The sequence below is a fragment of the Parasteatoda tepidariorum genome, chromosome 9 (genome assembly GCF_982258835.1).
Source record: "Parasteatoda tepidariorum strain Cologne lab strain chromosome 9, Ptep-v5.0, whole genome shotgun sequence".
Classification (NCBI taxonomy): domain Eukaryota; kingdom Metazoa; phylum Arthropoda; class Arachnida; order Araneae; family Theridiidae; genus Parasteatoda; species Parasteatoda tepidariorum.
Window position 1 is genome coordinate 103,232,344 of NC_141763.1, and position 115,225 is coordinate 103,347,568.

A 115,225-nucleotide genomic window follows, 5' to 3' on the forward strand; every position below is an offset into this window, starting at 1 on the left:
GCTTACTAAATTAAAAAATTATTGAAGTCAAAATTCATTTGAGTACTTTTCGTAAGAAAAATTTTTAATACATATAAACTGGGAAATAATGCTTACATATATATTTTGATTTGCGAAGTAGTAAATTAGAATATCGTTTCTTTATAATGAACAGTAAAGATTCCATAATTAAGGACGTTTAAGTAAATAAACCATTTTTTAGGTTTCATCAGCTTTTTAACAATTTTAGTACATAAAAACACGTTCTACTTTTATGAATTATTTTTTATAAATAATTAAATAACTTTAATTGGGCAAATTTATTTACATTAGCAAACTGGTTTAGTAAAATATAATATTAGCACTACAAAATTATAAATTTTTAAAAAAATATTATATATTTTCGTCTAAAAGTCTTTATAAATCACTCCCCGAGTTAAGAATTTTTTTGTTTTTGTTTATGAATGAATGCATGACGACTGGTTTTTTTTATATCATTCAATTACATTACTAAAAAATAATTATATTTTTGGTTGAAAGCTAATGATCAGAAAGATTTAAAATCCTAAATAACCAACTGCAACAAATTCATTACCTTGGATACTTAAAGCAAAAATTTGAGGTTACTTTATTTTTCTACTAAATACTTACTTCTTTTAACTATCTTTATAAGGATAATGATGTTCTTTTAACTTTCTTACAGACGATATTCATACGATGAAATTCTATTTAGCTATGCATATTTATACTTTCTATGGCATTAAAATTCAGGATTTTTAAATTCTTTAACATAAAAATCGTAACTTTAACTTTAAAACTTTATTTTATTTACGTTTAAGCAACAACATTGATTTTAGAAATCCATTATTAGTTTTCAAACAGTTTTATTTAGTTTATATTTTAAATTTATACTTTGAAACACACTTATATACACGCAGTTTATATTTCAAAACATGCATCGAAATTTTTTGAAGTAACATCAGTTTTTATTTTGCTATTATTTGCATAGCTATAACACATGAAAAACGTTATTTTTTATTTTATCATTTGAAACTTTAAATATTTCATTAAATGCATAGTTAAAAATTACCTGTCTATTTTTTGTTTAAAAATCATTCCATTTATACAAAAATAAAAAATAGCAGGCTTTACCCTTTTCTTACTCCGCTCACTCCCGTAATTGCTTATCGTTCATTCATCATTGATTTTTTTTCTTTATATATACTTCCTTAAGCTGCAATATTTTTCACTTTTCGCAAAACACATAACATTTTATTTTCAAAATATACAAGTATTGCAGCTTTATGTAAGAACATTTTGCTAAGCATAATGAAATAGAGGATTTAATAAATTTGAAAAATAATTATCTGTACTTGAAAGAAAAAAAAACTTAAGGAATTTAGATTGTGTAACTCAACTGGAAAAAAAAAAAAGAGAAGTAATATTACTCGTTAACAAGACTTATTGAAGTTTAAACAGGGAACGGTTTTAGCGTTATTTATTAAGTTTATTGTTTTTAAAAATGTCAATATAATTATTAAGAGTGATATTAGGCAACAAACAAATCTCTCTCTCTCTCTCTCTGGCTGTCTTTCGCTACTTTTTATTGACAACAACTTGAGCGCATGTTTATAAAATAAATTTTTTATGACAATGGATAAATAGTCAATGGTCAATATTTAAAGCAAAAAAACTTAAAGAAAGATATAACGAATGAGTATTTAAATTTTCAATTGCTTTCAAACATATTGGAATTTCAAAACAAAATTCTTGTTAAGTTTACACATAAACCCGCCCTTTCAGCAAATTAAATTTTAACCAAGTTACCTTTCAGCCAACTACGCGAAGAAAAAGTTTTTCTTAAATTACCGCATTCTATGATAATAACATTTTTTCAAAACAAAACCATAGCTCTGTTAATAAAACCAAGTATTTAAACCATTTATTTGGTAATTTTTTTGTTAAAATGATAGCAGTTAACCGGATACTCTAGCTTTCAAAATTATAGCTCTTTTAACCTCACATTTAGTAAAAAATATAAAACTGAATAGTAAATTTTTCTGAACAAATGGTTTTTATACAGTGCTCTAAACTATCATGGTAAAATTATAAAATTTTACCACGTTTTTCGCATTTCAACTCATTTTATAAAATCTAAATTTTTTATTACTTTACCGAAAACATTACTAAACCACTTCGTTAAAAAATACTGAGCTTTTTGGTTTTTCCCTATAGCCGGAAATAAAGTAAGTTTTACAATATTTTGGTAGTTTTGATTAAATTTTCTTTTCTAGCAAACATATCAACCAATCGCAGTATTTTTTTATTAACAATTAGTGATTTTTAAGTTAACAATCGAAATCGAAATTTTCTCTACAACTCATCATAAGAACAATCACGTGAAAAGAAAAAGAAGAAAAAAGGTGCGTAAAAGGCAATAATAAAATTGCAATTAATTTTCGAACATATTTGAATACCGGTATTAATTTCAAGATCAAAATTAGCCTTTACAGAGCGCAAAATTTCTAATTAGTATTTGCATTTCTGTGTTCTACAAAGCAGCCAGTACAGTATTTTTTTACACCAGATTTTGCAGATAACAATTTCCAAACTAATTATAGAATAGTCATTTTCATTTTCATCGCACTCTCTGTTCATTTTTCTGTAATCCTTTGTAATGTTATTTTATAACTGTTGTTGAACAGCCAACCCGAATTTGATCTCATGGTTACCAGTGTTCAACTTTATATCCTTGTAATTTTGAATCTAAACCAAGAAATAAGAGAACTCCTGTACAAAAGTATCGGGAACGAATTGCCTTCGTGGAGAACTTTTTCATGGTGAGATAAACCACGAAAACCTCCCGTGATTAGCAAGACGAAGATGGGACTCTAATAATCCACGATGCGTCTATCACTTGGAATATTTTATGTCAGCCGGGTACGAAATTCGTATCAACCAGCAATTCTTAAGATTCAAATCCTCAAAACTCATTAGTTGGCTAGCGTTCCTTCCCCTGAGCCTCCACCGCTTATCCTTCGTAATTTGAAACTTCTAAATCTTATACTTTTTGTACAGCAAAGCAAAATGTAAAGTTAAAATAAACACCCAAAAATAGCGGAGGGGACTTCGCTCCTTAGGACTTTTTTATTCAGAGGGAAACGTATTATAGTAAATATTTCTTTCAGGATTCGGCTCAATAATTTAGTAGTTTTCCTGCCACTGTTTATGAATTTTTTCATATAAAAATTAAATAAAAATACAATATATTGATAATTTTTTGCAGAATATTTTTCTAATTAAAAAGATTAAATCCAGTTTAGAAGTATCTGAGTTAACTCCTCAAAGTAAATATACTAAAAAATAGACATTTAAGTGCATGATTTATAAAAGATCCAACATTTTACGCATTTGTGTCTAGTTGAATAGTACTAATTTTTGAAGTTGCGAAATAAGAAGACTTAACAATTTTATTACCATTAATTTTCTTCCTTTTTTTAATAATTTATTAACAGTGTCTAACTTGTGCTTGAAAAAAAATATTAAACATTTCTTTAATTAGTAAAACAAATTCTAACAAGAAATTTTAAAATAATCCTACTTAAAAGTTATTACTATAATGGGGAAAAAAATACTATGATGCTTCTTCAGAGTTTCATAACAGTTAAACTTCTGTTTGCGCATTTGTTTAAGAAATATAATGTGCTTACGTTGTAAAAAAATCAAGATATTCAAGAAATATCGCAGTGATGCATGAACACGAAGCTTATTACAAATTTATCAGATAAATTACTCAAATTTTTGAGGGTTCAAAGAATCTAATTTCTTGTTTTTTAATGTTCTTTTTTTACCTGCACAAAAATATATATGTGTTTATATTTGAAGCATTTAAAGAAACTTGATTAATTTGTATCATGGCGTACTATAAACGTACTATATTATCTCAATAGTTGTGAAAGACTCAAATAGTCGTTCACCATGATTTAAATAATTTACAAACTTTCGACTGCTTAGATAAAGAGATGGAAGATAAAGAAAAGAACGAAAAATGATGTTGTGTAGTCTGAAAATTTTAGCCAATTTAATAAATGAAATACGGTTAGAAGTTTCCACCTTAACTCATAAAAATTAGGACATTAAAAAATTAAAATGTATGAATTACAAAAGATCTAACTTTTATTGCATTTGTGTCCAGATGAGAGAAAAATTTGATTTTACTAATTTATGAAATAAGAAGATTTAACAATTTCGTTACCGTTAATTTTTCGTTTATAGTTTTCTTTTTATATTTTAGCTTTCTTTATTAGTGCACGAACCACGAGATATAGCTAATTAAGTAAGCTACCGATTTATTATGTCAATTGTTAAAATTAAGGAAGGTTGAAACTGATTTCTCGCTTTATAATGTTTTTTTTTCCTACAAACAAATATATCTGCTTATAATTTTAAAACACATGAATGAGAATGAATTTGATTTATTTGAATCATTTACAAACTCTTGACTGTTCAGATACAAGGGGTTTAAAAATCCAAAAAAGTGCAAAAAATTATGATGCTTAGTTGTACCCATAAATCATAAAAAGCGAAACTCTCTCCATTTTTAACAAGTTATATTACTAATCAAATAAGACTTTAATATTGAATCAAAAAATATTTTTAAAAAGTTAGAGTTTATTTATGTATTTATTTTTTATTTACTTTTACAATTTCCCATATCCGGTTGAAAGATTTTTGTTAGATGCATAAGAAATAGAATTTTGATCTGTAAAAGATTTTTACTGTGTATTGCTTTTCGCAATCTATGAAATATGAGAATTTTCCGTTTTTCTGTTATACATTTGCTTATTTATTTTTTTAGAAAAAATAAATAGTTCAATTAAAAGCTTATTGCAAACAATTGAAAACAAAATTGGTTTTATGAAAATGTTAAATAATAATAATCATCAGCAATATAAGGAAATAAAAAAAAACTTAAATTTTAGTGAAGAAAAAAAAAAAAAAATTGGAAAAGTGTAAAGTTCCTCAAGAACTCTGACCCCCAACAGGGTGGGATGCGAGAAGCGCATAACCGGACGTCGTTAACTTCTCAATTTACCATACACTAACAAAGAGAGGAAAAGCTCAAAATAAGATCCTGTATTTGTAAGTGTATTTGCACACAAATACACTTACAAACTCCTTTTTATTCCTGAAATTCTATTGCATAAAATTAATTGACCATTAAAATTCTTATGATTCTCTTTTTGATATAGACTTTACATTTAATATATACAGTAAAAAATCGCTAGTTCTTACCACGTACAAAAGTGCTTGCATTACAAACTACTAATTTTAGTGCAATAATTACCAATAATACAAATTATTATAATTTTATCGAAAACTATTTAAAACAGCACTAATTCGAGGAATTAATTATCATGATGGGTCGTGTAAAGAAGGGACAGTGAGTAAACTTTGTTTTTACGAAAATAATTCAAAATAATATTTTCATTTAATATCTGTCATAGTAGCGTAAAGATTAAAGTGTTAAAATTCTGAGTAGGAAACTAAACTCCTTTAATTTTCTATTAAGATATGTATACTGAACTGCTCTAAATTGATTTTATGGGGATATTTATTTGAGCTAAGTCAAATAAAGAATAAATAAATTAATGCGGCAAAAGAATTACGCAGCGTAAATTACTCAACGTTATGTTGAATTACAAGTTCTTCAAAATAAATATTCTACAAAAAATATGCATATCAAATAAATTTTTTTTTTTTTACAAAATAAAGAGTAAAAATTTAACTTAACTATGTCGTATTTGTTAAACTTCTTTATTCTTACTATAATTGCGAAATTTATTATATTTAACTGTAAATAAACTAAGAATAAGTTACTAGATATCAGATATTATTTATATAAAATTTTATTGAAAGATTGGTTTGAACTGTTTTCTAAAAACAGAATCAATTCAAAAAAAGATTATTAAAGTAAAAAATTAAAAAAAAGTATGTGTTATTAAGAGAAAGAAATATACTATACAATTACAATTTTATTCGTTAATAAAATGATTAATGGAAGTTACAGAATACTATTTGTTTAATAACATGAGAGAATTGTAATTGCACTATTCCAATCACTGGATACCCATTAATCATTTTTTTTTCTTGGATAGATTTTTTTTAAGGTCGTCATTAATTACAGAAGGTGTCTAAATTAATTTTTGTCCTTTTGTCAGTCAATGGGCTAAATTGATTTTTAATTCCAGCCAATATACGTTTCGCAGAAAATTCTTTTCTTTCTTCAGTATTAATATTTATATAATAATTGCTGCCAAAAAGAAGAACAATAGTTGTGTATAAGTTAATTATAAAACGAATATAAAATTGCTTTAAGGTAATTTAATGTAACACTATTAAAATTACCCTCTGGTGAAAGTAAAAAGAAAAAGGTCAGTCTGTAAAACAATGAATTCCAAGAATTTCAAAAATTATCTTCTTTATTTTTAATTATATCATTTCGAGATGCTTTTTGATTTTCGAGATGCTATCATGATTTTTTTCATGACTCTTAGAATTCTTTACTTAAGATAATAGTGTTGAAGTTAATCTAATCGATTAAATTGGTCTAATCGAAAAGTGCGAACGCATGAGAACCTAGAATAATAGCATTAACACTGACCATTCCTGAAAATTCTTTTTATATGAAGTTGGAAAAATAAACTGCATTGTTAAATTAACGTGAAACGAGCAGATATTAATAAATTTCCTTCTCTGTCAGAAAACTGAATAAATTTCCTTCTCTGTCAGAAAACTGAAAAGGTCACTGATACCGCCACTGTTTTGGTGTTTTCAACTTAACGTTACATTTTATCAAACACTGTTTGATTTAGAAACTTCAAATTACGTTAATATGTAGGAAATTGAACGGAGATTACAATGGAATTAAAAAATAATTCTAAAATTAAGTCAAGATTATTTTTACTCTTATACTTGTTAGAAAAATAACATGCGGGCCGCTCTGTGACCGCAAGAATTCAGCTGCGGAAGTTAAATTTGGTATGCTGAAAGAGCCAAATTTGTTTTTAACCGTAACATAGAGTCTTTATTTCCTTTTAGAAACTCTTATTTGTTTGAAAGTTATTACAATTTAAAAGTTTTTTTTTCATTTTTTCTTTAACTAATAATTATTTATTGATTGTTGTGGAAAAAGTTTTCATTTACGCGATTTTCATAATATCCCTCTTGACTTAATATTAAAAATAATGAAAATAAAGAAAAAAATATTATATAGAAAAAGGCTAGGTGTTGCCAAATATAAAACTTTGACATTTTATACCGACATTTGAAAATATGTGTAGAATAAAGAGAAATAAGAATTGTTTCTTATATGATCGGTTAACAAGAAAAAAATTACTTCTAATTTATAAATTCTTTTCATTGTGTCGCACACTCTGCCTTTCTAAAATGTAATTTTTTTAAGCGCAGTTATTTATCATTCAAATCCAGCTATCCTTTTTATTTTGTCAAAATTAACAAGTTAATATAATGAACTTAAATAAAAGTATAATAATTTTACATTAAGCAAATAATTTTTAATCGACTTTTCAGGAAAAAAAAAACTTTTAAGAACATTGTTAAGAACAGTTTGTGCCAAATGCCTCTAGTTCTGAGAGAATAAAAAAACGAATTTGCGCGCGGGCATAAACTGCTTTTTCCATAGAACATCTTCAATGCGTAATAACTCTCGGCGAGACCGTTTTTCCTTCTTCTTCATTTGTCAAAACTTAGGAATCCTTAAAATGCAACTGCTGGCAATCCAATCGTAATTTTTACTTAAAAAAGTGGAAGAAAACAATTTGTACTTGATCTTCAATTATTTCAAACTTGATGAATGAGATTCAACTACAGGGATTATCGAGCGTAGCGAACAGGTGACGGTGCCTCCATGTAGAAAACAAGGATACATAAAAATAAATTGTGTCGAACAACTATTATCAGTAAGCGTATGATTAATATTTAAAATTGTCTCTAAAAAAGGACTGTAGAAGCTGATCAATTGATAAAAATTTATCTGCTGCAGTCAAGGTATAAATTATCATCACTATCTGAAAAACATTTAATATATTTAAATATTAGCATGTTTACGAATTATGACCTGTTTTTGAATTTTTTTTAAATTAACGTCAAACTTTAACCGGATTTCAATAAATTAGTTCAAAAAGAACTGCATTCTTTAAAAAGGAGGTATGAAAATGATTCATTGGATTCGTTTTGTACTATGAAAATTGCCAAGTCGATTCGGCAGCATGAAATACTATTTCATTTTTCACCAGTTTATGGTTAAAAGAGCTCCACTTAGTTCTAATTACATAATCATTCAATTTCGTCTAAATAGTTATGCCTTTTCTGAAATATTGATTTGCAAATTTACCGTAAATTTAAAACTATACCTACAGTTTAATGGGACAAACAGATAAAATTTCGGTTCTCTTACCGTTATTTTAATATTTCAGCCATATTTCTGTTATTAGTTCCTAAGATTTAAAACATAGCACAATTTTAAAATTTGTTAACCCAAAACCCCTTGTGAGAAAAAAACAATGTTTTTAATTCATGTATAGGAAACATTTTGCAAATGACATTTGAAAATGATTAAATGTATGTTTATTATTTTGTATTGTTATGTTTCTTTCATTTTTCTACAACTAGGGAACATTACTGGAAAATGAGTAATTTTTCACACAATGCATTTTTATTTAAATCTTATATCGACTTCGTAGAAGAAAAAATCGGTGACTTTTTTTCAATCCTGCTGTAACTTTTGTATTTTTTCCAGCTTTAAATACTATGCTATTTTTATTAACACTTGAATTGAAGTATGTGACGAATGTAGTGTAAAGAAAGATTGAAACAGAGAAATTTAATGTTTAATTTTGTCTAATTTGCTATTTAAAGAATTTAGTTTCAAAATAAAACTCAATAACGCAATTATGGTTTTAAATAACTACACCGCTATTTAATTGGTTAAGGCAATATGCAGTAGAACATTTTTTTATTTATGTCACATTTTATGCTAGAATAAATAGTGCAGACCCTTGCCACACATGAATGATAAATTTGCTTGACTATAGTAAGCAGAAGGGAGAGGGGGGGGGGATATTGTCGCCGCAGTCTCCTCAATTGGTTATGCCTGGACAAAAGCCGTACCGACTGTGATTCTGTGTAAATTGGCGAAATTCTATCAAAGTTAAAAGAAAGGCAACCCTACAAGACCCTACACTTTATATTTTCTGCCATCTATCCGCAGGACTCAGAAACACGTCTAGAGTAAAAAATAAAAAACAGCGCCATCTATGTATTGCATTCAAAACAGTTTTTTTTCCTTAATGTATATAAACTATTTTAAAAATAAATTAATGCTGCATGAAAAAATATTTTTGTAATGCAAATAAAAAATAAATATAATTAACGTTTTGAAAGTATAATTTTAATTTTTATTTATATTCTGTATTATAAGTTTTTAAAAAAAATTATTTGCTTAATATATTAGACTAGACATTTGCTATAAACAGTCAGAAAATTTAAACACGATTTTTTTAAAATTCAAAATTCTTAAGACCATTTAAACTATTTTGAATCCAGTTTTTAAGAAGTAAGTGATTAAACTAAGATATTAAATTTGAAATGAACATTAAAATAAAAATAAAATAAAAAACAATTTATATAAATAAAACGTTTACTATTATAAATGGTATACATTCATTATTACAAAACACTTAAATTGTAATAAAAGTTAGTAAATTAATGTAATAAAAAAGCCCATCTCATTAAAAATCCTTGCTCTAAATTCAAGATATTTATAATTTCTAGGAGGATTTAAGCAATTTACAATATTTTTTTATTCATTTATTTTCTATAAAATGGATTTTTTTATTTACATGAATTTTAAACTTACCTATTCATTTTTGTTTTAGAGAAGGTTTAAAAAAGGAGTCATAGTCTGGAAAAAATTTATGTTAATTTCATTTGGGGCTTACAGTAATAATTTTCAAGCGACCAAAACATAAACAATGGGAAAAGTTTTCATATCGCTTCTTCCTAAAATGACAAAAAATAGACAATGACGGACCTTTAGCCTTTTACTGCTATCATATAAATTATACTAGATTTTTTTTTTTACCATGAATTACAAAAATGATGGATTTTTTATTGAATCCTTTAACGTTAAAAATAAATGTATCGCTTATTCAATAAAAAAATAATAATAAGTCTTCAATAAGAAAAAGTCTTCAATAAGTATTCAATTCAATAAGTCTTTCTTAAGTACATGTTTGATACAATAAATTTAACAAAATTTTATAATAAACAATCGAAAAAATAAAAACTTTTTCTCAATGAACAAAGGAATTGTTCTAGTTAAAAGTATTAATATTTATTCTTATTTTTAAGGGAATATGTATTAAATTTTTCTAGAAAGAAAGAATATATTATATTTCGAGTTAAAAATTATACTTCAGAAAATGATTTCAAAAAGAAAAAATAAATAATTATATATATTTATTTAAAAATTTTAATAAAATTTAAAATGATTATTTTTTAATAAAATTATTTTTTTAAAAAATATAATAGGTAATACCACATAAAGTATATTTAGATTATAGTAAAATAATAAAATTCAAGTTTTTAATATTCTATGTAAAAAATTAGCAGTTTTCAAAGAATAATAAAAGTTGTTTTTTTCCTCTCAAAAATACGGTTAACGTTTTATGGATTTTTTCCATTCTCTCCTGATTTTTTTCAAATTTTTGAGTTAAAAGCACATTTTTTACCAACTCTGCATCTATTCATTATTAATCTATTGTAACATTACACTTAATTAACGGTATACAATAAAGGTCCTGTAACTAATTAAGTGTAAGAGGCCAAACAACGGTATACAATAAAGGTCCAGTAACTAATTAAGTGTAAGAGGCCAAACAACGGTTTTATTTTTCGGGCCTGTATAGGTGAAGAGTTATTCCGCCTCTTCCTGAAATGCCTCAAAACAAACGATAAAGGACCCTATTGTACTTGCCTTTTGCCGTTACCCTACCTAGAATGCCAGCTTACGGCCTTACGTTTGCCGTGAGGTGTGTGCTTACTGGGTCTTCTGTGGGGTAGTTTAAGAGGTGAAGGCCTGCAGCTACTGCAGGGCAGTTAAAAACATGATATGGTGTCACACACAGTTCCACATTAAGACAGTTGCCACAGTTTTGATATTTTCTAGTCCCATCTGTAGACATTTCATGTTTTTTATTGTATGTTATTTTACTTGGAAAAATACAAAATTTGAGCAATATCGGTTGAATAGTTCCTGAGAAATGTCTCTCTAGAAAATTTAAATATACGACTTTTTTCTCTGACGCTGTATCCCCTGAGCCACCGCGGCTAAGCATGTACCAGGGACTAATATAGGGGCATGTACAGTGAAATTTATGTACATGTGTGGGTGTGTGCGTCATATATATATATATATATTATTTATTATTGTGAATTATTAATTTTTTTTTTTCGAATTACAAGATATAAAAATTTTTACATCATTTTAAAGAATATAATTTTAGGCGGCAAAATAGAACATTTAAACGAAATCAGTAGTAATTGAATAGGTTCCAGAGTAATTGAATTTTAAAAAGTTAGATATTTAAAATTAAGTGAGATATTTAAAATTAGATCATTAGAATAAAAGTTATTCTAATGATTCGTTTTTTTTTCAGCACAGTATTATTAAAATACCCAACAAAGATGGTAATTATTTTGGAATTATTTTATTCGAAGAGAATATTTTTTTCATAATTTCATCATTAATTATCTCAAAATTAGATGTTATGATTCATGCATGAATTAAGTTTAATTGAGTTCAGAACTACGTAAGTTCAGAAACTGTTTTTGGTGTGAGCTGAGAATGAATAAAATAAGCTAAAAAGTTTTTAATGAAAGGAATAGCTCTGTTAAAAACGTCGAGAACGGTGATCGGTGAAATATATTTCTTTATTTTTGAATTGATTATTCTATTTTGAATTGGAAATTCAGCATCAAGTGCAAATTCAAGTTTTATAAATGCATAATTTTTTAATAACTTATTTTAGTGTATTGTTGTTAGAATTATTTAATTTAAAAAAAATATATAATTTAAAAAATTTTACAGTAAAATAAATAATGAATTAACCAAAATAAATATTTAATTAACATTAATAAATAATAATTTGAATCTCTTGCCCAAGGGTGGCTATTATAACCTTTTTGTTGATTCACCTTAGGCACTTATTTTTCTTGTCAAAAAATTTTAGAATGAAGAGCCAAGAAAATTTGAATGTCCTTCAGATATTGATTCAGTTTGAAGTGGAGTCTTATTTATTTAATGACATTATTCAACATGATAAATAATAAATGTTATCAATAAATGCTATCAAATAATAATTGTTATTAGCAAATTGATAAAAAAAAAAGATGGATATATAATACAAATATTCTTATATTTCAGATGTTGCTTGAAAAAAAATAAGATTTGAAATTTTTTATACTATATTTTAAGAATGTCTGAATTTCAAGTATATTATGTAGTGTGTATTATGCTAAAAATAACACAAATGTATTTATCTTTTTTAAAAAACAAAATGCATTTAATTTGCAAAAAATAAGATAAATTGTTTTGACAGTCCATGTTTCTTCCTCTGTTTCTTTGCTCTTCATATGCTGTAAGAGTATATTTTGTTATAATTAACTCTTCACTAAAAAAATAAAAATAATTATAATTCCATACATTAATTATTATATTTACTGACATTTAAAAGCATTTATAAAACTGGTTTTTTGTTAAAAGTACATTTCAAATAAACCGGAAAAAGACAGAAAATAACTTCCAAAATGATCCATTTTTTTTTTATGGACAAATACAATCATATATTTTTTAAAACTAGTATTATATATATTTTTGCAGTTAACTTAAATATTGATTGTCCAAAATAGATCACTCAATTATCTTTATTTCGAAGAATAAAAACTGTTCAATTTATTTCTAAAAAACTCACTCTTTGAAATTACTAATATCTCTTAATATAATAAGTAAAAAGTAAGCAAAAAATATGATTATTTTCAAAATCTTGACCGGCGTAAAAACCACTTATCAGTGCGATAAACGAAAACCAGAACTTAACAACTTAACTTCATCCATTGCCAGATACGTATAATAGTTAAAATATGTTGCCAGATTATCAAATGCACACATTAAAATTTTTAATTAATTAGGTCTTGAGTTAGACAAAAATAAGACGTCAGAAACGTTTGCAATTTAAACTGAATATAAACAAATCGTCTATGAAATTTTTTCACTCGATCTTATTGTGCGTTATCCCCACTGTATCAATAACAAAAGTTTGTCATAAATAGTGTATATTTTAGATTTCGGATACTAAAATAATTCTTAGAATAATTTGTTCCCTTCACTATGGATGCATCGCTTGATCAAGATGGTAGGTAGTTACATAGCTATAACATTTTTCGATTACTCAATTATTGAAAACATAATCTTTCTCTAATAAATATGTTTTCTTCCGAACTTAAAACATTTTAACTCAATGATCATGATTAAAAATTTTTTTCTACCAAATCATAGTTTGATTGCTACACTTACCTGAGTGTGAATTTGTAGTAACGCTCTTGTTTATAGCACTATGAATAAACAATTAAATTTTTTCTTCTTCTTTATTCTGATTCATTTAGGGTTTCAGCTTAGTTCTAATGCTCTTCAGCAAAAATCCTGAATTCAGAACAAGGCTTATGAATACGAGTTTAACTACCATTTTAGTAGCTTTTACGTGATTTAATTGCAAAGGGATTTCACTTCGAATATCGAACGTTCAGAATTCTATTTTATCTTGCTGATCGCCTAGAATTTTTGTGTATCTCTTGTTTAATGTAAATTTCATCCTGCCTGTGCAAATAAAAACAATAAGAGAATCTTAAGAAAGAAAGGTTGTTGCATTTCAGGTCATGATTGTTTTTATTTTTTGATAAAATCTTGTTAAAAAAGCATTGTATTAAAGCAAATATATATTTATATATTATTAGCATTTCTAGTCTTTCAGCATTTAGCTTAAAATGCTTTTAAAGAAGCCTGAAGAATGATCAATGCCCTGGATCTATATAAGTGATGTTTTCCTTATAAAAATACATAATGGGGCAACATTTGATATAGATCTGCTGTTTTATGAACTGCATGTTTTGTGTTAAAAAATGACCAAAATCCCGGTGAACTTTGAATTTAATAACGTTGCAATATTTGATTCCGGTTTTAGCATGTGATAAAAGCTGCACCAATAAAAATGTGCCTAAAGTGGTTGGCGAGGAGTTCCACTTAAATAAAAAAAGAAATACAAATTTTCACCAAGCAGCACCTTGAAGTACATTTTTCAACATGACTTATTATAAGTAAACAATTTTTGATGGAATGAAAAGAAATGGATTATTAATGCAACAATACCTACTTATTGCATTATAATAAATTGCTTTAAAATTATTATCAACTTAATAATTAAATTTACAAAAAAGATATTGCGTTATGAATTTTTTGAAAATTTAAATTTTTTTCTTTCTTAGGTATACAAATTAGGAAACTTTATTTTAAATCTCTTGTAAAATCTTTAAGGATATTATAACTAACTCTTTTAAATATTAGAAGTTGGCAAAATTATATGATAATTTATAAATGTGTGGGTGATTTTTTCAATGCTTTAACTTTTGACTGATACAATAAGGAAAAATTCCTCTCATAATTAACTTAATATTGATAATTTTTACATTGAACTACACATTTAAGTGCAGAAATCATTAAGTGTACTTCATCAGGGGACACACTGCCTGCAAACAGACAGAAACCTTTCTGTTGTTAGTGGCTTTTAACCAAAACTAACAGCACTGTTAGTAATTGAGTTCGATTAAATGAATTAAGTATGCTTCATCTACAAATAAATTGTGTGCTTGATTCAACCTTTATGAGGCACAGTCATACCTTTACACACAGTAGTAATAATATAAATAAACAAATTAATAAAAAGATCGACTGCTAAGATAAATTCTAATGAAAACGAGAAAGTTGGAAGATTTATAGCGCTAAACAATATTTTAAAAGAGTAAAAAAAAAGAGAAGACGGATCTGTTAATACTCCTGGCAGCGTGCCAACGTAGAATGAGAAAATCTTCGGAAAAAATATCAACGATAAATAAATAAAAAAATTTTTAAAAAACGGAATAAAAATTATCGTTTGCCAATATAAATTCTTAAAATAACTTGTAATGAAACATAACTTGAAACTTATTGTAAGAATTGTATTGGGTCATTGTAAAAAAAAGTTTATTTTGAAATTAATATGTTTTTTTTTTGTTTTCATTTTTGGAAAAAAAATCTTTTTTATTTTGTAGTTAATTGTCCAAGTCCCTTCACTTTTGAAATCGAAAGTAAAAATTTCTTTCTTCCTTCAAAAGAATAAAGGTGGGCAGAGGGAGGTGGCGGGCTCCAGAAGATGCATGAGAACGTATCTTTTTTCAATGACCTGACAATTGTAGGGGCATGACCTACAATTGTCTACAGGACTTGTGAACAAGATTTCTTCCCTTAAAAAATTCTTTCCAAGAAAACTCTTGGCAGGCCTACTGACCGTCACCATTGCGGTATGGTTTCTTAAAATAAGCAATACTTCCATTTCTAAGAAGAAAAAAATTTTCTGAAAAGAGAAAATAGGAACCCACCCAGCTGCAGGAGGGGTTGCATTCCCTGATAGGAGGAACTTCTTGGAAGATCTCTTATTTAAACTACCAACTTCAAGAGGGAAAAGAGGAAGGGGAGCGTTTCGGAATCTCATTTACCCATAGCGATTGAGCTAGAGGGAAGACAAGTTGATTTCAAGAAAAGTATCACTAAGTGAGGGGGGGGGGCAGAACAAAAAAATTCTTTCTTGCAGGAAGGTGGTATCTTTTTGGAGGGGGAACACCAGGGCGCATTTTATTATATCAGGGCGGGATAAAAGGAATAAAGGGCAACACCGCGGAAATTTTTCATGAAAAGGGCATACGGGGTGGGGCGCCCCGTAGACCCCGCCTAGAATGAACCCTGCTAGAATTTTGAGAAAACAATTCGAATTGTTTTTAGGAATTTTTGCTTTTTTATTGCAAAAACACTTTTGTATCATTTATATTTTTATAATAGCTTAAATAAGAACACGTTTTGTAAGTAAACACACAATGATTTATTATCAAAACTCTTGTTTTGTTTGTGTTGTGGTCAGTAGTTATAAACAGGGACAAAGAACTGGAAAAACACAATTTTTTATTTGCTTTAAGATATATATTTTTTTCTTAACTACACAATTTGCTCTATAATGATTTTAATTATAGATATTGTTTGTTTGATGTTTTAAAATCTTACTAATATTTCATCTGTATTGTTTATGGTTTAGAAAGGGGTAGAAATTAGTCGTAGTAGCTTTTTTAAGTAATCCATTTAATTTTCTCTATATCTTGTGCATCTGATCAATAAAGCTTTTCCTCCTGACCGACCAGTAAAATTTCTGTTGAATTTTGATTCGGGTGGAAGTTTTTTTCTTTGTCTTCTTTTAATCATCCACATTTACTAAATTTTTTCTATGATCAAGAAAGGTCAACAAGTAATTAAAATTGAATTTGCAAATTACTATAATACTTTAAAAAAAATTTTCTTTTTTTCTGAGTGACCAAATTGTTATTTCTACTCACAATTTTTTTTAATTAACTAGAAGGCTCTAACGAACTTTAGAAGACATCAACTCTTCTCGTTCTTCACTGAAGAATAAGGAGATGAATGGTTTATGCCCATTTTTAAAAAAATTATGATTTGAGCCGCGATGGCTCAGGGAATAGAGCGTTTGCCTTCCAATGAGGTGAACCAGGCTCTAATCCCTAGCGATGACTGGTCAAAACGAATCCACATCCGGCTTGCACCGGCCACAGTGCTAACGTGAACTATCGTCAGCGGTAGACGGATCATGGGTTAGAATCCCTTTGCCGTCAAGCTAACCGTGGGAGGTTCTCTTGATCTTCTTCTCCATGTAACGCAAATGCGGGTTAGTTCCATCAAAAAGTCCTCCACAAAGGCAAATTTCTCTCATTACTTGATCCAGGAGTTCCCTTGTCTTCTGGATTGGGTTCAAAATTAACAAGGGCACGGAGTTAAACATTAGTAGTCGTAACAGGGACGTAGGTAAGGGGGGTGTTCAGGGTGTTCAAACACCCCCCATTGTACAGAGCAATGTTTCTTTTTTTTTTAATACTATAGATAATTTTTCCTTAATTTTACAAACTTTTTAAATATTTTATTTACTGAAAAAAAATGTAGAATTCCCATAACATTTCATTTTGAGGCTTTTATTAGTCTGTAACAGAAATAAAATAATCACTGCTGCCTCTTTGCTACCCATTCATCAAGAGAGCAACAAACGCTTATCTTGAGTGATTAAATTAGATAGCATCCCTTTCCTCATTGATTTACTACCCACAAAACTTCTCCCCTCAGAAAAGTAGCCAGCCCAGCTCATATTACTCTAAGGGAAAATGTTCTTCCAATGGGTTCTATCTTATCTCATCTACTTTTTAAAATATCGGCTATACACAGATCCTATTTACGGTCATAAAATGCATGCCTCAAACAAAGAATTCTCTTGGATTTCTAGGACTGCATATATATGTTAACCTTTTCAAGACATAAAAACTTCCTTGGCAATTTTTTCGGTCATTCTGTCTGGGAACTTTGTTTTAGACACTCATCCTAAAAGCTCTAAGTTTTAGATTTTTCCTTTTGTTTAATGTAGCATTTTATTTAAAATTTCGTTTTATATTTTCTTTCTGATTAATTTTTATTTGTTAATTTCGTCCGTTAATTTTTAATTTGTATTGTGTAATTCTGTTTCTGTAAATGAAATGTGATCTTTCATTGGCTATATAAAGAACTTGAATCAAAAATATTGGAGGTAAGCAAATATTTGTATTAAATCAATCTTTCCGCATATATGTAACATTTATAATGTTTTTGTATTTCCGCATATACGTAACATTTAAACTGTACAACAAATTGATTTATTTAGTAAATTTGATTATTTATGCATAATTTTATTTTTAATTCCCAATTTTTGTTCTTATTTTATGATTAGGAAATCAGACTTAAAAATTGTTGAAGTTTTAAACTGAAAATTAAAACAAATTTATTATAATAATTCAGTCAGAATTGAAATATCTATGTTACATTTAATTTTATAATAAAACACAAAAATTTCATAAATGAATAGCTGAGAGTAATTAATCATTCAAACTGTCTTAGTATAAATGTGTAAGTTGTAACTTAAAGTTTAACTATTTTTTAGAAAATTATAAAAACTTTCTATTACTAACTTTCTTTTCTTGGGATTTTATTGCAAGGGAAGTTACTTATGATATTGAAAAATTTTAAACGATAATACTTCATTGCATAATCAAAAGTAGCGATATATATAACAGCTTTATAAAATTAAAACAAATGTCATCAAACCTTTAAATTATCATAAAAATGACTGAAATTGTTAATTAAAGAAACAATTCAGTACTTTCTAAGAATGATTTAAATCAGCTCAAATAGATTTTTTTGTCAACTTAATTTCAAATATATTTATGGCAGAGTCGAGCCCCCTTTTTTTTAGCTATTATATGCCTAGACCTTGTGAAGAAATCCTTAAAAAAGATATACGCCAACTGAAATTTAGTAAATAATGAATATTTTACCCTAACACAACAGATTAACAGGAAACCTTTACACCCACTTATTAAATAATATCACTTTAAATTACAAAATATCAGAATAGTATCGAAGAGCTTCTAGCCTGTAATGAAAAAAATTATTAACCAATAATAAATTTTTCGTAATAATATATTTTTCATAATTATAAATTTTTCGTAATAATAAATTCAACGTAATTCATAAATTTTCCGTATAATTAAGATTGCGACAACATGTTCTGAACTAAATAAAAATTACGCATTTAATGTTTATTTTCAGTGATTATACATGCATATATAAATATATATAGCAAATAAAATTAACAATAATTACGCTGCACTAAACTAAGTCTGACACTGAATAAAAAAATAAATCAAGTTAAATAAAAGAGTAAACTACCTTAAAAATAATACTTTAATTCTAAGAGTTTGAAGATATTTTATGCTTTGACTTGAAGTATCCAACGCCTTAATTATGATTTATCGTCAACACAAACTAATGAAAAAAAATCTTTGTTTAGCAAAATGTTTCAAGATTATTAAAAATGTAAGGGGTAACATCTATTTCTCTTTAAAAATAAAATTTAAGTAGAAATTGCTTTAAAAAATATCATCAAGTCATTATTGTCGTACATGATACAAAAATTTAAGATCAAAATGGTAAGAATATTATATTCCATTCTATGGTGAAGCTTATACAGGAGTTGAAATATATATATATATATATATATATATATATATATATATATATATATATATATTATATGTGTGTGTGTGCGTATAAAACATTTAAACACATAATGCATTATACTGATAAAGTAACGAAAACTTGTTTTTAAAGTCCACAAACTTAAAAGAATTAATTGTTTCTCTGACATTTAAATTTAATTTAGTGTGATAAATAAGGCCCGGATTTTGATGACATTTGCATTTCTTTGCATTTTTGGACATTTTTTGTCCTTTAGAGCATTTTTTTAGATTTATAGGGCATTTTTTTTAAATTTTGCATTTTAAAGCATTTTTTAAGTTTTTTGTTAATTTTTTCCAATTTTTATTATTTTTTTGGGGCATTTTTATTTCATGAAATGCAAGATCTGTCTTATAATTTGTCTTGATTCAGAAGATGCTGCATCAATTAAGATAACGCAAAACGTGTTGGTCTCTGATAAAATCGAAGGAAACTTAACATTTATCAAGTCTAACTTTGCTATTGCGTCCTCGACAATTACAAGCTAGGAGAAACAAGAATTGGAACTTTGCGATGCAATAAATTATATTGACGTAGTAAGTCAAGTGTTGCAAAAAGCAAAGGGAAAGATAGCACAAAGTGTAGCAGCTAAATTGAACAAAGTTTTGGAGAAGAACACTGGCTTCCAAGTAATGAAGGTCCCGCAGTGGACTGATTGTTAAGACACGGTTCCCAGCAGATCACCGAAGTCAAGCATCACTGGCTGCGGTCAGTGTGTGGGTGGGTGACTCACTTGGATCAGTCTGCGTAGGGACCAAGGGTGTGCGGTATTGGTCCTCGTTAAACTGTGCTACCGTAAAGTGCTCGTCTTCGCGTGCAGGTCGTTGGGCTACCGAAGCAGGGGTGCCATCCCCTCCGCAGAGGATCAAAATTGTGATGGCATGTCTTCGGATCATCCTCAGGGATGCTTCCCAGACCGTCGCCAATAGTCCATTGTGTAGCTCTAGTGCGACGTAAATGAACAACAACAACAACCAAGCAATGAAGAAAATCTCTAGGATATTAACAGGTGAAGCAACATCTTTTCAAATTGAAGAAGATTTGTCAGTAAGTGAGACCGTCTTTTTCAAGTACGCACCAATAACATCAGTAGACGTTGAAAGAAGCTTCTCCATTTATAAAAATTCACTTTCAGGCTAGAAACGCTCTTTTACATTTCAAAATATCAAAAATCATTTAATAATCCAATGTAATTCTGACATTTAGTAATATTATGAGATGGAAGTTGTTATATTCATTAAAGTTTCTATACAAAATGAAAATGTTTTGGAGTCAATACATTTTCCTTTTTTTTTGTTGTTATTTTAGGGTATAAACATGTTTTTCAAACTTTAATGAACGTAGAACTAGTATTGCATTGCTTTAAATTTTTTATAATGACTCATGATAATTTTAAAGAGTAAAACATTGTTTTAGTTCAATATTTTTACTTTATTTAAGTCATGTCATATGGCATTTTGAGCACAATTTTCGCATTTTTAAGGGCCTTTTTGCACTTATTGAGGGCATTTTTTGCACTTTTTAAGGGCATTAGTTGATATTTTTTAGGTCATCAAAATCCGGGCTCTAGTGATAAGTAATTCTTTTAATGTTGAAATGCCTGCGGCAAATCCAAATTTGATAGTCCGCGACCTTACGAAACACGGATTTTTCATTCAATTTATTTACGAAATATTTTGAGGCTTTGTATCTAATTTTTTTTTCTTGAACTGTATATCTTTTGTATTTATTAATAATTTTTTGTTACATTATTAGAGTTTTACACCTTCTAGTTAATAACGTAGTTCAACAGGATATTATTGAAATAAACAAAAACAAAAATTTGTCGTAAGATATATTCATTTACCGACTTCTGCGAACATACCAATATCTACGAGTAATTTTCGATAAATGCTACAATTTAATGTAACTGCCATTGAAATCTGATATCATAGAATAAAATGAAAATTTTTTTAAAGTTTATTTAACACCATTATTATTAGCTTTTTGGAATGATTTTACACACTGTCATTTTCCTGCGTTCTCTAAATAATTAATATAAACTATATTATTCTATCTAAGCTGTTTAATAAAGTCTTGTGATTAATAGCACAAAGACTAACTAAAAATAAAATGGAACATGGAAGTAAAAGCTATAAAATTACAAATTGTAATTTTTCTGGCACTTGAATGCCAAGGAATAATTGCAAACTGTTAAATGCCTGTTAACTATTGTACATTGCTCTCTATAAGGTATTAATTAGAGTAACCTTAATAAACTAGTATTTTTTTAAAACAAAAATATAGTATTCCAATCCAAAAGGTTAAAAATTTTAAAAAAAATTCCTATGTGTCGTATTTTCTGAAAATTACCCATATATTCTACTTCGTAAAGAATTCATTTTTTTATATATTATTTTGGCTGCTTAAACGCATTATAATTTGCGGTGAACAGATGAATTTTTATTGATATTTTATACGTGAATTTTTGACAATAACGGTGGTTTTGCTTTAATGTTCTTTTTATTTGAATTTCGCTTATGTCCCAATCGAAGGGAAGCGATCAACGACGTTTATGTCTTGCCTTTATTTTGATCTCATTTAGATCACTGGTTGTGATTCTTAGTTTCAAATGAAGCTTACAGTGAAAATTTCTGTATTAGATTATTTTATCAAAACCAAAATGAGTTTACTTGTATGTATGTAACTGGTTTAATTAAATTACATCTAGTTAATAAATTCTTCAATCACAAAACACCCCCCATGAAAAAACTATACCTACGTGCTTGAGTCGTAAACCCAAAAAATTGTGTCGGCTGTTCAATTTCGGTTATAAAATAATAATAAAAATTGTGATTTGAGCTGTGGTGGCTCGGGATAGAGCATTTGTCTTTGAATGAGATGACCTGGGTTTGAATCCCTGCGATGGCGGGCCGATACGAATTACGCATCCGGCTTGCACCGTCCACAGTGCTGACGTGAAATATCCTCAGTGGTAGACGAATCCTAGGTCAGAGTCCCTTTACCGTCAGGCGAATCGTGGGAGGTTCTCGTGGGTTTCCTTTCCATGTAGTGCAAACGAGGGTTAGTTCCATCAAAAAGTCCTCCACAAAGGCAAATTTCTCCCAATACTTGATCTAGGAGTTCCTTTGTCTTCTGGATTGGGTTCAAAATGACAAGGCTACAGAGTTGAAAATTAGTAGTCGTAAACCCAATAATTGGGCCGACGGTTCAGCATTAGTTGTAAAATAAAATAAAAAAAATTGTGATTCGGTTGTCATGTTATGTTTTGCAAAATGACTGAAGTGTGGAAGTAAATAACTTGGAAAACCTGCACCTTCTCAAAAGGCATTACCCAGAGAAAATGCTAGGGGGAAACAGTGTTTTTTCCTGTCAGAATATGCTATATAAAGGGGTTTTCCCTCTTGATTTTCTTTAGAGTTGATAAGAAAGATCATTTTGTTTAGAAAATATATAATTATGAAAATTTTATGCAAACGCATTTTATTAATATGCTAAGGGTAACTGGATTTGATAAATAGTAATAAATGTGAAGTAAAATTACTTGATAACAATATATGATAACTGTATAATATTATAACAGTTCACATTAGGAACAGTTTTATCTCTATTTAGTCTTTATATTTTTTAAAAAATTTTGATATAAATGTTAAGATTTGTGTCTAGCAACATCTAATCTCTCTCTTTATTATTTATTTATTTTTATTACTTTTTACATGAAGTCAAGCAGGAGCTTGATAAATGCTTTATTTTCATTTTAAGAATCATCTTTAACAGATATTACAAAAAATAGGCAGCAATCTTAGAGTGAAGAAAAGAGCGACAAAAATAACCCTCAGTGCTCTCATCAGTATTATTTTACCTCATTAATTTATTTATTTTAACTTTACAATAAAATTATTGTATAAAAATATTTGATTACAAATTTTTCAGATGAGGACTTTTTTGATTCTCAATTGTCATCAGCTCAAACTGTTAGACTTAGCCATTTAAACAATAAGAGTTCCGGTGAGTAACCTGAAAATGTTTAATTTCTAAATTGAGAAGCTTTTTTTAGAAATCTTTTTATGCTTTTTGCAGTGTTGTGTCCAAAAAGTCAGAATATCACTAGTCAGTATTTAGCTCTACAACAGCTTGATGCTCATCAGAAAATGATTGCAAGAGCTAAAGGTTTGTTCTATTTTTAAACATATTGATTTTTGCTAAGACTAAGTAACAACTGTAAACTGATATTTATTTATATAGTTTTATTGAATAATTTTAGGTATTGTAGATACATTTGCACCTCAGTCATTGCAAAGTTATATAAGTGGTATTGTATATTTTGCCTGTTCTTTTGCTATTTCAATTTATATTGTTCATATAATTTGTATTTGTTGCTGATTGAAGGATATTGTTTATTCAAAATTGGGTTTTTACCTGTAAAACCTAGGATTTATCTTTAAAAAGTTTTCGAAATCATAAGTTTTATCGGTAAAACCTAGATTCCAACAAAGTGGATTGGTAACTCCTGTTTTCCTGCAGTGGCTGAAATGGAACCATATTAAAGCATACTTTGGACTTTTACCAAGCAACTTTGGTGATAGCTAAGTTTTGCCATTAAAGCTTAAAATTTACCAAATTTTTGATTTTTTCTGTTACATTACATATATTCATAACTTATACTATTGACAATTACTGGCCGAGTTGTTTTTAAAAATAATATGCTGTCTTAGATTAATATTGAAGTTTTAATCTACTATAATTAGAGACAGGGTTGGGTTTTTGCCGTCAAAAATTGGTTTTTGACATGACAGTGGTAAAAACCGTCAAAAACCTACTGTTTTTTTAAATTTATGGCATATAGCGGACAATATATTATTTTCACATAATTGCCTTTATAAATGAGTGTTGTAAATGATTGCTATTGATTTTGCAACTATATACATGCATTCTTATAGAAGGATATACATTCATATAGAAATATTGTAATATACTTATTGAAAATAGTGATACTTACTTTTATCACTATAGCTTGATATGCAAAGGATTCAAAATTTTGCACTTCTTAATTGTTAGATATAAACAAACAAACAAAAAAAGCTTGGAACTATTAATAAATTCAAGAACTAAAAAGAAGAATTTAAAATTTGGCATTTCTTAAATATTGGAAATAAGCTAAACAAAACTTTGAAAACTTGTAATTACTAACAAATTCTAAGTCAAGAGTGACTTGACATTCTTCAGTAATGTAATATGCCAAACAAAATGATGCTTGGAAATGTTGAAAATTTTGTTTAATATCCTAATATTTCACTTCAAATAGTATGTTTTGATATAATCATGTTGGGAAAATGCAAGAATCTGTCCTTAAATATCTTTTAACAACTTTTTTTCTAATTTTATTGCCCAAAAATGAATTAGTTTTAAATTATAAGCAGTTAAACTCAAATAAAAATACAGTTTTACCAAAACTATGGGTTTTTGACAGAGGGGTTTTTGACATGACGGTAACCATGGTATAAACCGTCATGTGTCAAAAACTTGCCATCCCTGATTAGAAACAATACATGTTGTTGCTTATCCTCTTCAGGCCTGACGAAGTCAGACCAGATCTATGAACCCGTTGACCTGAAAAAAATCAAACACCAAAAGAGGAGTAGAGTAAATGTCTTCCCAGAGAAGACCAAGACAGTTCAGGATGTGATCGGTGGAAGCCCGGTGTATATGGCATTTAGGGCAGAGGGGGTAGGTTTTAGTTCCCTCAGAGAATAGTAAACCTTTAAGATGGCCGGTAGCTAGGCGGCAGATGGTGGTGCAGACTCTCCTTTCAAAGGGAAGGGTCAAAGAAGCTCCAGGCTTATTTCCCTTGTACCAATGGTGGGTCGGGGAAATCAACCAGTCTCTGAGAAGCTGGGATTTCTTCAGGGAGTAAAGTTAAAGATAGGTAAGATCAGAAGAGGTAGGGTGCAGTTGGTTGCAACCCTCTTTAGCTAGGCTGTCCGCTAAATCATTACCATAGATACCGACGTGAGAAGGAACCCACTGCAGGTGAATATTATGTTGGAGGGACAAGAGTTTTAGGTTGTTTACGATGAAAATACAAGTTTTGTCGCCAATTTGGGTCCGGTTGTTGAGATATTGCAGGGAGCTGCTGCTATCAGAGAATATCCAAAGGTCTTTAAAATAAAGGTCATTTTGCATAACAAATTCCAGACCCCTGTTGATATCCATAAGTTCTCTTCTGAAAACAGAGCAGAAGTCTGGGTTTCGCTGGCAGAGGGAAAATTTTTCATCAGGAGTCTCGATGTAGACTCCGCTACCAGCATGACTATCAAATTAGCTGCCGTCAGTGAAAATTTTTGCGTCTTGTTTTGGAATAGAGTGAATAATTTCGAGAGCCAGTTGCTTTAGATGTTCGGGCAGGAATTCCTTCTTATTGACAGGAGCGGGAAGGTTGAAATGGAAGAAAACTTCTGGAAGATCTTCAGAAGGGTTCAAAGAGCTGTGAAGGGAGTGCGGCTCTACATTATCGACAAGGAGGTTTTGAAAAACTATTTATATAGAAACAATACATTTTTGTAGCATGCATTTTTAAACACTGAAAAATGTTATTACTTTTTTCATCTATATTCAATACAGGATTTTAAACTAATTCACCTTTTTAAAATTATCAACTTCTTTTTCATTTACAGCATAAAGAATATTTTTATCTTTTATACATTTTTTAAGTATTACTAAAAATTAAATGGGATCATTTTTGAAGTTGTTCAATAAGATTATTTTAATTATTTTTATAGTTGTTGGTCAGCAGAAAAAGAAATTATGGAGAAAATCACCAAGCCAATCTAAATCATCTGAACTCAAAGAAACATTTAATGCTGTGTCCCATTCTTCATCGAGGCCTCAACCTTTCTTATCCGATGAAGTATTGAGTTTTTTTTTTTAGAATCTCTTATTTATATTCATGCTAAATTCAGTGGTTACTGAATTATTACATAGTAATTACATGATATTCGAAGGAGGGGGGCACTATTTTTCCTCATATTTTTTTTATTTAACTATTTCATCTAGTAAACATTTTTAGCAAATTTTAAATTCGTGTACTAATGTAATAGATAAACTAAAAATTGGTTTTTAAGTAATTTAAATAAAGGTTATTCGTTAATTCAACTTTTTAAAATGCTCTCAATTTTTTAATGGATTTTTTAAATTATTTATTTTTGGAATGCAGTAAAACCTTTTTTAACTATTCTGTGACCACATGTTTGTCTTTACAGGAAGATAATGCAAGTTTAAATGCTTCATCTGTAAATAGAGCAATACAGACCAGCATACCATTAGTTAGTTTTGGCAATAATACAGATGATAAAATCACTTGGTACCTGGAAGCTCTGAGACAAGGTGAACTGTTATCCCACCCATTTGCTTACACGAGAGAATCGTCAAAAGAACATTCCCACCTCGCCACCTCGATGAATAAAAGACGAACTTTAAACGGTGATATTTTGGACACTCATGTGAACTGCTTTTCAAAATCAAAAAAACCCTTTTCTCCTAGAGTAGTGGCAGACACTGCTGTGAAATCAAAACTAAAAGAAATGCGATGCTATCAGCCTCCTGTAAGAAGAAAGAAAAAAAGCAGTGAAAATTCTTCAGACGTAATTTTTTTTTTGGAATATAATATGATAAATCAATAAAGTTAAAGCAATATGTAGTGATTCTGCTAGACTTTGGAAATCACAGGTTTTTTTTTTTAGGACACCAGGACTTTCATGTTTCTGGGTCCCTTTTGGCTTATAGTGTGCCTTTATTTAAAATATGACCTCTCAACCTTTTTGTCTATTGATTAATATTCACAGTGATTATATTGTTTTTTCGTTTGATTGACAAAAGAAAGAATTTCAAATCAAGAAGTTATATTTGAACCTACAAGGTTTTTAATTAGGGCTGATGAAACAAAGCAACAATGTAATTTGTTTTGCAAAATTATTCTGGTATTCTCCTCCAGTTATTACTAACAAAGGGAAAGAACAATTTTTTTCTATAATCTAAAGTTAGATTGTAAATTTGCCTACATAAATCTGCTGGGGTGCAATTTTTTTCCACGCTGGAGGTATGCACTACCAGGGGATGTGGCGCATTCTCTGTTTCATTAATTTTCACGTCCCCTCTATAGTTTTTGGCGTGTTATAGTTTGAAAGCTGAATTACTGATGTAAAAAAGCACAAATAATTTCATTTAAACAGATTTGTGATTGTGCCAGTACTGCACTGAAGCTTCTTCCATGTTGATATACTGAATTGTTTGTGTTTTCAAACTAAATATGCTTCATTGCAGTAGATTGCCTGTCTGTTTTTATGATATAATTTGTGCTTTTTTTCCGAATTGTTTTAACTATATTTACATAACATAATTCTCCATTTGTAATTTGAAAATGATAAATAGTTCTTTATTTTGCATGAAATGACACTTTTTATGATGCTTTTAATATTGCATTGTTTATATAACAATATTGCTTATAATCTTTCTTTATAAAGTACAGAAAAAATGTTTATTGTAATACTTTCAGGGATGTGATTCGCGAATCTCTGCTTTTTTCAGATTTTTCCATTTTTCCCACTAATTTCCGCAGAAATTTTTTTTTTGAACAAGTTAAAGTATTTTATGAGGAATTTAATTTTCCTCAGAGCGAAAGTATTGAAGTCCTCATTCCTCCCTCTGAAGTTTCTCTAAAAATCATTTCCTTGGGATAAAACTGGTTGAACTTCATACAGGAATGAGGTTTTTTCGCTTTTGCCTCCCGAATGTCAGCCTTTTTATCAAAAACTCTGATTTTCTAAAAGTTTAGTTTTTTTTTTTTTTTATAAATATCCCGTTTTTTTTTTTTTTTTTTTTTTTTAAATTTAAAATTCAGTTGTTGAAATAAAATAATTATATTCATTTACGATTTTCAAACAGAAAATTCAAACTACGCCCTAGCTGCTAACCCTTCCGTATTTTTACTTATTTATTAGCTATTTTTTCCGCTTTTACGCACAGAAAACAAGATTTTCCGTATTTTTATTCGCCCACCGGATAGCTCGTATTTTCGCAATTCAGACCTCGCAACCCTGTTGTCTGGCATGAAAGCAAACGAAAAAAAAGAGGTGGATTAGCGGTGAAAATATTTATTTGCTCACTCAATTAATCTTGGAAATTTTTATTTATTATGTCTAAGCAAAAACAATACAAACAAGCCTTTTAGAAATCCCAGGTCCAGACTCTGCAAATATATCGATTCTTATTCACGCAAATTTAATATCAATCATTGATTTTCGTATTTACCTGATTTAAAAGTTGCGCATTGTGATTCTTATTTACGCTGTTTAAACATCGTACATTATGATTCTTATTTACGAGATTTAAAAATCCAATATCGTGTTTAGTATTTATGCATTTTTAAAATCGCGATTTTATTATCAAACATCGATTTTCATATTTACCTGATTTAAAAGTTGAGCGTTGCGATTCTTATTCAGGCGATTTCAATATCGTACATTGCGATTCTTATTTACGAGATTTAAAAATCCAATATTGCAATTTGTCGCTTTTAAAACCCTATGTAGCAATTCGTATTCATACGAGCTTAAAATCCAATGTGATTCGTTTTTACGGTTGTAATATTAAACATAAATTTTTGTATTTATACGTGCTTTAAAAAGTAAACATTGGGATTCGTATTTGTGGGATTTAAAAATTATGCATCGTGATTCGTATTTACGTGATCTGAAAATTAAGTATCATGATTTTTATTTTCGCATTTTTTAAAATTTGATATAAAGTTTCATATTCATGTAATTTAAAAGCCTTATATTCTCTCAATTTAAAATCATGCATGTAATTCATATTCATGCAATTTTAAAATTAATCATCGGGATTTATAATCACATACAAGTTTGAAAATCACACTTTTTTTGTCAAATTTTTGTGTGTATATATATACAGTCGAACCTCGATATCTCGAACTTGAAGGGAGAAGAGAAAAAATTCGAGATATCGAAAATTCAAATTATCGAAAATCGCATGTTATCGATGGTAGAATAAAGAAAAATGCTCTTTACATACCTTATTTACTATTCCACATTTATTCTAAAAACACTTTTTACACTTTCATTTAAAAAGAGATTCAATTATTGTTTGCTTTAGAGATGTGTAAGAAAGTTTGTCTATAACACTTTCTAAGTGGACTATAGCTTTAAATGTCTCCTCTGACATATTCGGCTGCCTCTCAATAAATCTCCTTACATTGTCCACTGCAGAAAGTGGTTGTTTGTTAGTAACATTGGGCGGTAAATCTTCGATTTTCTTTTCCTCTTCTTCTGATAGTTCACAAGAAGCTTTCGTTTGAGCGATGATATCATTGTCATCCCACTGACCACACACTGTTACTGCATCATCTACGTTTACAAAGTCATGAAATTCCATGTCATCAAGCTTCATGAGTCCGGTCAATCTATTCCAATCATTTTCGGTGCAGTTTTCAGCAGAATTAACGATATTGATTGTTTGACTACTTTCGTGATCTTTAATGAATCCAGACTTCTTAAAGCCATTAATTATCGTAGAGGAAGACACATCATTCCATGCCTTGTCAGCCATTCTTAAAATTTTTAATTTTTTTTGGAATATTTTTTTAATTTTAGAAAAAAAATCTACACTATTTGTGGAAAAAAATTAGAGTTATTGGGGAATTAGAAAAAAAAAATCGTGAAATCAAGTTTTTTTTAACATTGAGTGTATAGGAAATTTGAAGGGAATTTTTTTTCCTTCGAGATATCGAAAAATTCGTGAAATCGAGGTTCGAGTTAGGGAGGTTTAACTGTATATATATATTCATTCTTGGATTTCCTCTTTTTTACTTTCTGACTACTCTCATCCCTGTACTTTGTCATGTTAAAACTTTTTTTTTGTTGTGATTTAATGGCAAAATTCTATTCAAATATTCACACAAATATAAAATATTCTTTTTTTTATCTCTGAAAGTAAAATTAATTTTATGTATTATTTTAAACTATAATTGTAGTTAAATTTCAAAGTTTTGACTCTCAATTATTTCTATAGAACTTAGATAAAAGTTAAAATTAAACAAATCTTTTTTATTTTTAAAAAAAATCACATATGTGGTGTGGATCATACATGTACTGATTCTCTATTTTGTAGATGTTGGCTTCTATTTTTTTTATTAGAAAATTTAAAAATCAACATATCTGGAAAGTTTCTTAATATATTCTAATGACTGAATTCAACAAGTTTCCTCAACATATTTATTTTGTGGATTACGTCTAAGAAAATGTTCTGGAATATTTTATTTATTGCAAATATTTAATTTTTTACTCACGAGTCTCTTGTAGAAACTGAAGTTGCCCTTTTTATTATCAATCCTAACTAACATATCCTCTTTTTTTAGTTGAATTTTTTTAAATTTTAAACTAAAATATTGTGTTTAGTAAACTTGAATTTTTTAATCTTCACCTATTTTTGAATAGCTTTAAGGACTAAATGTGATAAATCAATTTAATACTTTTTATTTTTAAATTAAGACTTTTGAAAGTTACCATGGTGAAGATTCAGAGGAAGATTCAAAAGAAGAAGAAAAAGATTTTCATAATCCTCCAGAGGATGTTGAAACCCAGATCAACATGAAGACATCCTCTGAAAGAAATTTTAATCTTAATGACAGATTGCATGATTATTTAATCCACCAGAACAGAGTTAAATTTGAGAGCAATGGCAAAAAAGAAAGTCCAAATAGGTAAAACATCTTATTTTCTTCTTTCAAGTTTGCGGATAGGTATTGTGCAAATACTTTTATCAGTGCTAACTATTATGCTTTATTTGTAACATGACAATTTCATAGCCAAAATTGCAGTCTTTGGGTTGAGTAATAAAAAGAAAGGTTTTTGAAAACTCCCATCATAATCTGTTTAAAATTTTTATTTTTTTCTTTTCTTTCTCTAACTACCAAGAATTACAAAATTTTGTTGTTTGTTACTAAATTATGATTTTAATTTCTTCTGTTTCTTAAACAATTTAAAAAACAATAATAAGGAAAGGAAACAAAAACAATTTGATAGAATGACTGGATATATGTTAATTAAATACGAAAAAAAAAAGAAACTCATCTAACAATCTATTTTAAAACTTAGAGAAAAGGTAAAAAGCAGAAACTTAATTCTGAAATGCTGTGAGATTATTAGATGCAGAATGATAAAAAGGCAATGATGGCTGTTTTTAATTTAACTAAAAACTAGAAAATTATTCAATTTAATTTTATAATGATGCATAGAATTACAATATTGTATCATTTTTAATTTAGTACCTTTTCTAAGTAACTTTTTTTTTTATGTAGTAAATTCATGCATAATACCATTATGGTTTACCAAAATGGGCTCACATTGAAAACATCAATTTTTTTCAAAGGTGGATATTTTCAAAATTTATTGTACTAATAGGTTTTACTACAAAAGCAAAATAATTGTAAATTATTGTCATTTAAACAAATACTTGAAACATTTGAAAATTAATTAACTTGTTGTTTTGTTGACTTATTCCTCTTGGTCAGCCGCAGGCTAGACCAAGTCAATGAGCTCGAAAGTCTTCAGGAAATCAAATACAAGTAAGGGACCAGAGTAGAGATCTTTCTTTTCCAGTCCAAGACAGTGTAAAATGTGATCGGGAGAAGCCTGTGCAGAGTTGCACCTCGTGCACGTTGAATAGGTCTTTCGCCCAAGCTCAAAAGAGAGACACCTGATGTGTCCACTTATGAACCTACTTATAGTGGACTGTATGGCTCTATCAGCCCCTATGGTAAGTGCCCCACCAGGAGTCTGTCCATTATACCAAGAGTGGGCCGGAGGGATGTTCCATAGTTGTTGGTTAGTGGTTCTGATCTTGAGCAAATCGCAGGGAAGGTCAAAGGTCGACTTGAAATTGTGCTATCAGAAGCTCCCTGCATGGCCAAAAGATCAGCATTTTCATTACCAAAGAGGCCTATGTAAGAGGGAATCCATTGAATGAAGATTTTACGCTGATGAGTTAACTTAACATTAACTTGTTATAAATTAAAATGCATTCAGATTGTTTCAAAAGTTAATGCGCCTTTAATTAGGGTGGAAATTTGAAGTATTTGTTTAAGAACACATTGGAAATTGTAATTCCTAAAATCTTAAGAATATTTTTTTTAAATTAATATGAAAATTTCGTTATTATATTTTTATTTATTGAATTTTCATTACAGTGTTTAACTTTTGAGATATTAATTTTGCATTTTTTAAATATTTAGGCAAATTTCAGTGGTTCAAATTATAATGAAACCAATTTACTCTATTTATGAAATATTTTCAGTTTTTATGAAAATAAAATTATTAAGCTTGAAAAAGTTATTGAATTTTCTTATGCAAGCTTCAAGGTATAATTTATAACTTAAGTTATATATTATTATAGAGCTTAAAAAATTGCTTTTATATAATTTGATAATATCTATGAACTTTGTTATTCAGTTTTTATGATTGCATTGAAATTGAATTAGGTTTTAGAAATCTTTCTGAAGAAAGAAGTTTAGGTATGTAACTTTAACATTTTGCAATCAATAAACAGTAAATATGTTATATTTACTTTTATAATTAGCTTTATGTAAAACTGCTTCCTGCCAAATTATGCACTTAAAATAATGAATACAAAACTGTTATTAGGAAATTGATTTTACGCAATGTTACTAAACAATCTGGTGAAAACATTAAATTGATTTTATCGTCACCAAAAGTTGAATAGACATTTAAACAAAATTGAATATTAAGTTGAAATGGTAACCGAACAAAAGGATTAAGTTTAAATTTTATTTCAGTAGACTCAGTAACTATGTTAATGCAATAAAAAAATTTTGGGATCCTTTAATTAAGAGAATTTAATGCAACAATTTGTTTTTCGTTAAGAAATGAAAATAATGACGTAGCAATCTGAAACTTCCCAAAAAATGCTTACATTGCAACAAAAAAAAGTTATTAATAGTTAGCAAATATTTCACTTTCATATTAGAAACAAATCTTATAATCTCATTATTGACTCAGGAATAAAAATTTTTAAATATTCCTGAAAGGACCTGAGTTTTTTCAAACCCTGTATACCATTATATAGAATAAAGTAGTATATACATCTTAAGATCGTGCTAGATTGAATTTAGTTAACACTAATTTTATATATTTCTATGTTATACTTCTGATTACTGATAGATAGTTTGGAAAGTAGGCACTTCTGTTTTATTATGGTACAGTATCATTCAGTCTTATTAAAAATTCATTTTCAAGCCTTTGATTTTAAAAATTGAGGAAATACTTAAACAAACATTTTATGCAAGGTATTTCATTTAAATGAAATGAAATTTATTTGCCAAACCTGTGAGCTCAGGATGTAGATAAATTTTTATTATGTTTATAATATTTTAAGAATTAACCTTCTATGTAATAATTGTTGCATTTTCTAAATTTCAATCTGATAGTTTTTCTTCATCAAAATCATTTTTCCCTATTGGTCATGCTAAAGATTTTTATGTTCCGAGACTGCCAGTTTTTAAGCATGAAGAAGCATTGTCAAAGCATTTGCTTCTTCATTTATAGGGATCCTCCTATGAATCTTGTATATTTTTAAAACATCCTATATCATTAAAATACTCCTATTTTTCCTACACAGTGAGGTCATTGAGCAAAATATAGTACATTACATCCCATAATGTATAAATAATTTGAAATACCACCTATGTAAATATTTTGCTTCAAGTAATAATAGCAGATTCTTTTGATGAAGTTACAGATGAGTGGAATCTCTATTTTTGAATTAAAAGATAATCAAGATCTTTCCTAATACAGCCATATACAAAAAAGGTTTCTCTGATAATTGTTGCATCTTAAAGATCAAGAATGTATATCATCAAAGGTTGTTCTGAATGAAGAAACCTTTCTAAATTATTTAACGAGATTTCCGAATATGAGCCTTAGTTTTAAATTTGCTATTTTTGCAATATTTTGTAAACTGTGATATTAACCTTTACTTATTTTGTGTTAAGTTCCTATGCAATGTAATATACATTTTAACTTACTCATTTACTAGCTAAATTCATTTTGTTTTAGTTATATGTTATGTAACATAGGTTCTAGCTTATCTACTAATCCTGTTCTAACTTATTTTCTAGTTCTAATTTATTTATTTTTTAAGCTTATGTGTTCTTCAATAATAGTTTAATTTACAGAAATGATGAAGACAAATATCTTGAATTTTTGAGTAAAGTTACAGAACATATTTTAAGAAGTGGAGTTTATTCTGATCGGTATAGAACATTGATTTTTATTATTATTCATATTTTTTTACTTCCTTATACAATTAATTGATTTTAAATAAACTTCATTTTCAGAGCTATCCAGCAAGCTTTTGACTTTCATATGCAGTTTTATCAAGAAGATGACAACAAAGTATGTAATGTTTCTGTGTAATATTCTGTTCATGCTTTGTTAATCATTTGATTAAATTATTTTAGTTAAAGATTTTAAGTTTTAAACAAAAAATAATATTGCACTACTAAATGTGATGCATTACAAATAGATGTTGGTAAGATGTGAAACAGTCATGATTATTTTATCAAAAAAAAAAAATGTTTTTACTTAAATTACAGTTTTATCTGGACTACGTATTTTAGTAACGTTCTATGATTGCCACAATCAAATGCTCCTATTCATTAATTTTACTCTTATATTGGTGATTATTTTTCTTTACCTTTTGTGTTAACTGCAAAGCATATTGCTAGTTGTCAGCTGTAAGGTTAGGATTTCTGTTAGTTGGTTGTTTATCTTTAAATTAAGTTATTTTAAGATATATAACCAATAATAATTAAGATATAGTTTTTGGTGGCATCGATATTATGAGAGTATGAATACTCCAATCACTCATTTTTGTTCATTACATCCACAGTCAAGTTAACTTGCTCTTCAATTGCTATGTTATTCTTCTTAATGCTTGTATACTTCTACACAAATATATTGAATTTTTGTTCAATGCTTCTAATCTTCAATAAATGAATCTCCACAAACTTCTTTTTCCATTGGCGAAAACTAACCTCCTAATTGTTGAGCTAAACCTTACAAATTGTCAAACGTTGAAAGTTATCAACTGTATTCAATAGGTTATTCCAGGAAGCATAATATATGCTTATTTAAGTAGATGTTTTTATATTTATGTATTAAAGAATTCATTTATTTAGAGCAGAATAGACAAAAACTGATTCCATATTAGGAGAAAAAAATATAAATGCCTACACAATAAAAAAATGGTATTTACATAAAAATTAAAATAAACAATAACTCAAGTGTTGAAATTTTTTTATCGTTACTGTACATTTGCTCATCTAAAGTTATGTATAAAATATATTTATATATAATATGTAAAATATATTTTTCAATTTTGCTTTAATTATATTTTAGTGTTTATATAAATTAAAAATCTGCACATATATTAAAACTTACTGTTCAGATACCAATGTGTTTTCAATTTTTCGAAGGATATTAGATGCATATTTAATTTTTTTAAAATAAAGAATGCTGGTTTTATCCCTGGCATCAAGTTTGAAATAATTTGTTGTTTTGCTTTTGTTGTTGTTGTAGTTCATTTACGTCACACTAGAGCTGCACAATGGGCTATTGTTGTTTTGCAAACATAAATTAAAATATCTATTGCTTCACAAACTCTATTTCTAAATGCTTCATATTGCTCTTCCATAATTGTCTAAGCCTTAAATATATTTGATGTTCTAATGACATAACTTTTCGAATTCAGGGCTGCTAACTTTCTACATGTTGCGCGAAAATTTATTATAGTTCTGTTCTAATTACATGATTGTATCATTAAATTATATAATTAATTTAATGTTTTAATTATGGATTTTTCTATTTAAAATATCCTTTAAATTTCATGTTTTAGTTCTAATTTCTAAAATATCCTTAAATGTTTTTAAATACAGGATAAATTACAATTGCTTCTAAATCAAGTAATGGAAGGCATGAAAATTTCTAGCAGCGACTCGGAGGAAATTCCCTGCAACAAAAGTTCACCATTTTTAAGTCGTCCAAACACACCTCCGGTCAAAGAACTTCCGGGTATTTTCCCATTTACTGCTAGAAATGATGAATCAACTGAAGAATATCCACCAAGCATATCTTCTCAAGCACAAAACGTTGAAGACCTACTAAGTGATCCACACTTATTATCAGATAGTGGCATTAGTATCAGACAAACTGATTCTTGACCATTAACTTAATATTAATTGAGTATTTAAAAATTGACTTTTTGTATAGTATTTTATTCTGAACGCACAATTACTTTTTGATTTATTTTAAAGTTGAATTGCTAATCAAAAACCTTCAATCATTTTTGCAGTTTTTGAGTGAGTGTTATTTTTTATTGTTATTTATATTACTGTAATGACACATTTTTTGTTCAACAGTTTTATTTTGAGTTGAAACAAATTATTCTATATGTTATGATATTCAATTAAAATAAATATAAAATAATCTTATTCTTATAATTCATTCTGTTTAAAAGTTTTTATATACCTATAGTAAATAAAAAGTATGAGGTTTTAATTTGAGACATACAGGCAAAATATAAAATATGCACTTTAAAAAAGTGTATATTCTTAAAATAGCATTTATAATTGTTTAATAAAAAAAATTAGTTCATTATGTAATTAATATAGAGCATAGTTTAAATATTTTAAAAAGTTGTATTAGTTTGACCAAACCGTACACATATTCCATTTAATACAATTTCCGTTCCATTTATGTTGATATAAAATAACTTGTTGGTTTTACTATTCTTCACTTAGAAATTTTCATAAAATTTCTAAATAAATCAACGCTCTCTGCCGATATGTTATTTTACTTCAAATTTACAATTTATTATTATTAAGCATTTTTGCAACTATAGAACAATCTTAGTATTTTATGATTTCTTTTCTGTTTACATAACATGTTCACAAAGTAATTATTATCAAAATGATTAGAAAATAGTAATTAAATCTTCTCTGGGCAGTTTTTAGATTTTAAGAAAGAGAACGGAAATTAAACTTAACATACATACCATGTATATTTATTTTATGCTTAAAATGTATATAATTATATTGGAACCCCTTAGATATTTTTATTTTTAAACTATGAAACTTAATAATCAAAAAATCATAAATTTGTTTTGCATTATTTTTGAATTAACAGGGCTGAAAAAAATTTGCACTAACATTTTACTAATAATAGGCAGTTTTAATGAAGCATTGTCAGGAGTAATCTGACTTAGTTTTATGTAGTAAAACAAGATAATGCAAAAAAAAAAATCCTTTCAGTTTTCAAATAAATTATGCCCATTTGAAAATCTACATTATTCATATACAAAAAAATGGAAACATTTACGCCCGTATTCACCATTGACCCTAACCCTCAGTCAGAGTTCAAAACAGGTTTTATGAGAGCAACTCTAGGTCAGAGTCCAAAATTTCATTTCACCGTGTGCGTAACTGCGAGTTACTCTAACCCAGAGTTAAGTAACTTTAAACTAAAGATATTCCCGGTTAGAGTAACCGCGCATGCGCAGTAAACGAGTGTTTGCTCATTTACTTCGTTTTCTTCGTCGGTATTTTTTATATTTCTGCTCTTTTTCGTTTGATAATTTTAAATGTTTTAAATTTTGAATTCTTTTTTTGTATTTTTAACCGGCAGATTTCCCCGGTTTGAGCAAACGCGGATACAAAGAAGGAGATTTTTTATTTATTTATGTTTTCAAAAATAACACTTTTGATGTTCGGTTGCTTATGTTCAATGAGGTCAATTTTTTCACTTGATGCAACTATAATTAATTTATATCTTTGCCTTGCCTTAAAAAAAATAGCATACCATAATATTAATAAAATGAAAATATATCAATAAAATGAAAATTAAATAACACTTTATTTTGATGTTCGGTTGCTTTTTTTATGTTTAATAAGATCATTTTTTTACTAGATGTAACTATAATTAACTTACATCAAATAAATGCTTATTAATAAAATGAAAATTAAATTTTCTTGAGTTAATATCTTCTACAGAAGATACTATATATATTTCTCAAATTATTATTAACAGTCGTTACAGCACTTAAATAATTTTTCACTCGAAAAAAAAGGTCGTGGATAATAAAGATTGCGGCTACAATAATTCAAATGAATAGTGTAAGTAAGAAGATTGTAAATAATTTTACTAACTTTTACTTATTTTTTTAAAAGAAAGAAAACAACCGATACTTGAAAAAAATATAAAATTTAAAAAAGAATATAATTCATTAAATGTTTTTAGATTTCAATAATATCTATCGAGATGATAGATCTTGCCCAAAAATAAAAATAGTTTAGAGTTGAACTTCCAAAATAATGTGCAATATTTAGATATGAAGATAACGAAAAGAATTTAAAACTTTTTAAATCCATAAAATAAAGCTATTAATTAAATTTAAAAACATATACATTATTTTAAATATATATTAGAAATTATGCTGAAATAAATATTACTTAATCAATGCAAATTTTGATCCGAGGTAACATTTTAACTACACAATAATTTGCATCAAATAACTTTGCAAATCAGGAAATTTAGAATTGTATAAGCATAAAATAATCTGCAGAATATTTCGAAAAAATAGGATCATTTGGAAGAGATTTATTGCTTAAAACTATATGAAATTAAAATGCCCGTCTTTAGTTATAATTTTTAATATATAGCCTGACTACTTTATGACATATGGGGCATTTATACAACTGATACATTTCCATGTACAATTATCGAAATAATTAAATTTTTGAAGGCATAATTTTTTTAAAATTTTAAGGTTTTGGAATATTTGTTCCGATTATGACATTTTCCTTTAAAAAAATTGTTATCTTATTCACCATATCACCGACGTCGATTCTCTCTTATCATCAGCAGATGGCAGCACAATAGTAGTTATTTATAACTTCTGAATAACATGAATGTGTTGATTTATGCTTATCTGTACTAAGAAGTTTATTATATACAATTTCATTTAAAGTTTTAAAAAAAAAAATTCTTCTCAATGGTTTAAGTTATCGATAATATGTTATGAAAGGGAAGAAAAAAGAAAGATCAAAAATACGCTAATAAGGATGATAATGATGTTAACATAATCCCCTTGATTATAGTGTAAAATAAAAGTATTAAATTACTGCGTGAAATAAAAATATTTTTAATTGAATTTCAGTTACATTTCTATTGTTGCTTGCGGCTTTATGATATCCATAATAATAAAATATCTAAATTCATAATAATAAAGCTCGCATCCTTTTGCTCATCAATACAAGTCAGTTAAAAACGAAACTAAACATATTTTTTATTTGACCAGTAAAAGAGAGATTCAAATTTAATTACTCGATGTAATCTCTTTTTCTTCTTTTAATAGAATTTTTTTTAAAAAAAATAGCAACAAAAATTGAAAACAAACGCTATTAATACGGCTATAAATCTACCGCCGGGACGCAATCTACCGCTTGTAACTGCCGGTCAAGAAACCCGCAGTTAAGAAACCGACGGTCAAAAAATAATGGTGGAATCGCTTTTGAACTCTCGGTCAAAGTTTCCAAACCGGGGGTTTTGGAACTGGGAGTTACGCGTTAGGTCAGAGTCAATGGTGAATACGGGGGTTAATGGACTCACCAGGTCAAGATTTCAAAGATGACAAAGGTTCCGAATCTGCTAATTATTTTCACTAAATTAGCGTAACTTAAAAAGGTGAACAAAAATTCAAAATTTTATCTTATGAAATGCAAAGCCGAACAAATGAAAACTACTTTGAAATTACATCCATCTTATTTTATCATAAATAAAGTGGTCAGAAATATAGTTTTTTTTTAACAAGAGTTCTACTATGTCTTTTAAATAAAAAAAATTGTCTTTTTTTAACTATTAATATAATGTGTTAAACAATACTTTTATAAATTCTAATGCATAATCACCAATTTTTAAGTCTCATTTTACTAATAAAGTATTTCTGGGATTTTTATGTTGTATTTCTAGGTTATCATTATTGGCTTTTACTTATTTTTTGTGTGTGGTTGATTTTTCCTGCTTTTTTATAAATCTAATGGGGAAATTCCTTAACTTTTGATGAGAAATCGGATGTAATTAAAAATTACTTCAATATATTTTGCTATTCCTACTCAATAGCTTAACCAGAATAGATCAATCTTCAACTGCTAAAACTTGTTTGGTCATTTATTTTTCATCATAAAAGCAACATTGCTTTGCAGCATTAAAACAATTTTTATGGGTACTATAAATCAAAACCTTGAACCCAATGCAAGCAATGATGTCATGCAAGTTTTTTTTTTTTTAACTAAAATATTCAGATTTTTATGCATATGAAAAAAAAAGGTTAAAATATTTATATCAAATTAGAACTTTTCAACCCTGGTCACTGCCTAGTTTTATTAAAACTGTGTCGTATATAGGTAAAAGTTACATACCGAGAATTTTTATACAATTTAAATTCATATAAACAGAAAATAATATCAAGATTTAAACAGCCTTTCATATTTTCTGATGCATACTTAAAATCAGAGATCTACAAATCTCAGATTGCTATGTTGCCTAAAAAGTCATTGCTGACGCCTAATAAATATTAAAGTAAACTATAACATAAAAGCTGATACACTTTTTTTCATTCCATACGATACTAGACACCTAGAAATTTTGAATTCTTTTGACCCCTGCTTATAATATGTAGTATATTTCATTTAATTAAATGAAATGTATAAAATTAAATTAAAATAAATCTGTAAATAAAATGCTTTTAAAAGAAATTTATTAATTTAAAAGAACAAAAGCAATTAGATTTAATGAAACTACATACAATTTAAAAAAAACTTTTTTGTTCTCAAAACAAAATCACCAATAACACTCCACTTAAAGAAACATGAACTAGTTCATTAGTTGAATATTGAGGAAAGACTGCACTGAGTACAAACATTACATAGATGCACAAAGTAGCAAAAATACTGTTATAAATCAAGTCTGATTGAAAAATAACGACCATTTATTTTGTTTTAACCTTTTAAGTAATTAATAATGATAAATATTTATTCTAAATTGAATAAATTTGAATCATGCATTATGTTTCACAATAAAATATATTTTTTATGAAGAAATAACAGTTTGAAATGTATTGTTATGATTTTTTTTTCAATAATATTTTATTTGTGAAATTAAACTAACTTCTAAACTAAAGTTATGCATTAAAACAAAATCTGATTTAAAGAAATAAATCTGTTTTTTTTTTAATCTAAAATTTTTTTAAAAAAATCACGAATTCTATTAAAATCTGTCTAAATCTACTACCATATTGATATCTATGCCAAAACATTCACCAAGTTTTGGCAACTTCCAAGTATTGGCCAGCTCGAAAAATATAACTTGTCAACTTGAAAGGTAACTGGGCAAACCATAATATATATATTTTTAAAATTTTTTGAAAGTTAAAAAAACCTTGATAAAGGTAACAGGAGTGAACAGATACCAATAGTAAAATATTTTCTACTATTGTATTCTTTTAATTATTAACTAAAAATAATAAAATTAAATAAAAAGAAACGTGCCACAATAAATTAATTACCATTTATAATTTTTATTTTCAATAAGTATGATAGTTTTAGTTAAGGTTAGTTAGGCATAAAATTAGCAAGTATAAAATTAAAAAATAAATTATAGTTAATCTAGTATATTTTATGAAATAATATAAATTTTATGCTAACTATTGTGCAACATCTTAATATATAAGACACTGAGAATTTTTTGAAATATTAAAAACTAATAAATTGCAAAAGCTATTTTATACTAATAACTACAAATTGAAATTTACTCTAATATTTTAAATTTATGATAGACATTAAATAAACATGAATATTAAATGTTTTAAATATTATGCTTATTATATTTGTGAATTCATTATTTTGAATAGTAACAGATATTGAAATCATTTTAGATAATTATAACATATTATTCAAATTAATTTAAAACTAGAGGTTTCTGAATAAGGAAAGATTGATATTTTCAGAATGTTTCAATAAAAAAAGATTCAAACTGATTACTATAATTAAGACATAAAGTTTGTAGAAGTACTCAAGCAAACAATGCGCTGAGTAAACATTCTATCTTGAAGTGTCCCCCCCCCTAATTTTATGGAATTTTCTGAAAATTGTGAGAAACAAGCAAAATCCGGTAAAGCTGACAGCTACAAATAACAACAAAATAATTCAATGAAAAATCGTCAACAAGGAAATATCATTACTGAATTGAAAGTTTGAGCATTAATGATTCAAGTTCAGATAATTTATGCTTTTTACAGACATTGAGGGAATCACAACTTAAAAGAGACATAACTGCCTCATCACTGACTTTAACCAGAGCACTCAGAAAAGCTTGATACGTCGACTTCACATTTCCTTCTAATCCTCGTTCCCCGACCCTCGCAAAGGACGACATGATGTGTTGTGGCCAACCACTTTCCACAAGAAATCCGGCTATCCATGGCATTAGAGGAAGTAGGGTGGACAGTGCTTGCATGCCCAGAAACCAAAGTTCCATGATTTCACGCCAAACTTCTCGATATTCCCTCACAATGCAAAACGAAGTCACTCCGTTTATATCTTCGGCATTGTGGGCATCCCACAAAAACTTAACACTAGACGAAAGAAAACCATAGAAACTAGTTTCGCACGTTTTAACTCTTTTATAATACTGTCTCGTTATTAATAAACCCAAAACCGAGAAATTTGCCTTCAACGGTAACATTTCCAGTTTGGGAGTGAACTGGGGCAGAGTGTTAAAAAGAAATTTCAAAAAATAGAAAAACTCGTCCGTTTCAGCCACCAATTCAGATTCGAGGACAACGATATTCAGAAATATGCCACAAAGAGTAGCGAGGGACGTTTCTTTTTCCGGTACTCGTTTATCTTGAAAAGTTCCCCATAAGAAATCCATGTGTTTGAAGAGCAGTGGAAGAAGATCATTTTTGAGCAATATTTCTCGCGTTTTGTCTTCGGCAGTGAGATGACACAGAGGGGGTATAAAAAAGTGAATAACCTTGCACTCTGCTATTTCTTTTCCATATGCTGTCTGCGAGACAGACTTTTTACACACATCAAGAACAAAAGGCAAGATTTCAACGATGTTGTCCTGTAATGCATACGTCTCTTCGGCAAGCCAACAGCACAACACTCTTATCGTTGCCACCACAATATCCTGACAATTTGAAAGCTTCAATACAGGATCGTCTTTCTCCCATAATGCTGACAAGCTTCCTATAAAATCTAAAATAGATTTAAAAGCCATATTTATAGAATTCAGCAATTGCTCAATTGGTTTTTGATTTCCTTGAAAAAGGCTTTCTTCTACCATTATCCCAATAACCCTCTCTAATATACAATAACAAGAACTTAATAAAAATAGTTCTCTACTGACTTCGTCAACTGATTTGTCATCTAAAAGCATACAAACTTCGACACTAGTGATTTGTACTAAAATTGTAAAAAAGCGCTCAGAGCCATCAGAGTCGTCGGCAAACCATCGAGATCCGAATCTGTGCACGATGATCCCGGCTAACTTCAAAGCCGAATCTCTTTGAGTTTTTCCGATTTTACTCTGCAGTATGTTTGACAAACCCTTTTGAATGACACAACTGGTTTCTAAACTCAAGCAATCTGTATATTTCAGTAATAGAGATGTTAAGTAATTGCAAATTTCAAACTTTTTCATCGTTTCATCCGTCTTAAACTCGTGAGCTAGTTCATTAATTAAATCAGTTACGCTAGGATTTTTGTTATATTCAGGTTGAAGTGTGATCATCATGATCACTGCTAAAACTTTAATCTGTTTGGACATTTTATATTGCTTGAGCAATCCATTCAGAATGTCTGGGTTTAATAGGCGCTGTTTACAATCATCTTTTCCTAACATAGCGGCAATAATGTCTAAAGAATCATTCACTGACGCATTTAGCTCATCATAATTATCAGAATTTAGTACTTCAAGCATTGCGGGAACAAAGCACATCACATTCGAATATTCAAACATGTCTGGAAACATACAGAAGCTGGAGAATATGGCGATGGAAAGAGTTTTGTATGGGATCGCACTTTCTTCTTCCTCGGTTTCTAACAACCGCAGAAGAAAACGTTGATCAATAGCGTGAAAAATTTCTTTCGTGTTTTCTTCCGAAAGATTCTCACTTCTTATAAGTTTAGCGATGACCATAAGTGCTGCGAATTTCTCAGTGTCCGTTTTAGCAGCAGTCCAAACCGATTTACTTTTTTCTACAATATCCATGATTTATTTCTTTAAAATCAGCGAAAGGAACTTTATAATTTTTTTTACAGGAATTTATAACTATACAAATAGTCCGATAAGTTAAAAACACATTTACTTATATTACGTGTTTCGATAGCTTTTCTTAAAGTCATGCTTGTTTACAAATATACGCTTCTGGCGGTTTGTTTTTGTAATATTATATACTCGTTTTGACCGAAATTTCATTTGTTGAAATATTGAAAAAAAAAGATTATTGAAATCTAGAATGTCATGGAAACTATAAATATAAATTACTTGATGCATATGAAATTTTAAATTCAAGGTTGCATTTCATTCATTTTGATGAAAAACAATGTTCATGAACGGATTGATAAGCGGATTAAAATGACAGAAATAAGTAACCAAATATGCTCTAAGAATCCGAAATAATAACAAACAAGCAAACGTGCTGCGAGGGACTTCATTTTAGAATTTGATGTAATTTATTACTGGTGTTTTATACTCTGATATTAAATAAGGTTAGTGAAAATTTCTTATTACGTGTGTATTTCTTCAAGTATAAATGCTAAGTATATTGATATAACATTTAATATTCTTGAATTTCTTTATATTGCTTTGCCTGATTGTGGTTGGCAGTTACTTGCGTGTGTATGTTTCTTCTTCTCTCTTCTGCTTCTATTAAAAACTACGTATACGTTAAAATTTTTCCTATCAACCAAGTTGTATCTGCTGTTCAAAATTAAATTTTGTTCGTTCAATATTAATTATTAAAGAAGACAGGTATATTACAATTTAACGTAAGTGAAAATCGTATTCCTTTCCCCTATCCGGGGATATTTCCGTATCGTGATCTGTTGCCCCCACTACAATCGCCAAGAAGGGGCAAATAGATATTAAACTTGCTAAAAAAAGCATGTAGATGTTTGCCCAGGGATGGCTACGAGTTATACATTTCGAGTTGGTCCCTTTCTGTGATGTTTCTTTAGTTTCTCGCGAGCCGCTGCCGGAAAGTAGTCAAGACTTGGCGATAATTCGGTCGCAGATCAGGATACGGAAATCTCCCCTTGAGCAGATCCTGATAAACCAAATTTTAAAAAAATCAGAGACTCATTAAATTAAGAATTTCTTTCAGACCTATGTTACTCAAATTTTGTATTTTGCTATGAAATATTACATTCTTTAAAATTACGTAAAAAGTTCCATGCCTTACGATTCAAAAATTTTTTTACTATTATTATATAAAATGATAAATGTTTACTAAAAGTTATTTATAATATAGAATTATATTTGAATAAACAAATTGTGTGCTTCTAAAGTTTACAAGAGATAGCGAAATATGCAAAAAGTAGAATTAACATTAAGAGGTCCGAACTTTGGATCGCTCTCCTGACCAAACTATTAGGACCCTATATGCCAGACGGTAGCTGCCCCTTATATTTTGGTAGATATAAACCTGAATCGATTGAAAAAAGCCATGTTCATTTCAGCGTTGTTAGAAGGGCGGTCTGCCCCCCGCCTGCCTTTTGATTACTGTAAATGTGCTCCCTATGCCCTTTTTGTGAAAATACACTGCAGCTCCTTAAGAGCACAACCTTTTATTTTTTCAGGAATTTTTTTTATTAACCACCTGTTTTAATGAAAGGTCCATTTCTGATTTAATTAGTTATAGATAACTATTTAACTTGTCTAGTTTTATAGTTAGAATTGGTATGATATACACAATATTAGACCCCAGAATTATTCACATCTTGTATTTGGGGAAATATTTATAAAATTTTTTAAATTTCACCTTAATTTTTTTTCTAATCTTCAACTGTTATTAATTATTTTAGATACCTCATAAATTATTTTAGATGTAACACTTGTACCGAACTCATATTATTAATTCAGAAAAAGATTTTTCTTTTTTTGCTTTATTAAAACAAAAGTTTAAGTAATATTTTAAGCCCCAAATTAAAAGTAACTAATCCATTAAAAAGCATTTTACAGATATCTCAATTGTTATTTTGAATAAAGAATTAAAAAAGTACGACTGAAGACTTTTTATTTATAATATTAAGATGCAAATAAACATTTAACACCTAAATGTTTCACTTCGATAGCCAGTATGTATGAAAATTTAATAGTTCTGCATTAATTGTGTCATTATTTAGCAGCATTCCTTTTTGTAGCAGTTAATGGTTATAATCAAATGCAAGGTTTAATAAAGGAGCATGAGTGAGATATTAAAAATTTCTTCTTTATTTGCACTACAGCCCGGAGTGGGCCTTAGCCTGCCTCACAATATTTCTCTAGACAGCTCTGTCTCTAACCTTTAACTTCCAATTGGAGATCTTTAAAGTTTTTAAATCATTCAAGACATCCTCCATCCATAGTTTCTTTGGTCTATTGCACGTGAGCTTCCAATACAAGATCTTTACCACTCAAATTAAAGATATTACATTTTTTTAATTAAAAAATATTTTAAATTATTAGATTGATGAAAAGGAAACAAACACACGGCTGCATAAATATAAATAAACACTCAAAATTTAAAAGGCATGATTTAGCTCTAACGGCTAGGAAAGAACTTACTTTTTGTCATTTATTTCAACATATAACAATATTTTTGTTGACAAACTACAACATTAAATAAAATTTAAAAAAATACTCTTAAAATATTTTAAATAAATGTTGAGTATTTTTTAAACTGTTTTTTTTTTTTTTTTTAAATATATTATAAAAAATTGCCTTATGAAATTATTATAACAATGAATATAAACGCATTGCATTCACATTGTAAATTTGTTACCCTAAGAACAAAAAATTAAAATGAAACTATAAAGTTAAGAAAGCCATTCATTCCCATTTATATTTTTGACTATAGCAAGCATTATGTGTATGTTACATGTAAAAAATAATAATTGAGATACTACATAAGTATTACTGTGGAAGCTCAACTCTATGTCAACATTTAAAAATTGCAGATTTATGTTTATTTAAAGCAATAAAAATTCCCATCAGCAATTAAACTCAAAATTATCCGGAATTCGAGAAAACTTTATATTTTTTAATTTTATATATTTGAACTGAAAAAAGAATGTATCGATAAAAAATTTACTTATTAAAAAGATTTTTTTTTTTCTTAAAGTAAAAAACAAACCTGTCTCGTTTTAACATATTGGTTTAAACCAGCCAATCCTGAGAAATATTATTAAAATGTAATCATTTGAACAAATTTACTATGTTTTTTTCCTTTTTTTAGGGTATATAATTAATTATGTTGCTATAAAAATACTTTATATTGAATCTTGTCACAATTTTTTTCAAAAAAGTTTAATAAAGTGCTTTATCAAAAAAGTATGTTCACATTTCTCAAAAAAATGCTGTTGAACTATTTCACATTTCAATGTATTAAAATTTATTTCTAATTTTGATTGAATCAATATTGTGTTTCAAAATATATCTTTTCTACGGACTAACATAGATTGAACCTTACTTACCCAAGAATAACATTGTTGGTGGAAATAAATATGCAAAATAAAAAAGTAAACACCCAGGATAAATTTTGATCTAATAGTCAGATTTTCAAATACTTTGGTTCAATCTTAATAGTTTGAGGGCCTGATCTTTATTAGTGCAGATATATTTTCTCTGAATAAACTTACACATTTTTAAACAGATTTGGATTTCTGCTCCCAGGTTTTCTTGTGTGTGAAAAAAAAAAAATACAGTTCTAATTTGGAAAGGGGCTGTAGACACAGAACTTTTGGAACCTGTTGTATTTCGAAATTATAAGTAGTTGCTGTAATTCTAACTTTTACTAAGGATGATCATATAGTTGATATATTTTTTTTATTATTGATTTGCATCAGTTGGATTAATTTAAGCATTTAGTTATTGTTCTACCCTTATGGTTCCCACCATGTTTTAAATTTTTCATCATTGAAAGATTTATTGTTTACGGGTAGCAATGCTGGCAGCTACTATTCTATGACTAAGTTCGAGCTTGTACTTTAAAGATTTCCAATCTTCAAGAGACACTGAGACTTACTCAAAAATATATCACGTGTAAGAACGCATCTCCACCATACAAAATGCTCGATTGGGTGATAGGGTTGCTATGATAGTGACGAACCATATCGCAAGATCATACCTCAGAGCGGGAAAAATTGAACTTGAAATAGGAAATAAAAGAATTAATAAAAGGGATTCAGGAAAAAACAGAATATTATCAGCTCTAGGTAAAAACGTAATTTTTATCTGCTCCAGGCATTTAAACACCATAAAATAAACAGATTGATTCTTTTTCTTCCAATTAATTATTTTCTTTTAACTTACATTGCATATTCTATGATGTTTGGTTTTTGAATTCTTGCACTGGTCATAACTTTACCCAAGTAATGTGCAACACATGTTGTTTACATACAAAATGTTTTTGTATTATTTAAACTTTAGTGAATATGAGTTTATGTTTATTTAAATTTTTGTCATAACTCATAATTTTAATAAATAATTCGTAAAAATGTGAAAAAGTTTGAAATTAGAAATGTGTAATTTCTAGCTCTAAGTCGCTCAGGTTTTATGATAAATTAAGCACTGGAGAAGTGATGTATAATCTTCCTTTCTATAAAACTGTGTTAATAATTTTTTAATGAATCTAATCAATTGAATTTTTGTTTAAATTCTTTATTTCTTAACCATTTAAACCAGTTTGGGTATAAAAAATTTTTGTAGTTATATTAGATTTAAAAAAAAAAAATATGTTTGCCATCTCTTCCATATGATATTTTTGATCTTTATTACTGTTGTCAGTATCTTTCAGATACTGTTAACTATGATGGAATTAGAAACAAAAGAAAGTGGTGATGAGATGGATGCTGATATTGAATCTGGCGGTGAATCTTTATCTGATGATGAATTGCTGGGCGATGATGATGACAACAATAGAAATGTTTCTGGAAACATGGCTTGGGCAAAGGCAATGCAAAATGTTTTAAGCACAACTCCTAGAACTGAAAACTTTATTCTTAGCAAAGCAAAAAGAGACTCAGATATAAAAAAGAAAAAAGTGAAAGATATTGAATTTGTTGACTCATCTGGCAAAGTGGTTGAACAGGATTCACAAGTTAAACAAGAAAAAAGCTACAAAGAAATGAGAAGGGCTAAATTAGATAATCAGAAAAAGGTGAGTGTTTTTAATTGAGCTTCAATTACCTTTCTAGGGATTGCTAACCTTGTATATATATATATTTCCTTTCGGGATTACGTAATTTGAAAGTGATATTTTCTCTTTTAAGTTTCGGGGTTTATAGCTATTTTAGGTTCTAGTCAATTTTCTTGTTATCTATAATGAGGTGAAAAATTTAAATAACTCCATAAAGTTCGGTTCTTCATTACTGAAAAAGTGAAGCAGAGGAAGGGCCCCAAAGAAGTTTTTGCTCTGGGCCCCAATTAGGCTAAGTCGGGCTTTGGTGACAGTTCAAGTTAAAGGCTGGCAGCTTTTTGTTTAACAGGCTTAGTTTGCACACTACTAAAATTCCTGTTTTCATGTTTCTCGATCACACTAAAATAAGTATTATTCACTGGCCATGTCAGTTCAATACTATCATCTTCATGAGCCTTTGAAGTATCTACCATCTTCTGTATTTTTTGAAAACAGAAACAATTATCGTGAAGAAATCTAATTATGCATGTGATTTTGATTACAAGATGTCTAAGAAGCAATGAAAATAACCTGCCAATCTTTATTGTTGTTGTTAATTTACGTCACACTAGAGCTGCACAATGGGCTATTGGCGACGGTCAATCTTTATAAAATTTTTTTTTAAAAACTTGCAACTATGGGGACTTAAATTATTACAGAGCCATTCACACTGCCTGATGTAAGAGAAACTGCTCGCATATGCACAAATCGTACTTGTCATCCCAGATGGGAATTGCATGCAGTGAGAATTATCTGCAACAAAGGCATTCTCATAGCATACATTGACAGATACACATAAGATTTGCACTGATCAGATAAAAAAAAATAGTAACATTTGAATTTTTTTTTTCTTTCTAAAATTACATTAAAAACAGTTGCTAGGAATCGCAACAACTACTTACTACACTACAAAAACTGCAGTGGTTTCTCTACTTTGTAGTGCTCTACTACATAATTTAAATTATTTCCTATTTCTTTCGTTAAATTGAAGGTATGGTGCAGCAAGAATACGAAAATTATTATTATTCCCAATTCAATCCAATTTTAAAATTTTAACAAACAAAACAAAAGAACAATTATGGAACTTCTGAGTTATAAAATCTTTTTCTTTGTTAATTTCAGATTAATTCATTTAGATACAGTTGCAATAATCTTTTTTTTATCTGAATGTTTTGAAGCTCAATCTTTAAATTTGCAATGTAAAAATGTAATAATAGAGAAAAGAGCCAAATAATCTTCATACGAACTAATGCCTAGTCCTTTTAAACTTAAACTGAAATCAAAGAAGAAAAAACATACTTTTGATTTCAGTATTATATAATTTCAGATTTTTACTGATTTGTTAAATTTTGCTTTTTTTGTTGTTGCATAGTTTAAGTCAAGGAACTTATTTAAAAATGAAATTGAGAGTGGATTGAGATCATTACTTATTTATATTTTTAGAAAATCAAATCGTATACAATGCAGATGAATTGTTTCAAAGCATTTAATTGATTTTTTTTGTTTAGTTTATATGAAATTATTTCTTTCTAATTAACAATTCAATTATCTCAGAAATTTTAAATGGTAATCTGAGTGGTTGTTTACAACTTAATTTTTGTTAAAATCATGTTTAGTTGTTCCGAACTAGTCAGTCATTCAAAAATATTAAGTTCAGATTTTTAAAAAAAAAAAATCATAACTTATGAAGAATTATATCATCATCAGATTTACTTTTACAAAGAATCGATTAAAATTGAAAGTTCAGTAGGTATTGACATTTTAAAATTGGAAAAGTCATAACTTTTGAAATAGCTGAATACACACATTTGAAAAATATATTCTACAAATCATTTGTATTTTAATTTAGTTAATCATGCCTTTTAAAAGCAATTTTTATAGTTTTAATTCTTAGTTAAGATTGTTTAATGTATAATTGAGTCTTCTTTGAGCTTGAATTTAAAAAGAATTGATTAACTAAAATGCTTTAAAAACTTGTCCATCTTTTAAGTTTGAATATTTGAAAATAGAAAAATTATATGAATAGAAGGTTTGTTTAATTATTATGTATTATAGTGGTTATATTTTTATTTTAGAAAGCAGAATGGGAAGCCATGTGTCGAGTAAAACCAGATGTTACAAAGAAAGAAAAGGAAAAGGAATTCATTAAAATAGCAACTAGGTAATATTTTACATTAACTTTTCTTTCTTTGTCACAAAACTTATTATGTGTCTTGTGAAATTTTTATTCTTCAGTGTAATTTTGTGATTTGTTTTGTTTTATGTGATCGTCTAATATATTAAAATTTATATTGTAACTATATACCAAAAAAAAAAAAAAAGATTTTATTAGTAAGCATTATGCAGGACCATTTTTTTTTCAATAAATGATTGTAAACTTCATTTAAAAATCATAATGAGTTTGTTACAGCCTACATTAAAAATAGTTAGTGTTATATTTTCTATGATTGGTGTCCCTCATTCTAAATTCGAAAAAACCCTTTCTGTATTTTTTTTATTTCTATTTTATCATTTACTTTTTAGTTCTTTACTTTGATCATTAATTTTAAAAAATGTAGATTTCTTAACTGCATTTTTTTTTTTCACCAGAGGAGTTGTTCATTTGTTTAATGCAGTTGGAGACCATCAAAAAACGGTGAAAAATAATAAGAAAAGTGCTCGAAAGAATGAAAAGATAAATGTTGTCAAAGGCACTTTTATGGACATTCTGAAGCAACATTCTAAGCAAGACAAAAAAGCAGAGGTATGTCTTTTCTATAAAGCTCATTCTAACAATACATTCTTTTGACCACTCAAGAGTGGTCAAAGGAGGAAAAAAGGGAAGAACTTTCTGTTTTAATTTATTTTGCACTAGTCATTGGTCTCTATGAGATTTTTTATAACTTAAAGCATTCTTTTTTTTGCATATAGAAATAGATTTTGATGCTTTGATATGTTCAGACACTTAAATTTGTTTTGAAAAAATTCACATTTTGTTTTTAAAGCATAATATTAAATGTACAGTAAAATGGTCGTTGATTGGTCTTTCTTAGAGGTTACCTCCATTGACTTTAAAATTGTAATTAATAAAAGGTACATGATTTTTCATGAACCATTTTAATTTTACTCAGTGTCATTTTTTGGTGAGGAAATGTCACGTCTGTTAGAGTTACGAAAGGATGGATCTACGAATAAAATTTAGCTTCTATAAAAATGATACCAGCTAATATAATTGTGTGTAAAAACAAATTTACCAGTTGTGCTTTTTGTTTAAGTTTGCATTTAATTTTATATCATAAAAATGAGTTAGATTTTAAAGATGAGAATAGATTTGTTTGTTTGAGATGCTTGTCTTTTTGCAAAATAAAATTTTTTCTATTTTAACTTTCATTTCTAAAAGCAAATTATCAATAGCATTGTCTTTAGTGCACTCTGAGTGTGTTACATAATATCTGAAAAATATGTTTAAAGTTATATGAATAGATGGCACTGTGCCAATTATTTTCTTTCTCATATTTGTTATATTCATTTCCTTGTCGATAGTAAATAAACGTTTCTCTGGAATCATCTTTATTTTGGGTATCCAAGTTTCTTTAGAGTACAAATTTTACAGATATGAGGTTGCAACATTAGAAAGAACTCTCTAAATAAGAGCCCCCCATAAATATTCTGAATACATTTTGACCTACTTACTTGTTTTGTTGATATTCTTTCGTGTTTCCTTATTTGACCGCATTTGGTGCAGATTTTTACTGGGAGAGGTTTTAATGGTCCCTTCTAAATGTCAACACAAAGTTTATGGAAAAAATTCCTCCCAAAAGTGGTTGTAAATGGAGGTGGTCTTTCCTGGAGGTTTCACTGTATCTCTGTTATTTAAGTATAGGGGTATCTGTTGATATTTTAATGTCCTGCTAAATTGTTACATTCTGTTTAAAATTATAATTCGAGAAGAAAAATGACTGTAAAATGGCTTCAATTTAGTGATTTATTAGACTAATTCAGTCTAAGGGTATAAAATCAAAGACAAGAATGCACTCGACAGATTTATAGGAAATTTTGAAACCTGCAACAACAACAATTTCACCTGATATTTATGTTTGAATTTTGCAACAAAGTCTGACTTTTAAGAATAGTAATTAAAAACATTTCTTCAAAAAAGCTATTTTTACTCTGATAATTAGGTTCCTTCTTTGTTTCCGATTTTATACTCAATATTCTTATTAAACATTTTTAGAGTGAAGTGGAGAAGGCAAAAAAAGAAGAGACTTGGAGTATATTAAAAGATGATTTCATGATGGGTGCTGAAATGAAAGACTGGGATAAAGAGAGTGATGATGAAACTTAAACTGATATGTTTAATGTCTGTGTTATATTTTAATAAAACAAAAAAAAGGTTTTTCATTTCATTGAGTACTCAAAATATTTACCTTCCTTTGCTTTTTATTAATTTAAGTATATATATATGAGGCCCACAAAAATATTTAAAATTACCGGAAGGTATGGAATAGAGAACTTCACAATAGCTTTTGATTTTACAAAAGTAAGATAAATAACGCATTTTATTGAAATAAACTTTTATTTTTCTAATTATTAAAAGAGTATCAAAAATATCCACATTTTTCTTTTTGTTGTTGTTCTTACTAAATAATGTTCATTCTACACTTCGACAAATATTTTTTAATCTTTATAAAATATTTTTAATTTAGAACTTATTTCACATTATAAAATTTTAATTTAAATTAAGCATTTAATACTTTGATTTATTAACTAGTTAAAAATGTTAATGAAGCAATAAAAAATATGAAAGACACTTGCATAATTTGTTGAGAACTGGGGAACAAAATATCAACAATTAAATATTTTCCTGGGTGTTGTCGACTGGTACTGATAAAGTCATATAACAGATTCCTATAGGATATTTTATTCCATTTCAATGCTGCGTGTAAATTACATTAGTAGGATTTAAAATTTCTTCGGTACATAAAGGGTTAACATTATAACCACCAGAACAGTTTTAAATTTGCTAAGTATTAGCTTTGAAAAAAAATCTGTTCTCATTTCAACTGCATAAAAGAAAATTTTCCGAGTAATTTTAATTGATTTTATGAGAAGCTTTATAAAAATAGTTTCCTCAATCGTACTAAATATAGACTTAAGTACAGAGGATCGGTGAGTTTTCATTCTAGTATATCTTTAACAGTCAACCAACAAGAACAATTTAGTAATATTCTTTTGAACTGAATCTGATTGTAATATCTAACTTACAATATTGTTTAAAGTAAGTGATATATAAATTTTGAAATTGAAAATTTGTTATGAATTGCCTTATAATATTATTCATGACAAGTAAGAAACTTAGTCCACACTCTATAATTTGCTATGGTCTTATATGAGTGTCCAGTAACACCATCTGCCCATATTTGTGTCCAGCACGAGGCAAATGCTCACTAACCCAAGGCTTTGGCTGTCTACTGTCTCATGTGCTTATTTCTGTTTCTCTTACCCAACACAAAATCACACATCTGGTAAATTTTGATTAATTCACTATCTTAAGCTTGTTTGAGCTGTTACCAGAGAAGAGAGATAGTAACATTAACATACTTATTGTAATACAGTACAAAACCTGTTATCCGGAAACCAAAAAACCGGAACGAAATTCGGTAAATTTTCCCGCCATTTTTAATAAAAAAAATTTTTTTTCCTCATAAGATTTTAGGATTTTTCGTTCTTTTTTTAAAGATGTTTACTATACCATCATTTCGGAAATAATAATTAGTGTATTACTTCATCGTTTTTTCTTCTTTTTAAGATTATTTCCAATTTCTTTTTTCAGTTGGATTTAACAATAAAAAAAAACGGCTTTTTGTAACGATTCAGAAAACCGGAAAAATCAGTTATCCGGAATAGCGATGGTCCCGATCGTTCCGGATAGTCGGTTCCCTACTGTATTACATTTGTGGTTAATATGAATTTTGTAGTATCATTTGCTGCTATTATACCTTAAAAATGAGTTGTAGTTTTCAAGAATTTGCGGCGAGAGACTTGAATGAAAACTCTGACTTAAGTGCAATACACAAAACACGTCTACTACCGAAGAGCCAGAAATTAATAGTTATTTGTAAAGCAAGGATGGTGTACTTCTGTGGACAAAGAGGATTCTAATTTGAAAATTTTTGATGCCTGAATAAACTATTAATTTTTTTATTTCTTAAAATAAAATTTCAAGTTACTTGTCGTTTGTCCAATTTTTAAATACATGCATTATTATCAAGTCATGGTATTTTTAAACTTAACCATTAGTAAATAAGCAATATACAATGAAAAATAATGTTGGGAGAGGACAAATTGGATCTACAACATATATGTTAATACGCCACAAAAATTCACATTGCACAAAAAAGGATTCAGTCTTCAGCAGTTGCACATACGAAACAATTCAATTTACAGCAGCCAAAGGAATAAAAATGTGTTTAAATTATTAATGCTGCAAATTGAGTGTCCATACATTCATAGCCTTCATCAAACATTTTGATTACTTATCTACTCACTTTTTCTAAACAGGATGAAATGTTCATATTACTGGAATTAAATTGTATTGCCTAAGCTTATTTTCTGATACGAAAATTCGTTTAGAATGAATTATTTTTAATTTTCATAAAATAATTTTTCGCAGTTATTTTTGATTGAAAGGTTATTAAAATCGTACAATGTATACTCTCTCACATTAAAAAAAGTTTTTTTTACAGATATTTTTAATATATTAATTTCAAATCAATATAACAAATAAGATGAGCAAAACTTCTAAATCGTTCAAAAAGTTTATTTTCAATCGAAAATGGCAAACCATAGAGCAGCAGTTTCCAAATGATGTTCTGCGCAAACTCTAAAATTCTGTAGGTGGGTCACAGGGGATCCAAGAGCTTTTTTTTTTTTTTTTTACCATTTATGATTTTTTAAACTAATAATTAACTTTATATCTGATTACTTACCCATTATTTATTTAATATTTTTGTTATTTTTATGAAATTTTGTAAAAATGGCTGTGGAAAAAAAAGTAAAATTTTTAATAATATTTGGAATGAATAATGGAAAGGACACATTTATTAAAAATTGCATCAGTATTTTACGTAGAATAAAATTAAACAAAAGAGAAATATGTCTCAGTAATAACTTAAGTCTTTATTTCAATGAAAGCCAATTTCAGTTTATAGATACACTAAAATTAAAAAAACTATACGCTGCTCTAGACCTGTACATTTAACTATTTGATATTAGAGTATTGATTAAACAATACGATGGAAAAGGCTGGGAGGGTGCTGGACTCACAGTCGTGAGAACAGGAATTTGAATCCAGCCGGCCGAAGACTTCCCTTGTAGTAAATGGTGACTAGTGCACGCTAAATCTGTCGGGTAACAAAGTCCTCTATGTTCCCATAACAAATTATACCTCTGGGGGAACTGAATTGGAAATTGATCGTTCTCTGGTTCAGGATAAAATTACTATCTGTGGATGAATGAATGGTTATTAACGGGTGTGACGTATGTGTGTGGCAGAAGTCGAATTCTTGGCCATAGATGGCGCCACTGGTAAACGGGAACAATCGCAACCCTCGCCTTAACCGCTTCCCTGATTATCCAGAGTTAACTCGGGTATGTATATATTGCAAATATTTATTATCTAGAGTTAACTCGGGCGTAGCAGAATTCTTCAATATGTTTTCTTTTATCTATGTTTTTATTCCGTTGGAAGCAAAATAATCATCTGCTGTGACTGGAAGTTTGCCAATTCTTGTTTGGGAGTTTTGTTATTTGTGGTGCAGCAGACCTGTTTTGTACAATTGTATATACGATGGTTGATGAATTTACATAGAACAACAAAAAAAAGAATAAAAAAATGGCGTTCACGAGTGAAAGTAATGCAGATACAAAGACTAATATTTAACTTTTTTCATTTGCTCGAGAAAATTTGGGATAGTAAACTGATGGTAAATGAAATATTTATTACACGTAAAAAAATTTTTTTGATCTAGAACTTGTGTATTATGTTTTGTTTTTCTTCTTTTTCTCATTGGCACGACAGCCCAGGATGGTCCTTGGCCTTCTCAACAAGCCTATGCCAAGACATTCTTCCCTTAGCCATGGTTCTCCAGTTAATTATCTTTAAAATTTGTAGGTCCTTTTCAAGGCAGTCTAAAAATCTTAGGTTGGGTCGTCCTCTTTTTCTTGTAGCGGTTGTCCCGCCATCCTCCATTCTTATAATGTGGCCAGCCCATTTAATCCTTTGAATTTTGATAAATTTAATGACATCAGGTTCTTTATATGCTTTGTAAAGTTCCGTGTTTGATCTTCTAAACCAGGTACCGTTTTTACTTATTCCACCAAAAATGCTTCGCGGTATTTTTCTCTCAAAACTAGCTATCATATTTTCATCTCCGCGGGTCATTGTCCATGTCTCACATGCGTATGTAAGCACTGATCGTATAAGACATTTATAGAGTAACACTTTTGTTTTTCTTTTTATTAGGCTTGACTTAAGATATTTTCTTAGGCCATAAAAACACTTATTGGCCATCGTGATTCTGTAGTTTGTTTTGTTTTAGTTCCTTGTATTTATTAATGAAATAAAAAAAAATATGCTGATTTTTTGCATATTTTTTCAAAAAAATGGGTAAGGGATGTGGTTACTGGCCAACGACAACGGAAAAGTTACATTCATTTGTTAAATGTTTTCAAAATAACTAATAAAATGCCGATCATTAAACATATTAATTTATTTATTATCTTAAGGGTTTTTCCAATAGATGGTCTATCATTTAGGGTTCCATAGCTGAAAAAAATTGGGAACTGCTATTTCACACAACCCTACATACTAATTCTTTTATGAGGGATTTATCACCCCTGCTATCGCTCACTAACTGTCAGGTACAGATTTCTCAGTTCTTTTCATAATTCTAATAGTACCATCTTTGAGACTATAAAATAGAATGGTCGATCAGGTCAGTATTTTCTAAAATCCAAACTACACAAATTTGTATTATACATTTTTTTGCTTTTTTTTTTTAATTTTTTTACATAGATTCTAAACATATACTAAGGCAGTCATTATAGAACATCTTATATACAGGGTGGCCACTCAAATCAGGTTTCAAATTTCCCTGATTTTTATATGTAAAAATCCTAAAATTTCCAGGTGAATGTGCTTTTTTTCCCTCTTAAAGTTTAGGATGGGTACAAGAAAAGTGTCAATATTATAAAGTATTTTATTTAAAATATTATTTCTTTAATGTTATTTTATCATCTTTGACTCACGGTATAGAGTGCTAGCCAGGTCACCTTATGGGAATGAGGTGACCTGGAAAGGTTCTCTATTCTTTAAGAAACCATGGGAGTTTAACAGGGTTAAAATAATTTTAAATAAGAAAATTATTAATAATTTAAATTAGTAAAATTAAGAAAAATCGAAGAAAAAATTCCAGCTTTTTTTTAAAAAGTCCCTGATTTTTCCAGTATAAAAAAATTCCCTGATAATTCCAGGTTTTCAAGGTGGGTGGCCACCCTGTATATAGTTTGCAATAACCTTTAAGAACTCAACTGGGCAGGGCTTTAATTTGCTAGTTATTTTTTTCAAGTAGGTATGTTGAAGAGAAAATTATAATTTTTTATACAAATCAGTCTAAATCTATGGTGAATTAATTATTAAAAGTTTTGACAAGCGTTGGATTTTAAGCTTTGACCCATTTTACACAAAAATAATCATTGGGTTAAATTCAGATGCTATTTTTTGACTGAAACCTGCAGAATGAATAAATATTCATTTTTAATTAACAGGAAGGGAATATATGCTTGAATGTGATTGTACATTTAATTTCATATAGATGACAAAATTCGTGTAATTTTCTCATTAACAGAACATTCTCTTAAACATAGATGAAAGACTTCCATGAAAAAGCCCGCTTTTTTCTTTCAATTATTAAAATTTTCCACCATGTTCCAAAAACATAATTTTTTGGGGGGTCCAATTATTACAGACCCCCGAGTCGACCGAACGATAGCCGTACTCGGAAAGAATTTTTTCTCTGCAGTAGTCTTCTGAAAGAGAATGATTGCGAGGAAAAAAATGGGTGGAGCAGGCGCGTCGTTACCTTGACTTCCGTTGTAGAGCGGAAAGGATGAGGTTGTTGATTGTGAATCCGTTTCGTTTCGGGCGCCAATATTCGACCCTGGGTTTTCCTCATTGGAGTGGCGCGTATTGAATTTGCGCATCCGTACATTACAGTTCTCTAGACTCCGATAGCTCTTATTTTTGGCCGTTCCTGCTTTTATCCGACCACATATTTGTTCTTCGTTTACTTGTTTCCTTTTCACTTGGTGCATCGTTAGGCGAATTTATTTAACGATGGAAATAAATTTGATGGGCGAACATAAAATGTGTACAATTGCTGCTGCTGAATAAAATAAATTCAAATTTGATAGGTTCAGGGATGAGATTAGCCAAAAGGCAAAAAAGCTGAATTTCCACGATTGTAAATTTTACGCAAGCGCAACGCTTTAATAATAAATTCCAGACAGTTTAAGGTAATAACTAATGTGTTGACATACAATTGTGTACTAATATATTGTTATATAAATGATTACATTGTACTTAATATTTAGTGAAAATAAAAATTACCAATTGAAAAAATAAAGCTGGAAATTATATTTTTCCTCAGTTCACATAAGAGACAATTATTACTTGAAAAACTACCTGGTTTAGCAAATTAAAACTACTGAGAATATACATTAATATTTCATTTCTTTTAATAAATACTGTTATGTGATTTATAGCAAATATATCAGTAATATTACTTTTTAAATTATATTGGAAAAAAAAAACTTTAACAATGGACCGAATCATTATGTTCATATTATAGTCTAATCTAACTAGAGCCCTTTGAAACATATCAGTAGAAGTAGAAATATATAGTAACTCCTTAACATACAGAAATTGCTATTTCAGTTCGAAAATTACATGACAATCAGCAACTGTTTAGATAATTGTTTTATATTTGATAAGAATTTTGCATTTTATAGCATAAATAATGGCAATTATAAATCAAATTTTGAAGAGTTAATTAACTCTTTTTAAAAAAAAATAAATTAATTAAATCCCTTTTTAAGTGATTGCTTTCGTTTGCTATATCTTTTATGTTTGCTATATTTAGTCGTTAGTCCATCTTCAAACATCTTGTGACAAATCCTATTTTTTCTTCTTTGCAAGCACGGAATGAAAGTTTTGAATATATTCCCTTCCAGTTTCTCTGATGTTGTAACACTTACATTATATACTAATAATCGTCGTTAGAAAAACAGTCACCTTTATAGTAACTAATTAAAAAAAAAATTTACTTCTTACTAGAATCGCGATAGTTGATTTTAAAATTGCGTGAATATGGATAACAATTATGGATTTTGAAATCACATGAATATGAAACTAGATATACGATTTTGAAAATGAGGAAATACAAACTGGGATATAGAATTTTTAAAATGCGTACATACAAATCATGATTCATAATTTTTAGATCGCATAAATACGAATCATGATGCGCAATTTTTAGATTGCATAAATAAGAATTATGATGCATAATTTTTAGAATTCGTAAATGCGAATCCCAATGCCTTATTTTAAAATCACGTATAAATACGAAAATCAATGTTTGATATTATAAGCCGCATGAGCAAATCTAGACATTAATCTTAAACTTGCGTGAATACGAATCGCTATATAGGTTTTTAAAAAGGCGTAAATACGAATCACAATATCTGATTTTTAAATCTCGTAAATAAGAATTGCAACGAACAATATTCAAATCGCGTGAATAAGAATTGCAACACGCAAATATGAAAAGCTATGTTTGATATTAAAATCGTGTGAATAAGAATCGAGATATTAGTAGATTCCAGGCTTGGGACCTCTAAAAGGCTTGTCGTTTGAACTACAAAAATCGGATCTATCTGGAGGGCGGGTAAAAAATTCGGAAAATCTTATCTGCTGCGAGTAAAAGGGGAGAAAATAGCTATAATAAGTAAAAATGAGAAAGGATTGCTAGCTATGTAGTTTGAATTTTCTGTTTCGCTTTGAAAATCAGTAAATTTTCTGAAAAAGCGGAATGCTTATAAAAAAAAGTGAAATTTTTAGAAAAATCTGAATTTTTGATAAAAAAAAAACTGAAATTCAAGAGATAAAAGTGAAAAAAGCGGAAATCTGCTAAAAAGCGGAAAAAATCTCATCCCTGTAGGTTAAAAAGCAATCGAAGTGACTGAAAATGTTGGTAAAAATCTATCAGAAGATTTTGAGGTGAAAGTTAGCGACTGTTTTAATTTAAAATGATTGACTGGAGATGATCTACATTGCTCAATTTTTTTTAAATATAGTAGTGGTCAAAGATGTTTAAAATTATATTCAAGAAAAATGTAAATTTCACTGTCTAAATGCTTCTGCCACTTATAATATATCTTATTGATATCACAATATAACATAGAACACTCCCTCCCAGTGTAAAAGTTCATTTTTTTTTCATTTTTGTCCACATTCATGCCTGCTTAAAGCAATTTTAGATCTAAGGCTTTGTCCTTACTCTTAAGGAATATTATTCTGATGACTAAAATTTATTGATTATTTTATTTTTTCTGTAACATATTTTTTAACATGGAAAAAAAATAGATAAATAAAAAAAATTATATGAACTAATAGCTTTATGTAAATCATCAGAAGAAATTAATGGCTCTGCTCGCTTTGAAGAGTTTTTGCAGTTCCTTTTGGATCGCTTTGCAAATCAAACTTGCTTTCATTTAGTCTGAAACTATAAATAAATAATTAAAATTTAGCACACTATACTGCAGTGCAATTACCATATAAAGATGCCAAATATATAAAACCCTCAATTTTGAATTTTTTGTAGCTTACCTGATGTTTCAATTGCACAGCAGCATACTATTAAACTGTTATTATGTTTTCACAAATTGTAATAACTTTAATTACACTGTTTTTATTTCTGTTCAATATTTTAAAAGCTTTTAAATTCAATGACAAATTCTATTGTGTCTGATTTTTGTTCTTCACTGAACAATTTTTGTGATGTCAATGTTAAAGTAAATTATTATTAACAATTAAATTTAAAATGGTAAGTACTATCTTTATTCATTAAAATATTATTAAAAGTGTTCATTAATCAACTATATTTTGTAATAATAATCAATGGAAAATTTTTTGTTTACATGCCTTTGTTAGATTACATGCACATTTTAATAACATAAAAGACATATATTAAATCAAAAAAGAAAATCTTCAACTAATTTTTAAAGCATTTAATCAAAAATAAAACAGTTTTATTAGGGAAGGATTCATCTGTTAAAATACTGCTAACAATTTCATGCCAATAAAGAGAGCAAAAAACAGGAATAATTCATTTTGAACAAGAATAATATCCTAATAACAAATTGTGTTTGCATAAAACAAAACATCAGTAGAAATCTAACCATTTTCTTTAATTATTTTCTTCCTAATAAAATACAAAATTGAAACTGTACAGAACACATTTTAAATTCAATCTAACTTTTTTTTTTCACAAAAATATTTGAAGTAATATAATTTTCTTTGACACTCTATACGTATTTCATTCTGCACATTCTCAGTCAAGCAGGTTAGATTATTATACATATTTGTTTTTTCTTAAAAAATAATCTCTACTACTTTAGGAATTTCTTTATAAAAATGTTTTTGATTCAGTAAACATTGTTGGCATTTTGCACCACTTTTTTTTGTATATCACGAACACAGTTACAGTTTATGCATGTATAGCTGCAATACATCATCACACTGTATCATCTCTCATCAACTTTTTTTAGTCACAGACAACACTATATTTTGGTTTTACATTTATTGGAGTAAATATGGCATACTTCAAACAAATGCTTTCAAAATTCTTTCTTCAATTTTGAACAAAAAAAAAAAAGGCTTCCATTATTTTTGAAAAAGATTGCTTCCATCATTTTTGAAAGAAGGCTTTTATCATTTTTAAAATAATGCTTCTTTCAGTTTTAAAAGATTGCTTCCTTCAATATTGCTTCTTTCATTATTGGAAAAAAAAAAGGCTTTCGTCATTTTTGAAAGATTTCTACCATTATTTTTTTAAAGAATGCGCTTCTATCAGTTTTGAGTAAAAGCTATTTTCTGAAAAAATGTTTTTCTTCTTTTTTTCATTGTTTTTCTGTCTTAAATGCAAGGAAACAAACTGTCGTTTTAAAAATAGAGTGAAGCAAAGTGGGTGAATGTTAGAGCACCGAATCAAAGTGTAAAGAAATTCTTACTAATGTCATTTTATATATTGCCAGTAAAGAGGGGGGGGGGCTACTGGTCGATACCCTTTCCGAGAGTTCCCGTGCTTCCGTGGAAAGAGAATTGCTGGAAATATGGCTGTTCCATTTCTTCAGAAATGGAATTCAGAGGACCTTGATCAGGAGGTGTCAATTCAACTGATTCACCAGTGAATTCTTGATCAAAGTACCGAGTATCTGTATCAGAGGTCACTTGTGGTTTAAAAGGAGGCGTCACCTAAAAAAAAAAAATTTTTTTTTTTTTCAGATTAAAAAAACATTTTTTTTTTTGTGTTTAGCATCAACTTTTTTTAAATTCAGGGTTAGCAACTGTAATTTTCTGAAAATAATAAAAATAATAGGGGGATTTAACTCAATAAAATAACAATGTCAGAAAAAAAAACATTTTAATCAAGAAATTTAACCGATATCATGATTTTTAAATAATAATTTACAAAAAACTCCTTTGGAAAGTAAAAAAACAAAACAATTAATGACATTGGAAAACGACCTAACCAAACTGATATACATGGTTTATGATTGATAATTTATGAACACACACTTTATAGAATATTGCAAGCCTTTGGACTATTATATTGTTTTACTAAAAAAATATTTGAGGATTCCAGGAACTAGTTTTCATTAGGATTCAAGAATTTTAAGCCCTTGTTATGCATTGGTAAGTTTTTCTCTAAGTTCTTTCTATTTTTTGTGCCTGCTTTAATTATCCTTGATGCAATTTTCATATTATTGAAGTCCTTGCCACTATAAATTTTTTTCTTCCATTTAGCCTCACATTTTCTTGTTTTAAGTCTGACAAAAATAGAGTTTTTTCCATTTTTTTTAAAAAAATAATAAAATAAATAAAATTACTCTTTAATAGTACACTTAAAAAACATAGTTTCAAATTTATATCTTAGTTTTCTGTTTTTTAAGTTTTGTTAGGTTTAGACGGAAAGTAGTCCAAATTTTTATTTGTGTTTATAAGAGATCACTCATCAGATTCAGAGCTCAGTTTAGATGATTGGAAAGTGGTCAGAACTTTGATTAAAGATAAATAATATTTAAGGACTTATAATGGCAAAGAAATGATTGAAATTATCATTTGAATTATCATCTATGCCATCCAACATAAGCTCCAATTCAAATTTGAGTGTTCTAGTTATCCAGAATTGTTTTAAAATTTTGATTGATGATGGCATTAATATCTCCATAAATTCTGCTTGTAGTAGTCAAGAAACATATTTTCTTCTGCACTGAGCTTCTAATAAAATTTGAGTGCTCCCTCTATTTGGAAAGTAATCAAAATTCAGAATGAAGATAAATTTTTGATGTAAATTCTCACAGACACAAAAACAAGTTAATAAAATCATAGTAAAAAATAAGATCTAATTTGGGAACTAAATATTGCGTATAAATAGAAAATTTGGGGACTTGTTTCTGATTTCAAAAAGAAGGAAAGAAATGAAAAACTTTCCGAACAGATACTAAAATGAATCAAATATTAAATAGACACAGATCTGTTTGAAACAGATATTAAATAGTACTTAATAGCAAATATAAACAGAGTGTGTTGAATTTAAAAGCTCAAAACATCAGTATGAAGAAAAAAAATCTGTGTAAAAGCGAAGTAAGATAATTTCTCTTTATAAATCAGAAGCTTCACAAAAATTGGATTTAGCTGCAGATAAAGATTTCTTTCATGTTTGATAGTATTAAAAATTACTAATCTTACAGAAAAAACATAAACAATGCTTCTTTTTTTGTGGAAATTACAAAAAACTCAAACTTTTTTCCAGATAGTGAAATTTATTTATAAAAAAAATGAATAATAATAAACAGAAAAAACACATTCGTTTGGATAGAAACGAATGATATTCTTTGATTGTATTGTTTAACTCACATGACTTAATCTTTCTGCTTTATTTATTTTTAACGAAGAGCGATAGAGTCAGTGTAACACACCTTTTTTATTATTATTACAGTGAATTTTAATAGTTTTTACTTTTATTTGTGTTAAGAACCAAATTAAGAAGAAAAAACTTCAGTTTCTGCGTTTTAATTTTTGCGAATAAAAGTGTGTTTGTATATGAAATAAAGTAATTATACCATTACTAAGTCGTAATTCGCAAGAATTAACTTTTGCCACTTTACGTGCAGCATTTGAAACTTTGTCTTTGTTTTCCTGGCTCTTAAGTAAACTGAAGTAAATAGAATATGAAAAAAAAAAAAAAAAAATAAGGGAGGGGGAAAGAAGGAGTATCGAAATAACAGAATAAATAGGTGGCCTGCAGTTCTAGTAAAAATTTTATTGTGGCTGCTTTCCTGAAAAACAGATCAGTTTTTCTTCTTGCTACTCAAAAGAAAAAGTAAAACTTGCTCTATGATTAAACCCTTCAAATATTGATCAGTGACTTGAAGTGTGTAAAATATTTTTAATGATTTAAATACTTCAATAAAAAGAATAAAAGAGTACACTCCAATATAGATTTCAACTTATTTTAAAACTGGTTATTTAAATAACTTATTTTAAAACCTTAATTTCAATTATATAACACAAAATTGAATAACATATAATGAGTTATTTTTTCATAGCATTCAGATTAAATGGTCAAATGGCAAATTTGTTCTTCAACTGTAATAATTTTGAATACAACATTAAATTTGATAATCTTTTATACTCAATTTTTAAAAAAAAAAAATAGTATTTTTACCATAAAAAATGATAAAAATTTAACGGCAAATATATATACAAAATGTGAGAAAAAGAATGCAATATTATAAATCAATCAATACAAAACAAAAATTGTTATAACTCATAAGCAGTAAACAACAACCAACATTTTGAGGAAGTCTAGGTTTAGTTATAGCAAGGTGGTGAAGAGCAAAGGTTGTAGATGGACCGTACGCTACGAACCGGAGCATTCGGTTACGGAGTGCTGAGCAAGACCAAGCTTTAATGTTCACTAAATTGTAGATTTTCTTCTTTTTAAAAATATTGTTTGTTTGAAAAATACATGCATAAGTTTCTATTTTTTAATTATCTATTCTTAGATTAACTTTCTTTAGAGTTAAAAGTTTTCTATGAAAAAGTTTTATTTAAGCTTCAAGCGAATAATCACAAAAAGTTAATGCAAGACAAAAACAGATGGACGACTGACTCTAGAAAATAACCATATGGACTTAGGTCTCTTTTCATTTAGTTCTAGATAAATTCTTTTCAGTTTAGAGAATAATGTCATGTTAATTTTATGATAATAGCCAGGATTTTTTTCTTTAATGAAACATCACTTTGGAATTTACGTAAGCAATTAGAAAATATTTTTTGTCTTGCTTTAACTTACTTTTTAATAAAGGATAAAAAGTCAAGTGCAAATATATATATTTTTTTTACATAAAATTATCTTTAAATTAACAAACCTTATAACTGTGTGAAAATACAGAAAAAGTAAAATAAAAGGTCATTTCGAGTCTGACTAAACAATTAGAACAATATTTTTGAGATTGCCCCTATATTTTGGAGGCCAGGAGTCGTAATCATCATAATTCATTGAAAAAAGATTTATGTTTATTCAGGGACAGTTGGTTTTGTGTCTAATCTTGTAACTTAAACCAATTAATAACTAATTAACTAATAAACCTATTAACATATTTGAGATCACCCTCCTTAGATATTAAGAATTAGTCCAAGTACGTTAAAAACTGATAATTAAATCAAATCAAAATGTTTTTTTTGCATTGCACACGTGAACCTGTGTGTTAAATACTCTCTTAATATAATGTGAAAGTTTATATAAATTTTAATGTAGAATTAAATACTCATTTTTGGTCTTAAAATGTAATTTTAATCTAAGTTTTCATACAAATTTCAGTAGATTTTTTGAGGGTAGTATTTAGAAATAAGACAGAAAGGTTAATTTTCAAAATAATTAGTAAAAATTAGACAATAACCAAAATTTTATGTTAATAACGAGTAACATTAATTCATTTTTAAAATATTTATATATATTTGATTACATGTTATTTGATATTTATTGAAATCAGTTACATCAATATTTTCTGCAAAGCTAAAGTAAGACTTCTTTGTCTCTACAAATATTTGCCAAAAGTGGAATTGACAACTTTCCAATTCCTCTGATTTATCTAAACGTTTATTATTGCTGCAATTTACGTTGTATGTAGGTTTTCATATGTTTATTTTTATCAATAGTTTAAACAGGGTGCGTAGCCAACTCTCAACAAAAAAAGCACCTTTTAAGCACTCAAAAAATATGTTTAAGCACTATATACTTTAACAAAATGCAAAATAATTTTCAAAGACTTTACATGATCATGATAAAATAACTAGTTTCTGACAAATAACTCTTTTCTTGATTATTTTAGCCACCATAAAAAGATCGAGAGATTTTGGTTCAATTTCAGAGGGTGGAGAATGAAGCCTGAAATTGAGAATATCTTGAAAAATGCAGCACTGAGTTGCACATGAGATTGCAAAAATCTCTTCGAATCCAGCTCAGTTGACGCACATATTAACTCCCAAGTATTTAATCAAATATGTAACATGATTGGCGCTACCATATGTTACGGACTGACGGTGGATTGCGATGGAATGAATTGTGAAAACGATGAATAGAACAATGAGAAAACCACGCTTTTGCATAATACGCAGCGAAAAGCGACATGGTAAAGAAAAAATTTTCATTTTTGAAAGGGAAAATTAAGCAATTTTTTTTAAAACAACCCATTAAAAAAGCACTTTTAAGGGCTTTTAAAAAACGAAAATTGAAAAGAATCACCATTAAGCATTTTTTAAAAACGCTATGCACCATGTTTTAGCATTAATAGAGAACTGCTTATCGACAATCTGAGACATTTTAACATTCCTGAAAAACTTGTGAAACTAATATCCCCTACATTAAATGACACCAAATTGAGAGTCAAAATACAGGGAAACTTATCTGAACCTGTTGAAATAAAAAATGGCATAAGACAGGGCGATGCATTAGCATGCCTTCTTTTCAATCTTGTTCTTGAGAAAGTAGTAAGAGACTCAGGAATTAACACTAGAGGAACTATTTTCTCAAAATCTGTTCAAATTATGGCCTATGCTGATGATATTGATATCATAGCAAGAACGCCTAAAGACCTAAAGCAGGCATTCCTGGACCTGGAAAGAGAGGCCAAAAAAATGCACCTCTCAATTAATCAGAGTAAGACAAAGTATATGTAATGTATCAACTATACCGATACATCCACGCACATCGAGATTGGAGAGTATAAGTTTGAAAAGGTGAGCTCTTTTACCTACCTTGGCTCTGAAATCAACTCCGAAAACTCAATTTCCACAGAAGTAAGGAAGAGAGTAACTGCAGCCAACAAGTGCTTTTATGGCATAAGAAAATTCCTTAAATCTGACATCATTAAAAGAGACACCAAGTTGCTAATATACAAAAGCCTAATAAGATCAGTTCTCACTTACGCATCTGAAACCTGGACCTTGTCCCAAGCTGATGAGAGGACCATTGCTGCTTTCGAGAGGAAGATACTCCGGTCCATTTTTGGTGGTGTGTGTGACAAGGGAGTGTGGAGAAGGAGAACTAACTCTGAACTCTACAGGATATTCAGAGAACCGGACATTCTGAAGTACCATAAGATTCAGCGCATGAAATGGGCCGGACACATTGTAAGAATGAATGATGACAGAACAACTAAAAGAATCTTTTTGGCAAGGCCAACTGGAGCTAGAAAGAGAGGCAGACCCCGACTGAGATGGGCAGATTGCCTCCAAAGAGACTTTACCACAATCAAGGTCAGAGACTGGAAAGCCGTGGCATGCAGAAGAAAGGACTGGTGCAGTCTTCTTGAGAAAGCCAGGGTCCACCGAGGACTGTCGAGCTACTGATGATGATGCACCATGTTTAATAACCTCTATTAGTTTGTGTAGAGAATATCTAATCTTCCCCAAAAATTACTTGATGACAATAATTTAATTAATATTTTTCAATTACTAAGAAGACTATCTATTCTTTTGTAATTGTATCTAATAAAAGGTCATTTTTATTTTATTTTAAATTGTTAATTTAAAGATAGTACATATTTCATTAACATTTAATAATGGTATTAGTGAAAGGTGTATTAACAATGAGTCAGCAATAAATAGCAGTGAATTTGGTTATTGACAAGTAATTTTAGTGAATTGCTGAATCAGAGAATGAATGCATAAAAAATTCATGAACCTATAAATTGTGTTACGGCAATCAAGGACAACAGTTTTGCCTTTTTTAAAAATAATTTTAAACAAATTGTTATATATTGAATGGAAAAAACTTTTTAACTATTATTTAAATCTGTAGAATTATAAAAAATAAATAATAAGACCCAATTGATACATTAATGTTCATTAATAAGAACAACTTAAAAGATATTTTATCAAAATTGTGGATATAAGCTTAAAAATTTTGCTAATAATCCCACTATATTTGCAGTAGATGGTGAATGTTTTTTTAGCAAATAAAAATTTATAAAACCTATACGAGGTTCACAATGATACAAGAGAGACTAAATTATGCGGCAATAATTTCAATCAAAATTTCGGGAAAAGCAATTGATTTTGAAAAGTATGAAACTGTTAGCATATGTCTTAAGCACAAATTTTTTTTTTTTTAAACTTTGTGCTTGCATCAGGGAAATCATAAAAGATTCTGTTCATTAAAAATATTACTTACACTAGATATTTATTCTAGATTACTTGAGGTGATATGGTCACTACTTAATGTCTTTTTTAACCTTTAAATCGTTGATTGTTCATATATTTCTCAAATCAACATTTAGAGATGATATAGATTTTATAATTTTCTGAAAGAAATATTATAATTTTAAACATAAAAAGCAATTTTATATAGCGATACGACAACACCAGCAAGACAATTCAAGGGGGGGGGGGGAAATAAATTCTTTTTTTAAAATTCAGATTCTTTTTACAAAATAGAGTAAAGGGCACCTTTCTCAATATCCGCCGATCAGAATGTTTCTTCTTCCACCTTCACTGTATTAGTGTAAGACAATCTGAAAGGTTTGCACTATGATTTCAGATTAAATTATTTGATCCTTCCTCATGTTCCAGTTTACAGTGTAGGATGCAGCCCTTTGCTGTTTACATTACCATGTTGTTATATAAACCTCAGCATTTCTTTAAAAAGATAAGTGATGTTGGCTACTGATGAGTGGCAAAATTTTTAATTTTATTTTATTTATAATTCATTCTTTTTCTCATATTTTATGTTATATGTGCTCTGATTTTTGCAGGCTGTTTTCTATTTACATTACATTTTGAAATTATTAATTTCTAAATTATAATTTATATATACATAGCATAATAAATAAATACAAAAAGAAATAAAACATGAAGAAAATTAAGAAAAACAATAAGTTTTATTTACTGTGCATAAGCTGCCAGTAATTAGAACTCAAAAAATAAGTTCAAAATGTAGAGAAAACATGGATAAAATTACAGAACAATTAAAACCTTTTTTCATTGTTCTGTAATTTTTTCCATGTTTTCTCTACATTTTAAACTTATATAGTTAATAATATAGAATGTAACTTGACCTTTTTTTCTAAAAGATCTTGCCATGGCATAGAACGAAAAAAAGGATCTAGCATAACTTCTTTTGCATCATCTGGACCACCTCCAAGCCTTTAATATAAATATAAAAAATACATATAACTTTTCAATTAACTATAAAACCTTTTTAACTTAATGCTTAAAGAACAGACTTATTAGATTATTTCAATGATTAGATTAGATTGTGATTTTAAGTGTTAAAAAATTAAAATAAGCTGTGGTAAAAAAAGATTTCATTCTTAAAAAATATACAGTAGGGAACCGATTATCCGGAACAGTCGAGTACATCGCTATTCCGGATAACTGATTTTTCCGTTTTTCTGAATCGCTACAAAAAGCCGTTCTTTTATTGTTAAATCCAATTAAAAAATAAATATTTGGAAATAATCTTAAAAATAAGAAAAAACGATGAAGTAATACACTAATGATTATTTCTAAAATGATGGTAAGGTAAACATCTTTAAAAAAAGAAAGAAAAATCGTAAAATATTATGAGGAAATTTTTTATTATTTTTTTTAAATGGCAAGAAAATTTATCGAATTTCGTTCCGGATTTTTGGTTTTCCGATTTCCGGATAACGGGTTCTGTACTGTATTACGATTATTTGCATGCACAGTGCGAAAAATTAAAAACGGACCACCCTAAATAACTTTTGATCTTAATAATCAGATCTTCCCTTTTTTAATCTTAATGGCTCAAGGGGGTGACCTCAAATGTGCTAATTAATTGGAGCAGATGATATTTAAAGTTACGAAATCAGATACAAAGCTGGTGTAATTGTACATATGTATATAAAAATGTAATTCTTATAATTTATGTAGATGACATAATTATTTTTGCTAAAACTAAAGATGAAGTAGACAGTGTTATTAAACTTCTAAGTGATAATTTTGATTAAAAAACTCGTAAGTTGTTAGGTGTTGAATTTGTCCAAAATGATGGTGAGATGTTAATACGTCAAAAGAGTTACATCCAAAAAGTTTGTAAAATGTTTTCTAGCTTTAAATTTCCTATTTCATCGTTGCCAATTACTAAGGGTAACTTATTATCAAAAGCCGATTGTCCATCTTCTAAAAGTGAAGTGGATGAAATGGCAAAATTGCCCAGGGTTCATACAGAGATCAGAAGAAGAAATCCAAGGAATCCAAAATTTAAAAACTTTGCATAAAAGACAACCAGATAGTTTTTTTTTTTTAAATCAAAAAGCAGTTACTATAAAGAACTTGCAAAAATGTATATTTTGCATAAGATATTTTTTTCTAGCCTTTTTGAAATAAATTTTGACTTTGTCAAACTTCATCAAGAAAAATAAATAAAGCTATCACTTTCACACATAAATACATTTTCCAGCTTCAAATATTTCAATAAATCTTGTTAAAGCACATAGTACAGATGTTAAAGATTAACATAAAAACCTACCAATCTTATATTTTAAAATTTGAAGACATAAAATCTAAGGCATTTATACAAAGAAAAAAAAAACAGTAAATCATTAATTAAGTTTGCTTGTAACATGTAAAATTATTTGCTGTTATTTTTTTTTTTCTAACTCTTCCAATTCAATTTTTTTTTCTTTTTAAGTTTTCCTTAAACTATTAGATTTTCACAACTAAGTCATCATTTCATTCCCCTGCTTGGACAACAAATTAATCAGCGTACTTAGTAAGTTCATCTATGCAACACAATAATCTAAGGAGTTTCTAAGGACTAATTTGTAAATCTAAGTAGTTCCTAGTACTCCTTGGAGACCTTTTAATTTCTGAGGAGTATAAGGAGTCTGTACGAACTCTGCGTTTCGGAACGTTTTGGGTTGTTTGGCTTATATTGCTAATCGCACAAGACCGGATATTTCCTATGCGGTAAATATATTATCACATTTTCAAGAAAACCAAGGTTTAAAACACTGGAATACTTTATTAAGATTATTAGGTTATGTTTAAAACACTCAAGATCATTTCTTAAAATTGTCAAATATTGAAGAATTAAATGTAAATTGTTACTATGACTCAGATTTTGCTGCTAACAGGGATGACAGAATATCAGTAGGTGGTATAATATTGTTTTTAGATAAAACTGTGATATTCTGGAAAACTTTCAAACAAAAAAGTTTGAGTCTATCTACAATGGAATCAGAGTATGTGACTTTAACTGACGCTGCCAAAGAGGCAATGTGGATTAATCGTATAATAGATGAGTGGGGAGAATTAAATTTAAAAGACTTACATTTAAGTGAATGTATTATACTTAGTGACAATCAATCTGCTATTGATTTTTTGCATTCACCTATTGAAAATAGTTGAATGAAACACATCGACGTAAGGTATCATTTTTTAAGAAATTTAATTTATGATAAATTTTTCACTGTTAAATATGTTAGGAGTAAGTTTAACTTAGCGGACATTTTTACAAAACCTTTAACTAAGTTAGAAGTTGAAAAGTTTTGTTCAAAAGTATTTGTGAAGGTTTAATCTTTTAGATGGTTTCAGGAACGAAACTACTTAAGTATTAGTTTAAAGAAATTAAAAAAAAAATTTTAATATTATTTTAGTTCATTGAAGATTTTGATAAACTGTGTGTGTGTGTATTTTTTTTTGTAAAAGTTGAAAGCATGAGATGGGGCCGCATGTTAGACAAATAAAGGTATAAGGTTCGATTTTTGTTAGTCGTCGAAGATCTCATGCATTCAACTTGCGTTGGTGACGTCATGGTCTACGGGGATCGACCAGTTTATTTTCATTTGATGTTGTTCGTTCTTGCGTGGATCATGTCATCCGTTATCTGTATTTAAGCTTCTGTTGAAGCAGTTTATTTTGTATTCTTTCTTTTCCGTTTTGCCACTCTGTTTGTGACTGTTTGCTTACTAATGTTTTTAAATAAACTTATTTCTTCAGAAACTTCGTTTTTCTTTTTACTTTGTTTTATTGACAAACAGATATGATATTCTGCAACAATCCCGGATGTCAAAATCGACCTACCATGGCTGGAATTCGACCCCTGAGCCACCGTATCTCTTTTCAGGGTAGTTGCACTGAATGCAAAATGGTTTTCACAGCAGTGAATTCACACTTTTTTCCATGTAATATGTAAACTAAACTCAATGCTGTGGCAGCTTACAGACAGTCAAGGCATATTGTTCCCATTTGTGCCTCTGGGAAGCAGGACCAGTTTCTGCGGCCGAACGTGGACCCCCCCCCCCACTGTTTAGCCCCAAATCATAAGTGTAATATCTACAAATAGAAACTAAAGCACACCTCTTTTTTGGATCCTTGACAAGCAATCCACTTAACAAAGACTTAGCTTCAGGTGATAGTGACTTAGGAAATTTAACTTCTTCTATCAGTATCAATTCAAAGAGAATGTCATGGTCTCTGTTATAAAATGGCAACCGTCCACACATCATTTCGTACATGACTACACCCAGACCCCACCAGTCAACAGCACGGCCATAATGCGTATCCTCAAGAACCTGTAAGTAAATGGCATGAAAACGAAAAGTGATAGATTAACAGAAATTCAACAATGAAAAGGTACACAAAAATTAGGTAAGTATCAAAATAATTCCTTAATTATATTGTTTCATAGTATATTTGATTGAAACAATCACACCTAATGCGTTGTTTTAAACTGATTGATTTAAACATCATTGAACGTTATGGATACATTTTTTCTCATATGCAATTGGACAATCAAATCATATTAGTTATTACATGATAAAAGGCTTGTCTTAAGAGGATCTTTTAAGAGAAGCCTTAAAATTAGGAAAGCAGAATTCAACAAGATTACATTTAAGCTTTATTGTTTTTCCTTTTAAAAAAATTGAACCAATTTAAATGAATTTTATTCAAAATCCCAAAAAATATTAATGGAAGAATAAAAAAAAAACAAATACAGATTTATGTAAAAAAAATATTTAAGTTAAATTTTCTTATATTTTTTAGTAAAAAGTGCAATGACCTCTGGTGCCAAATACTCTGGAGTCCCACAAAATGTCTTGGTTGTTGCTCCATAACTAATATCCTCCTTGCAGAGTCCAAAATCAGCTATTTTTATGTGACCATCCTTATCAAGAAGTAAGTTTTCAAGCTAAAATAAAAAATCATTATTTCATCAAAATATTTTCCTAAAATATTAGCTTTATTTTTGCTAACTGATTAAAGAATGAATTTGAAAAATGCACATGTCTTCTTTTGTTTTAGACTTAAAAATTCTGGTCACTCAGCTATCAGAAGAAAAAAATTATTTCTAGACTAGACCAATTTTTTAGACTAGCTATCAGTAACTAGAAGTACAACAACACAGAAATATATATAGTTAGCGCTCACAAATTTCAAAATAGTGCTATTTTAGGGGTTTTCTACTGCATTCTGTATAGGTATATAATATTAACAGGGGTTTGTCTGTTTTTTTTTTAGAGGTACCTATTTTGTGAAAATTTAGACATAATTTGTGAAATTTAAAAATTATATTAAAAACTCAACACAAAAATATTGTTAAGCACGAAAATATTTTCAAAAATTGTCACTTGCAATAAAAATCATTTATGACAGGTGAATTTCTGTATATTTTTCTCCATATAATTTTGCAATTTTGCTATTGTAAAATTGTGGGCTTAAAATTGCATCCAATTTTAAAATTCCATAAAAGTCATTGTCCATAGTTGAATTTCAACTTGAATTTAATAAAAACATGCATTTAACAGTACTAGCACTAAAACTCATTTTCATTATGAGAACATTTTCAACAGGTCATACAGAAAAAAGCTTCACAGAGAAGAAAAAAAAGTTTCATAAAGAAATAAAGGTCTATTAGAATAAATTTACAATAGCGTTTAAAATAATGTTCAAATGTTTATAATAATGTTCGAATTTTGACTTTCTGTAAAGTTTACAAATGGAGACCTTCGTTGTTTCATTTAAAAAAACTCAGCTAAAACAAAAAGTTCACTTTGATATGGTGTGAGCGACCGGTTAAGTTTACCATATTGCAGTATCTGACCAAACAAATGCTACTTTTTCGTAAAAGACATCTAGCAAAAAAGCTCCTCTTTTCCCTAGATTGCAACGAGAATGGAGTTTGCCAGGAAACTTGCTTTATTAAAAGTTTTCTTGCGAAATTTCCTAATGTTGAATTTGTGAAGGTACCGCTATATGGTAGTAAATATACACTGGACAGACCCCTGATTAATAAAATTATGTATGAATTACTATTAAATGAAAAAAAAATTAACACTTAAGGACGAAATTAAAAATTATGCAATACTGAAATTTTATACTTCATTGCAAAATGATTAAATTGATAACTTGGAATCAATATTCTAGTTTTGGCTTGAATTTGAAACTGCCCTCCTAATAAATTTTAGCCAAAGAAAAAGAGAAAAAAGGACTTAGAAGGACAATTTAGATTTTCAAAAAAATCTAAATTGTCCTCCTAAGTTTACACACACACATATATATATATATATATATATATATATATATATATATATATATATATATATATATATATATATTTTAAATTTTATTTTAAATATATTTTATAAATATATGTTAGAAAATATACTTTAAAAAAAAATTTAGGAGAAACATTCATAGTAAAATTGACATTTAGACGACACAAAAAATAATTTGCTAATCTTCTTAAAACAATAAAAAAAAATCAGTTAAACAGAATTCATTCAGATACAGGATCGTGCTAACAAGAGAGAAATTTTATATTAAGTTTCTTAAATTAGTAAAGTCTGAAATTTTACAAAATTAAAACGTTTTATAGCAGAAAATTAAAGGAATTCACACCAAGTGTCAGTTCTCAAAGCTTATTTAATATTTTATGCATTTAAGACTTGCAATAGATATTGAGTAATAATGAATATTAAAAAATCAATAATGTAATAGAAAGTAGTAGACTCAATTGAAAGGGTAAACAAGTTTTGAGCTATCATCTTTATGTTTAAAAAAAAAAAAACTAAGTATCCACAATTTTAAAAAATATCCCCACCCTTCTACTATCTATATCACGCCTGTATAATTTTTGCCTCTACACGGTACCCAATATTAAGAACTTTGCTTTGTATCTTTCTTTCAAGATTATTATAATTTATTATTGAAAGAATATAAAATACCAGGACCGGAGGTTATTGATGGAATCAGCATATTGAGGTTGTTGTAAGCAGTCTGACTGATGCATTGCCTTGTCTTGTTCGCTTGATTTTGGCAACTGTTTATTTTTAATTGTATAGAAAATGTATCAATAGAAGCCTTCTTTTTTTCCTTTCAAAATATTAAAAAAAAATTTCTCTCAAAAAATGATCTTTTTATTTATAATTTAATTTCAACACGTTATCAGCACGAAGCTCTGTGTAAGTAAACATTAGAAATTCGGATATAAGAAGATAAGCAGCAGAATAGCACAACTCGCCACCATGGAAGATTATAAATTGAAGAAGCTAAATGGTGAGAATTATCATGCATGGGCAATATGTGCCCACGCACTGATGGTGCAGAAGAAATGCTGGGAGGCAGTTGAGCCTGGCTACGGCCTTACGGAAATGTCCGAAGGTGAGAGAAAAAGAAAAAAAAAAGATGAGGCATTAACCCTAATGTTTTTGATTGTAGAAGACACGTTTTTGGATGATATTGGCGACTGCGCCAAGGCGAGGGATGCGTGGGTTATATTGAAAGATATGCACACTAGATTTGGATTGCTGCATGTTTTGCAGTTAATGAAGGACTTTAACATAGCCTTGAAGCCTGGTGAAACAATTCAATCATACTTGACTAGATTGATTGAAATACACCGAAAACTGTGGAGTGGTGGTTACGCTTTCACCGACAGGGAAGTTGCCCTCGTCATGTTAATAGGTCTGCCGAAATCATAGGAAAGCTTAATCCTGAACTTAGAAAAGGACAAAGATAACTTGACAACAACCATTGTGAAGTTTAGACTTTTAGTTGAAGAAAAAAGAATACATAGAAATGTGCCCATTGCTGAAGAGCAAGAGGAATGTGCACTTCACACAAAAAACTATACTCAAAAAAGACCAATGCAGACAAACACTGTGAAGAAATGGACAACAAAAAGAAACAACGAAACAGCTTCAAACTGGAAGAAAACTGTCAGGTGTTTTAGCTGTGAAGAATGGGGTCACATCTCCAAAAATTGTGAAGAAGCACAACAAAGAAATCAAAGCAGTGCCAAGACTGCTATAGATTTAACACTCGGACGGCCGAATATTCGGTAAACCCAGAACGGCCATAAGCGGTCAAATTGACCGGTCCTTAAAAACATTGATAAAAATTGAATGTTAAGGTATATTAGGTTAGATATTGTTATTTTCATGTTCTCATATGAATCATAGTCTAAAATATTTAATTTTATTCATTTATTGAAAAAAAAAACATATTGAGTCAGTGGTTAAATGATAAAAAATAATTGTACTAAAGTAAGATTTAATGCATTTTAACTCTTTTTAAACACAATAAGAGGTGTTCGGGCTAATATCTATTTAATATTTATTATGTTACAATCATTATTTAATTGTGATATGTTAATAGTAATTGGGGTAATAATTAGAATACATAATAATTTACTCACAAAAGCGATAGCTCAGTCTTTTTCACAAGAAATACATACACTAATTTTTTTCACTTTTGCGGTACATGGTCCACAGATATATTTCTTGCAGTTTTCACACATATTGACTGTTTTATTACCTTTACAATTCTCTGCTACTTGACATTGTTTCCTTTTTATACCATGCGTTTTTGGATCAGTTGAAATGTCCTTCTTAGGAATTATTTTGCGCATGTCAAGATGTTTTTTTCTTAACTCATCTGATAATTTCAAAATAAAGTCTCTGCGACTTATGTTGATATCGATCAGTTCCTTATATAAAACCCACGCATTTATGGCTGCTAAGTCAAGAATGTTGAAGAATACATGAACTGGCCAACGTCTTGAACAGGATTTCACAGAATATTTTCTTGCCATCTGATCTACCACATCAACACCATATTTCGTAGAGTTGTAATATGTTATGACTTCCGGAGTCTTTTTCTCTGTATTTGATGCATTCAAATTTGGGTGGAGGGAGCTCAGAAGAAGGACATTTTTCCTTTTTTTGCACTGATATGAGGTTAATGTTATGCCATTACTGTGCACTATTTTGCTGGAAAAAAGTTCATCCTTTGTTTTCTTGAAGCTTTCGGGAATTTCTTTTTTTGCTCTATTGATTGTACCTACCAAACTAATGCTTTTCTGTTTCAAGTTTTGAGCTAAATTCAGGGAGGTAAAGAAATTGTCCGTTGTAACATTTCTCCCACTATTATAAAATGGCTCCATCAGTCTGTATACTGCATGCTCTCCAACAGTCATTGCTTCAGGACGTGTCTCATCTTTTCCAAGATAAGGAAACGCATTCGAAATATATTTTGATGACACATCTGTAGCTAACCAAAATTTAATACCAAATTTATCTGGTTTATTTGGCATGTATTGAAGAAATTTGCATCTAACTTTAGTTGGAAACAGTTGTTCATCAATGCAGATATTTTCTCCAGGTTTATAACAAGATAGGCAATTTTCAATGAATTGCTCCCAAATTTCGGAAACGAGAGCAAATTTATCAGCCACTAGCCGCTGCGATCTCATTGATTTCAAATCAAATCTTAGGTATCTAAGAATTTCCTTGAATCTATTTCTTGGCATAGTTTCAGGAAAATAATTATGTCCCCATTTCTTTGACCACAAAGCATCAATTGAAAGTCCTTTTGCAAGTAAAGCACCTCGAACATAAAGCAAAGAAATAAAGGCATCTAGTTCTTCTAAAGAAACTTTCCAGTTGATATTTTTGCACCTCGCACTTTCTGCTTCTGTGCACTTCTGTATATGCTTCAACATCTTTTTATTTATAAGCAGACGCCATGTGCTGCTTGCAGAATTAATGTTGATATTTCTTTTCGCAAACGATGTGGGTCCACTTTTTTCCTTCAAAACATTCTGTGTGGGCAGTCTTCCGGGAATATTTTGCTGAAGATATTTCCAAACAGTTCCATTTTTCGTTATTTCTTCCTCAGAGTTATTATTAGATAATATAGAATCATTCAAATTATCTCTCTTTTTACTTAATCTTGGTTTGAAAGAACTGCATTTATTTTTCCCTTGAACTTTTTTCCGACTTTGAGCAGGCAATAATTCTTCATCTGGTTCAGAATCACTATTAGAACTTGATTGACAATCACTTTTATCGCCACAGTTTTCAACATCAATTGTATACAAAGAGTCTTTTTCATCATCAAAATTACATTCATTCTTCTCATTATCAGAATTATTAGCTTCAGAACCAGAATCATCTGACGAAATAGTTTGCATCATCTGCAAAATTTCTTCTTGAGTAAGCAAATTTTTTCCCACAGTTCTCCGGGACATTTTGAATTACAGAAAGAGAAACGATAAATAATAAACAATATGTAGATAAAAAAAAGAAAGAAAACTTTCCAGTAAATTTGCTCACTTAGTTAGAAATAACATATCACAACCTCCGAGTTCAAATTCAATAGTCTAAATATGATGCACGCCTTCCGAAGGAGACAAACGAACATTCCAAAGATTCGCGCATGCGCAGATTACTTTCGAACAGGTGTGACTGAAGGTCACCCTCTATCTTTCTTTCGACTATTCACACCCCTTCATTTTAGTATAATTAATGATGCTTTAAAAATGACAGTAACAGAAATAACTAAAACCGGTCATTTTGACCGGTATTGGCCATTTTAGGTATATTGTAAATTTACACAAAAACTAATCAAAATAAATGAGTGAAATTTCTTGTGGATGATGTTTATTAATATTTAGGAAAAGTCAGAAAAAATCAAAGAAATCGGTGAAAACCAAAAAAAATTAAACGCGTTTCAAATCGTTTTGCGGTCAAAATGACCGGTCCGGCCGTTCTAGTGTTAAAAAGGAACTGGGCCTTATTAACAAACAAATTTAAAGCTGAAGACTCAACAATCTGGATTCTAGACAGTGGTGCTACAGAGCACATGACGTCAGACAGAAAGAAATTCGAATCGTTGACTGATTACACCTCAGTAGTAGAAGTGGCGAATTCTGAAAAAGTTCAAGTTACCGGAACAGGAAACATGACAAGAAGATTCTACCAAAAGCAACATTAACCTTGCAAATGTATTATATGTACCCGACTTGGGTGGAAATTTGCTGCCGATTGGCAGGATTGAAGAAAAAGGTTTTAAGAATGAATTTGTCCATGAAGCAAAAATACGGGCAGAAACTGGTGAAATTGTTTTGAGAGCTAGAAGACAGGGAAGACTATATATTATAGAAGAAGATTGTCCTGCAGCATACATTTCAACGATCCAATCGAATGGACTCTGGCATCGCAGGCTAGGACACCCTTTCCCAGGCACTTTGAGAAACATAATAACCACTAAAAGTAAACAAGAATCCAATCTTGAAACAAACAAGCCATGCTGTGTACATTCAAGGAAAGATGAATCGCAAGAAATTTCCAAAAATCTCTAACACACGTGCTGAAGAAACATTAGAAATTGTGCACTCTGATGTAGTGGAAAATATTTCACCGCCATCACTGGGAGATTCAAATTACTTTGTTGTGTTTACCCATGATTTTTCTCATTACTCTACAGTGTATCCAATCAAAACTAAACATGAAGTCATAATGAAGTTTGATGAATACAAGAGAATGGCTGAAAATTGTCACAAAATTTTTTAGAAGTGATAATGGAGGTGAGTTTAAGTCACGAAACTTTAACAACTATCTTATCAAACATGGAATTCAAAGGCAGCTAACTGTGCCGAAATCCCATCAACAAAATGGAATTTCAGAAAGGATGAACCACACTTTGATCAACATAACCAGATGCCTTCTCATAGAATCAGGAGCAAAGCCAGAATTCTGGGCTGAAACTGTGCACAGTATCTTATGTCCAAAATAGACGCCCATCTACTGCAATTGGAAGAAGTATGCCAGAAAAGTTATGGTCAGGTAAAGAAACGAACTTGGATCACTTGAAAGTTTTTGGATGATGGGCCTGGAGTCATACACACTTATTTCAAAGGTGGGGCAAATTTGACCCAAAGGCCATAGAATGTATCCATATTGGGTATCCAAGTGGTATCAAAGGATATAAACTCTGGGATCCAGAAAAAAAGAAGTTTTTTATCAGCAGAGATGTGCTCTTTGAAGAAGATGTCTTCCCTTTCAAGTTGACCAAAGAAGGGCCCTATGAAGATAAGATTTCCTTATTTATTGGAAATGAAGACACAGAAATTATGAACTCAAGTGAAGAAGAATCAGATGAACATCCAAATTCTCTACATCGCCAGAAGAAAAAGATCTGAATCCAGACACAAACGCCATCAATCAAGATGAATACCAAAATAATGTTTGTGGAGATCAGACATATCAGCAAGTTGAAATGTCAGAGGAGTCCAACCAACTAAAACATGATCAAGAAGATACAAATAATCAAGTCTGTCGAAGTGATTCTGTCAGAAGAAGCATAAGAGCTATTAAAACCCCTGCACACCTGCAAGATTATGTACTTAAGGCAAAAGAAGCATGTTCCGCAAATGCAAAGCAATTCTATAGGGAAAGGGAATAGGATACATTGGAAAAGGTTCTAACATCACAAGAAGCAAATTTGTGGCAAAAGGCCACAGATGAAGAAATTAAAAACTTACGTTGCGCCCAAACGTGGGAGCTTGTTACCAAACCACCAATTGTCAAGCTTATTCTAGATGGATATTTCGGAAAAAGAAAGCTGAGACAGGAGATTGTGATAAATTTAAAGCTAGACTGGTAGCTGAAGGTTACATGCAAGTTCCTGGAATTGACTTTCAAGAAACATTCTCTCCCGTGCTCAAATTAAAATCTATCAGGATCTGTGGAATGTGAAATGGATATTCATCAAATGGATATAACTGCTGCTTACATTCATGAATGGTACTCTAAAAGAAGACATTTACATGAAACAGCCTGAAGGAGCTATAGTGCCAGGCAAAGAACATCTTGTCTGCCACCTTAAAAGAAGCCTATATGGATTGAAACAATCTGGAAGAGAGTGGAATGCATGTTTCGACACCTTTTTGAAAGATTATGGATTAACACGTTCTAAAAGTGATTCATGCATTTACTATTATCCAAATAAAACACTCTACTTTGGCATAGATGTAGATGATATGCTTATTGTTGGAAATCCAGAAGTTATAGACATGTTTAAACTTAAGGTTAAACAAAAGCTTAGAGCAAGAGACCTTGGAGAAGTAGGTGAAATTTTATCGATGAAAGTGAAAAGGTATGCTGATGGATCCTAAACCTTAGACCAAACATCCTATGTTGAAGAAGTATTGAAGACCTTTGATGCAACCTTACTCAGCGAATCATTAACTCCCTTAGACCCAAGTGTTAAACACTATAAGTTAACCGATGCTGAGTGGAAGGAAAATAAAGAAACATCAAACCAAATTCCATACAGGCAGGCCGTAGGTAGTTTACTGTATTTTGCCAGTGGTACTCGTCCTGATATCGCTTATAGTTCAACTTATATGAGCCAATTTAACGAAAGACCTTCTGAAAACCACTGGCGAAGTGTCAAACACTTATTCAGGTATCTTAAACGATCAAAACATCTTTGTTTGACAGATAGAAAAACCCGAAAGAAGCTAGAAGTAATTTCCGATGCAGACTGGGCAGCAGATTGCATTGTCAGAAAATCATTTAGTGGTTATGTGGTCATTCTTGGGGGTGCTGCAGTGTCTTGGTCCAGTAAAAAACAACACTGCACTGCCTTCTGCAGAAGCTGAATACCTGGCGATGGCCCATGCCACCAAAGAAGCATTGTGGATAAAGAGTTTACTGTTTGATCTCAGTAAAGAAACGTTTGTACCACCTCCTGTACTAATAAATGTTGATAACCAGGCAGCTATGTTCATAGCTAAAAATCAAACTACGTCTGATTGGAGTAAACACATAGATCTTGGGTATCATTTCATACGGGACAATGCAGATCAAAAAATTTTCGACTTTCAATATATTAATTCATGAGATAATGTAGCTGACCTCTTAACAAAAAACATTTCGAAGAAAGTACTGAATAATTTGAGGACTCAGTTAGGTTTTATAAAATAACTCTGATATATTATGTATATGTGTAGTGATCATTCCCGTGCCCTAGTAAGGGGGAGTGAAAGAATATAAAATACCAGGACCGGAGGTTATTAATGGAATCAGCAAATTGAGGTTCTTGTAAGCAGTTTGACTGATGCATTGCCTTGTTTTGTTTGTTTTGATGTTTATTTTTAATTTTATAGAAAATATATCAATAGAAGCGTTCTTTTTTTTCCTTCAAAATATTAAAAAAAAATTTCTCTCAAGAAGTGATCTGTTTATTTATAATTTAATTTCAACAATTATAACAAACTGATAAAATTGTGTTAAGAACCAGGTAGATAATTAACAACTAACTGAATGATCTCTTAAACTTTCATTTATTATTGAATGACAATCATATAATAAGCATTCCAGAATATAAAAATCATAAAACTGGAAAATTTATTAAAAGAAAAACATTGATTAGAAAATGTTACTCAGTTTGAAGATAAGATTCGATATTAGTAACTTCAATATCCATAATTCCATATCCAATATCCATAACTTCAATATTCAAAAAAAGAAAATCAATAACACTTGAAAGAAGTAAATTGTCAAAGCAATTATCAAAAATAAACTTGTAAAAAGTTAATCACTTCACCATGTGGAGAGATTTAAGATTATTGAAATGTTTATTTCAATCCTTTTTGAATAAAATGAAAAAGAGATATTTTTTTTTAATTAATAAATTTAAATATCATAAAATTTGTTGCTACATTGCATTTGCTAAATCCATAATTTGTATCAGATAAATTATATTTTTTAAAAATTTGCTTATAAAAAAATAAGTGTTTTATTGTTCCTTTCTCTCTATAAAATAAATAAAAAGTATTCAAAATTCCTAAATCCACAAATCCAGTTGGAAATTGGAAGCTTTAATATTTTATACAGTTTATTTACAGTCTCTGGGATGTAAATTTTGCACTTTCAGAATTACAAATAAATTTTATAAAAAAAAATAAAAACGGCTGAATTTTGCCTGAAACATAAAATTTGAAAAACATGTTTTTTAACTTACAAGTTCAACTTCAATAAAAATTGCCATTTTAGGGAATTATAGTAGATAAGATAAAAACTAAATTATGATGTATTTTTATAAGCATATTTTGTAATTTTATTCCAAACTATATGACACTTCTATTACTTGATTTATATGTTCATTAGCTACAAAAATAGTTCTAATTACTTAGATAATCTTCAAGAGACAATCACATAAGAGAAGATAGTTACCTGACCTATTTAAAATTGCAATGCGTTTTAATATTTTCTTAAAATTGTTTTTTGATAGTTATTTTTATTTTTTGCTTACATGATAAAAAAAATCCAAAAATAGAACACATATTTTCGAGTTTGAATTTAATCAGCAATTAGAGCAGAATGATAACTTTTTTCTGACATTTAAAGTTTACATTATGAAGTATTTTTTGCTTTCAGTTTAATTCTTTTCCCATAGTTATTTAATTATTTATAAATTTAGAACTTTAATATAATTTGTTAATTTCCTCCCACTTGTCATATAATTTAGCAAAAATCCAATTTATATTAGACAATTACAATATTTATGAACTTTTAAAAGGATAATATAACTGATTGTTAAGCATCAAATAAAATTTTTTAAAAAAAAAATGCAAAGTTAAAATACTAGTTTAAAACTAACTGTTCCAATTTTGTAACATTAGCATTTTTAAGAGTTCTATTTTAGATTGCGTATACGTTATTGTATATGTCATCCACTTACTGATATTAAGACACTTATTCAGGAAAAATAATGATGTTGAAATAGAAAAGGGGGGATGACCGTGTCTGTTGAATAACGTTGATTTATTGTTAATGCATTCATTATTAGTATTTCTCATTTTTGTTGAAATTCTTACTATCAAAAAAGAAATTCTTTCCGGTAAGTTCATGGGTTTTACTTTTTCTTGCACTATTTGAGAAGAAATTTAACAATAAAGATTTTTTAAAAGTGTTCCGAACAACAGTAATGAATAGATTCTTGCTATAGATAATTTCTCATTCTTGTGATTTATATATTATTTCCAAGAAGCGTTTGTTGTTATCCAAGGAGTTAAAGAATAACAGGCACTTTTTTTCTTCTTTAATTTGTCTCATTTACAAAATTTGCTTGCTTTTAGCACCATGTCTGGGAGATACATAACAATACAAGAAGTCTTAGAAGCTCTTTCTGTTTCAGAATTGGAAAACTGGAAACGTGGCGAACCAAGAGAATAAGAAATTAGTTGATAAAATATAAAATTTTTTAGAGCCTGTCATTCAACGCTAAGTTTGTAGAGTAGTGGATAACATTTTATAAGTAATATTAGAGCAAATGAAGTGAAAAATCAAATTTCAAGAATAGATGAAAAATAATAATAAATATATAAATAAAATAATAAAATGAGAGCTCTGTTATAAATTTGAAGAAAAAAGTGAAATTTGATGGTCCAAAAGAATTGGAAAAGCTTGAAACTATTTTAAAAAATTACTACAGGGGGATCGTGCAGAACATTTTGTCAATAAATGATCATTTTAAGCTTAGCTAAAATGCTAAATTATTGATATAGTTTCAAAACTCATATTTTGCAATTTTTAGACTTAGCAACAGGACAGTAGTAAAAAACAATTTTTTGGAATACAATTTTCTGGACAGTGGAAAAAAAAGCTTCTGCTAAAGGCTAATGTTCCAAAAAATGGAACATAGTTAGAAACGCGCATAAAAAATATTTTAACTCAATTTTTTAAATTTATTGTCATTAGATATTCTTTAGTAGTGAAATTATTAGATTTCAAGTTATTTGGATAATTAATTGGGAAGTAAAATGGTTAATTTAAAATATAACTAAACATTTAAAAAAAAATCAATTTCAGAACCACCCCTCAATTTACAATTTAAAACTTTGGTGATTGTTAAATTTCTAATTTGCTCAAAATCATTTTAAGTAAACAGTAACAAGAGATCAATTCAAATTTTTATGCAACTAATTTTTATCACATAAGATTTGTATCAAGTAAGATTGGTCTATCCTATAAGATTATATTCAAAAAATAGTAAATAAGTATGTGACCCTCAATTCACCCTTATAAATTTCTTAGTATAGAAAAATTTAATTATTAAATTTTTTTCTTTATAACATGTTTGAATAAAGTTCTCAAAATTAAAAAAAAAATCTAGTAAAATATACTTTAATCACTTTTGTATACTTTGTGGAGGCTACCCCATTTTGCAATTTCAGAATTTTTAATTTAATCTTTTGATGGAAAAAAGAAAGAAGAAAAAATACAGAATTTTAGAAAAGTGGCATGTTTGATCTTATCTATATTAAATCAAATATATGAAAGGAACATAAAAATTTTGAAGTGATTGCACTATATCATAGTCAACTTTTCTGAATTTAAGTGGAAAAACTTAATTAGTAAACAATCCCTAGGTTCAGGAATTATAGTGATGATCCATAGTAGAACTAACGTGGCTTTCAAAAAATGTGAACATTGTGGAAAGAGACTGACATGCACAATTAGCAATGATTGCAATCTTAACATAATAAATACATTTAAAATCATTCAAAAGAGGACTTTGGAGGTAAAAAACGGATCATTCAGGAGCTCTGCCCTAGTAGTCTTTTTATCATCTTGCATTTGAATTACAAAGATTTTTGCTCACAGTATTTTAGATTGGATCTTGATAAAGAAAACACAAATTACTAATAAATCGGGATAGTTGGCACCTTTAGTCTTCCTAAAGTTCCTTCCCTTGGTCAAATAAAATGTTTTAAAATACAAAGACTTTTATTTTATATTCAATAAATCTTATGCAAAAAGCACAATTTATGATTAAAGAGGCACACTCTTCTGAAAAATTTGGAAATTCTTAAATTTGAAAATCAGATTTTTTTGTTGATTTCTTAAAAAAACTGATTTTATTAAATTTCTCTGATTTTTGGTGACATTTATTTAATTAATAATTTTTCAGTAATAACTGTACGTAAAATATATTTCAAAGCATTTATATTTTCCATCAGAGTTACAAATAAGCAATTTTTTTTCTTTTAAAAAAAGAGAAAAAAATTCTTACAATATCAATTTTTTGGTAAAAAAACATTGCACTTCTAGATTTCTGACACTTTGTGCATTTTAATTAAATTACTAAACATTTTACGATTTGTTTTCCTTTTTTTTCTTTCTTAATTGATAAAATGTCTAGATTTGTTCTCCTCATGACTTCTAGACCAAAAAGTTTAGAAAATATTATTTTTTAAGAAAAAAAGAAAATTTAAGGGAAAGAAAGATAACAAGGAGTAAAAAAAGCTTTTTTTTTCCTTTTGTGATTAAGTACTTGACATGATGGAAAACAGTTGAGAAACTTACTTTCAAATCCCTGTAGATGATTCCTTCTGTATGAAGATAGTCTAAGGCTAAAAGAATTTCAGCACCATAGAATCGAGTTCTCTCTTCACTGAATATCCTTTCACGAGAGAGATGGAAAAACAGTTCACCACCATTCACATATTCCATCACAAAACACAAGCGATCAGATGTTTGAAAGGAGTATTTCAAAGACTGTAAAACAAACACATTACTTCTACAGGGTGCGTAGTCAAATATTTCAACAAAAAATAAGCACCTTTCAAGTACTTTTTAAGCACTATATACATTGATAAAATGCAAAATAATTTTCTAAGACTTTACATGTTCATGATAAAATAACTAGTTTCTGACAGAACTCTTTTTTTTTTTTATTTATTATATTAGCTATTATAAAATGATCAAGAGATGTTTCAGTTCGATATCAGAGGGTGGAAAATGAAGTCTGAAATTGAGAATATCGTGCAAAATGCAGCTAAGTTGCACACGAGAGAGAAAGAATCTCGCCGAACTCAGCTCAGTAGACGCACACACAGACTCGTATTTCATCAAATTATGTAAACGATTGGCTCTTTCATATGCTACCGACCGACGATACGCCGAAATGGTTTGTAAAATTTTTTAATAGAACAATGTAAAAAGCATGCTTTTGCATAAATATGTGGCAAAAATCGACATGGTAAAAAAATTTTATTTTCGAGAAGGGAAAATTAAGCACTTTTTAAAAACACCCAATGAAAAAAGCACCTTAAAGAGCTTTTGAAAAACAAAAATCAAAAATAAGCACCTTTAAGTACTTTTTAAAAATGCTATGCAGCATGTTCTACATAAAATACAAGTTGGCTTTCCTATGTAACAAGGAAATCTAAAACTTTTTAAATAGGCATGTTCATTTATAAATTATAAAAAAAAAAAACTTTAAAAAAAAAAACTTTAAAAAAAACATAAGAATGTACCAATTAACAGCCAGTCCAAAAAAAATAAAATAAAATAATAACATTATATTGAAATAACTCTTTTAAGAAGAAATTAGTATCGAGTATTGGTAACAAAGAAGAGTAAATATTAAGCTTAAATAAGTATTAAAAAAGCGTTAAATAAAACAGAGCATTACTAGCAACAAAGAAATATCAAGTGATATGGGCAAGTGTATGACCTTCAACATACAAAACATTAAATAGAATCACTCTCCTATTTTCCACCTTCTTTGGTATAATTTAATTGCAATCCTGGCATGTCAGGTAATAAAATTTTCAAATTCTGTTGCGGACAAAACAGGTTCTCGATAATTTAAGCTTTTTTATTGAATAGGCTCATCGATTTATACTTTCACTTTCTACAATAAACTCTAAAATTTTTTATAACTACATATACAATGCAATATGCTTTAGCAAAAATGGAAGGAATAATGGTAAAACTAAACGAAACTATCATAAATATTTAAGTTTTCCATAGCTTCAGCTTCTACAGTAATTTAGAACATAAATCAAATAAATAACTTTAACTCTCTATTAATTCTTGATTGTTGTTTTCATAATAATTTGTTAATAAATTAAAACATCATAAAGTTGTAGCAAGGTAAGAGATTTTATCAGTATTTTTTTTTATCACTTTATTTATAAGATTAAGAGTAGAAAACTCAGCTCAGATTAAATTATAATTGCAAAATAATTTTTACCTCGATAGATTTTAATTATTTTCCCTTTAATTTGCCAAAAAACGCACGCAAATTTGTACTAACATTTTAAACAAATTTGTGTAAATAGATGTAAATGAATAATAGATTCCAATGAACAACTGAAAAAAAATTGTTATTAAAAAAGAAAAAAGCAACCACGTTTTATCCTGAATTCAATTCTTGGGAAAGTAAGGGTTAAACAAAATAATTTAAAATGGCATTTGTAAGCAACTTACTATCAAAAATGGGTGATCAGTATTTCTAAGAACTCTATTTTCTGTCAGTGTATGAGCCACTTCATCCTTTAAAAAAATATTCACATACATTGTTTCAATAGACTTGGCAATTATAGGCATTTATTACACAGAAAAACTAAATATTAAACCAAACCAGATTCATTTTTAGTGAAATAGGACAATTTAAAACAGATTTTAAAAACTCAATTTCTTATTTATTTGCAGACATTGATCAATTTGTATTGATTTGATTTAGAATAATGCATTTGTTTTTAGGATTTATTACAGGTTTTTGGAATGAGGTAATTGATACTTTCAAAACATATTCTTTTATATCAACATATCACTTTTAGTTGATTCATGCTAATTAATATTCTCACATTTACCATTTTATATATGGAAATAAATATATGCTACGAAGAATACTAAATTTCATCCTAACATATTTTGTTAAAAATCGACCACTTTTTTTACTCCTGAGAAAAATAGTAAGGAATAAGACTTGCTTGTCTTAGAATAACAATCGCAGAACATTTTGCAATTAGTAACTCCTTTTGAGGAGCCATACCAGAATGAGAAAAAACTTTTTTTTCCAAATAGTGAAGTAATCCCTACCTAGAAAATTCTTTTATACAGTAAATATTCACATAACAGCCTGCCAAATAGTTAATGTCACTCATACATTTGCCACATACGTCATTCATGCATATTTTGCTTAATATGACGCACTGATCAATCACTTTGCACTTATATGCTCGTTTTTGAACAATTAGCTGAAAAATTTTCATTTTTTCAAATTAATACAAAAAATCTTAAAATAATACAAAAATTAATGGAAGCATTTGTACAAATAACAGCTACTCCATTTAAGTGTCATATTTTATAGATGCAAAATTTAAGAATATTGGAGGTATTGAAATGAATGAGTGGAAGTGTTTATATAATAGAAGATCTATATAATACAATTCTATAAACCACAATTCCTCATAAACCACACTAGTTTTGTGAGTGCAAACATTGACATTTGCAGTTAAAAAATCTCTAAGGATATATATAACTAAGCAAGAACTATAAACTTTTCACATTATTTTTTAAATTTTTTGCTAAGAGGTTAAAATTTTAAAAGCTAATTTATTAATTTGCTTGTCGCTAGTCCTAATGCTGCCAAAAATTAAAATTTTTTTTCTGCAAATAATAAATAATGACGTGCATATTTATTATTTTTTAAATATTTGTACCTAAAAATTGTTTTAAAGCATTTAAAGATTAATCTGTTCCAAACAAATATCACCCTACTGAGTAGAGAAAATGAGTGAAATGATGCAAAATTTCATAAACATAAAACCTCAAGCTTTTATGGATTACAAGATTGCAATATAAAGAGATTTTCTACTGCATATGTGTATATGTATAGATATATATATATTGTGGAGAGAGAGAGGGAGAGAGAATTATAAAATAAACATACTTTTGCTATAATTACTTCCTTTTTTAAAACTTTTATAGCATATAGTGAGCCAGAAGATTTTTCTCGGCATAAAATAACTTTGCCAAAAGTTCCTTTCCCAAGGACTTTTAAAAATTCAAAGTTGTCTAAAGTCTGAAATATAAATGTTAATTGAAAAAAAAAATTCATAATTGTAGTATTTGTGAATTGTAAATTATTACATAAATAAACACAAATGAAATAGAATAGTATTCATACCATATAATAATAATAATTCTAAAAAGAGAAAATAAATGTAATATATTAAAAAAAAAAATTTATTTCAAAAGATGAAGAAAGTCTAGTTTGTAAAATTTAGAGACTCAGTTTATGCATATATTTTTTAACAAAACAAGAGCAGTCTCAGTAAATAATTAAATAAAAATAGAAGAATTTAAATCTTTACAAACATAACATTCTAACTTAATCACTACCATAAATATCATTCTTTCTAAAAAAAATAACACACACATGCACTAAAAGTTTAAAAAAATCACTATAATATATTTGTTATATTACTTGTCTTAATTTATCTATTGACAGAATGAGAACTACTACACATCTAATTTACGCAATAATATCCACGATTTTCAATCAATTTTGCCCTTTCTGCCATTGAGTCAGTTTTATTAACCCCTTAACTGCCGAGTAAAATTAACGTGATTCACTCCCCAGTGCCACCGTTTTTCGCTCAAGTGCACTTTCTTAGCACAGCTCAAGTGCACTGGTGGGGGAAAATGATGCACTCTTTGCAATTTAAAAACAGTTTAATTTTACAAGACAAGAAAAAGGAAAGAAAGAAAATACAAAATTTAAATTAACTAATAAAATAGAATATAAAAGATGTTGTATGATAAATTCTGAAACATGGTTGGACACATAAACCAACATCTAATTCATCGCACTGATAGCGGGAATCACGCCGAATTTTTTTTCTTGAACAAACAGCACATTTTCGCGATGCATTTTTCTTTGAAGACGTTGATGGAAAGAACAAAAAGCACCAAATACATACGGAAAACAAAAGCGAAAAAAAAATAAACCCGACCTTACTCAAATAAATACACTCTTACTCAAATAATACGATATCACTTTTCCATAACATCCTTTTCCCATTCCCCCTCCTCCGAAATTAGTAATACATTCGCAAAGCAAACACTTTCAAGGCCATTTTACTGCATTCTGAAGTAGGGGGTGTAGTTCTATTTATAGCAGCGCAATGCAAAGCATCGTACTTCGGGAAAGCGTATATATACGCCTGCGGCAGTTAACGCATCGTCTGGCTGAGACGTATATATACGCCCGCGGCAGTTAAGGGGTTAAAGCATATGAATTTATGCTGGAATATGCATAAATTAAAATTCTTAAAACAATCTAATTAAAGATTTAAATACCTTTAAATATATTCAATGATTGATACTCATTCATTAATATTTTTTCAAGAGAAAAAAAACATTTTAAATTAAACTTTTTCTAGGATAAAATGTTTTCTGTATGATTTAAATTTTACAAAACAGCACTTAAATCCTATGTTGATAATTGATCCCAACTTGACTCATCTTAAAAATGACTGCATGTGAGCCTGTTGGCTCCTAAACAGGAATGTTTTAATTTTTGTTGATTTGCTTAAAGATTACAGTATTTTTTTTTATTATTATTGTGAAAGGAATTAAGGAATTTGAAATTTTAAAGATCTATCAACATGAAAACAAAGTCAAATAAGTCACTTACAATTTTTTTCCCTTTAGTGCCAAACATTCGAGTAGAAATATTTAGTCTACCCAGAAGATCATCTTGCTCCATCATTTCAACATCCTGTTCAGGTTCCTGTTCTTGTAATCTGTCAGCTACATATTGTATAGCCTGCATCCATTCTTCTCTGAAATTTTTTTTGAAAAGATAATTTGATTTCTTAAATTTATTTCATTTTTAATAATTTCAGAATGAAATTAGACAATCAATGTATTATATTAATTTTAATCATCTTATATAATTAGTTTTTACTACATGGTAAAATAATAAGATGAACTCATTTTTTTCTAAAATTTTTTTTCAAACTTAGTAAAAAAAAAATTATAAATATTTATTCCATTTTAACTAATTTGGGAATTAAAACAGATGTCTCACTTAATATTTAAAGCTTTCATTCACATTAAAAATCACATAATTTAAATGGTGGCGGACAATGATTTAAAGTTAGAAATCAACATAGAAATAATCAGCACAAATTTTATAAACCCCATTAGTTATAACATATTTATCGGAACAAAAAGGAAAGAAAAATGTATCGGAAGGCACAATCTAAAAGAAGTTATTGTAAAATAACAAGATATAATAAATATATTAAAACTTAGTTACAAATAAAAATAACAGAACTATGACTATCATTGGTAATCACCAGAATTTGGATGTAGATGAAGAACACATTTTTTGTTGTTTTATCTTTTATATATAATTTATTAAAATAATTTCTTGGTCATTTTTTAATCATTTTTGAAAAAAAAAAATTTTTAATCAGGTTTTTCTTTGTCAATTTTTATTAGTATTCTTTTATTTTAAGAGCATTTTGCTTGAGTTAAATTTTTTTTTTTTTTTATAAATTATCAGAATATTTGCATTGAATCTTGAATTATAAATATACTAAATAACAACTGCTGATATTTGAATTTTTGAAAAGGAATTCGCATCTTGTTTTGAATGTTGGGAAATTGCTTTTGAACAAAAGACATTCAATTAATTGAAATTATTTCACAATACAATTTTGATGTTCTTATACATTGTAACCGAAGATCAAAAATTTTTTATGTATCTTTTTTAGTCCATCATATACATTTTATTTTAATTAATACTAATATTTCTTTTAATAATGTTATAAATATAGGTAACGATTTATAATTAAAAAAAAATATATGAAAAGTGGTGTCAAAAATGCAAAGGGCTTTATTTTTCCTTTTAAGGCTATTTTTAATAGTTTTTAGAGGCTTTTTCGTGCGGACATTTTATAAGAAATTTTAGGTTATCAATATCCTAGCCCTGTTCATGATGTAGTGCACAAATTATGTTTAATAGTTTAATATACTGTTGTTAATAGTATATATAACTGTTAATCCATATATATATTTCTCTTACAAGGCACCAAAAAAAAAGCCTCATTACAACTCCCCGAATGGCAACGTTAGAAAATCGACCAATGATTGCTGCTAAAAATGTCACATGCCAAATCTAGTTTAGGGGGCTCAACATATAGCGCTTTTAAAAACGGAAACAATAACCAGAGTGAGCATTATCAGGTTGTTCAATTCAGATTCATGCCCTAAAAACATGATAATATTTAATTTAAACTCAATTAGGAATCAATTAATTAATTGAAGTGAGAATGCTTTAAAAGGCCGCTGTTGAAGTGATATTTTTCTACTGGGAGCTACCTAAACGTCTAAAAAACGTTTAAGTGTTTGTATTGAATGCATTGAATTTTTTTATATTTCGCATTTATTTATGCATTGAATTTTCACGCTTTAAAATGCAGAATATTAATGAAACTGCTAGGGCTTTTAAACGTAATGAAAGAAAACATGCTCGAAGAGCCCAAGAAAGTGTTGAGGAATGTTATGGAAGACGTAGATTGCAGAGATCAAGTGCAATAATAACTGTTCAAGATGCAACAGTAGATGTCAAAGAGTATAATATTGGCTCAATGACGGAACAATGTAGTTATTGTAATGTTTACTTCTGGGCTAAAGAAAGAAATTCTCCTGGCAAATATACGAAATGCCCGCTCGATGGAAAAATTAATTTGCCTACACTAATGGACATTCCCGAGTAGCTGCAAAAATTATTAAGTGATAATTCGATTGAGGCACGAAATTATCGAAATCATATGCGGGAATATAATTCTGCTCTTGCATCATTTGGAGCACACATAAAGCCACCTCCTGGAAATGGACCATATTGTTTTCGGATTCATGGTCAAATTATATTGTATGTAAAACATCCATATTTTGTTCTAAAATGTTATGTACTTTATCACAAATGATAATTAATATAGAAATTGATTTCAATAATGCTGATCACCAAAAAATATTTCATTAGGCGAAAAAACAAATTTTTGTGTTCTTGAAAATGAAAGACTTTTTGAGGGTTATTATCTCACAAGGAAAATTTAGGGTTTAAAGTTTATATTTTTAAACAATAAAATTTTTTTCCAAAACTTTCAGAATTTCTAGCATTAACTAATTTATTATACACATTTAGTTGAATTTAGGTGAGTAACTGCGATATTTAATAATTTATTTTGCTAATATGTTTCTCATTTAGCTAATGTTTTGATTTTTTCACCATGTACAATCTAAATAGCTAATATACTTTTTTAAAAACAAATAAGAACATTGATAGAATTCTTCTACATAAGTACAATACTATGTCTTTGATGATAAAATACTATGTCTTTGATGATAATATACTATGTCTTTGTGCTAGAACATTGTGTTCATTGGCGAGCGAGCGCAGCGAGCCATGGTTCACGGCGTGAACATAGGATTGCGTAGCAATTCTGGGGGGGGGGGGGAGCATTAGCGAGCAGGGGGCGGAGTCTCCTAGTAGTATATATAACTGTTAATAGTTACATATACCTCCATTGATACCACAGAAAACAAGGAACTATTTTTCAGGACTCTAAAGCAATGATTGACTTTTAAATCTTAATGTATTCATAGAAAATCCTGATTTTAATACTTTTCTTTTAGGGAAATAAAGCCTCTTTTTCTAGAACCATATTTTACTTCTTGTTAAATTATTTGGGGACACAAATAAATTAAAATGTCCATAATTCAAATCTGTCAATAACAAAAAAAGTATGTTTAAACCAGAGAAGTAAATAAAAAATATTCTCAGGGGTGAAAATTTCAATATAAAAAGAAGTATTTGCTAAGGTTTTAAAGTAAATGAATATGTTAAATATAGATCTTTATACTGAACAAATTAATCAAAGATATGCGGTCAAAAATCGGAACTATAAATTTAAATACTTAAGTCTCATGATTGTGTATGCAATAAAATGAAAACAATTTCAATACCTAGAATCCATTAAGCCTTAATGAAGACTGCTTCTTTTCAATACAGTAACAACCATTCATGAAATCCACCCTTTTTTAATATCAAATTTGCAAGAGCAGAACCATGTTAATGCATGTTAAAATCAATGAAATCATCATTTTGTATGATTGTGCTTCTGGAGAGCATGCTTCAGTAATGAAAAACATATTTCCCTTCAGGGATTAATTTGAATTTTCCTTCAAATTTTGAAAGATATGTAGCTTATAGACAACAAATTTCCTGCACGAACAAATCTACCTGAGTGAAGCACAGTTAAAAATAATGAAGCAAAGAGAGTTCAGACGGTTTCTGAGAGAAAAGCCTCAAGAAAAATGTTTGGTGCTACAAATGTGGATGGCTTATGGTAGAGGTGCACAACCTTTTTGAATGAAGGACCACTTGCGCAGCAGGTAGATTAACGAAGGGCCAAAAGTATATTTAGTCATGTTAGCGGCAAATATGATAATTTTTATATAAGCATTAGTATTCTAAGCACTAAATAATATATATATATATATATAATAATAATAATAATAATAATATATATATATATATATATATATATATATATATATATACAGACACACACACACATATATATATACATACATACATAAAACAAATTTTTTTCAAACAAATATTTAATTTCTTAAGTTGCACTCAATAGTAAAAGAAACAATAACATGCAAATCCCTTATTCTTGTTGTTGGCTTAGAAACATGACACAGAAACGTACATCACAAAAAATGATGGAAATCCACCAAAAGACTAAACAGAGGGAAAGAATACACTTTGTCAGATTTTGTACATTAAATTATTCACTCACTAATTAACCAGCATATTTTAGATGGAACCCTCAAAGTAGGTGAAAGAAAAAACAGATCTTAAAGTGAAAAGCTGTAAAGTTTTTTATTTTATATATGGTACCTTTCTTTTTCCGATTCTACGTGGAAAGTGCGTTCGATTACAGTCGTCCACTGAAGGCCACGAATCATAAATGTAAAAGGTTTAGGCCTATCTGCTTTCATTAATTGGCATCCTGCAAAAAATGTTAAGAGATTATAAAGATTGTAGAAATGCAATATTTTTGTTTGTTTGATTAGATCATTTCAGATAGTAGGCCAAAGCAACAGAAAGCCACATTATCAGGGATGTCATCCACTTGTGGCAAAAGATTTTATAAAGTAGTAGATAATTAAAAACTAATACTTACTTGTGTTTAATTCCATTAATCAGGGTTCCCACTCAATTTCAGAAAAAAGAATTCAATGACCTTTTCAGGTATATCAAGTAAATTTTAATGAAAATCCATGTTGTATTTTATCTATACCATGTTATTTTTCATCAGTAAACTTTGATATTCTATTTGTTATATCAAATATTAGATTTTGAGAGCAAAAATTAATAGAATGGAAACATGGAAAAGCTTCATTAAAAGGTAGAATTTTTAAAAATAAGTATTTAAATCGAATCCCGATAACTGTTATTGACATTCTAAGATTGGTTACTTTCCAGGTAGGATATAGGAATTTTCCGGGTGTTTTGTAAAAAATGACAACTTTCCCTGATTTTTAGAGTTAAAATAAAACTCCCAGAAAATCCAGGTTTTCTCAGACCTGTGAGAGGACTGTCAATATTTTAAGAGGCTCACTAAGAAATAATTTAAACAAATATTCATATGTTATATGAATATTTGAATTACTTAAATGTACTGGTTGGGAAAAAAACTTTTGAATGAAATTTACTAACCTAAGAATCAACATGAATTTTTCCACAGCAAGTTGGAGCAAAATTCTGTGGAGTAAGTTGGCATCAATGCATTATTGATGTTCCTTATCACCAATAACCTTTTGCGGGCCTTGAGCTAAGCATTCTATCTCAACAGTTTACTTTCACATTCTTTTCTTATTTAAAGTTTTTTTCCCAGTCTTTAAATTAGTAACTTTGTTTTGAAATCCCTCTGACTTTATAAAGATCTTAACCTGGAAGTGCCTATCAACATGTTAGCAGGCACATTAGATTATCACAACATCTGCAGATAATTATTCATCTCAGATATTTGAAAGGGGGGGAAACATATAGTAAGGCTAGACAGAATAATAGTCAAATGAAGAAAATATTTTTCTTTTCTTATTTTCCCCTTCTGAAATAAAAAAAAAGGAAAACACCCACATTCGTCCTACTGATGTTATATCCGTGTAGGGAAGGATTATTCCTTTAGAATAGGACTAGATTTTCCGAATAGTCCAAACATTTTAAGAATTTGAAACTAAAAAATAATTTTCAGACATATCAGGTAAAGAAAATTGATGGCTTTCAAAACTTATTAATTTTTTTTAAATTAACTGGACTTAAATTTTTGAAAATAAAAGCGACAAATGAATGAGTGACATGAAAGAGACAAATGAATGAATGATATGAAAGAGATGAATAAATGAGTGATATGAACGAGACAAATGAATGGATATAAAAGACACTAATAAATGAATGAGTGATATAAAAGAGACAAATGAATGATTGTGTAACTACAAAAGTCCATCATACAGGATTTGTTACTGCATTTGCTGAAAATAATCAACGTATGACCTTTGAATTCATCACAATAAAAATTTTATATAAAATTTTAAACGAGTTTCATTTTCATGGAATGACTAAATTTTTAAAAAGAATTAATTAACGATTCCTGTGGATAAGGCGATCTGCCTGAACCTTGTATATAATTAGTAGATGGCCCCTCAGTTGAAACGGTGGAATTTAGATTTCCACTAATACTATTAATTAAAATTAAAAAGATGTTGGTAAATCTTTCGATTCTTCAAAAATTTTCACTCGTTTTTTTAGAAAATGTGATGTTCTAAACATGTGCTAAAATCAAGAATATCAAGACAAAAAGGTAAGAATCAGGACAAAAAATTTTTGTTAAGGAAAGACAGGATTATCAGGCCGTGCAGGATACAAATTAGAGAATTTTCTAATGAAAGGTGATATCATTGAGATTAAATAATTCTAGCAAAAGGTTATAATATATACATAAAGAGTGTAATTTGTTCTTTTTCTAAAACGTGAAAGTATTTTTTATTCGTTAAAATTTAATACATTTCTATATATTGAAAATTTCAAAAATATAAAAATTTTTTTGCTCAATTTTTGGCTTTAGAAAGTAATTAAGACTCTCAGGATAATGGGAGAACAATTCAAAAAAAATATTTAAAAATGTGTGGATTTATAATAATAGCTGTAGTAATAAAAGCTTTTTTTATCATTTCGAAAAAAAATTAAAAATTAACTTACTTAAATATGCTTTTTATCAGGTTTTTTTGATAATTTTTTGTTGAAAAAAAATACACTCGAGTTTTTTGTGCAGATGTGTTAGTAGACTGCTCTGAAAAAATTTCATCTTTATTAAGAGAAAGTAAGTTTTTGTGAACAAATTCTTACTTAAAATAGTATTTGCACTAACTTATTAGCACAATTAAATTGACTCATTTGAACCATTGAATTCCCCTTAGTACTTACTATTTTAATCTATCAGTAATATGCCTATACATTTAATTTAAATAAGACCTTGCCTATTTCCTTTAACATTCCATTTTTAAATTATTTAAATGAGTACTTCTAACGATCATTCTCAGTCATTATTTTTTTAAGCTTTTCATTTTTGTTCAAGAATTCTGTTTTTAATTCAAAATTAATTGCCAACCCAAACTAGAGATAGTTAAAGCATCGCCATTTGACAGCACCAGAACATGTCAATTTTCAAAGCTTATTTCCAAGTTCAATTGTCGCACAATCATAGTATCTTTACTACAGTACAGTACCATATCTACAGTACAGTATGAGACCCCTAATCCGGCATCCCGAAATCCAGCAAGACCCGAAATTCGGCACTTAATCCGACCTAAATTTTTATTTATTGATAAGAGAAAAAAAAAAAAGTCATATTTTCCTTCTATTTGGAATTTTTTTTTCTTGAAGTAAGTAACTATATTTTATCTTTTAAAAATAAAAACATGAAGAGAAAAAATAATAAATCTGAGTCAAACAAAACATCTATTCCTAATGCAGTTGAAATTGAAAAGTAAAAACATCTGCATTTCCAATGAACAAAATAAAGAAATGCAAGTTGGGAGAAACTGATCAATCAATCTTGACAGCTGTGCAAGTGCTTTACTGGTTTGTCCCTACATTTCCCTCTCCTGTTTGACCATAAATTAGCCACACCCTTTTGACTTTGAAACTTCTTTCTCACTTGGTGTATAAAATGAATTCTATCCCTTTTGCTGCTTTTTTTAAAATTCATTTATCTTTTAATTAGTTATTAACTGTTACTTTTTCTTGTTACTTGTTTTTTTTTATCGTTATTAGTTGTTTGCTTCTTTTTTGTAGTTATTCATTGTTAGTTTCTTAGCATTAATTGTAACTTTTTTTGTAGTTCCTTGTTAGCTTTTTTATTTCTTTTTATTTTTAGCGAGGTGAGAGCCTTTTGTTAAAACAAAATGCTATATAAAAGAAAAAACGAGAACAATGATCTTGCGAAGAAGAAACGATTATTTCTTTTTGGAGGATTCCGATTATTTCTTCTCGATTATATCATATAGATTATTATTTTAATTAATGAAATTTCTAAAGATGGGACAGTTTTAAATTCACCCCATCATTATCTACAATCGAAACTTAGCTAAATGTATGGATTTTTCTGAAATTAACAGCGTAATTTAATTATCGTAATATATTGGAGCCATATTGGAATTTTCGGAAGAGATCCGAAATTCGGCAAATTCCGAAATACGGAATTTCGCTGGTCCCGTGAATGCCGGATTTTGGGTCCTATACTGTATATGATAAAAAGCATGAACGATTTCAAATACGACAATTATGTCAAATGCTTGCTTAAAGTATGTAACAAATCTTCTTATAATTGTCATTTGATTTAATTAAAAACTTAATCTTATGTTTATTAATGGCACCGTTTAAAATGTGGGCAAAATTATATCAGTTATACATCTTCATACTCAAAATAGTAATGAACTTAAGAGTTCTTTACTTTATTAAATACACATTAATATTTCTACATAAAATCAATAATAAAGCAAACCTTTGACTGTAAAATTATTCAATGGATCATCAAATCCATGCTCTGGCTTGCTTTTAAATCCAATGAGTGCACCATTATCAAGCAGGAGAAAGTAGCGAGGACGCCAATTTTTAATATGTTCACCTAAAAAAAATAAAATAATAAATTCATATTGAATCAATTGTACATACCCAAAAAGCTATGCAACAAAGCAATCACAATTTATTACTTCCAAATCAACATTTTATTTTTCCTACTGTAGTAAATTTTTGAAGAAAAAAAACTTCTTATGCAAAAGAATACAACTGCTTAGACCAGTGTTAGCAAAATATAGTAGTATTATACTTTGAAAAATATGGATAATTTTTAAAGAAAGATGGCATTTTTATATATATATATAAAAAAAAAATTCCTAACACAAAAAACTTATGATTAAATTGTTCATGATGTTGGACAACAGCCACCACTATCACTTGTAAAATCAATCAATTAAGTAAGGTCAATTATGCAAGCACAATTTAGTGATCATCTATTAATCTATTAATTAATTACAATACTTAAAAGACCATAAAAAATAAAATTTTTAAGAAGAGAGTTAATAATCAAAAAATAAATGCTTCCATTTAAAAAAGGCCACATTTTAAATGTGTTCAATTTCAGGTAAAGTTCGAATAAAATACATTATTCAGATTATTCTTACACAACATACTAGTCCTTACACATTTTTACTTGTCCATCTGCATGTTTCTATTAGATTATTTTTAAAATTAATTAAGTGAATTTAAATAAAACAAATTTACAATATAAACATTTGTAAGGCCACAATTATGATGAAATATGGTATTTTGAGACAAAACGCAGACCAAAATATAACCCCCCCTCTCAAAAAAAAAACTGCATACTGTCTTTTTAAATTGATTGTGGATCTGGAGAACCACTAGATATTATTTTATGTTAGACTGAATTAAATTTTAGTGGTTTGGAATTAATGGAATACCATTAAATCCTGAATATTACAACATTAGAAATTGGCATGATCTTGTTTCCATAACAGACAAACTAAGACTTTTTGTCTAGGGGAGTTTCAGTTTTAGCACATTCTATCAATCAAAACATTTGAGAATTGCAGGGACCCAGAGACAAAAAGATTTTGATTCAACTCCCAGATAGTAATTGGCAATTTTACTCTATATTTATGCATACTTTTGAGTTTCAGATTTTAATTTGAAATTTTTTATTATAAATAAGAACATTAAAAAATAACATTATCATTAGCCAATACGGAAAATACAAATTTAATTCAAGTTAAATTATTGGTTCATTGTAAAGAAAAGAAGAATTGAATCTAACACATCCTTCATATTTGATTTTAAATCATTATGAATGTATTTTAATGCTATGAATAGTCATCAACTTGGCTAAACAGCAACGTCATTACAATGTTTTGAATGTTCAGCTACAAGAAAAATATAGCTTCCGGGAGAATTGTTGATCCCCTACATTTCATTCAGATAGATTTTTTAAGACTCAAAATTGACAGTGATATATGGGTCCGAAACTACTGAAATTTGACTAGGACTACCATAAATTAATTACCATTGATCCCCTACATTACATCATAACTGCGACATAACTCAGCTTCTATATAGTGATTTCAATTTTTATTCATTTTTTAAAATTTATTTTAAGAAATGTCTCCTAGCGATATGTAAATGGACAAATGAAAATTTATCGGCCTACTAATATCTTGTTACTGGTTCTTTGGGCAAGTGGCTAAATTTTTCATATTTCTATCCCGGTTGGGAGGAAGCAAGAGAACTAGCTCAAAATACAGTGTTTCACTACAGCGGGAGAATCTCGCATATTCTTTTTCTTTTCTTGCATTAAAAAATTATTACCGTGAGAAATTCACACATTCTATAAATCAATTTCAAAATTCGCAAATTTCTCGCATTTTGGAAAAAGCTTCACATTACGCCATTTAGAATAAAATCCGTTTCACTTTTCTTCCTGGATCTTTCATTACTTTCAACATCTACCCCGTTATCTAGCTTCCCTATTTACCAGTATTGTTCAGAACCTTTTCGAACAGAACACTACCCTTCCGAACCACGGAACCCCTTCCAAAACACATTTCTCTGCAACCACGTGTTTACCGTAGGTAAGGTTTCTTCGTGTAAGACGTTCAAATTTTTTATGCACTAATGTAAGATGGACAAATGCCTTGTAACGGCAAAATCTTCTATGATGATTCAGCAAATATCATATGATGATGCAGCAAAAATATTCAATGCTTTAAAAAATAGAAGACGTTAAAAATTTATTATAATTAAAGAAATGATTCTTTTTCCAAGTCTATTTGTGTTTTTCTAATTTTTAGAAATCTCACTTAACTTTTTGAAATCTCACCCTGTTTTTGAGAAAGGGTGAGAAATTCTTACCCATTTTTTTTTTTCTGTGATAAAAACACTGAAATAGGGGTGCTTGGAAAAAGAGATTTGAGGCCTAATACACGAATGGGATAGGTAGGCCTTCCAGGGGTGATTGTGAGCCCAAGTCAAAATTCCGGAAAATTTCTTCAGTTAAAAAAAAAAAAAAAAAAAACAGTTTAAATTGAAAAATTAAAAAGAAATTTAAACAAGGTTTCTTTTCCTTTTTCTCAATATTTCTCAGTTCACTTAAAATATATTTAAAATTTTACACATACCTATGATGACCTGGAGAAGTAATTAAAATTTACAAATACAAGGTCCGGCTATTAATTTCCAGGACTCATGGAATAACTCAGAAGAAAATAAAATTAAACACATAGCCATTTAATATTATTCGAAGTAACCCCCATCAGCCATAATGCACGTCTGTGCTCGGCAGTGCAAATTCCGGATCGAAGTTTTAAAGTCCTCTTTTGGAATGCTCTTTAATAGTGACGTTGCAGTCTTCTTGATGGCTTCGACATCTTGAAATCTTGTCCCCCTCAGAGAATTTTTCAGCTTAGGAAATAGTCTGCGGGTGCTAGGTCTGGAGAGTATGGTGGATACTGCATTTCAACGACACCATGCTGGGCTAAGAATCGCCTCACAGGCAACGCAATGTGTGGAAGCGAACCTTTTCAATTTCTTCCGTCGTGCGTAACGACTGCGGCCAACCTGTGTGTGGATCATCTTCCACGCTTTCGCGCTGTCTCAAAAGCGTTTAAACCATTCAAAAGTTCTGGAGCGACATAATGCTTCCTCGCCGTAAACTTCTTTAAATCATTTGTAGGTTTCTGCAGCTGTCTTGCCCAATTTGAAGCAACATTTAATGTTTATTCTTGCTCCATTTTCACTTCGACAATAGGAATTTAAGAGCTACGTTTTAATGCGCCTTTCTATGAGAACCACTTACTTCAGTATGGTGCAGATTGCACTGCACATGCGCAAGAAAACACTCTTCAATATGCAATCATTAGCGCCATCTTCCGGCTCTTCGTTCTCCTACAGTTACGTCAGTCCTGGAAATTAATAGCCGGACCTTGTATGTCTTTCTTTCTTGAGTTTATGATTATAATAACTATTTACTGATAAAAAAATTAATATTAATCATGAATATAAGCTTATAAAGTATCTGGCTCTCCCTTACAAACAAATAAAATAAACTGTGTTTTTAAGTTCCACCTTTGAAAATTTGATTTTCGGAAACTTCTGTGATTAACGATTTTTTTAAACGTCTGGACCTTCAATTTCCGGAAACTTCTGGATCACTGTCAGTGGAAAATCCGGAAATCCAGATTTTTTCTGGAGCACAATCAGCTCTTTATCTATTAACTTAGAAGATAGAACTTACCACGTTTGAGAAGCCAACCTTCTTTGACGATAGTAGCTGGAGGTTGAGGCATCATCATCTCTGATGATGAGAGACTATTCACTGGTGTCGACATGTTGATAATCAGTTATTTACTGATAACGGCATCTAAAAAGTTTTGAACAATTATTACATTGCTACTGCTACAAAATGATATTGAGTTTACTGTAAATATTATAAATTTTCATTTAATAAATTTAGCACACATTTTAAATAGATAACAACCTATTCTTACTCACTTTAATAAAAAACAGAAAACAAAGTACAGCAAAAGTGGATTTTTAGGTTTTTATGCAAAATCTCTTAATTATCTCCCTACAAAAAATAAAGTATTTCGGAATTTAAATTTTTTTTCTTTTAATTTTATATTCAAGATATTTTTAGAATCAAAGAGATAAATTATGCAATAGTTTTATTTTCCTATCAACAATATGCATAAAAATTCCTCTGAGACTTTTTGAATTAGGCAAAAAAGGAAACTTATAAGCCACAATGATGTTTTGCATAAATTAAATATTAAGAATAAATACATTGCCATTTTATTAATGTAAGGGTTACTGTAAAAGTCTGGTAAAACCTAGGACTTACTGGGAGGTATTGGTGAGACTAATGCTTTTAACACTAATGCTTTAAGAGGCAAAAACAGAATCATAAAAAAGCCTACTTTGAAATTTTGCCAAGCTTCTTTGGTAAAAGTTAGGTTTTACTCGCAAATCCTAGGATTTATCAGACTTTTTTGTTATGCACTTGCACTAGATGTTTGTTATTTTTTCACCGCTTTTTGCACATTTTTATTACTAACGCTTCCGCCACATGTTGAAAATAGAATCAAATAATGCAAAAGTATAAAATTTTTCACTTGTACGATGACAAATTTTTTTAAAACAAGCATGCATTTCATAAATAAAATAACAGATCGGTTAATTCCAATGAGGTATTTTATTATGTACCTGCAGCTGATGCTAAAATCGGAATTACAATTCAATTAAATTGAAAGTTCACTTAAATTAACATGAAATCTGCATTTGTTACATAATATAATGGCACATTTATATCAATTTGAATGGTAAAATGTATTTTAACGTATAATAAATTCGTAACAAAGGACTTTAGATATTATATTTAAATTGTGAGTTTCCCATTTAAGAATTTAAAAGTTTTGTAAAGATTGTTTTAGATCAAACAAAACATGCAATCTATTTAAGGATTATGATAGAACAAAGAAAGATTTTTTTTTCTCCAGTAGACAATGTTATTACTTGCGATTAATATATTCTCAAACATAGGTATTTAATTACTACACTTAAGTAAAATGTATTTGTACTAGTATAGTGTGAAACATTTCTTTATACTATTATAATTATTAACAGCATTAAGTTTTTATAAATACACATCAAGCAACACTAGTAATAAAATAGGAATCATTAAATGCAATTGAAAGTGTTAAAGATGGGAAGATTTTTGTATCGTGATCTGTGACTGAATAATCTCAAAGCAACTTCCTCGCAAGAAACAAGAAAAAGAATATTACAGATAGGGACCAATCCAGATGATATCACTTGTAGTCACACCCAAGCAAACCACTTTTGGTTTTTCAAAATGGCAAGTTAGTAAGAAGCTATTTGGTGAAAGGAGATAGTAGTAGGCAGGACAGATCATTATACGGAAATATATTTATAAAGATTATTCTCCTAAAGATATGGAAATATATATATAAAGATTATTCTCCTTTAAAGGTTTTTTAATTTGTGACTAAAAATATGCTTATATGTCAGTATTCAAAAACATTTTTGCAATAATAAAAGTAATGTAAATATATCTTTAGTAACAACCTTTCTTCAAAGTAATGCATATGACAAAGGTTATTTATAAGCATATCAAGCAAGACTTGCAATCTGAGTAAAATATCATAGAGCAGAGAAAGTTTTTTTCTCCTGTGAAAGTTTTATTATCTGCGATTTAAAATATTTTTAAAAATAGGTATTCAAAAACATTTATTTAGCACTAATAGCTTAGAAGATGTTAATGCCTACATAGTAACGAATCATCTACGTGTCTCGAGAGAAAAAAATAGAGCTCCATAAATGTAAAAACTGCAGTAGATTATTGTTTAGATATGAAGAACAGCTAACACATTATAAACATGTTAATCTTATCAATATTTAGCAGTTCTTAAGAGATATATCGCCTTAAATAAATTGCAGGAGAACATAGTTAAGTTCTCTGCAATTATAAAAGTAGCTGACAAATTTTCGATCTTTAAAAATCTTAAATAAATGCACAGAAATTAGATATCTAAGCATGAATCAAACCGAGAATTTAGAGTCAAAGCAGACACAATCACAAATTCACAAAAAGTTTAGTTGTACAGTAGCTAGAGCTGTCAAATAATAACAATTGAGGCTTTGTAAATAGTTTCTGAATGATGGGTTCAGAACGGAAAAGACGATTGAAATGGGCTACAGATGGCGTACAGCAGAACTTTCTACCTATGGCAATACTTCGCATGCTTTCACCATTAGCGTGCAGATCATAGAAGAAGGAAGTACGTTAGTTTCTGACTTGAGTTTCAAATAGATTAAAAACCTTTATGTTAGGAAACTATATGAAACTGAAAACTACATTAAACATCATTCTAAAATGTCATGGAAATTAAAAAAAAATACTTTTCACAATTAATTGCGAAAAATATTAAGAAAAGGGAAGATATCGTAGTACATTATCATACAACTGAAAAGAGGAGGAGATAGAAAGGGAGAGGATCAAGACATGGAACCGGCCTTCTCCCCAGATGGCGCATTCGAGCGCTGCAATCGCGAATTGCTCTGTCATTGATGCACTATATTAAATTTTTTGATTTTGTTTCATTACTAACATCAAACAAAACTTCGTTAATGTTCTACAGTCATCTACTACAGATCGTCGGAGGATCAGTTATATCGAAGTGGTAAAGAAAAACAACATGCATAGCTGATATAGTAATAAAAATTTATTCCGTTAGAATATTTCGAAGAATTATGAGGACTTGATTTTCCAAATGTACTTTTCTCCTGACGGTAATAATTTTAAAGAGAGGCAACTACATTCGGTAAGAATTATCCTTTAGATAGACCAATTACAAAATATTTGATTGCTTCAGAAACACAGGCAAACTTCAATTTAATGAGAGAGAAAAAATAAATTTATATTGAATGTATATTTAAAGCATTTCAACTTTATCTTTATGTAGTAAAATTCTTCAAAACGGATTGAAATTTCAAAATTAATTTGAACGATTCAAAAATCTGTCAACACTCCTAGTTTCTTCTAGACAAATAACAAGCAATATATAAAAAAAAAATTGGAGTCAATTCCTACTTAGGTTAACAAAGGAAATTTTTATTTTAGTTACTTTTTATTAAATAATAAAAAAAATTTCTCCCATATAAAACTAAAATTAATTATTAAATGTAATTAATGAATTAATATTTGAGAAAAACTGCATTGACATCAAGTGTCGTCAACTACAAGTTCAAAAAAATGTATTTAAACTTGAGTGGATGAATAAAAAGAATTTTATTAACGATTGAAAATTTGAATAAGATATAGGGAGAGTGAATTAATAGTAGGAATTAAAAAAGAAAGTGCTAATAGTCATTATTAGAAAACGATAATACATACTGCAAATCAACATATGTAAAATGAAATGTTGAGCCCGGAACTTTTTTGAAGAGTACAGCGAACATTTTATATTTCTAGCATATTAATTTTACTTAATTATTACTTTTTTTACATATTAAATGGTATATAAATTTTAAAAAAAATTCTTTTTTTAAAAAATGTGCTTATTTGTAAGAAAGAAAACAGAACTTTTTACTTTTTATGCCTTTTTTTGTTCTTGACTCTACACGTACATAGCATTTTAAGTTTTATATATATATATATATATATATATATACATAAAAAGCTTCAATTGATCTTTTTATGTTATCCTAATTAATTATTCTAATCGAAATACTTTCTCACACTTTTAAAAGTCACATCCTGTTCTTAAATCTATTTTTGGCGCAAGTATGGATTTAATTAAAAGCAGGACATTTTTCCCTTTGCTCTGTGTGGGAAGTGCTCGATCTATTTTCATAAACCAATAGCAACTACTAAGAGTTCCCTCTTTCCCTAAATTAAGGCATTTTACGGATTTTACTTTGCAAGATTTTCCCTAACATATAACCAAGGAGCGCAACTTTTCATGTGCACTTTTACACCTTCTCAAGACTGCTCTGTCTAATAATTAATAAATAAATTTTGTACACTCCTTCCCGACCTAAGACCTGTTTTAATCCTTATCCACTCGGCAACGACGTTATAAGTCACCAGGATTGAACTGTCAGGAAGGGGGTATGAACGGAACATTAAAGATATTTAATATCTCATTTGAAATTAAATAAATCAACTTCGGAAGAGGGTACATCAAAAATATGGAATAACTTCAAATCATTTATTCAAATGAACAGTTGGTAAATAAGCAGTCAAATTCTTCTTCAACTAATGGCAATTAATAATTCATTCAGTATCATCATTAAAAAATAAATTCTTCAATCATCAAACTTTTTGTTTACTATAAATGATACCTACGCACAGTGGAACTAAACGATCATCGGTTTTCCATGTCTATGCTGCATATTTTGTCTACGTTCCTGAGACTGCTAGAAAGCTGAGCTTCAATTTCTTTCCTTGGACTAAAAAGAAAAACTGCATCGAACTCCTGATAATTAAAATGTTTTTATTGAAATCCCATTCCTTTCCTTTACAAGTGACTTACAGAGAGTTTTGTTACGCCTTTGCCAGTGCTGCTCTGCATTTTATCGTCGATGAATACTTGTTCTCACACCCAGGAATGGTTTATGAATGGTGGTCGACATTCCCTCCCTCCTACTCAGGACTCAAAGAATCCGCTTTAATTTCTCCGTCACTATTGGTGTTAATTTATGATTCCTCTTAACAAAGAAACAAAAACAACTTTCATCTGATGTTGTGATTTTCAAAATGTGTTTTGGAATCGAAGAAACAATTTTTTTTTCCTATCAAGTTTCATCTCTGATGTTGCGGTTTTCGAAATATCTTCTTGGACTAATTAGAACTTTTTCATGTATCCTTTTGTGTTAATTTTTTTTACAATTCTCGTAAAACAATTTCTTGAATTTTTATTGATTAAAAAAATAAAAAAAAGCACTCATGTAAAAAACAAAAATGATAGATTATGATTTTAAATTTTTTTTTTCTCATACTTGATGCTTCAATTGAAATAATTATGTTTTATGCATTGATTGTATTTACTGTTGAAATTTTTTTTCTTGAAATTTTTATTTTCAGTGAATTGATTGGCATAAAAAATGTTTCGAGAAATTAATTTCATATTTATTGTTTTATGTGTTACAGTTTCTATGATTTATTGGTTAGTAGAATTTATATTTTTGTTTTACTATAGTGTGTAGGGTTAAGATGAAAATGCCATTTAAATATTTTTCTCTTCGTAATGCAACTGCAATAATTATTGAAATTAAAATTTAATATATGAATGCAATTACGGTGCGGCAAAACTTAAATTTAGAAATGTTAAAACTAATACAAATAGTTTGGGAAAAAGAATAAAATACTTGTTAGAATTTGAATTGAAATGTGAAACCAAACATTAATGCTTTAGTCCAACGTTGGTAATTAGTTCATAGCTCAGTTCTAGCTCCGACATTTCCATAGACAAACAACATAAAGATAGGAAAATGACCAAACACAAATTGAAAAGTATTAGTAACCAAATACACTTAAAACGTTTAAAATAGAAATGAAAATATTAGAATTTTTTAACACCCGATTGTGTCAAATTAAATAACCAATTAAGATCTCTGCACAAAAATTACTTTAAAAGAATATCCGAACTAAAATTTTTGGAAAAAAAAATTATGTCCAAAAAGAAAGAAAGAAAGATATAAATGAAAAAAAGAAATAAAAGGTAATTTGCAAATTAACCAAACTTGCACTTTAGATTAAAAATAAGGAAAATAGCTAGATCAGTCAAAAATTAAAAACTAATTGACCCTAATACCATATTAAATTTGAAAGCTTGTTTTGGATTTCAATTAGTGATAAATTGTGTTAAACGGGTTGTAATGTAAAATCTGAGAAGACTGATCACCTTTTCTAATTATAAAAGCAATTTGTCATTGCACGTTTTTCCTGAAATCCTGGTTAATAATTGCAATAAAAATACCAAGAAGGAAAATAAAAGTACAAATAAATAAATATAAAGAAAGTAGAAAGAAAATAAAAATAAAAGAAAGCAGAAAGAAAAATAAGAGAGAAAAGAAAAAATGTTACAGAAGGAAAATTTTGGACAAAAAATAAAATAAAAAGTTTTTTTTCCGGATATTTTGCTATTAAAGTGATAAATATGAAAGGTTAATAATAAATAAAGTAAAATAAAGACAATACTGAAATCTTGGACTTCACAATAACAACCACTGTGTCATTTTTATTCTATTTTGTTTTCAAACAAGGTAAAAAATACTCAAATCTAATTTCAGATTGAAATTTTTCCTGTAAAACTGTTTTTGTATTTAGTGTTTTACATTTTAAATTACACATTTCTAACAAATGTTTATAAATATTTGTCATCATGATTGAAGAGTTAACTTAAATTGTGTTATTATGAGGAATAATTCTTTTAGTGAAAAAACTTCATTGTGATCTCCAAACAAAATACTTTGAGCTGAAAAAACTGTTAAGTCAAAAAAAATAAATAAAAATAAAACTGTTGAAAATGAAAATTTTAAAATTGCTGATAATGCTACTACAGATTTTTAATTGTGTTAAATTTTTAGAATGAGTACAAAGTATATGAGTATATTTTTATAAATCATATTACTTTTATATACTGTTAATATTGCAAATTTGGTTATTTTAATTGTGCTTCTATCAGAGGGAAGATTTTGCAAATGGATAATTTTTAAAATGTTTGGATTGTAATTAAGCATTTTTGGCGAGGGGGGGATGTAACATAAAAAGCTTCAATTAATCTTTTTATGCTATCCTAATTAATTATTCCAATCGAAATACTTTCTCACACTTTTAAAAGCCTCATCCTGTTCTTAAATTTTTTTTTGGCGCAAGTATGCATCTAATTAAAAGCAGGACATTTTTCCCTTTGCTCTGTGTGGGAAGTGCTCGATCTATTTTCATAAACCATAATATTTGCAACTACTAAGAGTTCCCTCTTTCCCTAAATTAAGACATTTTGCGGATTTCACTTTGCAAGATTTTCCTTAACATATAACCAAGGAGTGCAACTTTTCATGTGCACTTTTACACTTTCTCAAGACTGCTCTGTCTAATAATTAATAAATAAATTTTGTACCCTTCTTCCCGACCTAAGACCTGCTTTAATCCTTCCACTCGGCAACGACGTTATATATATATATATATATATATATATATATATATATATATATATATATATATATATATATATATATATATATATATATATATATATATATATATATATATATATATATATATATATATATATATATATATATATATAAACAATTAACTAATCTAAACTAAAAATAAATAATAAAATTTAAGGGAATTATGTAGTGTTGCTCTGTAGAATTTGCAGCAATAAATTTGACAATTTCGTATTGAAACATTGAAAATCTTCATAAACTATAGTGCAAATTCAAATCATGATTTAAACATTTAACTTAAGATATCCCCGTTTAGTACATAGTGACTGGTGCACGTTAAATCTGTCTGGTCACAAAGTCAGTCATTTTCCCATAACAAATTATTCCTCTGAGATACTGAATTGGATATCAATAGTTCTCTGATTCAGGTCAAAATTACGGTCTGTGGACGAAGTAATTAATCCACCCTACAAATGAACTGTGATGTATGTGTGTGGCTGAAGTCGTATTATTGGAAATAGGTAACGCCACTAAAAAACAAAAAACGCTTCCTCTGCCTTATATTTGTCTGGTTTTACCGAGCAGATTTGCCAGTATTGGTAAGAGGCGTTAGAAAAAACAACAACAACTTCAGATATTGGTTTATAGAATGTGTTCAATGAATTTTATACCGGACACTGTTTGGGCAAACGACGGAGGAACTTTTCTAGATTTAAATTTTAAAAAATTATTTAATTTCAAAGCGTAATTAATTT

General features: G+C 28.7%; 4 protein-coding genes across 12 annotated transcripts; 2 read left to right on the plus strand and 2 right to left on the minus strand.

The window, feature by feature from the left end:
• The first annotated feature begins 13,271 nt into the window (after nucleotides 1-13,271).
• On the plus strand, nucleotides 13,272-37,106 carry LOC107451830 (spermatogenesis-associated protein 7 homolog). 5 transcript variants are annotated; one of them, XM_087152538.1, is made up of 10 exons: nucleotides 13,277-13,475; nucleotides 23,462-23,536; nucleotides 23,609-23,698; nucleotides 23,793-23,840; nucleotides 26,308-26,435; nucleotides 26,788-27,168; nucleotides 31,090-31,301; nucleotides 34,779-34,868; nucleotides 34,953-35,010; nucleotides 36,552-37,106. In XM_087152538.1, the coding sequence occupies exons 1-10, from the start codon at nucleotides 13,451-13,453 to the stop codon at nucleotides 36,834-36,836; spliced, it is 1,392 nt and encodes a 463-aa protein (XP_087008664.1). In that variant the 5' UTR covers nucleotides 13,277-13,450; the 3' UTR covers nucleotides 36,837-37,106. The 5 variants fall into 5 exon arrangements, with proteins under 5 accessions (XP_087008665.1, XP_015923550.1, XP_087008664.1 ...); XM_016068063.5 differs by having other exon boundaries at nucleotides 34,791-34,868; XM_087152539.1 differs by lacking the exon at nucleotides 23,793-23,840 and having other exon boundaries at nucleotides 13,272-13,475.
• A 4,305-nt stretch (nucleotides 37,107-41,411) lies between these two features.
• Neurochondrin (neurochondrin) lies at nucleotides 41,412-44,946 on the minus strand. The gene has a single exon (XM_016068062.4). The coding sequence runs from the start codon at nucleotides 44,944-44,946 to the stop codon at nucleotides 42,907-42,909; it is 2,040 nt and encodes a 679-aa protein (XP_015923548.1). The 3' UTR covers nucleotides 41,412-42,906.
• Nucleotides 44,947-45,098: 152 nt separating this feature from the next.
• On the plus strand, nucleotides 45,099-54,498 carry LOC107451833 (RRP15-like protein). Of its 2 annotated transcripts, none has more exons than XM_016068069.4 (5): nucleotides 45,099-45,446; nucleotides 49,733-50,095; nucleotides 52,189-52,274; nucleotides 52,703-52,856; nucleotides 54,327-54,498. In XM_016068069.4, the coding sequence occupies exons 2-5, from the start codon at nucleotides 49,745-49,747 to the stop codon at nucleotides 54,435-54,437; spliced, it is 702 nt and encodes a 233-aa protein (XP_015923555.1). In that variant the 5' UTR covers nucleotides 45,099-45,446; nucleotides 49,733-49,744; the 3' UTR covers nucleotides 54,438-54,498. The 2 variants fall into 2 exon arrangements, with proteins under 2 accessions (XP_015923555.1, XP_015923554.1); XM_016068068.4 differs by having other exon boundaries at nucleotides 45,306-45,446; nucleotides 49,723-50,095.
• Nucleotides 54,499-63,424: 8,926 nt separating this feature from the next.
• On the minus strand, nucleotides 63,425-109,773 carry Akt (AKT serine/threonine protein kinase). Of its 4 annotated transcripts, none has more exons than XM_087152537.1 (12): nucleotides 109,338-109,773; nucleotides 107,008-107,133; nucleotides 103,207-103,329; nucleotides 99,039-99,150; nucleotides 94,752-94,899; nucleotides 93,003-93,134; nucleotides 91,535-91,600; nucleotides 89,624-89,815; nucleotides 76,027-76,155; nucleotides 75,324-75,538; nucleotides 72,056-72,143; nucleotides 63,425-64,685 (listed from the first exon to the last, which is right to left on the minus strand). In XM_087152537.1, exons 2-12 carry the CDS (start codon nucleotides 107,099-107,101, stop codon nucleotides 64,482-64,484), a joined length of 1,503 nt encoding a protein of 500 aa, XP_087008663.1. In that variant the 5' UTR covers nucleotides 107,102-107,133; nucleotides 109,338-109,773; the 3' UTR covers nucleotides 63,425-64,481. The 4 variants fall into 4 exon arrangements, with proteins under 4 accessions (XP_087008663.1, XP_087008660.1, XP_087008661.1 ...); XM_087152534.1 differs by having other exon boundaries at nucleotides 109,059-109,482; XM_087152535.1 differs by having other exon boundaries at nucleotides 108,858-109,394.
• Nucleotides 109,774-115,225: the final 5,452 nt, after the last annotated feature.

What these genes read in the sequence shown, in the direction of transcription:
- LOC107451830 (XM_087152538.1), top strand. Translation starts at nt 13,451, where the DNA reads ATGGATGCATCGCTTGATCAAGATG. An exon ending in GCAGTGAAAATTCTTCAGAC is followed by an intron (nt 27,169 to 31,089) that starts GTAATTTTTTTT and finishes TTTTAAATTAAG; the next exon opens with ACTTTTGAAAGTTACCATGG. An exon ending in AAAAAAGAAAGTCCAAATAG is followed by an intron (nt 31,302 to 34,778) that starts GTAAAACATCTT and finishes CTTCAATAATAG; the next exon opens with TTTAATTTACAGAAATGATG.
- LOC107451833 (XM_016068069.4), top strand. Translation starts at nt 49,745, where the DNA reads ATGATGGAATTAGAAACAAAAGAAAGTGGTGATGAGATGGATGCTGAT. An exon ending in AATTAGATAATCAGAAAAAG is followed by an intron (nt 50,096 to 52,188) that starts GTGAGTGTTTTT and finishes TTTTTATTTTAG; the next exon opens with AAAGCAGAATGGGAAGCCAT. An exon ending in AGCAAGACAAAAAAGCAGAG is followed by an intron (nt 52,857 to 54,326) that starts GTATGTCTTTTC and finishes AAACATTTTTAG; the next exon opens with AGTGAAGTGGAGAAGGCAAA.
- Akt (XM_087152537.1), bottom strand. Translation starts at nt 107,101, where the DNA reads ATGTCGACACCAGTGAATAGTCTCTCATCATCAGAGATGATGATGCCT. An exon ending in AGGAAGTAATTATAGCAAAA is followed by an intron (nt 91,601 to 93,002) that starts GTATGTTTATTT and finishes ATTTTTTTAAAG; the next exon opens with GATGAAGTGGCTCATACACT. An exon ending in GTCAAGGATCCAAAAAAGAG is followed by an intron (nt 72,144 to 75,323) that starts GTGTGCTTTAGT and finishes TTTATATTAAAG; the next exon opens with GCTTGGAGGTGGTCCAGATG.
- Neurochondrin (XM_016068062.4), bottom strand. Translation starts at nt 44,946, where the DNA reads ATGGATATTGTAGAAAAAAGTAAATCGGTTTGGACTGCTGCTAAAACG.